At 40.7% G+C, this 138,621-nt stretch overlaps 5 protein-coding genes across 12 annotated transcripts; 2 read left to right on the top strand and 3 right to left on the bottom strand.

Moving 5' to 3' along the window:
* The first annotated feature begins 34,472 nt into the window (after nt 1-34,472).
* On the top strand, nt 34,473-54,862 carry LOC104035554 (rap1 GTPase-GDP dissociation stimulator 1). The gene is made up of 10 exons (XM_009488887.2): nt 34,473-34,593; nt 36,810-36,938; nt 38,147-38,272; nt 38,922-39,065; nt 43,142-43,276; nt 46,457-46,582; nt 50,922-51,061; nt 51,973-52,099; nt 53,171-53,299; nt 54,564-54,862. Exons 1-10 carry the CDS (start codon nt 34,473-34,475, stop codon nt 54,695-54,697), a joined length of 1,311 nt encoding a protein of 436 aa, XP_009487162.2. The 3' UTR covers nt 54,698-54,862.
* TSPAN14 (tetraspanin 14) lies at nt 43,330-98,055 on the bottom strand. Of its 6 annotated transcripts, none has more exons than XM_075718038.1 (11): nt 98,013-98,055; nt 82,280-82,377; nt 76,309-76,494; nt 75,128-75,178; nt 69,335-69,481; nt 68,309-68,479; nt 65,498-65,623; nt 63,212-63,256; nt 62,643-62,762; nt 60,693-60,750; nt 43,330-43,411 (listed from the first exon to the last, which is right to left on the bottom strand). In XM_075718038.1, exons 2-11 carry the CDS (start codon nt 82,358-82,360, stop codon nt 43,386-43,388), a joined length of 1,011 nt encoding a protein of 336 aa, XP_075574153.1. In that variant the 5' UTR covers nt 82,361-82,377; nt 98,013-98,055; the 3' UTR covers nt 43,330-43,385. The 6 variants fall into 6 exon arrangements, with proteins under 6 accessions (XP_075574153.1, XP_075574152.1, XP_075574155.1 ...); XM_075718037.1 differs by lacking the exon at nt 43,330-43,411 and adding an exon at nt 55,149-60,534; XM_075718039.1 differs by lacking the exon at nt 43,330-43,411 and adding an exon at nt 56,793-56,818.
* An 8,059-nt stretch (nt 98,056-106,114) lies between these two features.
* PRXL2A (peroxiredoxin like 2A) lies at nt 106,115-128,300 on the bottom strand. 2 transcript variants are annotated; one of them, XM_075717477.1, is made up of 6 exons: nt 128,270-128,300; nt 111,944-112,123; nt 111,483-111,574; nt 107,833-107,973; nt 106,626-106,790; nt 106,115-106,492 (listed from the first exon to the last, which is right to left on the bottom strand). In XM_075717477.1, the coding sequence occupies exons 1-6, from the start codon at nt 128,271-128,273 to the stop codon at nt 106,394-106,396; spliced, it is 681 nt and encodes a 226-aa protein (XP_075573592.1). In that variant the 5' UTR covers nt 128,274-128,300; the 3' UTR covers nt 106,115-106,393. The 2 variants fall into 2 exon arrangements, with proteins under 2 accessions (XP_075573592.1, XP_075573593.1); XM_075717478.1 differs by lacking the exon at nt 128,270-128,300 and adding an exon at nt 114,935-114,944.
* EXOSC3 (exosome component 3) lies at nt 123,358-131,939 on the bottom strand. 2 transcript variants are annotated; one of them, XM_075717475.1, is made up of 5 exons: nt 131,655-131,915; nt 131,416-131,565; nt 129,844-129,995; nt 128,120-128,357; nt 123,358-123,789 (listed from the first exon to the last, which is right to left on the bottom strand). In XM_075717475.1, the coding sequence occupies exons 1-4, from the start codon at nt 131,913-131,915 to the stop codon at nt 128,156-128,158; spliced, it is 765 nt and encodes a 254-aa protein (XP_075573590.1). In that variant the 3' UTR covers nt 123,358-123,789; nt 128,120-128,155. The 2 variants fall into 2 exon arrangements, with proteins under 2 accessions (XP_075573590.1, XP_075573591.1); XM_075717476.1 differs by lacking the exon at nt 123,358-123,789 and having other exon boundaries at nt 128,066-128,357; nt 131,655-131,939.
* A 2,158-nt stretch (nt 131,940-134,097) lies between these two features.
* Nucleotides 134,098-137,351, top strand: LOC104034134 (DPY30 domain-containing protein 1). Its single transcript, XM_009487044.2, has 4 exons — nt 134,098-134,244; nt 134,345-134,467; nt 136,226-136,300; nt 137,247-137,351. Exons 1-4 carry the CDS (start codon nt 134,098-134,100, stop codon nt 137,349-137,351), a joined length of 450 nt encoding a protein of 149 aa, XP_009485319.1.
* The last annotated feature ends 1,270 nt before the right edge of the window (nt 137,352-138,621 follow it).

Below are 138,621 nucleotides of genomic sequence, written 5' to 3'. Positions count from 1 at the left end.
AGGCGTGTCAGGATGACCAGGCACATGTGCAGCTTTGCTTCCTGCTCACCCTCTTCACTAAGAGAAAGCTAGACACTCAATTCCTCTATGAACTATGATCTCTAGAATGACCTTAGGTAAAAATTAACATACTCCAATGTAAGAGAGATGTCTGACAATCAAAAATTCAAAGACAACACTCACTCACCATAGTTAAAGTAAAAAAAAAAAAAAAAAAAAGAGGTCAGATTTCCTTGCATAACCGAGAGCAGAATGTCCAATTCTAAACCTGTCCTGTCAGAGGGAGAGGAAGTGTCTGCCTGCTAGAAAATGATTTTTCTTTTCATTGAAGACATGGTCCTGTTAGAGATAAAAGGGCTGCTTCTCTCTTGGTTATCTCAGTGAACCTGTTGCCTCTATATGAAATGTTCCCAGCCATATCCTATGCAAATCCAAGACTGGATTTTTAACCTAGTAGACACTGATTCTCATTATAATTCACCTTTCCATAAATATTCCAAATGAGTAGTCTGATCATGAAGAAGTTATGAACTCTCCTGATTTCTCAGAAAATTTGGAAAATCTATGAGGTCCAGAACTCAAAACGCAACCTTGAAGAAACACCAAACATACTATAAAAACTCTTGCTACTTCTAGGATTAGCTCGTATTTTGTAACAGATGAGCTTTGCAGTTCCAGCCAACACAGAATCAGAAAGCTGAGGAACAGGAGATAACTCAGACAAAACACAAAATAAAACTCTATTGCAAAATAAAAATTCTCTCTCTTCCCTTCCTTTCCCAGACCCGATTAAGATACAGGTGAATTAATGACTCAGAAGAGCAGGGAAATCTGAAGTAAGGGTAGCCGCTTCCTGATTGTGGCCATTCATCGTCTTCCCAGCCTTTCTGGGAAGTATTTTCAATACTTTAGAAGGACAATTACTTCTCCATTGCTCTTCCATCTTGGTTACCCCTAGTTCAACAGTCCAAACTAAGCTAAAATCATTACAGAAAGATAGTACATCTCAACAGCCTATACACAAAATAAAAGATTACTCTCAATGCAGTTCTTTGTTGGCAGTCATTACCTTACAATAACTGCCACACAACTTGATGCTCTAACTAGCAGTAGTCTCTGCAAGGAGCTCAGAGCTGTTTAAAACTTAAGTTCGGCATTTCCTTTAATCTTTAATGGTATCTTCTGGGACTAAACACGCTCCATCCCATCTCTGGTATAGCATCTTTCTGGCTAAGCAGTCCTCAGCACTGCCACTAGAATTCATCTGCTGGGGAAGGGAGAGGGAGGGAGAAGAAAAGACACAGAAAAACATTTTAATTTCATTTTTAAGAAAAGGGGAAGTACTTAATTGGTCAAGGCCTGCAAATCTCATCCATTTTCCTCCGAGCATGTGCATTCTCCATTCCCTGAACTGAACAGCTCACTGGCAATGCTGATGAATGCTGAGCCAGCAGAACAGCATTTTCATTTGGATTTTACGACACAGCCATATAACCTACTTTAGCCATGTCATTTACTTAAAATTATTCTGCTATAACCTACATATTACAGGGGAAGAGAGGGAGGTAATGCACCTCCTTCCTTAAAGAAAGGGATACAATTAAGGAAAAAAAAAAACCAATAAACAGAAAATGCGACAATCATTTTTTCCAGACTGTGAACTCCGTAGCCTTAATCATGTTTTTGTGGTTTGTGGCTTTATTTTATATAAATATTTTTCATTTTTTAAGAGGAAGCAGTATACAGTATCTGAATTTTTCAAGCCCTGCTGTGTCAGGATCAAAAGGAGAACAGCAGAATCTGGAATTGAATGGTGCAGGAGGGAGCTTGGAATGTGAAAGGGGAAAGGTAAAATTAACATTTGTTTGAGGCCTTCTAAACTCTACAAATCTGTCACTAGAGAAGCAAATACATTAGGGCACTCACCGCAACAAACCAGTCTTGTGTCCAATTTACACGTGCTGTCAATTAAAAACTGGAAAAAAAAAACCCCAAAGCAATTGAGACCCATCCCCTTCCCACTTCCTCCATCACAGACAGATGTAACAAAACCTGCCTGGTTTTCCTCCATTTCCATAGTCAAGTCTGTGGCTCCCTCTAAGGGCTAAAATGAGCTCCTCAACAGCACAATCTGCAGCTGGATCAGAATGATCATTTCCCTGAAGCTGCTATTTCACTACAAAGGATTACATAGAGCAAAAATAAGGGTATGTTTTTCCAGACCTTCCTTTTCCATACAGGGCTAGTATCAGTAAATCAGACTACAAAGTGTTTTGGAGCATGGACTGGCTTTGCGTGTTTGTCATCTTCTCTGTACTGGTTCAAGACTGGTATTTCTAGAAGGCACTGCCATAAAAAAAAAAAAAAAAAAAAAAAGAAAAAACTTGAGATCTGTATAGTGAAATAGGAATGAAATAGATTAAAACCTCATCTTAAATGAAATGTAGCAGAAAAGCTACAAACCAATTAATGAGAAAAGATGTCTTATACTGTCAGTCACATAGCTGTAAGCAAAGTGATGCTAACCTGGGATTTTCATGGTGCAATGATGATTCACAGTGGCAGGAGTCTCATCAGATAGCTGTTTTTTCCAAAATCCAAGTCTCTTACTCCTCAGCCCCTCGCAGAAATTAGACAATCCCAAATACAGATAGCACTGACAGCATAGAAAGAAAAGGGATGGGAACTAACGCAGGGAAAGTAGAATTTGAAGTCCAGGGCTGCAGACAATAGAGTGTTCTGTCATTACTCTACTCTCCCATGGTTAATTCTGTACTCTGCAACAAGTCAGAAGAAGTCATATCAGTGATTATTTTTGCCTGACAGCATGGCAATCCTACCCAGCAAGATTACTTTAGGTCTATCCCGTTGTGTTCTGTGCTACAGCTGTTGTACACATGATTACACAGGAGCTTGTAATGCCTTCATGGTTCAGCAAAATTTATCAGAGATTTGGGAAGCTGGGTAGAAAGGGCAGGACTCCAATTTTTCTTCAAGTTGATAGTAAATACTTGAAATTCTGACCTACATTACAAAGGTCTGAGGTTAATACAGGTTTGTCACCTTTAAGTTTAGACTTGTTTTAATTGCAATACCTCTGTAGTAAGAGACATGGATGCAACCCAAACTAGAACATTACATACTTGATGTTTATTGTTATTAATACACTCACAATAGCAAGATACATCAAAGAGCTGGCAAGTCCCACCACAGTTTTTCAAATGGAGAATGAAACATCCACCATTAAAATAATTCAGAGTGAAAGCTAGTAAAGTAAACCAAACAGAAAAAAAAAAAAGTCAAGGTTCCTTGAGAGAGTTCGTCTGAGAAAACATAGGCTTGCAAGCAACAACTAGCATCCTGTAAGCCAAGCACTGTAGAAAGGTACTTTGCAGAGAAGGGGCTGCAAAGGAGGGCAAAACACTCACACAAGCTTCAGTTAACTAAAACAGAGATCTCTGTAGTCCACTATCCTTTCACTTGGATTGTGCTGTCTAATTCAATTGGTGTATATCTTATTTACAAAAAGGTAATGAAACTCTTCAGGTCAGACCCTCAGCTCCGAATGGGGTGTACTTGGTTGGCAGGCAGCAGGCTCTACTTAGGAAGCAATTACAGCTCACTAAGTGTCTGTAGGGATCTAGCCTTAACATAGATTAAAAGGCCCACTGGCAACAGTCTCCAAAGAATTTCTTAGTTTGAAGAGATATGCAGAATGCACTGCCCCCTGCTCTCCTATTTACACTTCCTTGCTCATGTCAGATCCTGGTGTTATACCTCACTGTATTAAACGCAGCATGTGCTTACACTGCACGCTGCAGTTCAGCTTTGTGCTGTTTAAGTACAAAATACATCAGTCCATCCGTTTCTCAGCAGAAGTCTCCGTAGCTGAGGGAGGCCATCCATGACTCTTCAAAGCAGAACTGGTTGCCTTTCAACTCCTGAGTGACAGGCTTTTCTTAAGACTCTACACACCTTTCCTTTTTATTGATTTACCTCTATCTGATCTTTATAATGAACTGTTAACCTAGGACAAAGCTCCAAGTACAGACAGCTACCTAAAGAATACTGGTACAGTCTGCTCTTCTTCCCCTGCCCCTCAGCACACACCTTTCCAAGACTGCTGTCTGCACAGTGACAGGATACGTATCTTCAAGCAGGAATTCAATATTCTCCTTTACATGAATTATTCGCTTTGTGTATCTGCAAAGCCCAAGAGACCTTTGGATTCCATGACCTAATTGCTACATGAAATTATTCCAGCATTTGGTACGTTTTCAATGAAATTCATTACAATAAGCTACCCAAGAGATATCACACTCTAAATTATGTGAGTTTCTTCTCTCAGATATATATTAACTTATGAAGATGCTCAGTAAGTTCACCTTTTTCCATCTAACCGTAGAGTGCCTCAAAATGTATCACGTGAGAGCTAATTTTCTTTAATATACTCCCTGGTACAATTTAGCTGCATTATGTATAATGCAGCAGTCATACCATATCAACTTCACATCATATTAGACACTGCATTATGGCAGCTAAATTGATTACTTGTGTAATTGAAGGCCACCGATAGGAAAATTTTTAATCATTTAAATGACTCATCAGCTTTATATATAAAATGTCTTGCTTTAGTGGCATCATGCAAGTGATTTTCTGTCAGGGCATAGCATTTTGCCCATTTAAGCCACTTCTTATTCTTGTCATCTTTGTTGGCAATAAAATACTACAGATTCACAACACGCAAAGCATATTCTGCATGCAGACTGTATAGGATTTCTTTTGACTATCAGACTCTTATTTGCAAGACCTGATCAACAATCCAGCTAGACAAAGCTAGTTGCCATTCTGAATTACATCAACAAACTTTTGATGATTTCTGGTTTGGGTTTTGTTTCTGGTGGGGTTTTTTGTGGGTTTGTTTTGGGTTTTCTTTTAATGCTTCACTCACCATAAGAAGCCAGACTTCTCTTTGTTTTCAAGGGTCAGGCAGAAAAACCCACAAATGCTTTTGGCATCATATCGTTCTTTAAAGCCCTTTAATTTTCAGCTTCACTTGCTACCCACCTCCAAAGGTGGCAAAACCTCTGCCGCAAAAGACCCCTAATTTTCTGCTGCAGAACATATTTAGCACTTTCCATGTCTTGACACTGAGGTGCTGTTCAAAAGGTTTAAAAAGCAGTACCTAAAGCATTCTGAAAATCCTTCCCTTTTACTTCATAGCATACCTTCTCCACTCCTGTCACATACTGTGGGACAAAGAACAGCTCAGGACATTGTTGAAACTTACTTAATCCCCCCCCGCCCAGTTCATCATCTTCACAGTTTCAAACCACAAAACCTGGATTAAGCCCACTGACTCATTTTCACAGTACAAGCCTTAGCAGCTTTGGCATGCAGGTCTGCGCTCTATTCACCTGACAGAAAATACACTCTCCAAAGCTATTTGCAAAATCATGACAGATCCAAGTTTCACAATAGGGATGTGCCCCTATCAGTCCCTTATGGTGGACTTACAAAGTAAGAGCAGCTCTATTTCTCCTCATTCTCTTTTCTCTTGTCATATCCTCAGTCGTGATAGTCACCACCTCATTCTTTTCCAACAGTGACATGCAGTGCAGTTGTTCATGCTTTTGTTTATTTTCTCCTTTCTTCTAAGCTTCTGCATTTTAGATTTCACTGCTGCTTCCTGTGCTAAGCGTCCACCCGCTATAAATTCATCCCTGGACTGTACTGTCCTTGTGGTATCCCACCTTTCCCCTCTCCCAACAGAAAGATGAGCCCCTCTACATTTCCCATGACCCAAATATAAGGTAATACACTTTATTAAATACATTATACAATACAGCCACAAAATTACTAAAGTACTCTGGTGATTGAGGAATTTCTACCTACAGAAACTCTTGCTTTGGAAAAGCTGCCACTGTACTATACAAGCTAGTTCCTACAAAGAGACACCTACCACATGTTGGCCAAATTTTCCAGCCATTCTTGAGTAACAATGGATTCAAGCAGGTTATGGCTATTGCTCCAGGTCTGTCTTTCCTTTTACTCAGTCATCTTAAGCCACCTACATGCCCTCAAGAGGATATTCTGAGATTTCCAAAAATAAGATTATCTCCAATTGCCAATCAAGATTATTTTCATGCACTCGTCTTAAAAAATTCTAAGTGCCTCTTTATCTTACTAATGGGCAGTGAGTGCAACATCCAGGTGGGTGACAGTGCACCGTTGCACATTTTTCTACTTTCTTACTGCTACCTGTACGGATCATCAGCAGTTCAGATCTCTTCCGTTCTCTGCAAAGTATCGAAGGACAGAAACTGCTGTCAGCTGTTCTCAGAAATCTGGAGTAGGGCTTAGTTGGCTGCTGCACTTCAGTTATCAAAATGTGCTCTGGTCACAGGCACAGTCATGCCTGTTATGGTTGGAGTCTCCAGATTACAGTCACTCACAGGTGACTACAGCTGCCTATAGGTCCATTTCCATTACAGCTGGCATAACTAGAGCTCCTTGAAATTTGTGAGTGTCTCACTGGTTGAGCTCCTGTTATATTTTCAGGACTCTGATGTCTCATACTAAGGCTTACTTACCACACTCCACACTAATAGTTGCCATCCTAATAGGTCCTGTCTTCTCTTCCACAGTCCACTTGCCCTAACTGCACAACCAAGTAGCTCAGAGGTCTCCTCTCCATCCGCACTGTCATGAACTCCAGAAACCTTCACTATCTGTTCTGCTCCAAACTACAAAGAAACTCACTGTTTTTTTTCCCTTAGTCTTCTTTCAGTCCTCTCCTCACATCTCCGATGTCCAGGCCAGGCTGGCACACAATCTTATGACCATCATTTGTGCCACCCGTGGCCCGGCTCTTCATACTAGCCACAAGGCTGGCCCTTCCATAGAAGCTGGGCTTATGCTGCCCTTGGGTATGTTGCTACCTCCCAGCTAAACCTGTTAGGTAGAAAAGATCATCTATTCCTCATGAGAGCAAGCAAGTAGATCAGATCTGTTTATGGAAATAAAGGTGAGGCATCAGGGAATTTAGTCATTCCCAAGTTCTCATAGTTAGTATAACAAACTGCAATCTGGCTCAGAGTCTGAACTATGGAGGAAGACCTGGTCCTTCCGATTTGACTGGTAAAATGTGATTTATTTACTAGAGGAGGGAACTTCTACATTAATACTGTCAGGAGTTTCAACTGAGTCAAACAGTAGGTTACATTTTATAGATACAAGCAGCTCCTTTGATTAAATTATACTGATAATCATTAGTCTCACAGCAAGGCTAGTCTTACAGTGAGACTAGTCATACACTAACATGAAGCCGAAGGCCCAGGTTAGCGAGAAGTGTTTAACTTTCCTCTACTGGCACCACAAACAGTTCGTTGCAAACTAAATTAACCATCAATTCTGAGTGCTAGAGTGCTCCACCAATCCCCATGAAGCCACTCCATTTTCTCCTATAGAATTCAGAAAGGTCATAGATCTGTTATATCCAGCCTTAAGAACAAATGCTACATGGATAACAGGGTGAAGTTTTAATGGCCTGTGATGATCAAGATGATCTAATATTCCCTTCTGGCTTATTTACTGTGAATCTATAAACTCACCCAAGAGTGAGACAGACTGCTCCCAAGTGGAGTTGTCACCAAACAGCACAAAGAAGTTAGCACTTAAACGTGATAACTGCCAGAAGGCACTTGGAATAATGCAGTACTTGTGCTGATAATTTTATTTAGTCTTTACTTTGATCATATGAAGTAATAATCCTTATAACCATAACTATTATAGAAATGAAAACAAAGCAGCTTTCTATCCCTCTCTAAAATTTATTGGATTTGCTTGCAGATTTGTCACCAGCAGAGTCTCCTTCCTTTGTTGGCCCAGCTGTTAATGAAAATACAGACTGAAGCAAGCACTTAACTTCACGCTGTATAGTCAACTCTAGTAAAATCAATGGGATTAGCTAGAGTGTGTAATATTAAAAAGCTTTGTAGGCCACTGAAGAAACAGGATCAGACACTGCATCTTCCATGAAAATAGCCCAATAAATACAAGGGCATATTATGCAATATGTAGGGGAATAGGGAAATACAGGCCAAATTCTTATCCCCAATATAGCTCTTTGGAAGCCACAGGGACCATACAACCAGCTTAGCTAGTTTCCAAAGGACTCCCCATTCCACAGGTTGTGTTGCTCCATACAGTCTATACAGCAGCTCACAAAAACAAGCAAACGTATCAGCTGAAGGGCAAGCTACAAGGCATCAGCAGGATGCTATAGAACAGGTGGTTTATTTAGAGAAACGATGCATACATCCAGGTCCCTTTGGGCCAAGAGAAAGTAAGTAGAGCACTATAACAACCTTGAAGCTTCTCTAGGCTACACAGGAATTTGAACTGCCCCAGCTTCACTCCAGGCCCATCCCACAGACCCCAAGGCTATACAAAGAGTTTAGCTCAGCTAAACTGAAGACTAGGTCCCTGAGATTGTAATTTATTACATTTTCTTCCTTTTTATTTCAGCTTCTTTTCATATGATTCTACAGAAATATTCAGGGACCAAATTTCTTTAGCTGTTATTGTTCCATTACAGAAATGCTGCATTAAAGCTTCTTATTTTCTGGAAATAAAATCCATTGTAGAGCAAGATGGACAATATTTGCATTCTCTAGGAGTGATACTACAGACATTCAGTATGTAGAACAGGGACTAAACACCCTATTTAGAAAAAAAACAAGCTGCAGGAAGATGCAGACAGTTGATACAGGAAGTGATGTTAAGTCAGAGCTGCATTAAAAAAAAAAAAGGATAAAGGAAGAGATAACAGTGTTATGAACTAAAAATAAAATAGACTACACCCTGGTTTAATAATGTGAGATCCCAGATTTTAACCACAAAAATAATACTGTAATCTGGATCTGCAATCAGCAACTCTTCTACTAGAGGGATCCCTTTGTGGCTTAAGGACTACAGGTACTGGACAGGTGGAAATTCTGAAATTGCAACCAAGATCCAGACTTCCAAGATATTAGCTTCCCAGAAATTCATAAAATTCTAGACTTACTATGGCCTATTCTCCATTACAAACAAGTTCTCTTTTTTTTTAATTCAACAGCAGGTTGAATACAAAGGCAGTTCTCTATTACTGATATATCATTATATTTTGCAGCTGTTATATTTCAAGAAAATAGCTCGTACCATTAATGATACCTGATCTTCTTGTGAGCAAAAGATATTTTGTGGTGTTTGCTAAATGTTCAATAAGCAAAATCATATATAAGGATATGTTTCTATGTTTACACACTCCTTTATCATACAAGTATTGTAAAAAATTACACATGCAACTCCACTCTAATGAAAAAACCCTAATCTCATAACTTTTTATGTCTAATGATATATTGTGATCACTAAAGTAGAATGAGATAAAGAAAATCCACAACAATCTCGGAAGAATACAAGCAGTTCTGAGCATCGTAAATACTTGCGCATATCCTTCCTTTGCCTTTTCTCTTTTTAAGTTCATGTGTACCAGCAACAAATCTTTTTTGTGGATTTACAATGCATCTTACAGGCTCTTCTATGCCCTACAAAGTCAGAGGTTCAGGTAGTTTCAACCACCTCACATGTTTTCTTTAAAAAAAATACATGAATACCAATGCAATTTTTTTTAATTTCCAAGCAATTGTATAGCACCACAAGCATAATGCACCAGCCCTTTTCTCTGAACAAAGAAGCTACAGGATTGCTTTATTGCTCTTCAGATTTCCATTTACGAATAGGCAATTCTTCTCTCAAATTATTTAGAAGAGTATTTCATTTCAGGAAGATACCACAAGAAATAAGCATCATTGGCTTCTCTGTATCTTCTAGCATTCCTCCAAAGCTTAGCTGGAATGATTCTCCAATATCCCTAAGCAAGGACTCTGGTCACTTTTTATACAGCTGAGCTGTAGCACCTGCCTGCTTCATTCCCTTGATGTTACAATATTCACTGCCTCATGAGGCAGAGAGTTGGGAATAGAGCACCTCAAGCCAGAATTCGTTCACTGGGCTTTCGATCTGTCTCTTGAGCCTCAGCATGTGCAACTGAAGGAGAACCTGTCTAAAAAAACCCCAGCTATTAAGGAAAACTATAGGAGGCAAACCCTCAAATACTCAGAGGACCTAAGAAAAGAATTGACACCAAAAATTAATCTCAGCAGCAAAGAAGTTCCTCTGATCGCCATTATAAAATGAAAAAGAACAGCAGGATTTATATAACAATAGGTAATTAAAAGTGGCATAGAAGATATCTAATATTTCACCAATATTACTTATTACAGTGTGGTTTGAGTTCTGGAGTCAAATATACAAGTTCTCTGAGCCTGACAGAGATAAAGTACAAACGCTTTTAAACTTTTTCCTTAAGCAATAAATTAACTAGTTGTAGAAAGCAGGATCTAGCTTTCCTTTTGTGCTATACATGCTGTCACACATGGATGGAAATAGAGATTATCAGAATGGTTTGGACTAAAAAAAAGTTCTGTGAAAGCCTAAATATTTCAGAGACTTATCAATAAACATTTCATTAAGAAAGGGTGGTTGGGGCTAGGTCTAAGTACGAAAGTGAGACATTCTCATTGCACCAGCCCCAATATTGAAGTCTTTGTAGTACCTGGATGAATTCTCATTTAAAACCTACTCTCAGCAGAGAGCAGGCAGAACAGAGGTGTATGTTTGCCCATTCCCAAACCAGCTTTACCAGCCTAGCTAGATATGTATGCACAGTCTTCTAATTGAAATCCCAAGGTTTCAGTTCCAAAGATGACACCCCAGTACAGCTCTGGTTGTGGAAACATAAAAATGAAGCCAAAATCTTCCCAATGTAGAAGAACATGAAACGTCAAAACCTCAAAAAACTTTTCTGAAACTAAGTTGGTGTTGCGTAGCCAGCTGCTATTGTAACACATGTTATTAGGCAAATTATCTTTTTACTGAAACAGATGGGAAGAATGAAAAATCTATGGCTAATTTAAAATCTGCCTGGTACGCACAACAGTAGAATATTTTGCAAATGCATAGTGGCAGAACAGTTCTCCTAAACAAAGGATTTGCCCTCCAGATCATCACTGATATTCCTTTAGCCATTCCTTAGTCTGTGAAAAGGTATTAGCAAGTTCATTAACTTTCTCTCAAAGTTTCTTGACCAATGCCCTGAGGGGAAAAAGGGTTTAAAAGTGAGTTATATGGAAGGACATGACACCTCCCAGCCTCAAAGCAGCTAGGGAACCTACAGAAAAGTTAACAACCGGTTTTTGGGGTTTTTTGGGGTTTTGGTTTTGGGGTTTTTTTTTGGTTCTTTTTTTTTGTTTTTTTACTTTATGAATAAATTCTTACAGTGAACCAATGACAATTGTCATGGTTTAGCCCCAGCCAGCAGCTAAGCACCACGCAGCCACTTGCTCACTCCCCTACCCCAGTGGGATGGGGGAGAGAATCAGAGGAGTAAGAGTGAGAAACACTCCTGGGTTAAGGACAGTTTAATAATTGAAATAAAGGAAAACAGTAATAATAATAATAACAATACAATAATGATAATAATAACAATATACAAAACAAGTGATGCACAATGCAATTGCTCACCACCCACTGACCGATACCCAGCCAGTTCCCGAGCAGCGATTGCTGCTCCCCGGCCAACCCCCCCCAGTTTCTATACTGAGCATGACGCCATATGGTATGGAATAGCCCTTTGGGCAGTTTGGGTCAGCTGGCCTGGCTGTGCCCCCTCCCAGCTTCTTGTGCACCCTGGCAGAGCATGGGAAGCTGAGAAGTCCTTGACTGGTGTAAGCACTGCTCAGCAACAACTAAAACATCAGGGTGTTATCAACATTATTCTCATCCTAAATCTAAAACACAGCACTATGCCAGCTACTAGGAAGAAAATGAACTCTATCCCAGCCGAAACCAGGACACAACCTAGGATTTCACCTATGCTATACATTACAGCCAGAGAATCAAGTAATGGAAAACTGACCTGTACGCACGATAATAAAGGATTCCTAGGTACAAGAAGGTTGTACTAGTCAGTAATTAGACTTGTCCTTTGGTCGCACAGATCCACAGTTCTTGCCCCACTGAGCAGAGCTCAGGGGCACGCACGTTAAGATTGCGTAGGTTTTACTACCTTAATGCAATTCACAGATTTCTAATTCACTACAAGTCAGTTTATTCACTGCCTAATTAGTAAGGCCTCAATATTCCAGGGAGAGAGGAAAGTATTAACCCTGTTTTAACCCCTTTAACTAAAAATGGCAAAGAAATAAATCTTATCACACAGCAGGTCAGAAGCAGCTCCATATGTGCAAGTCTATGCAATGGCCTTTCAAGCAGCCTGAGGACTTCCACTGGCAGCCCCTGTACAAAACCACCAGGCTTCCAAACAAACATATACAATAGCAAGAAACACCATCACAATAAAGGCTTGTGCTGGTCCACTACAACAGAAGTACAGGACTGCCAAATTAGGGACGAAACTCAAGAGTGTGAGCAACCTTCCAGACTGAAACCACAGCAACCATTTTGTCCCAACAACACTCCTTAAAATGTTATGGGAGTGAAGGATAATAAATCCAAATCCAGCATGCATGCAATAGAGCTACTCTTTAGCACACATTAACTAGGCCATCATCCTGAGACTAATGGCACTTATGTCTTAGAGCTAATCTGAATTTCTTCAATGACACTGCTACAGCACCAAACAAGGTTAGGAACAGTGTTTTGACAACTGTGAGAAACATTAGTATGTGGGCCTCAAAAGTAACTGACACAAAATAAGAAGCCAGAGCATTACATCATTACCACCAACTTGAATCTTCACACACAAGCTTCCTGACTAAAGTTAAATTCAGACAGGATCAGAAACATCTATTCCTGTTAGTTCTGCCTTCCAGAAGCAACTCTTAAAAATGAGGACTGAAATGACTGACATTCTTCATCTGCCTTTTCTTAAAAAGGGGAGTGTCTTTCTGGTCCCCAGAAGCACAGACTTCAATTCCTTCAGGTCTCTGTTGATCATAGAAAAACTCCAGATAAGCTTCTTTGAAATGCAAGTCAAGGGAAAGGCAGGATAATGGTGGTGTTTTTTTCTCAGTTGAAGATATTCAGGCTAACTGACAGGCATTTTCATCTGGTATTTTTATTCTGTACTAAAAAGCATAAAAATCTGTGGGTGTATGTGTATTTTTATTGCACCAGCACCACACAAAACAGAAAGCAAAATGTGGTGCATAAAAATTGCAGCAAGGGAGAACAAAGATGGACAAAACTATTGAAAAATGAATAGGCTTCAAGGATCTAGGTACTTCATGAATGCATAGAAACCCTCCTGTCCCTGAAGTACTATAGACTGCATTCAAGTAGTAAAGATGGGACAGGAAACAAAGACTGACTTGAGTAGTAAATCCAACTTTTCACACTGAACACATTATTTGCTAAAAGATATCATCCTTTTCTACATCTTATTTTTCATCATTTTGGTCAGCATACTTTTTCCTTGTAGAGTTCCCTGATTATTCATTGTCAAAACATGAACACTGAAAAGATTAGAAAACAGCTTATAATATCAGCCCTTACTCATCTCAGTAGATACTTATAAGCAGGCTTTTAAAAGTAATTTCATCTTCAGCAGAGATGTTGCCTAGAGGTATTCTCTGAGGTTCTCAGTCAGTTTACAGTACGTACAGACACCACCTTTTCCAAGTAAATATGATTACTAACCTGCTTAAAACTGCATGGCATTAAATTAATCCTGGACCCTGGATAATGTTTTATACAAAAAGTACAATTGTACAACACAAGAAGATGAAACCATATTACTACAAATTTATCCCCTCCTCATTTTCATATGATAGGAAGACCCTATTCCAGAGAAAGATTAAACTTATAACATGGACATGTGACCAAAAAAAACCCCACACAAAAAAAACCCACCAAACACACAACTTGAAAATAACCAGAGAAAAACTTTAATGACCCAAAGCTTAAAAAGCATATCTCTAAAGTGAGTGGGGCGCTTAATTACACATACAGAAGGAGAGGCAATAACCTTTTTTTTTTTAGCCACGGAAGAAAAAAGGTCCAAAGAGATGCCATGGCCAGTTGAACTTGTTTACACTGAACCATGGCTCCAACTTAATGCAATCCATTTCTAAGCAATTCATTTTAAATCTGTGGTAGGAGTGTCTCCATTATGAGCATAAGAGTTGCTGCTTTTAATTAATTAGGAATACCAACATAAGTCAGTCTGAAAGAGAAATAAGAGTGTTCAGATGGCCCACAGCCTCTGTTTCATAAAGCCATGACTTTTTAATGGGTAGACAAGCCTTTGCTTGCCAAATTCTTTTCATAATATTGAAGGTTATTGGTAGAAACTGCTTGAAAAGAAGTAGCAGTGACAGCAGCAATTCATACACTCTTTCATTGACAAGTCCTTTTTTGCCATTAGGAAATGTTGTACTTAATTTGAGAACATGACCATTAGGTACATCCCAATACAACCCTGACCAAATTGCCAGAACTCTAAACATGGCCCCTAAATATTCACAAACTGGGTCTCCAGAATGTGCATTAGGACCAGAGTGCTCCAGATACATAATGGCAATTTGTCCTGGATTTGGGGATATCTGTAGCCCACTCAGGGCTGGAGTTACAAGAGAATTGTAAAACATCAAGGAATCCAAGACAAACAGCATGCTCAGGTCACGTCCAACGTGCACAGGAGCATGTACAGTAAATCCAGAGCACAGTAGTTGTGTGTGCTTCTTTCCAGGAAGTCTTGGACAGAACTCTGGTAACTGTGTTTACTTGTTTTTTTTACATATAAGAATAAGTAATAATTTTCGTAATAAATTGAAAGCGTACCTCTAAGCCTAGTAATGGTATTTGTTAATATGGATTCCCCATCAAAGTACTTCAGAGTAATCTGACTTACACAGAGTAATAAATCTTTAATGTCCTCCACACAGCTACAGCAGCACTGCAGCACAGTGGGAAAACTGCAGCCACATCTCTCATGGCGCACTGATGTGGCACACTCCTCCCTGTGTGATGATATGCCTCCATGAAAAGAATGGGACTTGCTGCGGATCTTAATGGGATGTTGTAGTCTGCTTATTTCCAATTCTTTCCCCAGATTTTGCTGAAGCACGACCACAGGCCCTAGCTCTACTCTCCGATACGCTCACCCTCTGCTCCAACTCCTCCACTCTGCCATCTGTTCCGTTAGGTTTATTTTCATCATAGTTACAGAAATTTCATGCTGAGCAAGTAAGCTGATAGAATCATAGAATGCTTTGGGTTGGAAGGGACCTTGAGAGATCATCGAGCCCAACCCCCCTGCAGTAAGCAGGGATTGATTGGTGATGATCGTTCCTTTTCTAAAAATCTTTTGATTTTCCCAAGATAACTGCATCTACTAGACTTGTGAACCAGACTAAAATATCCTTTCCCTAGCATTCAAAGGCAGAGAAGAAAAACAATACCGTATATGGAAGCACTGTATATTCCCTAGTGTAAAGAATCCTTTCCAGTAAGTCTTTTTCTGGTATTTTACTGCTCAGATCAGCACAGGTATCCACTGTGCACTTTTTTTCTGAAAAGAGGCCAGTTTACTTGAAGCCATGATCAAATAAATCTTTTAAAAAAATTAAAGCAGTAAATTAACCTTCAGATGAGATACACATCACAATGCAGAATATTAGATTAACTTAAAGCTTTTATCAACTAAGAAAGAAAGAAACACTCTTCCATTTCTTCTAGATAATTTCTTTTGCTGAAGGGAAGTTTTCTCATTGGCATCTGCAGAGAAAATAGTTTCTCCCTGTCTGTCAGTCCTGGGACGTGCCTAGAAGAGGAGGCATAAACATACCTCAGGTCCCCCGTGCAGATTCCCTGGTGACCAAGCTTTACTTCAGAAGCTGTACAGGTCCACGGTCGGTCTCAGACGCAAGGACGTTGTCCCTCTCAGCAGTGCTGACTCTGCTCATCCTTCACCAGAGCAGAGCTTGGCCTCCCTCGCCTGAGGGACACCACTGGGTCCTCTCACTACCTCTGCCACTGACCCTCCACCAGGTTACCGAGAAGATATTTTCTGGTTTTTCAGTTTGGTTGTAAACCTTCCCAGCACAAAAATTGCTCACTGCGCATTTGCATAGTGCCTAGCATAATCAGCACCTGATATTGATAAGAACCTTCTGCAGTGCCTCCTACAACAGGTTTGCAGGATTATATTCACACAGAAAAAGCATTTTAGCTTGACAGTGCTGTTCTATAAATTCGGATTCCCATCCTGTCTTATTTTGCTATAATCTTTGTAACTGATTAGTTTGCATATAAAAATCACAGTTCATTTGGCACAGGATTTCCATAGCTGGCTGCTTGTCAGTGCTTTGTGCAACATTATGAACCTCCGTTTTCCCATTAGTATTCACTGCAGCAAGATGATGAATGACACTGAAGAGGAGCTTATCTGATGTGATTTCTTACTTGTCTTCATCCATTTACTGTATACCTATTTTTGTTTCCTTTGTTGTCTTCAGCCTTTTACAAAGGAAAGCTGTTAATTTTTTTTTTCCATTATTACCGTTTTCTACATATCCATGAGCCTGATCCAGTGTTCCTTTGAAAAAATTCCTATTGACTTCAGAAGACACTGGAACTGGCCCCTGTGGAGGCTGAATGCTTCTGGCATACCTAATACTGCAGTAACACCACCTACTCGTCCCCCATACTTTGCATTTTGTCTCTTTTAGGGCTTCGCAGTTTACCACGTCTGCCCATAAAATGCTAACATTTACCCCTCTTGCTTGCCTTTCAGAAACGTCACCACCTCTGCCCATGGTGACAGCATGTGGCAATCCTGCTTAAGACTCAGTCTGCTCTCTAACCTCAACAAACAGCAGTACCCTCAATACCCAAAAGTGGTCAAGAACCAATTCATCTTGTCTGAACAAGCTCCAGGAAGGTCTCACCATTTTGGGATATGCAGCTTGATCCATGACTGATCTTGGCCCCTTTAAGCAAAACATACATGCTATATTTCTCCAGTATCTATAGGACACATTTTTTCTGCATGTGACAATGCAAACAACCGATACACACATTAGCAATTTTCCCCATCACAAGATGTAATGTAGCAATCTTTACCTTAGGACTTTTGTTTTCCAATTAATTTGCAACTTTGCAAAACATGCCATTAGAATTGAAAAAAAAAAAATTTTTTTTCAGAAAGCATTCAGCTCACCCTCCCTCTCCATAAGCCCAGCCAAAGGGACCAGCTTTTTAATTATCTAGCAAGAGAGTCAGTAAAACATCCCAACCTCCTTAACAGGATCCTCAGGCTCCAAACTCATTATCAGATTGCTTTTTATCTTTAAGAGTCAGCGATTTAAACTCCCTCCAGTGTCATAATCACCACAACAATTATAGCTCCATGGTGCAGTGAAGTTTTAGAATGCTACAGACTCGGAGCCCACTGCTACTACCACAATCACCGCGGTACACAGCCACCGCCAGGCAGCACCACACTGGGAAGCTCGAACTGCTTACTGGAACAATCTTTAAATAGTATTAACTGGCAGACAGCGTTTCCTCTTAACTCATACTGCAGCAACACTAGGGGGTTGTAATGCATCCTGAATAGAACACAGCACATACTTCGTAAGCCATCCTAAACTGGCTCTTATTTGTTAGAGGTTTAACTCTCCAGTGAAATGGGCTGAAAAAGGTGACAGAAAAAAAAAACCGTACATTTTTGAAACTATTGCTTGAAAGACAGCATTGGGGTTTTTCATAAAAATTACAAAAAAAAAAAGAGATAATATTTAAAAGAACACCCTACTTGATCAAAAATAGTAAGCCAGAGATGGCAGCTTCAGGCTCTAACGTTATCTTTACAGAAGAGAAAAGAACACCCCCATATGTTTCATCCACACAAACTTGAAAGGTGAGTGTGAAGCAGAATAAGATGAGTTTGGATCAGGCTTTCTCAAGTGCTTAGCACTCACCAGGTAAGAGTCAGGCATTGATATAGTTTGGCTAGACTTTAGAAGTAGCTTCTAGGAGCCAAACACTTTTTAAACCTGGCTGGTGCACCTAGATGCCAATGAGGGATCTGGTCTCTCTTGGAAATCTGTCCCTTATTAGATTCAATCATCACCCTTCTGAATGACAGTAGAGGAAAATTCAATATAAATTATTTTGAAGATCTGAAAGGTTCTCTCCCAGCATGATAATTACTGTGTTTCCATTTCTGTTAATGACATCTAAGAACTGGAAACACAAGCAGCGGTGGAGGATTAAGTAATTACGGAGTATTAGATACATTTGAAGAGCAGGGTCACAGAAAAAGACAGAAGGAGAAAAGAGAGTGAGCGTGCTGTGGGCTGCTCATCAGCTTGAAAGCTATAAAACATCCCCCCTTATTCACAGCTTGCTAGCTGTAAAGGACAAAGGCTCAGAGTACAGATCAGCTGTTCTTTATTGTCCCCATTCTGGAGAGCTACAGCTTTTATGGGTAAGTAAAGCTCTTGTTAACTACAGACAGATATTATCTCTAATATGTGATTAATTTTCTCTCACATAGGAATTGCAAATGTATGTGATAGAAACAGAAAACTAATTTAGGATCATTTAAATATAGAAGTGTAGTTCTATGATAAATGCAGTACTATAGGTGACCTGAAATTCTCGTGTGTCCTATTTCAAATAATACTTAACACTTAAAGTCACATGAAAATTAAGGTTTGGTTAAAGAACACTAGCAAATTATGAGAATGGCAATGAAAAATGAACTTAAAGCATTGGAAATTATGTGTTCTTATGAATTTAAGTATTTTGAAGGGAACTAAAATTCATTGTTCTCTATTGACAGTACAACATACATCAAAGCAAAGCTGCTCACATACACCTCTGCATACTTACTCTACTTTGTCAAGCACTGCTGAAAAGACCAAATCTGCATTTAAGTGGTCCGGCCTTTGAATATGTTTCTCTATGACTCAACTCTTAGCCTAGGTAATGCTGGAACGTAAACCTTTAGCTACAATCGTTCCATGTGAAAGCAATGACATTCATACTGGATTTAAAATACACTGCTGAGATTTTAATTTCTGTTATTCTCCAGATCATTCAAAGGTATCAGGTAACTGGATCACAGGGTTCAGCCTTCCACCTTCATTCACATGATAGTAACTTACTCCACAATTAGACCTTATGACATCAGTGGAACTAATCTTAGTATTACTCAACGCGTTTAAAGAAATAATCTCTTTCTAAGTGGAGTATGACAACCGAGCAGCCATTTAGAGTAATTACATTCCTAGTCAATTAAATAATTATTCAAGTGAAGTTAAACATCTCAGGAGTTTTAGGACACTGATTAAAAAAGCAGGTCAAAATTTAATTTAAGAGCACCTTAAACAGTCAGAGATGGACACAAAATGTAAGTGGACTAAACCAGTATTACACAGGTATTGCTTCTGGCTAAACCAGGTCTATTTGTACAGAATTATTTCTTTAGGACTGACTTTCTATTGCGATTCAGGTGGAGATAACTGAACTTGATGGATTGTTTCTTCTCCTATTCCTACATCATTTACGTGTACCTGTCCTACTTGCTGAATGCTCTGTTCAGAAAGCTTATTGAGATATTTGCTGATTGTGGCTCAAAGTTTTTATTTCCACTTTTGTTAGTGCTCTTTACAGCATGCATTTGGTCACACAGCACTGCTTCTGCTCCCCAAGTATGAAGCTTTGGACAGGAGAATAATAAGTGACAAACAGAAAGCCATAAACTTCTAAGTACAGATTTGCCAAACTTTTCTTTTCATAAGAAACATTCATTCATGTAAAACCATGTAACAATTTAGGCAATTTTTAAATATACGCTGAATTACGTTCCTTACAACTAAAAACATTAAAGCCAGCCTGGACAGTATTGCAAACTCCTTGTGTGCGCAGTTCTCACCGTGCTCCAGCATCTTGCCATTTGTTTCAACGGCATTATACCTTTAATAGATTGATACCACAGGGAAATCCCACAACTGCTGCTTTTAATTCAAGCTTTCTTCTTTCATATAGATTTTTAAAGCATTGTGTCAGATGCACTTAAATAAATTGGAGTCAAAGTAGCTTGTTGCTTTCCAGTACCTAATGGAAATGCAGCCACTCTTGTTCTGTAGAACTAGAATCTAGACTGCATGGAAGTCAATAGAGCTACCCTGAGCTGTACGGGCTGAAGAAGGGGAGACAGGGCCCCAAACAGCACAGTTTTGAGCAAGCTCCTCAAAGTCTCCCAGCATCATTTCAGCTAGATGTTCTTTGTGAAACAAAGCTCTTGCACTTGAGGAAAAAGCTGTTGAAGGCCCATACCCAGAAGCACATCACTACCTGCGTTTGCATCTTTCCTTCTTTGTTTCTAAACACTTGCTTGCATCACAAGGTAACCCACACTCTGGGAAAAAAAACCACCTCTTTTTGCTCTGTGACAATCCAAGTAACTTTTAATATCCATTCACCTAAAACTATTGTTCATGTGCTTTGGGATCCCCCCCACCTTCATTTAAAAAGGCTAAATTAAGTAAAAATATAGTGCCACTTGGAAAGAGCTGAATTATCTTTTCACTATTCTAATATGAAAATCCAATTTTGGGGGAGCTTTTTTCTAACGAAGAGCAGTTTTAAAATAAAATCTATACAGGAAAAGGTACTTCATTCAGGACTCCGTCCAGCAAAAGTAGTGATAGTATATTCCTATTTATAAACTGGTAAGGGAATTTTGCTAGGGTCCTTTGTAGACTGGAGTACAAAATTACTGTCCTGTTAAGACTAAAAATATTTGGGGATAAGAGCCGCTCAGCTTTTCTCAAAGACCTCTAGAAATTCCTTCAAAAACACTAATTCCAGAAAGAAAAAGTAAATACTCATCCATTTAAGAGAAATTAGCCCATGTTACAAATTAGAGAATATTTTCCTTCTAAGACTGTAAGAAATACCAGAAATAAGGACTGGAATCAGCACTGCTCAACCCATTTGTTGAAACATCTAGCACGCCAAAACTATTTCGTCAAAAGCATTTTATCATTAACTTATCTGTACAAGGGAAGCAGAACAATAGGAAGAAATCAAGTCACAAAGTACCAAAATGCACAAGCTCACCACAGCAAAAGAATCTTAAGACTTGTTCACAGACCCTTCCCCCCCTTTATTAAATGTTTCCTTTTTCCTTTCTCCAAATCCCCTCCCATACACTTTGATACATGTTTTGATATTAAAAAACTGACTTAGATAATCTCTGATGATTGTAAGCATTTCTTCCAGGCAAATAAAAATCTGCAAAGACTTTTGAACCTGATAGTTCTAGGTACTCTCAAAAAAGCTTGTATAGCATTACATAAACATAAGTTTGTGCATGAAAACCTTATTGCAATATTCAGCCGAGGAAAAGATACCCAAGATAGAAGTTATTCATATTATCTTGCATAGGCTGGAGCTATTGTAGACATGAACTCTATCTAAAAGGCTTTACGACTGAATGTGTGCTAACTGCTTGATTGAATTTATTTCATTAATACAACCAGGGTTTTCTCAAGATGTCAATCTGTATAAGCCTGCTCCCTTTCAAACAGTAGCATTTTATATAATCACCCTCTTACACTGGCAGCAGAGGACAGCTACTGGGAGGTCCCAGAAGCGAATCCTCTGCAGAATTCGGGCTGCATTCCAGTCCTCCCTGTGTTCCCCTCCTTCAACACCCACCCAATACCAACCCACTTGTGCAGCAGAGCTCACACCTATTCATACAGCACAGGTATGGTCTGTGGTCTGACACACTAGGTCAAGTTAAACAAAAAAAAAAAATTACCCAAATCGAATTTTCAAAAGTGTTAGGACACCTGTGCCTATCTACATACCTTTAAAATCTGATTCTTCTTGCTCCACTGGGAACAAACACAAAAGTAACACTTTATAGGTATCGACAGTGATGTACCAGTAAGCAGATTCTGCTGAGCAGCTCAGGTTTTGGGGCAGAGCTCTAAAATATAGCTCTCTATTACAGCATCATCTTACTGGTATTAAGCACTGACAGATCTTTTAAGGCCATAATTTTTAAAATGTGTGTCAGACCTCAGAATGATCCTTTTTTCAGTATGAGGTATCTTATACTGCATAAAAATAGCCAAATACACACCTCCACTAACTAGGAAAAAAAATACTGCTAGCACATCCATTATGCAATCAACTTCAAGGCTATCTCCCAAGGATCTTCTTCACATCCCTATGAAGTTATAAAATGGGTCAAATAAACGTGTCAGGATTGACACTGTAATACTGAGCACTACAAAAAGCTTCAGACAGTGCCCACAGAAAAAGTTGCCAGAATTTACACAAGTTCCCACTACAGTCTGCTTTATTCTGGAAACCTCTGAGATTATTAATAAAGGAACTTCACTGACTGCACTGTAGATGATGTGGCACCCTTATCTTCCTCAACAGTGCAGAGACAAGACCCTCCTCTCAATGGCTTTTTCCAGATCTTGGGTGGAGTCATAAAAGGAATTAGCAAGGACAAGACAGGTGTAGATGGAGGATGAGTTGCAGACAAAAACTCTGTCCTTTTGAGAATTACAGAAATACACTTTTTTTTTTTTGGCATTGTACTAGAGGCACAAAAGAGAATGTCCTTTCAAGTCTGACAATATAGTTTTGTACTATAGCCTCCTAAATCTACATGATACACCTACTTCAAACAGCATTTGTCACACACAAGTGGAACAGACAAATGCTCAGGCCTATGAGTTTTCTTGCACAGACAACAATCATTAATTAAATCCTAGAAGTTCAGGAGTTTTAGTCTGGACTGCGGGACCTTTGTGCTGTGGCTGTGCCTACTTAGGTAGAGTCCAGGCACAAAAGGCCAATCATTGCATTTACCTCATTACTTGTCATCTGCCCATGTAGCTCCTACGCTACTGAGCTCCCTAGCGGGGCCTCCTTGCTCCGTCAGCCATGCCACGTGGCTGGGCTTCCCAGTGCAGCCAGCCCTATTCTCTAGACTCTGCCTGGTGATGCTCTCTTCACTGCAGACACACATTCTGCCTTCAGTTATGCGTCGCCATGCTCCAGCAATACCTATACACCAACCAAAACATCTACAGCCAGCCAGATGGCTTTGCAACAAGTCCCTGTGGAGAATCAGATTGCCTGCACTGCCATGGCCAGGGACGAGACTTCTCTGTTTCCCTGCAGAGGCAGCAGACAGCTGGAGGTCAGGGATAGAACATCTTCCTAGCTATCCAGCCTACCATTCTGTGGTCTACCTCCAACACCTGCCAACATCTTTCCTTATGACGACACATGCTGGCGTCTGGACACCACCTGCTTTATTGTCACTGCCTATAGTCTCTAACATCCACCTACACTCGCAACAGACTGTTTAGCAAGGATAGTTGAGGACTGGGCTGATGCTTTGGTATCGGTGCAAAGGCTTATTTTTTCACAGCTGTTCTTTTCTTGGCTGAAAAACCCCTTGTAGGAGTTGTCAGCCAAAAGAAATTAATGTTTTCCCTGCTATGGAGTCTAATTGGGTTTTCCTCCACTGACAGCTCTTCAAGCTAAATTTAGGGAGCCAGGGAAATTAGACTGAATGCTATTTGGCTGGGTTTATGGCCTACTTCCCATACACACATAATAACTAAAGAGAAGGGTTCCTTTAATTCACTTTGTGCTGCAAACCTACAGAACGTGAGCAAATAGCAAGCCCATCATATAAAAGATAACCTACTTAAGACTTTTATTACCTGTGTGATCAAAGGTACCTTTAGAGACCAACATCAGTCATAACAAATGCAGAAACTAGATCTCCAGTGAGCAAGCAGGACAGAGGAATTTCATTTATTTCCATAAATGCAGTCAGTCAATTTATACCTAGCTGTCACAATTTGTCCAATTACTTATCTGTTCACCTTGTTGTAGTCAGCATGTAGCTTTGCCAGCTCTGACAATTTACCCCTATATTTCAAAACACTTGGTGAAAATCAACACCCCCTGCAACTAAAGAACCATGGAAAAAAACTGAACTTTGATTTAAACCAGCAAGTTTCCTGACCTCTTGCTTACAAAGAAAAACCTGAAAATATGACCCAAGCACAAATTGTTGTTCATGAAGAAAGTAATTTTTAGGTCCATTACTCGTTGCTTTTGAGCACAGTACATTTGTTGCTATTCCTGCAAGTCTGACTTCTAAACCTGAAAGCTGGTGTTCCCCTTATCTTGCGTAAGGAATTAGAGCATCTGGGAGCTCAGACTCAGCATTAGCCTATGAAGCTGGCATATGTCAGACAGATCTATTCTGTAACCATTGTTACAGTTAGATTATCAGGCATGTAAAAAGGCACATACTTGTATACAAGTTTACAATATTTTGATTCCTTTACACTAAAGTGAATTTTATTCCTATTCTCCATCCCTCAAAAAAGGAATAAGTTTAGCAGAACACAATTAAGCAGCTTTTCATGCCATGGGTCATCATCTCTTCAGCATACGTTCTCCCTGACTGCACTCAGCTGGCTTTCTTCTGACTTATCTCACTGACCTGTTTTAGGTTATCCTAGGATAATCATATTTTTCCTCTTATCCATTTTCAGTCAGGGTTCTGCAGCCATTTTTTTCTGTTGACTGCACAGCATCAGCCACAGGCCAGTAGGATCTGCTTTCTGCCCCCTAGCTTTCCCCCCCCACACATTCTTTCCTGTATTCCCCCTCCTTGATGGAATTCACTTATCCAAGAATAAATTTGCCAAAAAGAAAAAAAAAAAAAGTTGTTTCCCCCCCAATCAATCTCCATTTCACAATCAATTGCCATTTTTCTCACTGGCAACAGTGTACCAATTTGTGTTACCACAAGGCATCTCAGTATCACCTTTTACCAGAGCCTCTTCCTCTGAGCCTGAATTTCTCTACTAGTTCTCTGCAAAATATCAACTTCTCATCATGTGAAATATAGCTGAGTCTCTTCGTGTTAACAAAGAAAAAAGCCTTTGTTCATGCACTTATAGCTTTGTACTTCCGTCATCACACAGTGAAACTCTCAAGTTTCAACCATGTAATGCTCACCCAAATAATGCAACATTTCAACATCTCCTTTAACTGTTTACATTTTCAAGTTCTTCACTCACTTATGTTTTGCTCAAGTTAAAGCTATGCACAGGTCCTCAAAGGATAAATGTTATCGATTAAAACCCCTTCCTGCATCAGCGCACTCCCTTCTTTTTCAATCTCTCAGCCATATAATGAACTTATCTTTCACCACTCAGGGCAGTCATATTGTTAGTAAAACTCTTGCTCAGAAGCAAACCACTCTGTCCACTCATCTGCTCTCTGACAGCCGCTCTGAATATGCCTGGAAACAAGCCTGGCATCAAAGGCCAAAGGAGAACTAAGCTTTCTGGACAAACCGCAGGCCAAACAGCAGATGAATGGTAGGAAACCCTGCAGAAATAAAAGGCTGAGTGGTGGTGACCAACAGCTGAGAGACTGAGGAATAGTCCAAGGCCAGCTGATGCACATATTGTAGACATACCAACACCATAGTAAACTCCCTCTAATATTTTCTGCTCCCCAACCCCTTGCAATGTTCTTCTGCCTAATGGCTGGTGTTCAGGCATTAAAAATTCACTCAGTATCCAGCCATGGCAACCAGACACCAACCCAGTTGTGTTCTATATCTATTTTCTTTTTCTACTTTACTGCTAGGTGGTTCCTATTATTCTTTGCCTAATTTTTTGAAAAAAATTAATGCCACATGACACCACGTCAAAGAAAGAGTATTTGTGGCTGTCCTGGCTGACAATTAAGAGAGTTTTAGACATGGATTACAGAAAGTTTTCTTAAATCCTTGCGATTAATAGAGAACATTCATGTAAGTACTAGCCAGTCAGGCTTAAATTCCTGTTTTCATCATCCTTTCAACCTGCAGCTCAGGCTAAACAGTAAAAACCTCCTTTAAAAACACACTGCATTCTCATGTTCTTTGAACAGTAAAGTGTTCAAAGGTGCATCCCACAGGATCACAGGCACTGAACAATGCTCTAAAGAGTTCAGGATGGGTCAATGCAACCCAGAAAGGCTGCAAAAGCCATGGGCAAATGCTAGTTTTTGTGGAAACCACAGTGGGCTTTTCTCTATTTTCCAGTTCTTGGCAACAGGTATTTTTAAAGCATGTTTAGAAACTGTACATAGTTGCCATTAACACTGAGAATATTTACCAACAGTCTAGACCAGGAGAAAAGAATAGTGGGGAAAATACGGCCCTTTTCAGATTCTGAGAGTGGGCAGAAGGACAGATTTCAATTCCCAGATGATGACATGGCTCCAGCTTTCTAGAACAACCTATACCAGCCATCCATTCCTACCCCTTTCCTCCTTGAAGAGGGTTGCCGAGAGATGCAGGGGCAAGAAAGATACAAAGGCTGTATATGCCCACATGATTGTAAACTACAGGACTGCCCAGGGTGAATTAATTTAGAGTAGTATCGGGTGCCATTCCAAACAACATCTTAGATTTCAACGCCATGCTGCCATCCATACACACTGGATCAAGCCATAAGCTCAGTTCAGCTTAATTGAACCAAGGACATTCCAGTGAACATCCACCAACAGAACTGCAAATTAAAATGCTGTCTCAAGCTTTCAAAGATGTTTCAAAATATTTCTTCCCCCTTTTCTAATTTTAATAAAGCAAATGTGTCCACAAAGCAGAATTCATTTTTTTGTCCACAGACATCTCCTGTCAAGTAACTTCTATGCAGAAAAAGTTAAAAAACCTCAGTCAAAGGAATCCTTAAAATTTAATTTTATTGTGAATTCTTTATGGCTACAGAACAGACATGAGTAATTTAAAACACTTTCTAGAGAAACAAGAGCAAAAAAAGTCAGGTGAGGAGTTCTTCATAATTATATCCCTGTCATCCTTAGGATATTCATTTTAAATTCTCTCCCCAGCTCCTTTTTAATCAAATGACTTTTCTCCTACATCTCATCACCCCTGAGTGCAGTGACAAAGACACAAAACATATCTTTTAACATGGCCGTAAATGGCTTTTCATGGAGACATAGATAATAGCTTATCTGATTTATAGGACAATTTTCTTGCCACGGGTTTGAAAGTCTGAAGAGATGGAGAATCTGTTCCTCCAATACTTTACTTCATGCACCAAGATAAGATAGTTCTATTGGAAAGAATATAAGTCAGCCCAGACCCAAGACAGTTGCATGCCTTTCTAGAGATGGAATACAATAATTCACCACTGGAGAAATGCAAAAACCTTTCCTCAAATTGTATTGCACCTTTCTCCTCCCTTCCCTGGTAAGGCCAAAGAAGTCAAAAGAAGCAGCTTATAAAACTGCTATCATCATATGGCTGCACCATTCACAGTCAGCAGGAATGTGAGTATTTGACCTTATAGGCTTTATTTGGTCTTAACACACATACACTTACCAGCCCCTCTAGATTTCTCCATTTCCAATTTACACCTTTTTTTATGTTTCATTATGAAGTAAATATAATATCACATTCCTAGACAAGGAGACTTGGAGCCTTACTTCTACTATTACTAATTCTTCTCCTCAGCACATGCAGGCACATTTGTTACCACAGGTTTATATGGGAGATGCCATGGACAAATTATTTTTGTTATTTCAGGGAAAAGCATTAAAACACACTGTGAGAAAATGGAGGTTTACAACTACATGATTTTGCAGGCAGCCACACAAATAAGAATGCAGGTCAGCTTTTCGGTTTTTTTATTATTAAATTGCTAGACTAACCCAACAGCTATTTTCCCATATTATGACTTGAAAATTTAGTTCCTTCAGGACTCTTCTTATGCCTTCCAGACACTTCTTGACCTGCAGAACTCTAACAGTTTATCAACCTGGATCTTATCTCTCAGCTGTTACACAGGATGCATTTAATAGAGACTTGTGTTCCCTGCCCTGGTGATATAGAACATTTTCAGAAAATCAGAGCCAAGAGAAAGCCAGATAATGATTTCAACAAAAGAAAACAAGAATGAGTTATTTTCTCTCTCAATCCAAAATTACTTTGTGGAACTTATCACCAGTCTATGTTCTGGAAGGTAAATTACAACCAAGTTCAAAATACATACTTTCATGAATTTAAGTGCAATTAAACAAGATGAAACTTCCCGCAAAGAAAATCCCTAAGGAGTTGATTACTAAAAATTGAGAAAGTACACCAGGGAAAGAATACGTACTGTCGTCTTTTACTGTTCTTTAATCATCCATTACCAGAGACACTACACTGAGCTAAATGGACCTCTATTGTAAACAATTACCACATCTTTATGTTCTGGAAAAACACATTAACTTGTTTTCCAGCTTTGAATAATAATAATTGAAGTCCATGGAAGAACCTTCTACAGTATATACTAAGGGTAAGTGGCAGAAGAATAAGTTTAGTATGTGAAATTACTGAAGGAAGAGGCAGCAGTAGACACACAAGGTTAGGCATGCTACTTGAATAAGTTGCTTCAAGCCCTCAAACAAATTGGATCATACTGACTTCACACAGCTCAGAATCCGAACAGTAAAAAATGATACCAAATGTAGCATTTGGTATTGCAAGATAGGGTCTATATTTCCTCTAGAAAAATACAGAAAATAGTTCCTAAACATGTGAAAGGCTATAAAATGAGGAAAAAATCAGATAAGGCATTGCCATTTTAGGCGGGGTGCATAATCAGTCACTGAAAAAATGTAGAGATGTGTGGGATTCCTTCTTTCTCACTCCCTGAGGACTTTATAGGTCAAAACTTGCACTGGGAATTGACACAGCAATGGTCTAAGGGATCCGAAGAGCTCACACCTCATAGCTCTTTCCCCACTGCAGAAGCCAGATGAAAGCTCCATGGTGCAGCATGTTTTCTGCATTATTGTTTCTGCTCTCATTAGGATGATCAAAAACCAACTCCCACAGCAAAAGTCTCCTTCCTATGCCTCTACTCAGTAGCTTATGCACAGATTTATGCATGAATTAATAATTTAGCCCTTCAGCTCAGGAAAAAAGCCTTTTGTACCTGAATCTGCAGAGATTTTAAATTCAGATCCTGCAGGTGATCAGTAAGAAAATAAAATTAGAGCTTTCCAGACCAGAGCCCAAGTCCATGTCCCCTGCTTCTACAGTGAATTACTAAAGCTGATCAAAAATATTCTGCTAAAAATGCTGATTCAAGAGAACGAAAAATATTCCTTGAGAACATGCTTATTCTGCTAAAACCCGCCTCAGAAGCCAGGCAGGCAGACATTCCCCACTGCCCAACCAGTTGGCTAGCCTGGCTGGCTTCTTTCCAGCTTGCCTACTGGCCGCTCAGGCCACAGGCCAGCACACCAGGCAGCCCCTGGCTGGGGAAGGACCACATTTGCAAAAAAAATGAAACAAATTGTTCTGTTTTGCCTGAAGTTTCACCATGTCGACATTCTGTTCCAGCATGGGATGAAACAACCCAGAATTTTCCACAAAAAACACACACCCTTTTCTGGCCTTTTCATTTTAGTCACAGTTTGTATGTATGCTGTTATTATTGCTTCTCCACAGAAATAACTGTGTCTTACAGTGTCTGCTTCAATTCCACTTCAGAAGCATGGACTTAAAGACAATGAGTATTAAGTAATCAGTCCCATGTTGACTAAATTAATCAAGTTTTTATAAACAACATACAACAGAATAAAATTCTGAGTATCTGAGAAAAGCTTTCAGTGCTTTAAGGCTGTTACAGTTAAATACTGCCTTCTGCAAGACTTTTCTAAAATAGCTCTTTAGTCAGCTACTTGGTCAATTCTGCTGCACTAATTTCACAACACTACAGACTGTAACCAGAAGGATATTTTTCAAGGACTTTGTCATCATGCATATGGTGTTATTCTACTGATCTATTCCCTGGAGAAATAACTAAGTACCTGGATTTCTAATTACCACTATACCAACCTAATGAGTGACCAGTAATGTAGACTGTTCCCTGCTATTTGTAAAACAACTTCCTCCAACTTAAGAGATTCGGTCGCCTTTTCATCTTTCTATATATCCTAACTGTATTAGAAATGTAGTTGCAAATATCACTACTGCCCTAATTAGACGATAGAGTACTAGAAGTTAAATGCATTACCTTATGCCAACACATTCTGGATCTTGATAAGGATGGAGTTCAGTAGATAATTCATTCTCACAGGCTCCTAATTTATTTCATGTTGCTCTGTCAGCAGTTCTAGCCTTCTGCCCACTCCCACTAGATTAGTTTAAGATCAAAGCTGATCCAACTGTCAGGTTGCTCAGGTAATTTTTTTTTTTTGTAAGAAATTGCATTCTACATATACTTCATTCATACAGAATCACTTGTCAGCAAATTGTGGCAGGAGAACTGGACAGAAATGGAAACCAGTGATTAATGTTAACTTTTTAAAGCAGGTCAAAAGAAATCACCCTTGTTGTACGTCTGTCTATTCGAGGAGTCTTCAGCCTGTTTTCATTAACAGAAAAGGCAACAAATCTAAAGTCATCTATTTTTTTAAAAAACATTGATCTCCTATCAATTTTATGCCTGTGTTGCCCTTAGCACATGATTTCAAAGAGGCCATGAAAAGACAAACACATAGTTACTTTCAACTACAAAGGCTTTCCAAGAGACATCAATACATACAAGCCTCAGTTTCTTACTCAGAATACAAAAAATATTGAAGTTTACCCATATAAATTTTTAACCTGATGAATCCAGCCATTTCTCTAAAGATGGCATCTTGTTTAAAGCACAAAACCAACATTGTCATTGTTCTTAAATAACTGCTTTTAATTTTTTAAGCCAAAGAATTTTTCTTCTCAAAGGACAGTAACAGCCTTCAATGATGTTCTACTTCCCCTCCCTTTAATTCATCTTTTCATCAAAAGAGCTCAAGACACTTCTGGTTCCTCTGAAGTAAATTGCTGTATGCACTAAATTCATGCATTCTAATTTAAAAAAAAAAAAAAAAAAAAAATAGAACAACTCATTAACTAATGGACACATTAAGGAAAGAGAAAATAGTGAATCCATCAAGCAACAAAAATAAATGATGAATTATTAATCCTCAGCTGAAGAATTTCTAGGCCAAGACTCATGACTCATCTTTTTCAATGAAACAGTTTGTGAAGTAGAAATGCTATTTTACTACAGTTTTGGTAACAGCATACATTATATTCTACTGTAAGTTAACTACTTCAGCCATCAGTTTTCCAGCATTATTCTACATTCATTTCAACTACTTTAGGTCTTTCTGTTTTCAGGAAGTAGAGGGGAGAACCTTCAGATTGAAAGGGCAGAAGATTGATTTAGAACAAATCAATAAAATACATGGTAACCAATTGTTAGGACTGGATGTTATTCCCCAGAGTTTATAAGGAATTTAAAAAAATGAATCATCAGATCATTAACTGTGACATGCAGAATGCCATTTAAATCAACTACAGGATTCATAGGGTGGAAAGCAGCAAGAGTGGCATGAGTTTACCAAAACAGTTGCAAAGAATGCAGGAAATCAGAGCACAGAAATCTGATCTCTGCATAGGTAAATTGTAGGATTATAGTAAAGCACAGAATTACTAAACACAGATATGATAAAAAAAAGGAGAGAGTCTATGAGGCTTCTGTGGAAGCAAGTAAAGTTCAGCCTCTCTTTAAATATAAGGAGCTGGCAAGAAGGTGAATAAAGGGGATAACTGTTAACAATGTATTTCAGCTTCTACAAACCTTTCAATAAGGTTTATCATCTGAGCTATCTTGGGATATGACAGAAGGTTATCTGATGAAGTCTGAAGGGCAGAATAAAGACTGCTTTCACACTAGAGAGCCACAGTTATTAGAGATTACCTTTGCTGGAACCTGTGTCATTCAATATATTCAGAAACGATCCAGAAGTAGCAGAATGGTAGAGGTTTCGGATTATTTGCAGTACTCAAAATAAAAACCAACTATAGAGAGTTACAGAAAAATATCATCCTGTACGACCTGGGATAAAGAGGCACATCAAGTTCAGTGTCTGTAAACGCAGAACAACATACATGGGGAAAAGATGGCCTAATTATGAATAATGGTGGGGTCTAAATTAACTCCCTCTGCCCAGAAGAGATAGAATCATTTTGAATAGCTGCACAAAACACATTCTCAAATAGATAAAGGATTAAAAGAGTAGAAAACAAAACTTTACAATCTTTATCTTAATCCCAGTCCACCTATATCTTGAAAACACTTTCAAATTCTAGCTCCTCACTTAAAAAAAAGAATAAAAGTGAACTGGAAGAAGACCAAGGCAAGTTATCAGAGCTTCTGTAGCGGAAATATTAGATGAACTGCCAGAAGAATTACAAAGGAGGGACATAAAAATCTATCTAATCATGACAAGCATGGGAAAAGCAAGTAGTGAAGGATCATTCAGAAACTCAGAGGCCATTAGCTTTGAGCTTTTTAGTAGATATTTTGAAACGAAGGGAAGTATCTTTCTCTTAACAACAGTGAAACTGTGGAACTTAATTTCACAGTGTGCTGTGGAGATAAAAAGTATGACTTATTTTAAATAGGTAATTAAACAAATTCATGGAATAAAAGTCCATCAGGATGTATTAAATACATCTATGTAAATACTAGGTATGTTTCTAAAGGCCAAGGTTGCCAGAAAGTAAGAGAGAAGTATGTAACTATCTCTGTTTCATTTTTGCATTCTTTCAGTGCCTACTACTGGCCACTATCAGAGTCGATACACAGCTAGTTGAGCTGCAAGTACTATCCTTACAATAAAGGGGTATTTAGAAGTGACAGGCTTGATTTGCATTCTCTAATTATTGTTCTCTCCTCCCTACCTCAAACTCTGCCACAGTTGTTATATGTTAATTTCTTTTTCCAGATAGAATTTATGTCTGCATATTTATGCCTGCACAAGAGTGTGTACTGAGAAGTGGACCAAGCCTCATGCTCTTGGATTGAGTTATTTAATGAGCATGTTTAGATCTGGACCCTTCAGGAGATGATCTTACGGTCAGCCATTGTCACTGAAAAGAAATACCAGAAAGAACTCAAAATATTTTCCATACTGGCTCACCACAGTTTTCCATCCCATTCCATTTAGAAACCCTGAGTCAGCACCTGGAGTACCTTGGACTCTGTGGAGATGACACAGAAGCTGAAGATCAGATCCTTGAAAGTCTGAATGGGATTCTCCTGGCTCTTACTGAAGATAGCTAAGTATCACTCCAGATCACCATTTAATTGCTTGCACAATCCAAAAGCATTCACTGGAGGTTTTCGTCTTTTCTGACAACCTGTATTACAAGAAGTAATTGCTGCTGGAACTATAGCTGTCCTCAGCCTGTTTTGTTGTTTTCCTTTCTCTTTGTACACTCACAAATCTACCTGTGATCAGACAAAGCTACTGATCACTAAAACACCTGAAGCTGCAGAGAAATTCCAAATTTAATATTCTATTTACTACAAAACCAACTCCTAGGATTAAATTGGGGTGCCCCTATCAGGTCAGGAATTTAAAAAGTAGTTCCTAGTCTCCTTTTAAGAAAGTCTTTAGGGTCTCTCCACATTCTCCTGAAATGACATAAACCTGCATTTATTTGAATCTCCTGGCAGATGGTGACTTACTACCTTAAGGACCATTAGCCATATTTTTGACAAAAAAAGGCTAAGGGAATTGACTGTTCTAATTGCTAGTCTAATAAAAGATGATGTGCCTATGTACAAAATTAATTGCTAGGCCATACCTCAGAAATACAATCTCAATCCCTGACTTCCCAGGCCTTACGCAAGCATCCTTTTATAGTCAGAGAAGATTAAATGTCTTTCTTTACTTTGCCACCTGTGCTTCAATTCAGCATGAAGCAGAATAATCAGCTGGAACGACACTCGCTACAATTCAAGCAGATGACTGTTCCTATATATTTAGACTGAGACAGCCTTTAAGTACCCTGTTAAATCGGAACCTTGGATCCCACAGATACCCACTCAGAACTCTAGGAAATAAAGCAACATGTAAATAAACAGTTGCAAACCTACTGCACGTATTGTTAACACTCTTATCATTACAGAGCAGAGATCCTTCAGCCTACTCAGAGAGAGTGGGATCTTCTTAACTTTGGCAAAAATCCTGAAGGGCAATCCACGATGTGCAGTGAAAGCAGCCCAGGTGCTTTCAGAGATAGCCAAGAATGGTATGTTGTACTACAGTGTTACTACAAGGCATATTACAGCACATTAGCTGTATGTTTCCACTCCTTAGTTTTGTTTCATGGCTACCAGCTATTGGCCTTGCAGTTGCAATTGTTTTATTTCAACATGGCAAAAACCCACAGGTCCCTCTCCTTTACCTACACAGAGGAAATGAAGAAACCATGTATTGAAGCAGATTTGGTTTTAACTTTGATACCTTTGCTGGAGAGCACAGACCAAGAAATGTTGCTTCACGCTGGGAGGGCTATTGGCCGTATCTGTTATGATAATCGTAAGTATCAACTTGAGAGAATCCTATTTTCCCTAGCTATAAGGCATTATTTTATAAGGCACTATAACCTGTAACTCATAATAACTTTTTTTATGAGACCTGAGCACACAATGCACTTCAGCCTCCACTTAGAGATAAATTCACACAGCTCACAGACACCAGGCTGAATGCATCCCAAACACCTCCTAAACTTTGGGTTTCCCCCTATATTTTTGACTTCAAGGTGACACATCTTTGTCAGAACTGCTCTGCAACTACAAGAGTAGCAGAGCCTCATACATATCTTAAATTTTGTAGAACTGCCCTGGGCCTAAATGCTGAATGGCTTTGTCTTCTTCCAAAGTAGTAACAGTGCCTATAAAGCAAAGCACTGATTTAAAAAGTGTATCAGAAAAAACATACTCTAAAAAATAAAAAAAGTACTGAGATATCTATTTATGCAAGGAATGGCCTTGTCCGAGGACCATTCCTTGCATATAGGAGATCTTTGTGCTCCAGGTTTTTCCATAAAGCCAGCACACTAGCTTGCCTGCTGGTCTCACAAATTAGACCCTTTTCCCTTACTTGCCCCAACAGTTTAAGATTTTTCTTTTACCTTTAATTCCCAGACTGACCAAAAATATTTTTTGCATACTGGAGGTAACATGGAACTTTTCACCCAGTATCTTCTATCCTTTTCCCTCTGCCTTCAGCCTACCTTCTCTTATCTTTCCAGTGGGGACCTGTGTAGCTTGATCTAGAAAGCTATGGGTTTGCCTCCCTGCACTGTTCCTATGAAATCCAAGAATGACAGGTACCTGGTATAGATTCCACTACCCCCCTGCAAATTAGATGTATTTGCCAAGAAATGCCACATAATAGTTAAAAAAAAAAAACTTCCCCATATGATTACATGCAAGGCTTATGCAACTACTGTACACCAGCATTACTACAGCATACGGTCATACTGCAAATCTGCTTCACTTCTGTCAAAACACAGGCCCAGCATAGATATGATGAGATGACAGTGACTATAAGATACATGCTTTAATAATTTCTAACACAGCAATAAATACATCATAGAAAAAAATAACTTCAGTGATTCCCTGATTGAATTACAATTGCATATGCTACAAGAGCACCCAGACACTTTCTGGTGTCTGTCATACATGCTGTCATCCAAGTTGCAGTCTAGCTCTCAACAAGACACTGCTGCAAAAGGAGTGTCATTGTACTGTTAAGCAATTATCATTTGCATTTCATAGTTCTTGGCATTCTCAAAATCATTTTAGATATTAAGCTTTTATTCATTACAAGACAAACTACAAAAAGAAAGCAAACAGTTATCAGTGTTTTCATTAGCAATTCTGCATGTGGATAGTGACAACTGTAGTTAGTACACCAGAACCAGGACCAAATTAATTTTGACTTACTGTACTTTGTTGACTCCCCTTAAGTCACATGAATTTACACCTGCTTGAGAACCTTCTCAGCCTATAAAAATTCCAAAGATATCTTGAATTCAAGCACTCCAAGACTCACTACATGCTGAGCAACTAACACTCAAAAAACTGGAAGAGGATGATTCCCCTAGATGAACTTTAAAGCAGTCTGTCTTTCATAATAGCCCAGGTATTGATACAGTGTCTTGATTTACAAAGAATTATTTTTAAGAATCAAAAAAAATCATTATTCTAACATGCAAAAAGCAGGTATATGGACATTTGCTATATGAGTCAGAACACTGTTGATCCCTGAAAGCAGAGTCGTCACCAGACTATGCCTTATCTTGGGTTTCCAGTCCCTTCCATTTCCCTGCCCTTCAGAACAAAAGAAGCCATAGGATAATAAGGCTGAGATTCCCATTCCCTGAGACAAATAAGCCAACTGTCTGTTTCTCATTTAATTTCCAGAGACATACCAAGAGATATAGTCCATCAGAACTCACTTTAGAAGCTGCACTAGTAGTAGAGAAGCTCATGCAATTGCCCTTATATATTTTTATAGTGGCTTAATTCCTCAAGTCAAAATAGAACCAGGAAGTTTTGCAAAACTGTCCTGAACCTGCATTTCCCAAACACACACATTAGCCTGAATCCACAGCAAAAAAGCTGTACAAATTCTAAGTGTGAAAAGAACCAGATTATCTCGCTGCAAAGCATCTCAGTTGGACCCTTCTTACTGATTTAATTGGTCCCTATTTAATCACCTTTAACTTCTATGCTTACTATTACCAGGAGATCTTCAGGAAGAGCTGGTGAAGGTAGGAGTAATCACATCACTAGTCCGAATATTAACTGATTATGCAGAGAGTGAACCACTTGTCCATGTTGATCTATTGGCCTTATGCAATCTTGCAGACCTTGGTAAGTAAATGCTTTTGTATGTTGAAGCAAAATATCATCTTCACACTGCCACTGTCTTTCCATGTACGTGCAGAACGCCCACAAATTTGTGGTTTTGGGGTTTTTTGGGTTTGGTTTTTTTTGGGGGGGAGGGGGGGTATTGAGTTATTTGGGGGGTTAGGTTTTTTGGTTTTGTTTGGTTAGTTTGGGTTTTTAAATACTACTGATACCTAACCAGGGACTGGCCACAGTATCTGTATTGGAGAAGTAACTACTCTTTCCTGGAGTACCAGCAACTGCTGGTATATTAAAATAATTAAGATTTAACAGACAGCTCTTGACCCAGAAAAAAAAGTATAGAGGGCATAGCTTCATGTGGTAAATTGACAGTTTTAACTACTTCAGATATGGTACATTAAATACTCATTTATTAAAAATTTATTTCTATTTAAATTATTAAGTTTATATACCTTAATGAAACAGCTTCCCTTTTCATTTACACAATTTTCAAACCAAAGGCATCTCCACTGATTTAAAATACATCTGCCCTACTTTACACAACTTGGTCTTTTTCTTCCATCACTACTTACAAGTAGAAAAATATTGCCACATTTTGTATATGGTCTGACTACAAATTCATCTACTGCTTCGTGTATTTAGGGGGAGAAGCAGGGAAGGGGGTATGGTATCACACTGTCACATCATCCTCTACTGAGGTCTGTCCTTTATAGATATTACTTAAGAACACATTTGAATAGAATATGGTATATGTCAGACAGCAGCAAGCTTTAAAAAAAAAATCAATCTTTGTTAACATATATCTTTTAGATGTTTAGGATCCCAGCAAGACTGGAACCATCTAATCAAGACAGAAAATACACTACTACAGCAAACTGGCACGTGCCAATTTGATATATTAAATAATCATACTACAGATGGATTTGTAAGAGTCAGTGGAATTAAGCCAGGATTAGTTTGGCAGCTATTATAAGGTCATAGCTAGAGGAATTACACAAAAATAGTGTTAAAGAAAGAAGTAGGGGGGGAGAAGGGATAGAGTAGAGTTTTGCTGTCTCAATGCTGTCTGAAGGGACAGAAGTATCTATAAAAACAGAAAAAGCATTCAAAAAGAAAGTAGTGTCTAATCACTTCAGATTACAGTGAAATAGGCTTTTAACATTTAATCAGATAAAGTCAGGATTTTGAATGTTGTTTTATCATATACACAGACACAGCCAAGGAAGCGCTAAGCAAGACAAAGGTTGCTGAACAGCTGGTGAAACAACTGAGAAGAGCAGAGAACCATGAGAGGTTAGAAATGGTCTTTGAGGTCCTGCAAGCACTTGCAGAAAATGGTAAGGCTCCTTTCAGCTTGAGGGAATGAGGGGAGACAGGGTACTGGTACTTAGCTTAAGCTCTGGGTTCTGAGTTTGCCATGGGATCCTACTAATGAAACCAGCAATCCCTTCAGTGGAAATAAGCCATAAGAACATACGAAATCCTGGCCTGAGCAAGACTTTGAAGCTTAATAGGTAAGGCAACAATGAAAGGAGGGACAGAGTAGCATTCCACTGTTTCGGTGGATCCATAAGATAGCAGATTCAAACTCATATTCTCCATGGTGTGTAACAGGAAAGCAGATTAGATGGATTTTTTTTTTTTTTTTAAAAAAAAAGAGACAATCAAATATCATAGAACATGTCTACTCTAAGCAGTCGTGTAACAAGCACTGACAAGAATCCACTAAAAATATCTAGATACCTGGTACAGATTTTAAAGAAAAACTCATGACTGGCAATACAAGAAGTGTCAAAGATCAATGCAGATGCTTTGCTCATTCTGCCTTGTTGTCATCCTGGCACCAGAATGCCTGTCATGAACAAAACCAAAAAAGTAACTGCACCTGAAAAAAGAGTGGCTAAATTTCATGGATTTAGCTTCCTAGTTTGAAACACTTCAAAGACCCAAGAAGCTTTTAGTGTGCTTTTACTGTGATCTCCACAGATGCTCTCAAAGTGCAGTTGGTGGAGGCAGGCGTGCAAGAGGTGCTGTCTGAGATCCTGCTGAGGCTCCAGGGTAGTTCACAAGCTGAAGATACATGCATTGTGAAGGCTGCATCAGATCTCATTGTCTCTCTGCTGCTTGGAGGTAAAAAATGGAATACTGACAGTCCAGATACATAAAGAAACAACATCAAAAAGTTCCCTTAGCAGAGGAGTTACCATCTGCTCTGTTGCTTTCATTTCCTTAACAGGGACACATCTGCAACCTGTTTCATAATCCTTAGGGGAATTCTCAGACACCACACTTTTTCACTTTTTACAGGAGCCTAGTGTTCACATTGCCATGCTTCCCTTCCAGCATATACACATGTTGCCTCAAGTCATCTAATGCCATTGTGACTGCTCCTGCACAGAACACAAATGCAAGCACAAGAACTTCAGGCCACTGTAGCTGTACCTGTGGTCATCAGTTCACACCCTGCTATAACTTTACTTTCAAAGCTGGCCTAAGCCAGTTTTAAATTTAAAGCTAATCATCAGATTAAGTTCATGTGGTATTGAACTACTCATGTTTCCTCATTCGCTATTCCATATCTGTGTACATACTTTGAACATTTGGATTAAGAAATGAAATCTAAGAACTTTCTTCTAATATAAGTTCCGCCATCTATCTACACACATTGCTGACCTAGAGGTTTAACTAAGTCTTTAAGCTGATTTCAGGAACACCAGAAAAAGGCTAAAGACCTAACAGCAACTTAGTTTAGGTGGCCCTGCTATGTTGTATTTTGGGCAATACAGATTAATAAAACACCAAGAACTGGACACTTATACTGCATCCCACCACACCCAATCCCAAAGCAACCAACAATTTAAAGGTCTTAAATTATTAGCTATAACAACAATCTAAGTCATCACTGATTTGAACCTCCCCAAAGACCAATAAAACAGTTCACTTTGGGGCTAATTATGAACAGATATGTGAGGTTGATTCTATGTATGTACGATCTATGATTCTATAATTATGTTCTATTTATCATGCCACAGGTAAATACATGCAGAAGGTTTTTTTGCTAAGGCATGTGGCATCATCTCCCAGAATGCTGGTACTTGCACCACATCCAAACACTTACAGATACAGAGACAGAAGAAACGGCTGTTGCTAATTTTAGAAAAAACTGTAAGGTTGGTTATTCTCTACCCTTCAAAGATGGAAAGCCACTAAGCGGAGAGAAAAGCAACACTATAGGATTTCATTGCTCCCTGGCTCCGAAACAGTAACATTCTTGCTTTTCTGCAAACTGGAGACTTGCACACCTTTAAGTTACAGATGCTAATGATATTGAAGTAGTTTGAGGGAAACAATTGTGAAAAATGGGGTGGTCAGGTATGCAAGCTTTCACACTTTTTTTTTTTTGCCTAAATCATACATTATTAGAGGGGAGACTGGAAATGTTTCATGGCAAATACATTTGTTAGAAATATTTAAAAAAACCCATACAGTTATTGATGTTTTAGGTTTTAAGTCACTTTTAGGAAGGGAGGGTTACTCAGACACATCAGGGGGGAAAATAAATCTCAAGATAAGCCATTTTATCTTTCACACTTTACTAGTATAGAAAGCAATGAGTCTTAATGCTATGCAGAGTGAAACACAGAGACACTCTTATAAACAGACTCCTGGAAGGCATGCGGTGCTGAATCAGTCAGCAGAAGATACCCCACTATGTTTTCTGTCCTTTCTCACCGATAGCTACTGTACTGTGTTCAAACTCAATTAAGAAAAAGGAGCTTTTTTCCACATTGCTCAACTTTCTGCATTAATATGTGCTTAATTATCATAAAAGATTCCCTCACATGTGCCTGAATGTTTAGCTAGTCAGTCTTTTTTTTTTTTTGTTAAAGCAAGCTATCATACACACATCTCTCCACCTACCCCCACATCCTCCCTAGACTCCCTTTCTTCCTTGTCTTATACCTTGCTCTGAATCAGCCATTGTGCATCACTGTTCTACAAAGGCCACAGAAATGCCCTTGGTGCCTTTAAACTGGCTATCCTCAGTTTATTCAGCTGAATGGTTTGCTTTGTCACTTGCTCTTCTCCCTCCATCTCCCCCACAAACCCATTGGATTATTCACTTTTTCCACATGAAACATCTTTCAGGCCCCAGTATGTGCCACTGATGTATGCACAGCCTTTAATCTAAGAGGGGAAAAAAAAAAAAACTGTGGAAATCTGATCAGCATCACATGACTTCTGAGGCAGTGAAAAGATGACAGACAGCTTTTGCAGCTATGAAAGTGGCTGTTCCTATCAGACTTTAACTATGAGCCATTAAACTGAGGGTTCTGCTGCTACGCAAGCAAAAATCCACAGGAGAGAACGCTAGTTTGGAGCTCTGTGACAATCAAAGCAAGGCAACCACTAATGGGTTCAGCCTACTCGCGCTTTACTACAAAAGGAAAAAAAAAAATGCTCTGCCATTCTTTGGTTTGAAACGTGGGGGGAGGAGAGAAATTAAGTTTAATTAAGGTTAGTCTATATGAAGATCAAAGTATTTTGCCTGTAGAATTTTGTCAGACTAAAAGAGATGGTCTGTTCCTAGAGAACCTATTCCTAAAAAGGACTGAGCAACTGTCCTCATACACTCTGATCTCCAAAAATTAGGACCAGGCAAGAGAACATTTGAAGAATCACAAGCAAAAACATCAGCTGTAGAGAATGTATGCATAAATTCATATCAAAAGATTTTTGCATGACTAGAATTCAAACTATTTCACAGACCGATAGTTCTCTTATGAAAATATCCACTTAATATTAAATAAGAATTTGTCAAATTCTTATTTAACATATGTAGTAATACAGGGGAAAAATATGCTACTAACTGAAATGCTAAGAGATTAAAGGAATAGTAGGCATTGGTTCAAAAGACAACACGGAAGAGTTTCTACTACTTTGGGGTAGAAACAACATTCAAACCAGCAAAAGTGTTAAAATTACTGGAGCCATTTTTAAGTGGTATACACACAAAAATTAGAAGTCTGTACATCTTAAGCATGCAGTTACTACCACAAGAAGCACCTAAAGCTACTTTTGGCCAGATTCCCTATTTGCATAAAGTCTGTATAGTTCCACAGGTAATTGTTTACACCAGGTGAAGATGTGGTTTTCCTATCTAGCATTCACACTGTTTTGCCGTGTTTTAACAAACAGCATTCACATGGTAACAGCACAGCAATAAGGAAATGTTGACTGGTGTCAGGAATATGCTTCTCTTGAGGTATAATAAACTGCATAAAATTAAATACAGAAAAATATTTGCTAAATGGCATCTCCAAAACTCTGCCTTCAGGAAGGATGCAGACCATAATATGCATCCTTTTGCTCTTTAGGAGAACACTTTCTCATTTCCTATCAAGGTTAGCTAAGTAGATTCTGATAACAAAAGGGCTGTCGCCTCTGCAGAGCAAGTTCTCAAAAAGAGGGAGACATACAGACATGCACTGACAAAATATTGCAAAGCATGTACTCGGCAAAATGGTAGTTCTTTGGAATCTACAGATCTGTTCTTTCACCAGCATTAAACAGATCAGAACTCTCTAGGTCAACTCATTTTCCTAGCTTCATATGAGTGCAACACAATTAGACTTCTCATTTCAGAAAGTGGATTTCTCAAAACAGGCAAGAAAAAACTAGGCCTAATTCTTTAGTTAATGACAAATAATTTGATTCAATACAAGGAGTAACAGCAGCACAAAACTAGTAATCAGACTCACCACTGCTGGATAAGATCCCTGGTCTCACAATAGTCTCTTAAACCAGTAGAAGAGCAAAATTGGAGTATTAAAGCTATCCTGTGGAGAAATGGAAAATGCCACCAGTATTCCACCACATATATAGTGGAAAATAAAGCAGTATTGAGGAAGAAATTGACTGGAGAACATATGGTTTTGAATTTGACCATGACCGTCCCTAGAAAGCTCTCCTCAAGCAAAGCTTTACTAGAGGGTGTCTCAGCATTGGTTCACAGGTGGCTGACACACATTTATCTCTGGAGAGTTGAAGGTTGTAAAAAAAAAACATGCAAAAGCTACAGTCTCAATCTTATCAGGACATGAAAAGAGTTAAGGCACAGGCTCCCCGGATTCTCAATTTGCATGATTCATTTCTACCATTGTGTTTCTTATCTTTCTCACCTGCTTGGTTTTACCTTTCTTCAGATGGCAACTGTGTACGAATGGTACAGCTGGGAGTCATACATCAGCTTCTGGATCTTTTGGAGAAACATGTAGAGAGTGGGGACGTCTCTGTTCAACATGCTGCACTCAGTGCACTTCGAAACCTTGCTATACCAGGTACAGAGTTTGAGGACAATTGACTTGCTGTGACTCTTTGTGAAGACGGGTCATTTAATAGAGGTCTGTGCGGCTCCATCCGAGTCACCAATTCCAGCCCCTTGTTTTCTCAGGGGCAATTGACCTTTTTCCCCCCTGCAGAGACATATATTTGAATAATTCATCAGGACTTCTCATCTACATAAAGGGTCTAAATATAATAAAGTGTGACCTCATTGCCAGCTGCTGAAATGGTTTCATATTAACAGCATACAGCAGTTCAAGACAAAGACGCAGAACAGGGTTTACAGCTTAAAGTACACAGTGTGGGGTACAGCTATCACATCACAGCTGTTCCTCTCCTATAAAGCCAATATTCATTCCAAATTTGGCCTTTGTAACACACTTAAAAGCTACAATACTTAAAAGAGGCATGTAAGAAAGATGGGGACAGACTTTTTAGTATGGCCAGTTGCAATAGGACAAGGGGTAATGGTTTTAAACTAAAAGAGGGTAGATTTAGATTAGAGATAAGGAAGAAGTTGTTTTGGGTTTTTTTTTTTTTTTTTTTTATGATGAGGGTGGTGAAACACCGGAACAGGTTGTCCTGAGAGGTGGTAGATGCCCCATCCCTGGAAACATTCAAGGTCAGACCGGACAGGGCTCTGAGCAACCTGATCCAGTTGAAGATGTCCTTGCTCACTGCAGGGGGTTGGACTAGATGATCTTTAAAAGTCCCTTCCAACCTGAACCATTCTACGATTCTACCCGTGTGATCTTTTGTTAATGCACATCACAAAATTGTGCTGCTTCTCATCTCAAATTTATAGCTTCCACGTGAAAGCGCAATTCAGGCCAAAAACATTTTACTAGAGACTTAAGAGTACAACACCCTGCAACAAAGTCCTTACGCTGCTATACAGTACTCCAAAGAGCATGACACAAACGCTATTTTCTGACAATAAAAGAACTTGAAGTTGTCTGCCAATTTTATTATGTAAGCTAGCCAGCATGCTTGGTTTAACAGTTTTATACATAATCATTGCTTTGAAGAAGTGAGCACCCCAGAATATACTAGTTGCTACTTTGCCTCCACTACTTCCTTTTAAAGCCTGACACACCCTCATTTCTTCTTGCAGATAGCTCTGTTCAGAACTTCACCTATTTCTTTCAACTTATTTTTGATATCCTCTCAAGTAATTTAGTTCAGCTTACAATTTTAGCACACTCTCTGGATCGTAATAGCCAGCCATGTCTGTCTACTCAGTATTTTAATAAACATATTTCACACCATAAGCCCCTCACCATTTCTATGTATATTTTATTTCTCTGTGAAGAGATTTTCTAACCAACATTCACATCAGCAGACAGAGGTCTGTGCAAATTGCTTTTTGGTGCTAATAGAGCATGCAGTATTTCAACCATGCATGCCAGCTACCTTACATCAGTTACAGCCTAACACAGAGCTATTAGAAGATAATAATAGAATCATAAAAAAAAATAAAATCAAGTGAGCCATCCAGCTGAAATGAAATTAGGAGAGTAATTTAGCAGGCAAAATGTAACTATCTTTATTAGAATGAAAAGGTGGATTTTCTTCCATAAGCCTAGGGGTGTCCCATGCTCAGTTCTCATTGACTTCACTCCTGCAATATGTACAATAGGATTTAATGATTACAAGATACCAATCTCATTTGAAAGACAGCAATTTTGATGTAGTTTCCCTTGACAACAAGCAGAGATGATCACATTCTAACTCACAACACAACCCGTTCCTCAACAAATACCAAGGCACACTTTTTGCAATGCCAAGCCCAGGCATTCCTTGGGAGTTCCTTAAAGCAATGAACGCAGCTGATCTTGCAAAGATTATAGGATCTAAAACTCCAGAAAAATGTGGTTACAACCTACAACTTTGCCCTTGTGTCACTGCCTGCTACACATAATACCAGTAGATCTTAATGTTCTTTGCAGCTGTACTTTAAAAGCCTCAGCTCTGAACTATAAAATAGCAATGTATCAATACAGAGTCTATTTTTGGTTATCCGTTCTGTTTAAGTCTATTACAAACAATTTTAGCTCTTTCCAAGTGTGGGGGCAATGCACAGCACTTGAAATGCTGTTCCTACACTGTGCTTTTCCTCATCAATTTGTAAAAATATCAGAATATGGAAGCTGTACAACATTCCCTCACAATAATACATTACTTCCAGAAATGCACAAACTCTATCACTTCCAACAATATAGTCTGCTACCCAGGAAAAAGAAAAAAAAGTCTGAGTGCAAATCCAAATAAATCATAAAATAAAAATTAAATATGGGCCACACTTGCAAATGGGCACAGGGGGAGTCTTCCAGTAGTGATCTTTAAAGAGAACAGCTGCTTACAAAAAAAAATTTGAAAAAAGTCATTATGTTCTAGTGAACAGAGTCAGTCTGTGCCACTGAAAAACAATGACCTTAAGAGCAAGTTACTCAACAGTGTCTGCTTCTCTATTTGCCCAATAGAAGGAGGAAGGGTTAGAACAGTTACCTCCCTAATTTCACTGTCCTGTCATTCCGCCACCCCTCAAAAAAAGGGCATGCAGAGGATGGGTAGAAAATTGCTCTGGAGGAAGCAGCATTAGGACTCCTTCCAGACAAGCTTCTGATTATTACCAGGGATTACTGCACTAAAGACTAGAGCAAAGATGCAAGAATTAGGCGAGGAAAGCACAGAAACAAAGGCATGAACAACAGGGGACCAGAAAGCTCAAATACAAAAAGAAAATTCATTCTCAAGAAATATGGCTATGTAAATCACTTCTGCCACCCAGTTCAGCTAAGATAAGCAAGCTTAGGAAAGGCTTGCTCATGTGAGTGGGCAAGTGGACAGATAATCTATTACAACTAGAAAAACGAAGAAAAACAACAATGCTGTCTTTATCCTCTTTTATGTACTTCACTCTGGGCAGGGCTGAGATCAAAAGTAACCAAAATATATCATATAACAACAATTCCTAGGAAGTTTTCAGCTCAGAAGAGAAACCTAAACAGTTGGGTAGTCCTGACTTAATTTCTGAGCACTCTAACAGTTTGGACCTTTTGCTAAGAGCAGAACAGAGCATAAAATTCAGAACAACAGTTATGTCATATCTGTATTTTCAGATGCTTGTGTAGTTACTGAGCTTTACATCAACATCTTTTTTTTCCATTTTCTAGTTGTTAACAAGGTTCAAGTGCTGGAGGAAGGTGTGGCAGAACGGATTCAGGCACTTCTAAGGTCAGAGATGCCTCCTGTGCAGTTTAAACTTCTTGGAACACTACGGATGTTAGCAGATGGTCAAGGTAGGGAATTGCTAAGGTTTACTGATGTCAACTATACACCCCCCTCCTCCCCTCCTCCTGCAAGACAACGGATGTGCAAGGAGACTACAGGCTACGTGTCCTGCTAACCTAATTCCACTCGATCTGGAGAGGTTCCAACAGAGATAATTGCTGAAGGCTGCAAGCCTTCCATACTGACCCAGTCAGCCTCAGAGGTAGATGAGAAAAAAAAAATCAAATGGAAGAATCTGCAATAGTCAGTGAGAAATGGCAGAGGCCTAAAAGGAAAATGTTTTCCACCAGAGATATACCAGCAAGACATGAGTATGAAGGAAAAGAGTCAGCCTAAGGATTAACAGTGCCAAATCACACAAAAGCAAAGCAACAGAAGGACTGGAGAATATAAAAGGATCTAAGGGAGCTAGGGTGGAGAGAGGCAGGAGAAATTACTTTCTACTAGTCATGCAGTCTCTATATACACATGTTGCCAGATTTATCTTGCTGGCATGGCTCAAATGTTGAATTGACTTTGCATGTTGAAATATAGGATTATCTACTTGCACTTCATTCAGTTTTACAGAGGTGGGTATGCAAAGGCAACAATATTCACTCTGTGTGTATAGTTGCATTTTGAGAAACGTGCAATGTCAGAATTACATTAAGATCTACTACAATATCTTAATTTATCATTAGACTTATCTAGCTTCTTACCAGAGTATAACACAAAAACAATTGCTGTGGTTTGGGTTTTTTTAATAAGTGGTCTAATTCCTTCATATCACCAAAGCAGCTGCTCTAAAACACTAGTCAGTACAGACCACCTTGATATGCACGAATAGCAAGAAATAAGTAAAAAACAGAATCAAAAATTTATGACCATTTTGTGATGGGAACTGACAGCTGGTACAGAACAATTTACAATCACAAATTCATTAGTTATACGGAAGGGGAAAAATCTTCACTCTCCTACATTCCATGCTGCACTCATTTACACCACTGCAGACACCACTTTGATATGGCAGCTACTTACATGCTTTTTCAAATGAATATGCATGATATAAAACTTAGATCTAGCACTCATATTAATTTGCACTGATTCAAGTCCAGTAAAACCTGCTTTCACTTGTATTTCACCATGGTAGGAAATGGACATTGCAAGATATACAGAAAATTAGCCGCCTCTTCCTCTCAGGCTTTGAAGGAAGTCATTAAAAGGTCATTTCTCCAAAGTTACATCTGAATTGTGACAGGGGAGACTGTTTAGCTTTTAGAATTGAAACATCATAACAACACAGATCTAAATTATCAAACACTTTTTTTTTTTTTTTTTACTCAATGCTATTTACCAGCCCTACTATGAAGTCGGAATTTGGCACAAAATGGTACAACTTCTGAATCTGAAACAATACAGATAAAGTGTAGAGTAGAAAAAAAAAGATGTAGAAGATTATTCAATGTTTACCCATTCCTGCCTATGAGCACACAATTCTCCCACCTTTAATTACTTTCTATTCTGTTTACCCATGAGCTAACATTGCCCTTAATTAACTCAGCCTGAAACTCTTCTGAATACACATCTACTAAGCAGTCCACACTAAATTAGTTAATTGCATTATCTAGTATAAATTCATTACTCTGACAATCGCTGGGCTTGCTGAGGCCTACAGACTAGAAGAGGTAGGTTACTTTCTAACTATAGAAAACTGCAGCCAGATCTGTCAGCTTCATTACACTAAAGACATGTTAACATTAGCTCCTGGTTCTTCCACTGTTTTGCTTCAGAGGAGCAGAAGAATTTGTGCACTTCAACAGCCAAAGGACTTTCAGCTCAACTGAAAGTTCAATTGTGCATACAATTTATTAAAATTTGGCATTTTGTAAGTTAAAAGGTCCTCCTGTTCCTGTTAAGAATAACTAACTAGGTTTTATCTCAAAGAGCTTTATTGCTGGTAGACATCAGGAAGTCCCTGTCAAACGGGGTCAAGACACCTCCTCTGAACAAACCTCTTAGACTAGTTCCATTCACCACCCTCTTACCTCTTTCAGCTTTCTGTACTAAACTGGATTACCATGATCTCCTCAGACTAACATGTAACATCTGACCTAGAAACAAAAGCCTTTCTGTTACAGGAGGTAATGTGCAGCTGGTTGTGCAACAACAACTAAGTCTGATCTCAAAACAAACGCGTTCAACTAGGCTAGAAGCTCCCAGATTCCTTGTGGGATTTTGATCTGTGGATTGTTCCTTAGTGTACTGGACAAACAGAAAAAGGAAGTGTCTGTCCTTTCTCACCTCCCTCCCCACAACAGAAAGAGTATAGGTTGACTTACAGTTTCTGCAAAATATCCAGAGTAACCACATGGTTTATTGACACTGACCTTCTGGTACACACTCTACTTGACCTCTTCCAGAATATCTCAAAAAAAAAAAAAAAGCAACACACAGAAAGGGACAGGTAAAGAAACAGAAGCAGAGCTATGCCCCATCAGCCAAACCTATCCCTTCTGTTCCAGATGTTAATGTCGGTTTTTCCTCAAGTCTTTGCTTCAGCAAAGCTCCAAGCAACAAACTTCCCAGTATCTTAAAATCACATAGACTTTTCCCCCCCCACACTTTTCCCCTTCTGAATTTGCTTCCGAAGGAACAAGAGGATCCCTGGTTACCTTCTTGCAGGCCTGGAACTATTTTAAAAGACTGGAAAAGCAGAAGACTGGAAAAAGCTCACAGACCCTTTAGAGCCTTTCTTAGGCAATGTACACTTCCCACAAAGGCCTTTACCACATCTTTCCTGTGCTCTTCAGAGCACACAATGCATATTTCATGCTCATCTGCTCTGTTCCTCCAGCATCAGGGGTGGGGGGCGGGCACAGGACAGGACTCAAGATGACCAAAATGAAGTCAACAAGAAAAACCCTTAATTACAAATAACTATATGACACTCCTAAATTTGAATTACATCTGATAACCACAGTATATTTTTTGCAAATCCAGTAATCCTACACCAAAAGTAAGCATCTGTCCTGTGACTACTCTTCCCTCTCAGTTGCTACATCTAGTGCCCAGTTAGAAGTGCTGTGTTTATATCTTCAGTTCATGATCAACTGGAACACATGGAAACAGTGGTTTGGCATTTTACAAAACAGCTCTTTTGTGCTCAAAGTCAAATGGGTGAGCACTCATATCCTACAAAAAGGCAGCTTAAGTTGTGCACATTACTACTTTCTTATCTTTCTCCTGCTATCCTTCACTTCAAAGAAAATTCCAGTTGAACCAAGATGTTGAATTTCAAAGTCTTAAGTACTGAGCAGAATCAACTAACTGAAATTACTAGAACAGTATTTACCAGGATGTTCTCAGGGCTGAGCCCCCACTTAACATATTTGGTTAAAATAGAGTATTTCAGTCCTCAGCACCCTTATATCTGCATTTTTCCTTTGCTTAGGAAATCACTTTCCACCAGTTAGTCACTTTTGATCCACAGCACTTAAAAGATACATTATTAAACTGCAGTAAGACTCATGTGGAACCATGTATTAGACTGATGCAATATTGAGAGAGCATGAGTAAAGTTCCTTTTGCTGCTTAACTTCTAAGAGCTTTGGGAGTAGTCTCCCTTAGTGGCAACAAGCCTTAAACCACAGCATATCACACTAGAGTTCCACTTCTTACGAAAAGTTATCTAGTGAGGTTTTTTCCAAATGTCAACCACACCAGATTAATACTTCCAGCAAGTCTTGAGATAGGGTTCTTGAAACACAGGGGAAGGCAAATGAAAAGGCTCCTCCAGCCTCTGGGGGAAGTTTTGATGATGCCTAATACACAGTTCAACACACATTCTTAAGACTTGAGACATGCAATTACAGACACACTGCAATTCTGTGCTAAGACTTGGCTTCCCACATGCTACCAACAGTAATTATCACCAGTACTGAGAGCACTGAAACAGCAAGAACAGACTCCAAAGAGCCCATGATTACATTTGTGCAGGGCTCAAAGAGCAAGTGCAAGAAACCAAACAGGAAAAGGACAGTTTTTATGAAGATTTCAGTATAGCAACAGATTATTTGCTTTCAAAAATATAAAGCTGCTCATTTTAAGACCTGCTTCAGGAGCCTCTTAAAAAGGCTAGGTCTATCAGAACAGCTTACTTTGTTCTTCACATGCAGGAGTTGCCCTAACACAACTGCCATTCCTCAGGTAAAGATTTCCAAGATCCCTTAAAAGCCCAGTGCTTTACTTACAGGTCTTAAGGATACTGAGCTCAGGCCTGTGGCCCTGGCTACTTCTACATCCATATTTCTCTCATAAAGACCAAGAAGGCTAATTTTTAATGTCTCCTGATGACGCTTTTCTCTTCAGCTGATGCAGCTGAAATCTTGGGCCAAGACTCCATGCTGCTCAACAGACTTGTGCAGTGGTGCAGTGCTAACGACCACACCGGCATTCATGGAGAAGCAAATCGACTCCTAGCATCGATCTTGCGTCACAACAGATCCCAAGTACGAGAACTATTGGTCTGATATGTTTCTACTTTATCCTTCTCAAATATTTTTAAAGCTTGTCAATATAGCTAAGGGTTAAGTGTTAAACAGCACATACAGCTTTATTATTAAAACCATGAAAGTTCACAAACACCCCCAGTCTGCCTCAATACCAATAAGGGGGAGGTGAGCAGGAAAGCAGTGCTCTCCATAGTCACAAGTACTGCACAGAAACAAGCAACATGGTTACTTACTGTCACTTGTCAACCTTTACCCTGCTTGAGTAAGGCTTGATAAATGGTAAGTAGGTAAAGCTTTTCTATATCCATAAATATTAAGTTTCAAATCTCAAATTAAAATGGCAAAGATAACCCAGACCTGTCCCAAGCATCAGTCCTCCAGGAGCTCCAACGAGACCACTTATCTACCTAGTGATGGATGAATCTGGCACAATCTGTATCTGCTGGCATATTAGAACAGAATTCTGTTTCTTGTAAATCATGCTATTATACACAGGCATCCCAACTGTGCTTTGCTTTGAGGCAGTGATAAAAAAAGCAGATACTGTTTGCACAGGCTTCAATAAAGTAAAAGTAATCTTTGCTAGTCTGAAGTCTTGAAATAAAAAATTGGAGTAAGTCAAACTAAAACTCTTGAGACAAAATATATCTATTTTTATATTATAAATATGCATATACATAATTGTAAGTATTGATATCCCAAGTAAATTAGACCAGCCCTAAGCAGACATGTATGACCAGTGCCAAAAGAAATATTCTCTAGCCTTCAAATATCAACAGTTTGCACTGCAGCAGGCAAATAATTCCCATCTATTCAGATGCTGAAGAATGCGATCTCGTTTCCCTCTTCATTCTACTTTATTCATGAGTCAGATTTCCATCTATGATATTTTACCTTTGCTTTAACAGGAAGTGGTCAAAGCCATCCAGGAGGCACAAGGAGTGAAGCATCTGGTTTCCATGACAACAAGCGAACATGCTGCCATGCAAAATGAGGCTCTGAATGCCTTGGCAATAGCATCTGCAATCGATTTAGGTATTTGTCCTAAAAGCATTTATCTGTGCAAGATCCTCAATTATTAAGAAACATTTTCATGCTGTTAATTCTACATAATATGTAAGAAAAAGCATGCTTCTTGTCTAGATTTAGGTCTTCAGCATGAAATAAAGGTCAGCCATCTAGAAGATCACAAAAGCAACAGGCTTCAGGAGCTGCCTGATGATTTTGTTTGTTTGTGTCGGGTAGAGTCAAATGATCAGGTTGTGTGGAGGGGCACAATCTGTTGAGTAGCATGGTATGATGCTAGAAACCAACATGAAAAAAACCAGAAAGACAGTAAAGGTGATGAAAACTAGAGAAAGAGATGACAAAGTGTAAATGAAGACAAAATTAAGGAAAAATTATGGACTTCAATGGTCAATGGAGAATATAAATGGAGGAAATAATCTTCAGACAGACATTTGAACGCAGGAGAGAGTAAAGCAGAAGCATAGACAAAAGGGCCTTACAGAATCTGCAAATGAAACAAGTGAGAAAACTATAAAGGTTCTAACTACTTCTACTGAGCTAATTTTCAGAGAGATTAAGTATAATTTTTTTCCTATATGACTGATCACATTTGAAAATGGATCTAAGTTTATTACAATAAAGACAGTCACCACAGAAACCTACATACATCAAAAGCTAAATTGAAAAGAAAGAGTCAACTTGAGATTTGGAATTTCTTATACCAAGAAGCAAGACAGTAAAGAGCCCATTTTACTGCTTGGTCCACCATTAAGGATCTCAAATTCAATTGGGCAACTAACGTGAATCAACATTTCTAGCACTGATCATTGCAAATTTTAATCTATTATGAGGTTATTTTATACAATCTATAGCATACAGGTTCTGTCTTCAAGAATGAGGCCAGTGAAGAAACACAGTACAGAAAATACAGAAATTCTCCAGATGCCAAATAATACAGAAAACAGATGCCAAAAGACATCCCTGTATAGCCAATGTGAAATGAAGCCAGTCAGGAATTTTATTTTTAAAAAGCAAGAATGTTCACTTTCTAGCTTCTTTTCTGACAACAGCTCAGGTATTTGTCTATTTATTTTTCAGAAACCCTTGAAGAATCTTTTAAGGAATCCCAGCTAGTTCAAACCTTACACAAACTTCTACAAGATGATAATACAAGTCCTGAGGTGAAATACAATTCAATGGGGCTTTTGTGCAGTCTTCTTAATTCAGGTAACTTCATTTTGAGTTGTTTGTGATGAAGGGATGCATATTTGTGATGAAAACACAAGTGTCTTCTGTTACTGAAATGTGCTGTTTGCGATGTTGCAGTCAGTGAGTAGCAAAGGATATTAAAGAGGTTCATTCTTTATTGATCACCAAAAATCGCAGTCAAGTAGCTTCTTTCTTTATGAAAAGTTGATTAAAACATCAGTTAATTTAAAAAAAGAACATCAGTTGATTAAAAAAAGAAAGGCTTTATTCTAGTGAGTCAGTGGCATAATCAAGTCCTGAAATAGCAAAATTAAGAGCCTTGGAATAAAGGCATCTTTGTCCAAATTCACCTTGCACAAATGTCTGGCAGTCCCAGGTCCTGTATGTACCACAGCATTTTTGTGTTCAAAGAAATAAAGAGTCTGTACCATCTTCCACAGGCAGGCATATATTTGTTCTGCCTATGTTGTAAGCAAACCAGAAGCTGAGATAAAACAGCAATTTTAGCAATGCTTCCTTTGTACAACTTCTACTAAAACATATGAAGGATATGATTTCCGTTTCTCTCACTCCATGGAATACTTAAAATGCTTCCAGCAAGATCAGACTCATCCTGGATGCGTGGCACTAACGGAAAACCACCACCTTGAAAACAGGAGTCCAAAGATCTTGTGCCAGTTTCTCACATCTTAATACATAAATCATGTAAATTGAAAATAATGACCGTGCTCGGGCAAGGGTCTGCCACAAGGGGAGCCGCCTTCCAAATCTTGGAGGCACCGTACACTGGCAAAACAAGCTGCATTTTGCAGTATACTGTATTTTTTCCCTGTAGCCACACAGATTTTGGAACAGGGATAAGCATTTTCATCGTTCAGTGCTACTACAGAGTATTGACACAACAGATGTTATCTACAAGACTTTCTTCCAGAGGTGTACACACTTAGCACATTATAGACTAACTGTAACACTGAGAGTTGAGTCTTACTAATATGAAAGGCTAACAGAAAGCATACATACAAAAAAATGCTGGAACTTGTCCTGTATTACATTTTCAAAGTGATTTTCTTCTGTTCAGTCAGTTCTTGGAAGTCAAACGAGAAAAAAAATCTCAACCTGTTCAATACTTTCAATGGCTGAAAGGGTATCTACCGAGAGATATTTATTTAAATTGAAGCAGCTCATTTTAAACAGTACTCCAAAACTTTTATCTTACAACAACTGTTGGGAGCCACTATGCTATGGCATGTCACTAAAAGTCAGCATTTCATCTCCCATTCAGGTGATCTGAGACAAGAAATAGAAGAGGACAAGATTAAAGAAACCCTCGAACAACTCTGCAGTCACAGCAACGCAAATGTGGTCAAGGAAGCTGTCACAACATTACAGGTTTTGAGAGGAGAGACACCCCACTAGCCTCCCTTCTTCCCCCAGCAACCCTGCACTGCTGCCGAGGCAAATGCAATAAAACACCAGCTTTGCCAACCCTACCTTGCATTTGTCATGCTGCTGCATAATCAACACTACTAAAGCCCAGGTACAGCTCCTGCTTTTAAAGCTATACATAAAAAAAAAAAAAAAGAAAAAAAAATACACCTTTGCTCATCTATTTGGCCTACAGACACTTGCATCACTGCTGTTCTTCACTGAGCTACTAACACACAGCAGTAGGAATAAGGCCTGTCAAACAAGCCGTCTTAGAGAAACATCACATGAGAAGCATCCGGCAATTACCACTTCTGTAATACATTTTTAAGCTGCTTGGTTTTGTCAAACCAGGATATCACTTACAACGTTTACTTATATCAATTGGACTTTAAAATCATTACAAACAATCTCAAGCTTATATCATGCAACCTGAAACAATGGGGTTTTTGATTAGATAGAGCGGTAGCTTAAACAATGCAAAGGGCTAACTGGCACCAATTCAACCTCTGCACAATGTGAATCAACTTGGGAGACCAGCTGTTAACTGAACATGTTAAAACCACCGCAAAACTGTACCTTTAAACCAGCTCCCACTTCAATTTCTAATTTTAAAGCTCATCTTGGGAGTTTTTACCTGCTAGGGTCACAAGCTATATTCCTAAGTATCCGAGGTCATGGTCTTGTCCTGATTTCAGAGTTGCAGCTAAGAAACTGCAGTCAATGTCCATACAGTGCCTGGACAAGATATAAATTAAAGCTAGTTAGAAATTACAAGTGAGCATGTGTGAAGATCTGGACGCAGCTGGCATTTCATGAAGTTATCTCCAGTAACAGAACCTGGGTTTAACCTTAGGATAATGAAAAATTGCAGTAAAACAAGTGTCTCTGAAAATTTCTACAGAAACCTTTCATATTTAAAAATGGCCCCTTGATAAAAAAGGTAAGAACAGGACCTATTGCGCAACTTGCTCTTATGGAAACTTTTTGAAGCAGTTCCAAGTATGTTGCAGAGTCACATTGCCAAGACCTAGGAGATCAAATTCAAAACCCTGTAGTGGTAGATACTGAAGCGCTAGGGAAAAATGACTTTTTTCAGCCAGCAGTAGAAGTTATTGAGAAAAAACCAGAAAGGTAGTGACCTTTAAAAAATTGTTATAAAGCAGGGAATATTTAAAAGTCAACAAGCCCTGCTGTTCTCAAACAATTTGAGTATAACTGGCTTATGTCTGCAAACAAACATTACAACTTTGTTCCTGCAAAAGCTTTCCCACTTGCAAAACTTGTTAATACTGTTTAGCCCACTACATTCGCCACCAAATATCACTTTCAGGAGTACTCTTGAGAAAGGGAATTTCATAAAACCACCCCAGAGAAGTCACTTGGTAACACAAGCAGGTTTTGACCATATAGTGGGAGAAAATCAAAACAAGAGCTGAACCACATGCAGTTTCTTCTAGCTTAAAGCACACAGTGATACGGGCATCCTCCACAATTCCAATGTCAAAATGAGAAATAGCTTCAGACAATCTCAACTTCAGGATAAGATCTGGGGTTGTGCCTAAACCAGGCATTAGTATGATATATATCAGGATCTATTACAAGTTCTATATGAACACACCAAATAGCCACATTCAAGTTAAGTCATTCTTACCAGAAACGATCCAGCCTCAACATTCCAGAGTATCAAATTCCAGATATCGCATTATTCTAACATAGCCATTATCTATCTGTTAAATGTTTCTCTGACCTTATTAAAACTAAAATCAGATTTTAATGCATTAAAGAAACATTAAAAACAGCCAAAGAAGCAGACACAACTGTATTTCTATAAGCCTCATCTTCAAACCTGGAAGTTACTTCTCTTCTGCACACTTAAGAGTAGTTTCAGGAACATTGCTCAGAAATGACAAACCACAGACTGTGTGACATCACAAGAGCAATAACTGTGGATAATGGCAGTTGGAAGTGCAAATAGCAGTTTTAACTTTTTGGGTGTCCAGAAATTTAATAATGTCTCTACACCATTCTGCAGCTCTTCACTTGTTCATGGCTTTCCATTAAAAATTGAGAGAAAAATCACTAGTGTTATATATTATTCAGCAGCCCAGACTGAAAAAAAAAAAAATCAAGAATTAGTTTCAGCAAAATATACACATGAACACCAGCAGACCTTTACCGTTTCTGTAGTTATCCACAAATCACAGTCTCAGTAGCCAGTCTAAACCTTAGAGGGGGAAATACTAGTGACTAGAAGCAACAAATCCTAGAAATCAAACTCCAGGAGTAAAAAACATTAAATTTTATTTAATCAAATTTAAGGCTTGAGAAAAAAATATACTGAAAGTCACTCAGAAAAGCCATCTCAGAAGAATAGACAGAACCTCCCTTTCCACTGGCTAAACAACATTCAAGCTGTATGATAATCCATGCCAGTAGGGGGAAGGACGAGGAAAAGATGGAATGGGGAGACAAAAGATATAGCAATTCTACATATAAGCCAATTGCCACATCAACCTCAATGGACTGGAGGTATGAGTCTATCCGCATGGCACTGTATGAGGGTCACCAAAACTAAAGTCCCCTTGGGAAGAAATATTCAGGTTTTCAGGAGGCGACCGAAGCTCCTTTGGTCACTGCACTTTTTTCAGGGCTTATTTTCATCCTCCTCTTCACGTACAGGGAAACCATGTCCAAATGCAGCTTTATTAACAGAAACAAATGGCAGCTGCACTGTCAAATGTACTGACAAATAAATACATTGCTTCACAGAAATAAATTGTGCTCATTTCTGAGAAATAAAACTGATCACACTGAAAAGTTTCCTTCTCTCAGTCTAGTTATTCAAGTCTGATCTCATATTTGACATCTTCATTAAAAAACGTGTTTCCATTGTAGTGTTTGTGGAGTTGTTCCAAATGCAACCACTGAAATCTCAACATCAACAATTTATCAAACCTCTCTTTGCAAGATCATTGAATTGCTTCTCCTTCAAGGCTTTAGAGGCAGGCTCACACCCAACTGCTTTTGCTGACAAGACTTTTTAAAAATATAACCTAAATCTGTAGCCATGAAGTCACTGCAGGTCCACAGAGAAGGTGCTAAATATAACTAAGTAGAAAGTGGCAAGAAAGTATTCCCATTCCAAGTCTGAAATTATACGAGCCATGTGTACCACCAATGGGGGTGCACTTCAGAATTTCTAGAGGTAAGCCAGCCTAGACCCCCAGGGTTTTAAAAGTGATACTGAATAAGCACAGAGAAATTTACCCACAGTAAAAACAAATCACTCTGTGAATTTAAAAGTCCTCAAATAGGTTGAACTTGCTCTCCTGAATTCAGTGCCAAATAACTGGAGCATTGATACAAAGCTGGTGTTAATATGGCCAAAGCCAATAAGAACAAACTGTGGAAAGACAACACTTCAATTAAATTCTGTTTTGCATACAAACAGTTCTTCAAAAAGAAACCAAGTATTCATTTGTCTTCAGGCAACTTGGCAAGATTTGCAGATGCTGGTATCCTGATTTGTGACCCTGGCTCTTGTTGGCAGTTAACTTCAGTGCATGAACTCCACAGATATCTTTAACGCCATGATGATTTTCACTAACTGCTGAAATTACTTCACAGCATTAGGAGCTTTCTGTGTCAAAAAGTGGCAAAGGGAAACATACTCTCTAGATACAATTTTCAATGCAATGTTTTACGAATAAAAAGTTACAAATAGAAATCATCCTTCTCCAATTTTACATACACCAGATTATTACACAAAACCTTAACAGAATAAGTTGGCTGATGAGATGTTGTAAAGTTTCAAGCACCAGAGTTTGAAGCAAAGGTTGCTGGACACTGTTGCTTGCAAAGTAGCAGTAACAGCAGCAAGTTTTTGGCTGCTCCTAATGGACTAGATTCAACAAATAACTAATACAGACCTCAAATTCAAGGCTCTACAGAAGAAATGCCTCTTGCTCTCCCCTCAGTGATCTACGGCTATTGTTTCCTTGTTGTATATCAAAGCTTAAAAAAAAAAAAATCACTGTGCACTTACAGTGATTTTGCTTTCAGGTTTTTCAGATGAGTAATAGCAGACTGTTCTCTGCTACTGTAAGGAAATCAGCCATCCTTAGACAAGCTTCCTTTTCCTGTTGTGTCTCAATCACTGGCCAGAAAAAGAACTATGAAAGCTGAACTGAAGGACACGTGAGAAGTACAGCATTGTCTGTGAAATGCTTCACAGATTAAAAGCTAGAAGCATGACTGGACAATCAATACAGACACAAAGATACTGTTGATCAGCTTTTGCCAGTGAAATGTTTGTTAATACATGAATAATAAAAAAAGGACATTAGAGAGATGTTTAAAAGTTTGGCTTCCTAAGAAAGCCATATACTTTGGAAATACAAGTATTAAATCCTTCAGGCAGGCTACACATAGTAAAATATCATTATAAAAATATATACTTTTCTAAAATTTACACTATGTTAGGCACTGTAAATAAACCTGCTGTCCCTAGAAAGAATGGTGTCACTGGAAGCAGGAAATATGTTAGTTACATAGCCCACAGTAAAACTGACAGCTACAGCTACTTCCAAGAACTTTTCAGTCACATACTTCCATCTTAAAGCCAAAAATACTATGCCAAAGTCTTTTAGAGAAGACTGGAGCTCTTACTGAACTACAGATCCACCTACTGAACCCCCAAGAAGGGAGGACAGGAAGAAGACAGTTTAGTTTCTTTCTGATAAAAATTTTAAAAAATTACTTCAGCAGTAGTAGTTCAGAGTTTGATGCAGAAAATCACTCTGAAGAAATCATTCTGGTTCACTATTGTGACTGGCATTTGAACCATGTATCAGAATACAAGCAGAACTGATAATTCAATACCTTTACAGAAGATTTAAAAATTCAACAACTCTAATCTTTCACTAAATGTGTATTTGCTTATAAAAAAAAAAAAACAAACAGATTTCAGTAGGGATCCATGCTGAATTTAAATGTTTTTCATCAGTCCTGGTATTAGCAGTTAGGACTTGCGAAGATCAATATAGCAGTTGTGAAAGAAACTAGAGGAAAGGCAAAAACCATCAACAGCTAGCATAGCATGCTTGCTACCTAGTGAAACAAGCTGCATTTTGAAATTTCTGCAGACAGCACTTTTTAAAGACATTCTTCTATAAATAAAGAATATTTACATTTTTTTCAGACAGGAAACAGCATCAGGGATTCACACCCCCTTGCCTAAATGGAAATTTCTAACATATAATGCTACAGATAGTCAATTTTCCCCTCTTGAGAAAACACTTGCATTTTCAAAACAGCACGGGTTACTCGAGCACTGAAGCTGAACACAAGTTCCTGCTCTTGAGACATCTACGTTACTCCCAGCCAAACAGAAATATCCCTACTTTTGCACCACTGAAAAATCAATTAAAGAACTAGACAATTTGTGACTGTTTTTTTCCAACTTCCAATACCATGATGATTATGGTTGCTGGGTATCTTGCCAAAAGATGACCGCATGAGTCTACTGTAGAGATTAAACCAATTTCAACATTCTGAAGAAATCAGCATGCCTTCTGAAAAGATTACATTTTGAGACTGATGACAGTTTGGAGTGAAAACAGAACAATCTTCATGGTAATCCTTCAAGGAAAGAGGTTACAGCAGTTTCATGTCTCCTTGCTACAATCTTTAAAATCTGTTCCGCCAGTGTCTTGGGAAATTCCACTTCTTCCTCAGAGATCAATGCTGGTGCACTGAGTTGTCTCATTAGAAAAAAGCTAGACGGGGCGTGTGTGTGCGTGCAGAATTTTTTTCTGTACCAGCTTCTAAGAAAAAGCAAGAGCAGGGTAAAAATCCATATAAGGCTTTTAATAACAGGAGTATTTCATGGTCTGTGTAGTTCTTCCACCTTTATGTCCAACCAATAACCGTAAAGTATACTTTTTTGCAACACGTGTCTGCTTTTATATTCAGAAGGCATTACCTGCCTTTACAGCTTCAATATCAGAAATCAATGTCCTGGCTAGGAAAATCCCAAAAATCTAAAAAGACAAAAAAATAAACCATTTGTGAGATGAAACACTTGTAACACACCAGTCTGCAAAATGATTTAAAAATTAGAGCCTATTACCATTAGTCATTATTGCAGAATGGGAACCCTACTTCTTATGTGTTCCTATTACACTGTACTGATGTCAATGCAACTACTCCTGTGAATAAAGATGTGCATTCGTAAAGTGTTTGCAGGTTCAGATATTGTTTCATAGCCAGGATCATCCATCAAATCATGGCTATTACTAAAAAGTAATAAGGCAGCAGAATCCTGCAGGAAATAACTCATGAGAAAAAGATGCTTTCATGTAACACTTCAGAAGCATTCAAAGTAATAAGCTTCTAGATGCCTTAGAGCTGGAAGAAATCCACTTAGCCAAGTTTACTTGAGTCTTGTAACACTCACTTACCTATTGCTAAAGTTACAAATCAGGCATTTTCATTCATTCCACAACTTTGGATAATCCAGGCAATTTTCTGATCAATTTTTTTAAATACGTACAGAATGTAAAATTACCTGTACTAAAATGAAATTCTTGTCACAAACAGTAGTGAGAAAAAAATCCCACATTATTCTGAGACATTTAAATTTGAAATTTTAACATTCACTCAAGTTCTCAGGGAAATCTTCCTTTACAAACTGAAGATAAATTCAGAACTCGGCCCATTTCCAGAAACATTCTCAGAAAAACAACAGAAGACTGGGGTGAAGTTTTGTAAAAGCTAAAAGATTTGTTTCAGAAGCAGACAGGTTATGTCTAACTCTCAGTCCCACCATGAAACAGTTTAATCCACAAGAGCCAATTTGAAAATACAAGTTATTGTGAAAGTGGTTTCACAGAGGCTCAGGACATGAATAAGAACAACAACAGCAAGTTGTTGTCAGTCACACCGCCAAAAGACTAGACTTCGTATCTTAAACATCTTCCGAACTGAAAGCGGTGTCCTCAGGACAGCATCTCTCAGAGCCAGGCAAGCACCACCATTAGATGGCGATAAAATATCAAACCAAGCAGAGGGCAGCATTGCCACGGCTCGGAAAGGTATTTTGCCAGCGCTCTGTGCTCAGCTATTTTCCATTAAATGGGAAAAGACATTCTGTAGTAGATTTACAAGTTTGTTACTTCCCACTGAAGTGAAGCGGTACCATAGCAAAGGAATTTAGATAAGTATAAACAACTGCCACAATGAAAGCAGGATCCACCTTGAAAGAAATAATCTGATATGTTTTACTGAGAATTTTGGTTCTTTTTCTTTGCTGTACCAAGCACCAACAAGGTACTGGAAGAAGTCACAGCAACTCCTTCATGTGGTTCTGCTAATGTCACATTTGCAACCTGTTCACCAATTGCCCTGCTCTTCCATTCTCAACTTTTTTTGAGCAGTATGCTACGTGCCAGTTACAGCCAGCTGAGTCATAATCTTAGCATGAAGGACAGAACTGTATTCTAGTGATTCCACATTTGTGATGGCGTAGATGACCAGAAGATCTCCCCTACCTCACGTCATATTGAAATGTAAGAAATATATTATTGTATCACATTATTAGATAAAATAATCGTATATTAGCACATTGCTATATTATACTATATAACAATACACATCACAATCATCATATCCTGTATGTATTATAGTTGTATTGTATGACCTTCATTGCTTTGAGGAACATAATTTCAACACAATTAAGTTAGCTGATATCAGACATTTTCATTCTAAGTCACCATCCCTATAATTCTTTTTTTCCATACTATATTCATACCTAAAATATCCACAGTATCAACATATTTACTGTTACCTCTCTCCATAACTACTTTTACCTTCAGCAGGTCTGTATCTGCAAGCTTGAAACTTTTTTCAAAGTAGCATAACAGAAACAACTAACCTGGAGCAGTGAGATAGCTATGAAGACACCTGCAACAACGTAGATATTTCGGGGTAACCAAGCTTCAAGAGCAAGGATACATCCTTTGACAAAAATCTGATCATCCCATTGACGCTTGCTCTGAATGTAGAGAGGAAGAATATTACTTTTCTGCTCAAGTTTATTATAAGATGAGTCAATCACATGATATAGCTAAACTAATGATTTGTCAGTTACGCAGTAATGTTTTTAACCAGACTCCAGAAATACATATAGGCCCAGATTAAATCAGGGAATGTCAGGCACTGATGTTAGTATCTGCCTGCAAATCCTGTTATTAGAATACTTTAGAATTAGCAGATAATAGGATTCAGAGTTAGACTGTTAGAACTAATAATTGAAATGCACATTCGAAATTCAAGTCCTACACCTTTTTGAAACACACCTTTCCTTTTACATGTTCCATCACTTGTTTACTCCACCCTCCCACAGTACAAGTTTACTTTAAACAAAGGAACATCTCTACCACACTCTACTTGTAGTATGATGTAGCACAGAACATGACAGACAGCAAGATCCCAGCACCTTACCTTCTTTCTGACATCATAGCCACACTGCGTATTCACAACTTTTTGCTGCAAAGCAAAGAAGATTTAAAATAAATCAATTGAATTCTACTCACTTCTGTTCACAGGAAGTTATTCTGTCTTTTAGATTCACAAACAAACAAATCAGGACTGTCAGAGCCAAGCATTTTAAGAAACATTTTTAGTAAAAATGAGCAAAGCACTAGCAGAACACAAGAGAAGTAATGACAAAGCAGAGGCGTATATAGCAGGAAAAAATCCTCCACCAGAAATCCCAGCTTCTTCTATTGCTTGGCTTTCAACTAGCAAAGACTTTTTAACGTGAAGTACAGCAACTATACTGCCAGCATACAGTAAGACATCTGCATTTCCAAGATCAGTTTCACATTAGTTATTTCACATAACACCTAAGCTCTAAGGTAACAATAAGGGTACCAGGCTGATTTATTTACACCTGCAGTGGAGATACATGCCTTAAAACTCCACCATTTCACACGGTATACAACTTGCTATCCCAATCAATTAAAACAAGTAGCAGTTGCAAGCTACCTGAGCCCCTCCAGGTTACAGTTTGAAGTCTCACACATAACCCAGCTCCAAGACACACCTAGTCTTGAAGACAAAACACTGCAGAGGCAGATCCCAAGTAGGAAGACCATAAATACCTTCCAGATTACAATCCCACACAACCCAATGACAGTATTTATCTCCAAAGATGCAAAGACATTCCTTTGAAGACATTTTTTCTGTTTTCTCTGTATGAGACTTAGGAAAATGTATTACACAATTAAAGCATAATTTACACAATGCATAGTGAGCTATATTGAAATATTAGTAGAATCTCACATTTAAAAGATTCAAACATACTTATGTCTCCTTAAATACAGCACCAGCAACACAGAAAGTTGCAGTGGAATAGTACTGCTCAAAATTGAAGCAGAAAATAATTACTGGGGCATCTGAACATGGAATATTTCCCTGACAGTGTCTTTCCTTGGCTGATTTCCAAGACAATCAAAAGCCTTAGTATAACCTACCAATGGCTATCTGCTCTGCATGAGGACTGCTGGACTGACTTTGAGCTGTAACTATTCCCCCTAATACTAATAAGCATTACATGTTACTTCCTACCTCCACATTTTGGCTTCCACTGAAAGGGTCATATTCCTAAAGTTTAGTAAACAGATCAAACCAATAAGCACCTAAATCTTGTCAAAACCAGAAAATTGACTCAAATGCTTTGAACTGAGTTTGTGCATGAGCATTTTACTAGTTACTGATAAACAATCAGCAAATGGAGTTACTCCCACTTGTCTTGCAGAGAGGTGGTTTAACATTAATTCTAACAGGGGCAAACACACTACTTAGTGCTCTTGGGTCCTTACAAGCTAGATAAACAGAGGCCAGGAATTCAAGGAGACAATGCATTGGGAATAAAAAAAAAAAAATATCACCCACCAATACTCACAAATTCAAGCCATACAAAAATAGTTTGTATTCCTGGTGACAAATTTTCAGCTGTATAACAGGTTGCCACATTTGGACTCCAGAAAGGATAGAACAGAAACATGAAAAGAGTTTGTCTGCACAAGAGTAGTTTTTGACCATTTAGGAGACCTTTTAAAGCCCTAGTCATCACACAGTATTCAGGAAGTACTTCTGTCATGGTTTAGCCCCTGTCAGCAACCAAGCACCACACGGACGCTCACTCGCCTTCCCCCTGCCGGCGGGATGGGGGAGAGAATGAGAAGGGCAAAAGTAAGAAAACTTGTGGGTTGAGATAAGAACAGTTTAATAATTGAAATAAAATAATAATAATAATAGTAAAAAAAAACTTGTAATGAAAAGGAGAACAATGAGAGAGAAACAAAATGCAGGAAAAAAAGAAAAAAAAAACAAGTGATGCAACTGCTCACCACCCACTGACAGACGCCCAGCCAGTTCCCGAGCAGCAGTCACTGCCCCCCTGGCCAACCCCCTCCAGTTTATATACAGAGAGTGATGTCATATGGTATGGAATATCCCTTCAGTCAGGATGGATCAACTGTCCTGGCTGTGCCCCTGGCAGAGCATGGGAAGCTGAAGAGTCCTTGACTGGCGTAAGCAGTACTTGGCAACAACTAAAACACCAGGGTGTTACCAGCATTATTCTCGTACTAAATCCAAAACACAGCACTATGCCTGCTACTAGGAAGAAAATGAACTCTATCCCAGCCAAAACCAGGACAACTTCCTTTCGTAACTCTCCAACGACAGATCAGAGCAATACAAAGCCAGGAAACAACTTACAGCAGGATCAGGTATACAACAGGAAAAAGGAACGCCGCACTTCTCACGACTTTTGCTTTCACTGCTGCAGTTGAAGTACACATTAAAGTCCCAGTCATCTGGACCTTGGGCACCACAGCAATGGTTCTGCAAAAGATAAATAAACACTTAGCATTTGGGGGTATTTTAGAGACAATTGAACAGACTCCCTGGAATGATATCTGTTCATCATCTTTACTTTCTCTAAGGCTGTGCAGAATCAATGGCAACAGGGTGAAAAATGACTAATCAATACTGTCACTCTATGAAATCAAAGCAACACATTTGGCATACTGCTCCTGGAAATAGGTGTCAGCGTGACAAACAAAATCATAAAAATTATCACTTTAGATGTAATTGCTAGATGCAATCAGTGTACATCCATAAATGGTGCAACAAAATAAGTTTATGCAAATACTTTGTACCCCATTATTTCCAAGTCAACCAAAACCAGAAAAAAACACTATGAAAAATGTTTCTTTAAATTTATGACTCCATCCCTAAATCTTCATTAATCAACAAGATTTCTTCTCCTTGTTTACTGTAAAAAGTCGATCCAAACATTTGTGAACACACTTCCTTTTTTTTAAATGAGAAGGTTCTCATATCCAAATGAATTAACTGGAAAAGCCTCACTAGCTCAAAGGCCAGTCAACTCCAGAAGTATTTCACATAAGTTTCTTGACCTAAACAGTGTAATGTAATTTCACCATAGTTGCAGGTTGGGGAAATAACAACATTTCAAGGAATGTTCAATTCCTGGAACTAATGAAAGCTAGTTTCTTATTAAGTTATGTTTTGCACTTCAGTGGCCTGGATATTTAAGGGTGCAACTCTTTCTCTATAATTTGAGTACTTGAAATATTATACCATCACACAGATTTTCCTGGTACCTCATGAAGTTCCATCCTCTTGGGATATCTCTAGCATCTCTCCTCTGCCCACCGCCCATTTTCACAAAACTTGTATTAACCTAACTGTCTGCGAGATCACCAAAATTTGAAGTCAGTAAATAGATTCAGAAGTTACTGACTTGTGACAGACACGGATGTGAACAGAGAACAGAATTGTTTACATATAGTTTTCACAGGAAATATGACTAAAGAGAGCTGAACAGAGTGGTCAGAACAGAAGAAGAATCTTTTTTTTTTCTTGGTGTTAAGTCACCAATACATTTGCCGAGGTGCGTTTTTCTTTCTAGTCCCCCCCTCCCTCACACATATACACCTTTGTAAAAAGCCATACAACCACTACAGACTATGAGGTCACTTAAAGGCCTGAAAGTAATACAATTAGTCAGAGCAAGGAGCTGCCTACAAAAAGCTCTCGGGGCCCCAAGGTACGCACTGAGAACAGAGCAAGTCAGCCTAAGGACCATGGCTCCTTAGAAGATGGGCTTCAGCGATGCATTTGAACACACAGCTGCACCTCGTTGTTCAACCCTTGCAGAACTACACTTGCTAGTCCACATTGCATACTTCCCCTCCCTCCTCAGTGCTTTCAGGTATGGATCAACGACAGGCTGATTCAGAGATTTTTTTTTCTGGTCTTTCCTTTTTCAGGTTTATTAGCTTGTTAATCTGGCTAGTGAACTCCTTTTAGTAAGCTGAGACTTTTATTTTCCTTGAAAAGTATTTAACTGGAGTTCAACTGTAAATCAGCTTAGCTTATTAGCCTGGCTGACTCTACCAAGACTACATAAACAGAAAGAGCAACAACAGAGTGGACAACACTGAGACAATTACTGGTGATGGTCATGGCCCTGCCTTACAAAAAGGTGCCCTTAACCACCAAAAGCTAAAGCAAAACAGCACTGAAATCCATCTAGGCAGGTTAGTCAGAGGATGCTTTTGTATCAATGCACACAAGAGTGAATGAACAGGATAGGTAAGCTGCTGGTAATATACAGCTGACCAAACTTGTATCCACTCTAAAACATGCTTTGCTATCAGAGCCTGTGAGCACAGATTTCTAAACATGATCTTCTGGAAGATGGAAGACTGACAAAACCAACCTTCTTTCCTAAGGGGAAAAAAAAAAACATATAAAGGAGACAACCATTCTACCTCTTTGTGAAGTACTCATGAGAGTACTCTGTTTCTCTCCATATATATTTTTTTAACCACAAACAAATAAATAAAAATCAGAAGAGTCACCCTCACTGGTTGTTTCCTGGACATGATTACAAAAGCAGTTGATTGAGTGAGAGCCACTAGGCCCTTATGAGCACAAGCCTTGTCATCTCCTGGTGTACATCACTGTCTTCTGGTAACTGAAGATTTTATGACTACAGGAGCGTAAAAAAAAAACCTTCCTTGACAACTGCCTGACTAGAGATTAGCCTTTCCCAGTTAACAAAAATCCTCTTTTGCTTCAAGATGAGCTGCATTTCATAAGATAAAAGGCCCTGTGCTGCACCCCTGTACAAGACTGCAGTGCCTCCTAAAATAAGGAGTGCAGACTACTAGTTCCATTGCACAATTTTTTTCAGGATAAAAAGTTTTTGTTGCTCAGTTCTCATTTTAACTGGTGAAACACTGATCAGAACAGGGGAACAAGTAAACAAGGTCGAAAGGTAGACAGACACTTGGCAGAGCTCCCACATTCAGTTAGAACAGCACTGTATCTCAGAATATCTTGCCTCCCTGATGCTTTCAACGCAGAGAACAAAACAGCACATCAGTAACACAGCATTATTAGCTACAGAATATGACAAATCTGTAACAAAAAGGAAAACTTTCAAATACATATTCTCCTAGAATGCATGAAAGAAGTGACAGGATATGAACTTACAATTTTCTGTAGCGAATCAATGAGGTTCTGGAGGTCAATATCATCTCGGTAGGATTTAATGTTATTCTCAAAGAATTCCTTGACCCTGTCCCTCACCCAGTCCTGGAACAGGAAAGCCAGAACCACCACTGCCACCTCCAGCAGGAATATAAACACAATTGTTCCACAGAACTGTAAAAAAAGTCCCAAATTAGAAAATATGCATTCATTTTGAATGCCTCCCTATTCCAACTCCACCAGAAACAGACACAGAGAATTAGGTTAAAATTCTCACTCAGAACAGATACTGTTAAATAACACAGCCTGTTAAATGAGAATACCATGTAAAGAAACCTCCAAGAGGTAGTTATCTTTTTGTTTTGGTCACCTGAACTTGACAGTAAAACAAGCATCATAACAGTCATTGTGCACAGCAGTGAAAATATTAATAAATGAGAACCTGCAAAACACAGGGCTAAAGTAGGCTTGATGTGACTTCTTGGATTGTCTCCAGTTTTATAATTTTTTTGTTCAGTTTAACTGTTTTCAGATCTAAAGCAAAGAAGAAGCCTCATACAAAAACAACCATTTAAGAGATTTCACATCAGTCACTGAAGTCCACGTTTTGCCCACCAAATATTCAGAAGAAATTTTTAACTTTAAGTTAAAAGTTGTTCTCCTAAGCCACTATACCATCTCCTCTCAGCAATTCCTAACTGACTGAATATGTTCCAGAACGTCGTATTTTGTTATATTATACATACAGCGTGAGATTCTGGTATACATACTATAACATCATCACTGTATAGCAGAATGAATGAAAAAGGGAAGAAATGTTTTCCAGAAAGGGGAAAATACACACAGGTTTGAACCTACACTGCTTTTAATACCATTAACTCAGAGGCTTGTCAGGGGAGTAAGTTTACCATCTACGTTGTAACAAACCAAATTCTATAAATTAATTATCCGGGTTTGCTACTAGTTCTTCCCCCATCATTCCCAGCTTTCACATGCATAAAAATCCACTCATATAATGATGTTACTTACAAACTTCAGAAGGCAGATGTTTTCTCTCAGTGCTCCTACACAACCAGCAAATCCCAAAGTAAACATCACTATTCCCACCACTAAGACAAGAACCACTGGGTCCAGACCATGAAGACCAGTCACCTTCGTCAGATCGGACAACACACCCTGAAAGAGGAAAAACAGGATAACAGAAAAAGGTGACCACTATAAGTATGTTTTTCATTTATCATTCCTTCTGGATGTCCATGATTTCCACATGATTCCAAATGCATTTGTTACAGACCCTTGAGCTTGCCAACAGCAACCCACATGGTTGTTGTAAAATGGTTGTTGATGACACCAATTTTCTTCACTCTAGCAAAGCAAGTATTAACACAAAATTACAGCTATTCATTCTTTTAATAAGTAAATCCAGTGCAGGCTACTTCTCACATTCTAGTTCTAGTTGGCAAACAAGCTTCCACAAGATGGTGCTAAAAGCTCAATACTATCACTGAATATTCATTTTGTTTCAAGGCAAAAGAATTAATTCTTTATATTAACTTGAAAAGCATCAATCAGAAGGGCACTCCAATCTCAAAGTCTTCAGAAAAAAATTAAGAATAGAATTTTTCCAATCCTAATGTTTAGGTGGCAGAAAGAGAGAGACATTCTAATTACAAAGCAGGTTATGGGTGACATTTGAAGGGAGAGGAACAAAATCTTGGTTCGGTTTTCAAGGGAAGCAAGTTTTTCTTCTCAACATTTCATTTATATCCCTTTTAGTGCTGAATAGTCTTAGGAATGCTCCTCCAAAATCTTGCAAAAACACAGAAGTAGACTCTAAATATTCCCCTTTCACCCCAGATAAAATTCTTAACGCTAGAAGAAGTTATCTATACCCTATAAGACACTTACAAATTTGCCTATTTTATCAGCAATATTTTCTTTTTTGCTAACTATCCAGAGACACCACTTATCTTGACAACAATCTTACCTATTAAGCCTGTCTGCCTATATCTTAGGACAGAATGTCTAAGTCTATGCAGATGTAATGCTAACACAGTGAAGCCCTTATTTCTAGATTAGGTTTTAAAGAAATTAAGTTTATATACCAGCTACCATTAAAATTCCATCAAATACACGTAACACAAGCTTCTCATAGTGTGCAAAACCAAGATGCAACATGCAGAAGACAACAGGGACAAACCACTGAAACTCTTAAGTTAACAAGAGCAATTTGTAGGGACACCCAGGCAGCCTAGCAGTAGTCTGAGTGTTCATCATACACTCATCAGCAACACACAAAGCATTTTAATAAGGAAATACTTTCCCTTTAAAAGAAAGAAACAACAAAAATCGCCATGGTACAAAATCCCATAATTACATGTTTACTACCTTTTGTTTTTTTCTTTATAAACTATATTCTCAAGCTAACTACGTTTTGTGTAAGAGAAAGATATCAGAGAGACTCGTAAAGTAATTCGTATAAGCAGTCGTAATTCTGTGAAGGGAATGTAAATTCCCATCTTGCTACTGAGGTATTTGTCCTAGAGTTAAGTGCAAAGAATATACATCCTAAGAGAATACCTTGGAAAAATCCATACCACTTTGTAATTAAATGCTTATGGAACAAAAATAATGTCTTCAAAATACATCATTAGAAGAAAACATGCACATGGAGAAACTTCATCAGCTGATGAAAAGACACTGATTAACAGTACTATAGTTATACACAGGAGTTCACCTTCTTTCATAATGTGTTCTGTAACAGATCTTGTTAGAGCTGTTAATTTGGCAACAGCAAGACAACAGAGTTGTTTTTACCAAAACTAGTTGAAGGGATGAAAAGAAAAAAAATAATTGAACCGTAACAACTGAATAATTGAACTCTAGAATTCAGAATTGCCTCGCACTAAAATTGCCTGGTGACTAACAGTTGAAATAGCCTATTAAAAAGTGGTCATGGTTTATGGATTTCCCAGCATTGAGGAAGTCTTGGGAAGCAAAGACTTTTCTAGTTAGTGTCACCAGCAACACATTTCCATTCTTACAAACTGTAAGACCTCACAGCTAACTATCAAACTCGGTCTACTGGGTTAATTATGAGAGTCCCACCTAATCAAACCTTGGCTCAGACCCCACAATCAAGGAACCACGCCAAGACTAGCTTGGCTAATTCAGTGTCTTTGTAGAACCAATACACTATGAAACCAAACACTGTGACACCAGAATGTTGAAACTCTCACAGCTATTTCCAGCCATCTCTTTCCCACACCCAAACTCTAGCTTTTTTTCCCAGACAATCTCACTTGCTCAAGCAACATCTTTTGGAAGAAAACTTCCTGTGATCAAAGCATGTTATGAAGAAAGCTTGGCAGGAACCAGGCTCTATTGTTCACCCTCAGATGTTGCTGGTTCACAACAGTGTCTTCATGCTCACATTTGATGTTTGCAACATTCTTTTGAAAAGATATTAAATGAAAAATCTTGAAGGAAATAAACAAGAGAATGAATTCAGGGGACTATCTCATTCCACCTTACTCATGTCTCTAAGGATGCTTCTCCCTGTGCCATCTGCAGGATTGTAAAAGCTCTTTGAAGCACAGGCTGCCCTTTACAACAGCACCTAGATTTCCTACAGGTATACAGAAATGAAGTCTGATACCTGAAGTCAGTGTAAAAAAAAAAAAAAAAAAGGAAGAAAATTCAGCCTTTAAGTCTTCCTTCCAGTCAATTAGAACAGTAAATAAGAGTTCAACTGTACATGCTTAACTTGTTTTCCACTTTCCTTTAATGCTTGTAAGCATTATACCACCATCTCAACTGAAGCATGTTGGCAACAGAGGGCAAACATGGACTGTCTTCAAAAAAAAAAAAATCTCTAGTACAGCCCATTAACAGATGCCAAACCAGTTAATGTTTTGAGATACACTATTATGGAAACTACAAAATACATTTCACAAGGACAGAGCTGATTTCTTGTAATGAAGTTCTGTAAACTGGATGTTTGTTGATTGTCACAATATCACACTGCCACGGATTATAACACAAGTTATATGCACGTACCTTTAGACAGTTTATGTACCTCTGTGTACAAACACAAACAAATATCAGGAGACTAAAGAATAAGTACACTTAATCATAGAATAAGTTAAGATTGGAAAAGACCTGCCTGACATAGGCGAGCCCAAAACTGGACATGGTAGTCCAGATGCAGCCTCAAGTGTGATGAATATTCCTGGAAGAAGCTCCTCCCTCAAACACTGGCCACATTGGTGTTAATATAGCCCAGTATGCTCTTGGGCTTGACATGAGGGCACACCTGATATTCAGCTTGCTGACCAACAGGAGCTCAAGTTTTTTTCCTCACAAAGCTGCTTTCTAGACAGTCAACTCCCAGCCCATATTGATGCACGGGGTTACTCTATCTCAGGCACAGGATTTTGTATTTGCCTTTTTTTTTTCCCTCCCCTTTTTTACCTAAACTTTCTTAAGGTTCCTGTTTCTTAAGGTTCCATTTCTCCATGCTCTGAAGTCCCTCTAAATAACAGTCATCCTTTGAAGTAGACTGACTGCTCCCTCTCCATTTGTTATTAGCCATGAACTTGCTGGAATGAAGTTAGGCTGCCTAGCCTCTAGTTTCCCAGATCTACCTTTGTGTCCTTCTTGAAATGGTTTTACCAATAAAAACTGTTTTCCTGATGAGAGGGCTCAGTGTTATTCACCTTGCTTCTAGTAACAGTTTATTATAATTCACTTTCTCTTAGTGATTTTTGCAATATCTCTTGGGTGACAGACATGAGCATCTATCCAGTTTTTCTCCTGTAGACTTCTAAAATTTTATGCAATTTAACTTTTACGTGACTGTTCAGAATAACTCCACCCAGTTATAAGACCATAGGATAGGCCAATTAGATACACCAGTTAAAAGAGACTGGATTTGACTAAAACAGGTAACACAAATCAGGACAGGTAACTTTTTTTTTTTTTTTTTTTTCCCACACATAGTATTTTCAACTTTTCTCACAAACCAGCATTCTCATTTTGATATATTATCAGCTAAAAGAGATGCACAGGATTTATATCCAGAAAAAAAGAGACTGCTGAGCAATCAATCTGAAGCATAGTCCTAGTGGAAAAAGAAAAAGACAATAAAAAAACCAGAGAAGTTAAAGGGACCCAATGTACTTCATGTTGCACTAAGAGACAGGATGTTGAAAACTCTTCCACCACCTGTAGTTTATCTCTGGGTTTACCACTGCAGCACAGTTTCTGGAATGTTTTGCTCTTACTTCCCATCTATTGTTCACCAAGATGTTTATCTGTAAACAGACAGATCCATACAGGCACTATGGCTGAAGAATGGTACTAGTATGAAAGACTGCCTACATAGCACAGAATAACAGACATGAAAAATAATGTAAAGTTTTCATGAGCCATTCAAAAGTTCAAAACCACAGGAAAACCTTTGAAGCACTTACTTGCAAGACAGAACAGAGAGCAGAAATAGTTCAGGCAAAATTTAAGAAATAAAGACAGAAAGAGTCTGTCTTTGCCTCTAGTAACTTCAGTGTACCATAAAGTCCATTTGGCAAATGGAGGTTGTTGTGAGCTAGTAATTTCCAACCACACAGATCCTATGTGCTGCTTTACAGAACAGAAGATAGTGTCTGGACATGAGAGAATACAAATTCAAGACAAGTTTAACACCCTCCCTAGCAGATTGGAAAGAAAATCCTTTTATAACAACAGAATAGGAGGTAAACGCATTTGTCTGTGGAGATAGGCTGCTTACTATATATCAATGCTATCACTAATCTGGTTGTGAGAATGCATGCACACACACAGGGAACAGAAAGAAGGAGAAGAGATAGCTCAGCATGAAGATCATCATAAAACTCTTTCTCTTCCTAGGAGTAGGGGAATCCCAGAACCTCTCTGTATGTGGGCAACTGCTGCATATAAGCACTCTGATTAAGGAAATGTTACTCTATGATGGTAATTAAAGTGTTCCTACTCAGCAGCACAAATGAACAATGAGGGCACCTGCCCTCTGCTGTTAATTAAGATGCAGAGCAGTAAATCGCTAGTAATTGTCACTTTTTCCTACTGCTTGCAGTCATATTAAAGCCATGCTTTAACACTCATAACAAGGGGGTGAACCATGTATTTCCATACCTATACCATCTGTCTTGTAAGAGGCAAACTCTGTAGGTACATGCCTGCACAGACTTCCTCTGAGGAAGTTATTCAGCTGAAAGAAACCTTTGCCAAAAATAAGAGTGTCACTCAGCTAGATCACCTTCCCCAATTTTGTTCCTCTACATGAAGGTACAATCACTTAAGCATCTTCATGGGGAGTAAAGTAGAAGACAGAAACAGATGGCCTGAAGATTGGAATACTACAGAAAGATGGTCCCAAAGACACACGGGCTTTGTTTGTTTTAATATAAAAAGGTATCTTCTACATTCCTCCCAAATGTTTCTTGTTTTTAATAAAAAAAGGTGGGTATATAAGTGTATTTTAGAAAACATGCTTTCAAAAGAGAACCAGTTCATAAAGACTATTCACAGAGATTAAATTCTCCCTAGCATCCTGCTCTTACAAATTTACAAAAAAGGTCTAAACATCAAGGGCCACAGCTTAACACATCTGATGAGGGACAAGAATTAAACTCCAGCTGAACTCAATTTAGATCACCTGAACATGGTCCTGAGCTCACTGCTACATTTAACCTTTGCTGCTTCCTGAGGAAGTAGTTTTACTGGGGCTGGGGGCAGCAGAGAGCAGCCACTAAACAAAGTAAGATCAGTCATTTCTACCCTTACCTTTTCACTCCACGCCCACAGACCAGCCGCAAGGAAGGCCATCCCAGCTAGCTAAAACAAAAAGAAGAAAAATGAATTAATCATCAACTAATCAACACATTCGCAAACACTTAACCAGTAGCACTGTCACTCAAGTAAAAGAAATACTGTCACTAATCCTAGTACAGTAGTAATGGGACATTCCTCCCCGTGAGTTAATGTCCTGCAGAGAGAGGATTTAGAGTGCTTTTATTCCATAGCATTCTTGCATTTTATAAACTACTTTTTAAAAAGTATTTCAATTTGATTATTCATGATTACTCAAGAAACACACAGTACTAAATTAACAATTCCATACAGTAGCATACAAGTGGGAATTATCCTTGTCCCAATGACTTGCTCTAAACCTTTCCCCTGCATACTAATGAAGATTTCATAGAATCATAGAATGCTTTGGGTTGGAAGGGACCTTGAGAGATCGAGCCCAACCCCCCTGCAATAAGCAGGGACTGAACCTGTGAACTTGGCATTATTAGCACCGTGTTCTAACCAACTGAGCTAACCTGGCTGGTCATTTCAGCATATTTAATGCATTTTGATGTTATTCCTTCTTTAGTCATTTTACAGTACCACCCCCAGACAGTAGCTATGCTTGACTCTTCATAACTTCTCAGTGTCAAGGCTCATTATATTAGCCTCTTCTCTAATTAGATAGTTTGTCTTCTGAATCCTTACCTTAAGCCCTTTTGAATTAAGCTGAAATAATGGTCCATCCACTTACTTTCAACTGAGCAACAAATCTAACTGACAACATACAAACCCTACACCAATTCATATGTTTGTTTAATAAATATTTCTGAATTATATTCATCCAAATGAAGCAAGAGATCCTTGTTCTAGTCTTTTATTCCCTTTCTCCATTCTCAGGCAGTTTTTTTAATATCCAATTTCAATAATAAAACCAAAATGACCTCTCTACACACTGAAGGCAGCTCTCCCTCATTACTTAAAATGGCATTCTAACCTGCTATGTCCACATAACCTCAAAAGACATTGAGCTGCTGGAGCATGTCCAAAGAAGGGCAAGGAAGCTGGTGAAGGGTCTGGAGAACAAGTCTTATGAGGAACGGCTGAGGGAACTGGGGTTGTTTAGCCTGGAGAAGAGGAGGCTGAGGGGAGACCTTATCACGCTCTACAACTACCTGAAAGGGGGTTGTAGTGAGGTGGGTGTCAGTCTCTTCTGCCAAGCAAGAAGTGATAGGACAAGAGGAAATGGCCTCAAGTTGCACCAGTGGAGAGTTAGATTGGCTATTAGAAAAAATTTCTTCATGGAAAGAGTGGCCAAGCATTGGAACAGGCTGCCCAGAGAAGTGGTTTAGTCCCCATCCCTGGAGGTATTTAAAAGACATACAGACATGGCACTTTGGGGCATGGTTTAGTGGTGGACTTAGCAGGTTAGGTTTACAGCTGGACTCAATAATCTTAAAGGTCTTTTCCAACCTAAATGATTCTATGATTCTATATAAAGGACTGAGGCTGTTCCCTGTCCCCCCAGCCTTACACACATTGACAAGTAAATCCCAACAACTGAAAAAGCACATTGAAAAGGGGGCCCTTTCCTCTAGGAAACGAAGCACCTCCCATGAACTAAACAGGCATTACAGGCACTTCCCCACAGCACAGGCAAGAAGCAAAAATGGGACCCTCTTAACAGTCACACAAGAAAATATATGTGTAGATTTTAAGCACTGCTGAGTTCACTGCCTGCTGACCCTAAACTGCACTCAGGGCAAATGGAGTTGTTCTGGGTTTAGTCTGCCAGGGGGAGTCAGGGAAAGGAAAGCCAAAAAGGGCTGCAAGTGTCATTCAAGTCATTCTGTAAAAATTACTCAAATTATGTTAGACACTTCTGTTGAGGCATGAAGTATTATATGCCATATTTTAGGTCTTAAGCACACAGATTAACCAACCAAATCCACTACTGGTACATGGAAAGAGTTACAACAGGGCAAAGCAGTGCTAAATAAGTTAAATTTCCAGATGTTGCTTAATAAGCAACAGCACAATGACTACTCATCTCAGACTCTGAATAAGCCAGGTAGATTTGAAGTGATGATTTGCATCAAAGCACAACTTTAAAAATACTATTATAAACCATATGGATATAAAAACCATATGGATATAAACAGAATATTGAGCCAAACTACCCCTAAATCTTAACCCAGTGATTTTCAGATGCAGAAACAAAATGGGGGGGGGGGGGGGGGGGGGGGGGGGCAGGGAGGGAAGGAAATCAATAAACAAACTCATATGTCATTGCACTCAGTTTGTGTAAGCACAAAACATTACTCTTGGGGAGAACACTTTTTCCATGCCCCTAGACAATCCTATTTTACACTGTAGCTCCACCCATGCTGGAGCAATCAGCAGCTTACAGCCCTTCCTTCCTACCCTTGTCTCTTCCCAGACTTTTCCTCTCAGGGTCAGGAAACCACCTGGTGGTGGATCCTTTCCTCTTCCTGGCACAGCCTGGCTGTTTTAGACATTCCTGAAAAACAACATACACTGCAAAAGCCAAGAAAATCTTATGCTATCCTGGGTCTTGTCTTCTCTTTTCAAAAATGAGCTCAGAATTCTTTTCCAGAGCTTAAGAGAATTTTTGCCCTTCATCATCATGTTCAGGGCAAAAATGTCACATTTCCTATAGCACGAGTGAGAAGTTTTAAGTTTTTTTTCTCTAAAAACCCTTAAGAGCCACACACAAAGCTACAGAACATTAGAAGATAAATCAAGATGACAGCGGCTAAAAGCTATTTTACCCTCTCCTCTCAATTCATCTGAGACAGTGAGCTCACATACAACCTAAAAGGTTTTGGCAGAGCACAAATGCAATCCTTCACTTCACTGAAACAGCCGTGTCCTGGCTGAGGTGCAATTCTTGTACTACCCCAAAAACTCCTTCAACTGGAGGCAAAGAAGCAAGCAGAGACAGGGGATTGAGGCACCTCCTTTTATTCCCTGGACCTTTCCAAGTGCAGTCTGGAAGGCACAGGAAGTGCTGCAGCCCAAGACAGGGCACCCCTGTGCTCCCCCTGGGGTCAGTTGCCTACCCACTGCCTCCTCCCTCCACTGGGGCTTTCACAGAAGGACTCACTCAATTGCAAAATGACTCAGAACAGGAAGGTGCCAGAACCAAGCTCTTCACCTTGTATACTGCGGTCTTTTAATTTCATTATGGCAAATGAATTTATTTGGGGAAAAAAAGCTTAGAACTCAAAAGGAGGTCCAGCCTTGCTGTAATAGGGTAATTTCACTTAAACTTCTGAGCACTCCCTACAGGGCTATCTTAATGGTTACAATACTGCCTCATCACTACTCATTAAAACAAGTGTACTTGAAGAAGTTAAATCTTATTAGCATGCTTAAAAAGCAAGATGAAAATAAAGTAATCCTGCATTAAAATCATGCCTAAGACAGAGCCTTCCTATGACCTCCATTCCCTTTCTTATAAGGGAAAGCCAAGCACAAAGAACAGAGAAGTGATTTTTGTAAGCCAGTCATACACAACTAACTCAAAGCCAGCAAAACTGAACCTTCTATGGCCAAGTTGCCATAGGAAAAAAAAAAAAACCACCTTCCAAGAGAATGAAGTTTTACAGATTTCTAAAGGCTGATTAAACTGCCATTATTAAGTCATATTTGTCCTCTTTGAGGTCAATACTTAGTTCCACCCCAATCTACGTGAACTGTATTTGAAACATGACACAAACTGAAGAAAAGTAACCACGCACTAAAAAGTTTAAGTATTCTGTAAACTACTCACTAAGTCACCACATGGTTTAACCTTAAAGTTTATACAGTCACTGATACTATCTTTAGAGCTACAGCAGGGAAGTCACCATGCATCTTTAGTAAGCATGACAGAGGAACAAATGCAACTCTATTTATGTGCAAGTTACCTGGCTTGTGAATAAACTGTGTCATGAGTTGAGACACAGGTGAGCTACCATCACACCTCCAGTAACAGCTTAAATTGTCAAAAGGCTGTCTGCACACCTATCTAAAGACTATCTCTCATACCCATTATATAGCAGCCACCCTCACTAACACTAACACTCACAAAACAAGCTCCCACAAGCACCTGTCCTGCAAGCCAAGAAAAGTGAATCAACACTAACATTCCCTCCTTAAATGCTGCTTTTTCAAGTCATGGTTACATTTCCCTTCTGATTTTGTAGTCCTTCAGTTCTTTTAAGGCATGTGGAAAATCTACTTTGTTCTACACACAATGTATTTGTCCAATTCAAGAGACTGTTAGACTAGTCATCCCAGCCAACCGGATGTCATAGGCTCCTGAATCATTGTGTCAGCTAAATGATTCATGCATTGCCTACAGGAGTGTCTACCCTCCCACTCAACATTTACATAGCTTGTTCTACAGCTAAAGGTGCCCCACTCTTATCAAAAGAGCTGTAGTTACACATAATTTACTAGGTCAGCCTGATAACAACTTCTTAGCAGAAGCCTCAGACCATTCATTGAGCAAGCTAGCAATACTACTAGTATCTGTTTAGAAAACCAATTCCTCCAGCCAACAGATCAGCTGAAACACGCAAGCTGTACTTCAAACTCTCCTCAACTTTTCTGCATCTTTTCTTTAAAAATGATTCTTTAAGGAGAAGAAAAATCCTGGCATCTTCATTAATTTCAAGAGAATACAGTAAAAAAAATTTGAAAAAAGTGAAGCGTAATGACTCTGCAGGGAATAGAAAAGAAAACAGAGATAAAATTAATTCCTCTGAAAAGGCACAGGCAAATTCTTGATAGTCTTCCCAGTAGCAACAAAAAATTTCCACTTTTCAAAGGTTGTTTACCCAACAAAACCAGTAATAGACCCCACTTCATGAGATACTTACTAGAAAGAAAGCAGAGGTCTAGAACAATCTATTCATGAACAAAAGAGTCTGCCAGTTTCTCACATATCCCTCACACTATCTGCTGAAGAGCATCCACCCAGTTACAAAGTGATTTCTCTGAAAACCAGAACAGCTTGACAAATACTACTTCTCATTGCACCACACTCCACTACAGGTGCATGGGAGCTGTACTATATAGAAGAAAAACAACTACAGAGCTGGCAGCCTTTGAGCAGGTGCTTTTTTGACACAAGGCCATGATGGGAATCCTCAATTGCTAGGGGGAAAAAAATCATCACTAAAGAACATTTGCACAATGGCAATATTGTGGCCAATTAACCCTGGCTGGAAAAAAGTTTCTACACAAGCCACACACACGTTTTTCTGCCCTGTTATCCACACGACAAACTCTCCTGTGGCTTAATGCTACAGTATCACGTTAAAACATTGCTCTAGTAAACAAGAGGTGGTGACAGTAGCAAAAAGTTCTGTGATTTTCAACAGCAATACCCAGACATTGCAGTCTCAGTATTACCTGGCCTTCTAACATTTTTATTAGGCTGAAGACAGCAGAAAATTGGTAAGAAACTCGCAAGACTCCCAGCTCTTCGATTTGAGCAGTGATTTCCTACCCTACAGGTCTTGCTTTCAACAGAAAATTGGGCCAGATGACCTCCAGAACTTCCATCAAACCTAGATTTGTATGTGATTCTAAACTAATTCAGAGTTTTGTCTATCTTATGTGCAGCTTTCGAAAAAGCTTATTTTCTACCTTAAATACTGCTAAAGCAGCCAAAATGTGCAGAAACACCAACCTAATTTACCAGAAGTTTATGTGGGTTAATCAAGCAAAATACCAAGTCATTATTGACAAGTACAAACAAGATTCTGCAGCCTGCAATTTATGTTCAGACACTAAACCCCTTTTTTAACTAAAGTTAAATACAGATTTGGGTAATAATTCTGTATATCTTAAATTTTAGGTAGTAAAACGTTGACATGGTTTAAGGAATCATAGTAAACAAATAGAATTAATGCAGTCTTCTCTAATATGTCTACTGAACTCAGACAAGTCAGGATCAGGAGAATCAAGTTTTACTCTTAAGTTACTTCAACCACGTACCATACTTTCATTCTTACTATCTGACCCTTTCAGCTTTGAAAAAAATCTAAACATATTGAGAAGTGGCTATCCATGCTAAGAAATATTTCAACTCTGAATGAGAACATTAATCCAAGCTGCTAGCAGCAGGCAAGTCACTGTAGCTGCACTTCTCCATGACTACTCATGCCTTTCCATGACTGCAGGTGCAAACTCTTAACATTTGACCTGAAAGTTCTGCAAAGACTTATCAAGTTTATCTGAACTGCATCCTTCACTTCACCCTCCCCCAGACACATTAACTATTTCTAATGCAACGCTACACACTAACCTTTGAATCACCTTATTTTCCAAGGTAGTTAGGTCCTTCAGCGATCTTGACTATCATACACATCTAAAACCACACACCTGTTTTTGCACCCTTTTCTCATTCACAATTCTAAACAAACATTATAGGCAGGCTAGTCCCTAGCTAAGTATGTAAAGACAGTATCAGACAATTCTGGTGCCCACAGAGCATGACATTTAAGATCTTGACTATGTTGTAATGCCAGCTGTTGACACATCTCTGCAGCAGTTCCTTTTTCTCCTGCTTAGTGTATTTACAGCTACGCCACTCCAACACAGAGATCAAAGATGATCTGAAAGAAGATATTAGAAGATACTTCCCTTAACAGGGAAGCAATTTAACATACCACTTAAGTAAGGTAGCTTTCTACCTTTGCCCAAACACAACCAGCATTTAATGGCCTCCAGCATTCAAAAGGCAAAGGCCTTGTCAGCAACAGTAGAGACTACTATTTTCTTTTGACAAATCCTTTAAGCAGATCTTTCCTTTCTCCTTTAAAAAAAAAAAAAAACACAAGAAAACCAGTTTTATCTGCTTCACTCCTTTATCTTCACTCAGAAGGTAGGATAGGAGGAAGGGGCAAGGAAGGGAAAGATTGTGAGGAATCATTATCCACATCACTTTCAATAATAATTACTTTCTCACATGGGACAGGCTTCTTCAATTCCAAAACACCCAGGACATACCACACATCAGCTTCCTGCTTTCAGGTAAATATTTCAGCCTGTTCTCTTGAAGAAATATGCAGGAAGTTAATAAGACTGAGGTATGCCTAAACTATTTCACTCTCTACATTTTGTACTCACCCAAAAGACAATGTTGTAGCTGAAGAGCAGGTATTTGTACCAACAGCTGACTTCTGCATTAGAATATCGGTAATAGTGCATCTTCTACAGCACAGCGTCTGCACAGAAGAGAAAGGATGAGAAGAATTAGGCAGTGAAAGATTTTAAGAATAAAGGATTTTTTCCAGATCTCTCTTGCTCTGCTGAGAAAGGGACTATAGTAACCTTTACTGTATGCTATTCAGAAGTATATCCAAAGTCAGCCCAAACTTCTGCTGACCCTGAACTCCCTCTAAGTATTTGTTGCTTAATCATCCTATCTTCTTTAAGCACCCTTATGTGGTAACAGGGAGGGACACCCAAAAAGGAAACTAGCTATACAGTTAGCCTAGGAAGGTCTGCATCAGCAAGTTGAAATTCATCCACTTTCTCACTCCTTCAAAACCATTTCAGTCACAGACAGCTGCCTGGACTTAGGCAAAAGTCTAAACACACACCCTGTAGATCGCACATCCAACAACCCAGCTAGCAAGATGTTAGAAGTCATTACCTAGGAAACGCTAGGCATCTACAGATTGCTAAATACAATAGACAGTTGTACTCTGTCTCTGCCATACTTTAAAGTTTCTTTACCAAATCAGTACCCCATAAGAGGCTTCATTCCCAAGAACAAAGGCTCCACCATTAAACAGATGATCTGCTCTGTAGAGTGCAGTTTTCTTGCTTCCTTACATACACTAGAGATAAGGTTCAACTCCTAATGTTGCTCAGATATTTCAGAGAACTACAGCTTTTCAGAGGACCATAACTAAACCACCTCTGCAGAAATGCCATGAATAGGAAAAAAAAAAAACAACACAGAGGACAAGCTGTTAAATCAAGAGCTGAAGCAGGGAAGACAAAGCACTTGCACAGCCTTCGCATTCTAGAGAACAGAGTTCTCAAGTGCTGCCTGTGACAGACAAGAAGCAGTTCCACATTTCAACCCTCCACTCACTTGAGGTAACTGTTTTTCTCCCCTAAGATGTCAGTGAAAGGCTTGCAACAGGGAAGCAAGCACAAAGAATTTTCAAACACCTTAACTAGGAAAAAGACTTCAAGGACTATGCTGACCTGGACTTTCACAGGCAGCATGCAAAAACCAAGCCTACCCAGCAAAGTCTGAAACCAAGCACCACGGAACAGAGAACTGAAGATCTCCACCACATGCACAGCTATGAGAAGGGAAACTCTTTTTGTTTTTAGAAGGCAATCTGCACCTGGGTGTAAAAAAAAAATCCCACTGAAAGAAGGAACAGAACCAAATACCTGTCAGCTTTGAGACTCCCATTCAATACAATAAACAGCTTGCTTTAGCTTTTAAGTGAAATACTAATCATTTTCCAGGACAACTATGTAGTACTGCCATCAGTGTCTTATTGGAGGAGCTTGGTTTTCTGAAGTCTCAACACAAATACTTCAAACCTTGCCTTAAACTTTTTTTCCCTGTGGCTGAAATCACATGGCTAAAACCACACATACAAACAGATCAAGGGCACACAACAGACATCTCCAGCCCAAGAGACTATGGACAGAGATCCCAAACAGACTTTGATTTTCCTTGCAGAGGTCTCCCCACGCCAGGCTTGGCTTCCATCTGGAAGCAGAGAGTCCCTTCCTTGGTGCACACACATTCTCCAACCCCAGCCAGGAAGTTTCTTTGCTGCCCAACCAAACAGAAATAGTTTTCAGAAATGCAGAGACCATGTAGAAAAATCTAAGGAGGGTACATTTTGGTAAAATACTGCATAGCTTTAAGCAGTTGTGGAAAAAACAATTGGAAAGTCATGTGACTTGGCATACCAGAATAAGATTGCAAGACTAGGAACAGAGAAGAATTTCCACTTTTTTCAAGCTAAGATGGCCTGCACATGCATAAGAGGAATTTTCCGATCCTACTGAAAGTTGGTAGGTATTACACAAGCTATACTGATCCACTTGACATGAAGTAGATTAATTTGTGTATAATAAAGCCAGACATCACCTAAGTGGCCTTCACACATATGCTACCTACGCAGGCTGCTTAAGATACATTACCCACAGGCGACTAGACTAGCGCATCTGGACAGACACAGTAGCAACAGAAAAATCATTAAAAGAAGGAATTACTCCTGATTCCATATGAGATGGAGTAAAAATTCCCTATGAGACTGAGTAAAACTGAGTTAAGTGAGAACTAAAACATGTTTCATTGATAGCCCCAGTAAAGGAACTGAACACATAGAATTAACTACTTAGCTGGTTTCAGAGAAATGGCAGTCTGGAGAATGATTAAAAGATATATTACACATTCTTACAGAAACAATAGCTGCAAAATTTGTCAGGCTAGAGAGCGTGAACATTCACCATTAACACCTGAGCTTGATTATTTCCACAGTTCAGACACCGATTTCCAGACAGTTTTAACCAAATAGTGACAAGTTTTTTTTCCTTCTAAAACCTCACCTTATAACTAGGTTCTAATGCTCACAGTTCATTTATAGTAAGAAAACACTTAACCTTTGTTAAAACAAAGAAAATTGTACTTTATGGCAGCATAGGCAGTGTCTGGAAAGGACTTTCCTAGATGTGACCCAGTCCATACGTATGCTGAGTTTTGCAATGTACTTTTCTAAGATGTAGACAGCTTTGTTTCCTCATGCCCTGGTTCAGCTTTAGTTATTGATCTTTTCAACCCATCCAGCTTCACAGACAACATTTAGGAATCTTACTGTGAGACACAGTAAAGAAAACTTGTTTGAATACCACTCTCCTGACAGGCTTTTTTTAAACCTGCAGCTGAGAGAATACAAGAAAAGGAACAAAGGCTTGGTTTTCCCAACTTCGTATCAGTCTCTAGTTCCAAATGGCAATTTACATTTCAACAATCAATAGTCATACACTTGTCCAAGTCAGTAAGTCTGATGGGTCTGGGGAAGAGAGGGAGAAGCCAGGACACTAGGAAACAGCAGCAGAACCCCACTAATCTGAGCAGAGTCCAAGACTCCATTTGCACCAGTGTAAGCCTGTATTACAGCAGTACACTGGCTGCCAGTGCAAACATTCTCCAGATGCAGGCACATTTAGGCCTCCATCACCATTCTGCCTCCCTCCCCATGAAAATCAGGATCCTAGCAAAAGACAGGAGCAGCAACTGTAAAATGCACATACTGCTAATAAGAAACATTACTTTTGCTGCTGCTACCACTACAAAAGAGGAGGCAGCAGGTGGCATTGAGGTAGCACATCATTAAATTCCATAAAAGCGGGGTTCTCCTAGACAAAGAGGCTTAAAATATGATCTGAGGCAGAAAGGCAAGCATACCATTTCAGAACCTAAAATACAACATAGTCTGAAGTCTTACTTTTTGTTAGGTTGCCCTCCCTGGCATTGGGACTTACATCCAACTGTTCAAGTCCCAACTTCAGTGAAACTATTCACAGGAGTAAGAGCATCAGAAGTACCCTTACTGATAAGCACCATGCCCCACCTACCTCATCATTCTGACCACCAGCTTGTAAGACATTCTCCCCATTTCCCCATACAACTGGCAAGATGCCCCAGTCAATACCAATTACAGTATTTTCACAAAATGAAAAAGCAAAATGCCCTTTTTATACGCTGCTTTTTTTTAATGCTCCAAAGTGACAGGAGTCCTCACACCACCAGTACTGGTTCCCTGTTGCAAGAAGCAGTCCTGTAACAGCACATGGCTCCCCAGACAGATGCTGCCTTCTGAAACACCTGCCTATATAAGGGCAGATTTGACTTACCCTTATCAGGACTCTTTCGGTTCTTCTTGACAGACCACCAACCACCATATGGAGCAGTATAATCACCACTGGTGTGGGAGTGACGTTCTGACATAGTAAATCTAACATGTAGGTGTGTCTGGCTTTTTCCCTGACCCTACAAATAAACAGACCAAGCAATCCACTCAAGGCCACACAGTCACCTTCCCTGTGTTTATACTAAAGTCATGTTTCCTAACATAGGAGGCATCTGTTACCCATCTAGAAATACGCTACATCAGTACTTCATTTAATTTACATCACAGGCTACATAACTATGGTTAGGCAATACTACAAAACACTTGGAAGATTAAAGTAGTATGTGGGCAGCATAGACTAGTAACTTTCTCTACTGTGTTTCAGACAAAGCAAGTCACATGATGTCAGCTGACAGTCACCCACTCACGACAACAGGAATTTCTAAAAAATTAAATACAGAGCACTGCTGCTTTGGTAGAATACATAATTTCGTCTTTGTGTTTACAGCTTTAGTGAAGGGGGAAAAAAAAAATGTAGTCATTCATCAAGAGGCTACTGCCATTTCCAAAGCATTTCTACACCCACAGATTCCACTCTTACCTTCAAAATGCTACAGCAGTGATATTCATGGTCTATAGATTCTAACTCTCAGAACAGAAGCTGTGATATATTAAACAATCTAATTTCGATATGCAGGGAAATCCTCACAGATAATATGTTTAATCTAGAACAAGAACAACTGGAACACTAATGCACATCTCTAGATCTAGGTCCACAAATTCTTTGGACCCTCAGGAGGCATTAAACTTTACAAGGCAGACCTAAGTCACACTGAAGTTCCAGGTTCAGCCAGTACTGCCACCACATGCAGTCCTGATCCCTTTCCCTGCCTGCCTGCCCACGCCCCCACAATCCACAACCATTAATCACCCTACTCAGTGGAGCAAACAATCAGAGCAAATCATGTAGCAAATCTTCAGATCAATCCTGTGATCTTGTACCACGCACCAAGAAGAAAACACTTTTAAGCCTTCCAATCTACCTCCCCAGAGCTCAAATGCCAGCGTGGGTGCAGTCAGGAGGTGGCAGGAGAACAAGGATGGGAGGCCAGAAGCAGTGCTAGCTTCCAAGAGTGCTCATGGAAATGCAGCACCCCTGCAATGCCAGCCTACACCCGCACCACAGGCTACACCACAGTTGAAGCTAACATGCTGAAATGGAGGAAGCTGGGGGAACAGGGGCAGAACTGAGGCAAGAGAAAACAAAAAAATTTCATTTTGTGAGCTGTTGGCTGCTCCCCCCATCATTCATAAATACAAAGCATCAAGTCTATATGAAGCTGGTAAAACAAATCAACAAAGTCAAGAGAAGAATGCACAGAAGAGCAAGAAGAATTTTTAAAATACAGCAAGAGATGCACTTTGGCCTATCGTTTGTTTTGATACAACTACTTAATTCCATTACTCCATCAACACCAGAACTATATGAAAAAGCATCAGTTCGTTCATTCAAGACATGGTGCCATTAAAAATACTTGTCATATTCTTGGGAGGCGCTCAATCAATAGGGGTTTTTTTGTGAAGCTCCAAGACTTATCCCTGACCAGGAATAGATCAGGGATTTTTCTTAGGACCTTCTGAAAATGGAGCAAGAGGCACCTACAGACTGCTCTTTCCACATCCCAGAGAGAAGCTGACCACCAAGGGAGTCTTAATGTTCAGTACACTTATCTAGGTGCTGGGCATCAAATCTTCACATGTAAGGACTGAGCTGGTACAACACAAAAGCAAGAAAAATTGACAGGATTTTGAGCTCCTACAGGCTAATCTGTTCCTGGAAGCAGAGATAGTAGCCCTGTGGATGATTCAGGAACTCCCTGCAAGCATGTGTCATCTTTATTTTTGTAATTTTGTCTCCAAGGAACTCTGACTGGGGCCTCACAAAGAAAATACAAGCTTCTCTTAGGGAATACAAGTATAGTGTATTTAATTCTGCTGCAGTCCAGAAGAACAGAGAAATATTTGCTCATTCTTAGAGGAAACCTAAGGATTATTCAACAAAAAGGTATTTTTTAACCTGAAAGACTCATGATGCACGACAGATATTGCTAATAGGTTATCCCTGTTTTACTAGAAAAATAATGGCAGATAACAAACCTCTGAACTCAATGGAAAACATGACCAGAGCCAGACAGTTTTCTTAAGACATCGTCTTTTGGGGCTCTTATTTTTGTAGTGTGCTGAAGACAAAGTCCTCAACGTATTTGAAGAATATTTCAAACACAAGTTGCTCCAATACAAACTACAAAACAATCCCTCAGAGCAGATCCAATTGCCTATACCTGGGAAGAGTTTCAGGCTTTATTCACTACTGCACAAATTGCAACAGGAAAACCTGTAAAGAACATACACCAGTGTTCCCAAACTCAAAACAAGGAAGCAGCAATTCAGAAGAGCTCCACTGAAGCTCTATAGACAACTCACATAAGTTATGCTTGTGCTTTTGGCCAAGCCACTACTTCTATTGGATGAGTTGCATCTGAAATACCATGTAAAAGTACTCTGAACTTAGACTAACATTCAGAATGTAGACACCTTCAATTCTGAAAAATAATTTACATGGGCACCAAGAAGCATCATCTTTTAACCCCTTCTGAACTGCCCACTTGACAAGCATCGCCAATACTTTGGCATAAAAGCTCTACACTGCACAACTGTAATTCAAGGAGCTATTCAAGCTGTCATTCATGGGATATTTTCAGCTCCACTTGATTTCTTAAACTAACAGAAATACACTAAAGGAAGACTTGAAAAAACACAAGCAGAATTAGGGATCATTCACACAGCAATTAAAAAGCAGTGACAGAGGACAATAGCAGTTGTAACAATTTTACTTTTTACCGTTCTTCACACAGAAGCTACCAAAAGATACTAGTTGGCTGGCCTTGCTTTCACATCTTTATTCCTACTTAGCTATAAAAGCTACCAGAAATGCTAAAAAAAAATCCACAAAACAAAAGCAGCTCCAAAACCTCCATATTTTCCTTTGTACAAACTGGTCAGAATGAAAACCAATGACCCTGTAGAATGTAAGTATTGACCATGTAAATTCAAACTGCAAATATTTTTAGTTATTGACACTGAGGAGAGGTACAACACTACTCAGCTATCTACTGAATTTTACTAGGTTTATGCTACTTCTGCTCCACTGACCTCAGGTTCACTGAAGTAGTAAGTGAACGGATACAGACTTTCCGCTCCAACATACAGCGGCACTTGACAAAGGCACCAACTAAAAGGCATGGGTCTCTTACCTAGTCCAAGGGAAATCTGCTCAAAGTAGCTGACTGCAAATAAAGTGCATACTCCATATTCTGACTTAAAGCAAGAGGTAGCACAGGAAGCAGGAAAAGGAAATGTCACAAGTAAACTGAGTCTAAAAGCCAGCAATTTTCCAAACATGAGCAGACTGGAAGACAGTAGAACAGAGAAGGATGTTTTTGTAAGCTGTCAGGCTCTTTATTAGTATTTAAGAATTGCAGGCAGCACCAGGAATACACTGACCTTGTCTTCAAAAGCACTATGGGATAACCCATGCTCATGCAAGTTAAAACTCAGACAGATTATACCAGGATAAGTGAAACCAACACTATACACTGTCACTACAGTTCAATGGATGGCTCATTAACATCTTGGGAAAGTTTGGAAGAAATCCTTCATGGCTATGAAAATTTTCTTTAACAAAGCTATTGACCAGTTTCACCTGTATAGGAGCTTGCCCACATTGTAACTTATTTAGTATATGCTACAAACCACAAGCTATGTTTTCATTTTACTTCACAGAAAGTTCAGGTATTGTGAAACACATAGCCGTGCATCAGTCATTCTGACCAGGAGTTTGTTCACCCCAGGGAGCAAAGCCTGTTAGCACAAGTAGCCAGAATAATCTTAGCTGATCAAAACTCCTCAGCTGCTTTCTACTACCTCTCATGAGAGCAGATACATACCCACTCCCTACAACATTAACAGTAGCCAGGCAAAACTCAAGGTCTCAAATTAAAGCAAGCATGTAATTTGACTTTTTTTCCTTGCAAGAGAAGGTTTTGGAACCCTTACAAAGGAAAAATTTTTATTTGAGGAGCCAGAACTTCCAGTTTGGGGAATAATTTTATTTCTATTTAGTGATCCAACAGTAACAGAACCTATTCCATACATGTTGTCTGCTCCCTCCCATGCCTCCACACAGACCAAAATGTTTCAAGAACAAAATAGGTCCTCCTTTTGCTGTACCACTTTATATCACAAAAATAAGTCACAACTTAGAGGAGGAAAGACAGGAAGCCACCAACTTTCTTTGCTGACAAAGCCACTCTTTCTTCAAAGAACATCCTAAACTTTTAGACATACTGTGGCTTTCCTCCATTTCCAGGAATGCCACTTGTTCAAGTCTCCAGTTACATTTCAGCCAAAAAGGTTATCCCTTAATTTTCTTTTTTCACAAGAGAAAAACAGGAGACTGATTATAGTAATATACACTAAAGAAATGACGAACATATAATTTGCTTCGGGTTTTGTTGGGTTTTTTTGTTTGTTTGTTTTTTTCTTTTTCTTAAAGACATTCCTTGCTTTGGGTGTAACATGCAGTCTGTCCACATCCACACCATATTTCTTAGCCTTTACACTGAATTTTCCTATATATGTATTTACATAGTAAATAGATGTATATTATGTATAATAGCAGAGACATATTTTAACAAATTTAAACAAAGATCAAGGTATCTCTAAGTTAAAAAAAAAAAAGAATTCCAGCACTGACATCCGTTCTCCGGCAACGAGCATGCTAAGAAATGAATGCATGTATCTGTACAATACTAGTTATATTCATCACTTGTTCTGGTTAAACAATGCGGTCTCCACGTCATGGAGAAATGATGTAGAGCTGAAACCATAAAAACCTCAATTTTTTTCTCCCCTCCCACCCCAAGTAACAGGACCCATGCTTTCAAACACCAGAGGAACACTCAATCCAAATGATGCACCCTCCCAACACAACAGAATGCTATTTATTGGGCGGGTGGGGTGTTCATGTTCATGGGGTGTTGGGTTTGGGGAGGATGCTTTCAAAGCTTGCTTTCTTTTGCTGCCCTCCGTCTTGTGCGCCAATTGCATTCACAACACACTCCTGTGCGCCAATTGCATTCACAACACACTCAGGAGGACCTTATTTTACATGCCAACCAGGACGATCACCAGCTCACAGGCCGTAAGAGAAAATAGCTCTTTGTGGCAAAGTAGACAGCTCAACAACCATGTAATTATTCTCCCTACCAACTGACTTTCCGGTAAAGAAATGCACTTGTGCAACTTTCAAAAAAACAACTAGCAGGTAAACCTCTAACACAACACTGGAAAATATTAGAGATGTGATAAAACAGCATTCACCAAACACCTCATGATCCTAACCACTGCCAGCTCTTCAGCATACTAGGTGTCTCAGCCCAAAGACATAGAAATAAGCCAGTGCTTCAGGAGACGTAGCAGGCAGGTTTGCAGAGCACCCTGTACGCGCTACCACAACACAAGGAAAAAGAATAAAAAAAAAAAAAAGACAAAGACTAAGGCTGCTCCAGGCCGCCAAGCCCATGCTTGAACAGCTCCAGCCCTTCCCCCAAACCCTCAACTGTCTCACTGGAAGACTCTGCATCCGCCCCAGGGGAAGGAGGAAAAACAGGCTTTCCACCTCTCAGGAGTATGCCAAGAGCAACAGGGTGTCACTAAGAGATAAGGGCAGCAAAAGCTGTGAAGTGACACTGTCAGAGCTGCTTCCAATGCAGACATCAGTCTCTGCAATAGCTAACAGCAAACGCACCAACAGAACTGGAAGGTGCAGAGGTTATACAAACACTTCCTAATCTGCGCCTTTAATATAAGGGAAAAAAAACCAAATACCCCCCGGGGGGCGGGGGGAGGGGAATGTGAGAACAGAGGAAACTGCCATCTTAACAGTCTGACAGCACAATTGGTTACACAAGCAGCACAGCTCAGAAAAAAACAAGAGCTGAACACCACCTTCCCTTCTCATTTGTCCCAGCTGGGCAAGGTCTTTCAATTGAATTCCCTTCTGCTTTGCAGAAGCAGACCACTGCTATGAGCACTTCATCAAAATACCCTTTGCAACCTCAGCGCACTGTACGCTTTGCAAAAAAAAAAAAAACACCTTGCTGTCTTCTGACAGTCATCTCACTAATTGTCTATCCATTAGTTTCAAGTCAGACAACTTTTTAGATGAACTTTCCTCCTCCACAGGCTTGCCATGCAGACAAACTGAAGTAATTGAATACTAAGGACAGGGTAGAAAGCTTTGCTGGTTTGTACCCTTTATTACATATGGCTACAGCACTGCATTCATATTCCACACAGCATTAAGTATTTCCCTGAGCACCAGTTAATAACGAATTGCTGAGGGGAAAGAAATGTGCATCAAGAGAATCAGCTCCATATCCTGGCAGTCGGAAGACTGCTGTCACATAGAGACCAAACACCATCTCAGGTGTCTTCCTTCAGATGCAAGTTACTTGAGGCTATTCCCTCTGTTTTCTATTCCAGGAGTTTCTAGATGTCAGTGTACATATTTCAGTGCTGATTTTATACCCCAAAGCAAGAGTAGACAGTTCTCACCAAGCAGAACAAATCACACTCTTTTTGAAATATTAAAATTCAGAGCATTCAGCTGCCGCCGAATACTGTACTTCATACTGCTTCCTGTAGCTGCAACTGCAGCAACTGAAAACTACCTTGTTAAGTTCAAGTCCATCAATTATTCAGAGAAAACACCTTTCCAGAGAGACTCAAGTATCAATTATTTACTCTTTGAGCAGGAAACAAAACCCTTTAAAATAAGAGAAATGATTTCTGGAAAGGGCTGTTAGGCCATATGAACAAATTTGGTTTTGTACACTAGCAACCTGACTGAAACAGAATGAAAAAGCCAAAATAAAACAACCCATAAAAAAAGCCAACAGCTCATATGCGCACACACACACTTCAGCAAGTGCCTGGGCCTATTAGTGCCAAAGGAAGGCCCCTGCTACATTGGGGGCTACAGCACAGATCTTCACATGGAAAACCTTTATCAATTTTTTACAAATGCTTGCTCTCTAGACTGGGAGCATAAAACAGAAAAGCTCCTTTGTCATACCAGAACAACATTCAACAACGCTTACCGCAAAGATCAAGAAGCAGCAAAGCCCTATGCTTATCACACCCTTGCCTTTCACATTCAGGTTCAGATTAAGGATGAAGACATCCCTAAGATTTTCAGCTTTGCACAGACTTTTAAAGATGAGGGCACAGATACAGCTCTCAGAAGAAACACATTTAAGCAGGCACTCTGGGTAAAAACAGAAATTCATTCCTTAAAACATATCATGTATGAGCTTTACTACAAGGAAAGGGGTAAAACACTGTCGCTTCGCTCCCAAAAAGACAGACAGGAAACACTGCAACAAAACAAGCACTGTTCCCCCCTTCCAAACAGGGGCTGAGGCCCACTTTGAACCAGAACGGAAAATAAACTTACTTATAAATCCTGATAAGAGCCCTGGGTTTGGATACAGTTCCTCTTGTGGTCAGGATATTTTATCTTCATTTGCTAGAAGTTTTCTGCATAAGTGGTAACAGAATTCAAGTGTGAATAATTGAGTAGAATGATACTTCTCCTCTCTCAAAGGGCTTCAATTCCACAATGGGTCAGATTGGTAAAGAAGGTCAGCAAAAGCCTGGCCATTCAAGTCAGTGGTTTCAACTGCAAACCCTTACCCTGTCAATATTTGAGGATCACCATTTTCTGCAGTTTAAACCCTTTGCTGTAATCCCCACCTGTGACATGCTTAAAATAGAAGAATTTACCCAATAATGATTTTTCAGCTCACTGACCATACTCAACACAGGTTTTGTTCAGTCACCCAGAATAAAGAGAAGCTGGTTTACAATGCAAAAAATTAAAATATAAGACTATATTCAACTTAAATACAGTTTGACTATATTAAGTAATTAAATTGTGGCTGTTTTCAAAATGAAGTAATCTGAACCTAGATGCTCCAGTCCCGTCCCCTGCCCCCCCCCCCTTTTTTTTTTTTTTTGAGTGCTAGATTAAGATCAGATCACAGCCTTTTTGGGGGGACCCAAACTATTAAACTTTGAAACCCACACATATCTAACCTTGATAAACTTTACTCTGATCACCTCCTACACTGTTCTTAATATCTCCTTTATCAGATCCTTTTGGCTGAGCATGAGCCAAAGGGTCAAGGAGAGGGATCCTGTTCCTGCCCAAGCTGCACTAGAGGCTGGAAGGCTGCATCGGTACCCTCACACAAGGTACCAACATCACAGCTCTAGAAGAACCATAGACTGTAGGTGTAATACTAGTGAGGAAGACACATGACCATCCTTTGGACATACAATCAGAAGCCACCTGGAAAAGGACCATTTTGTAATTCCCCCTTAGCAACAGCCTGCAACATTTACTCCAAAGTAATGAAAATTCTTGTTGGAGGGTTTTATTGAAGTACTTCAGTGAAAGAGCTTAAAGCAACATGAGAACTGTAGCATGTTCGTGGATTTTGTGAATTGCAGCCTGTTAGCCTTGGAAAGGCACCACAAATGCTAAAGTACAAAAGTCTGTTCCACCAGGAACAGGAAGTTTTCACCCAGGAAGCCACAACGCAAAGCAGCATGGCACAAAAAGCCCAAAAGTAAAAACATTCTTGATTCACATGCGACTAAAGCTTAAGTGTCTCCTTTGTCAGGTGGCTGAAACCCACATATTAACATACCCCACCCAAATGGATTTTTTTTTTTTTTTTTTAAAAGTAGAAAATTACATAAAGGGAGGATCTGTAGGAACAGTTTTGACAATAGCTCTGTGAACTCCACTTCCCCGCACACACACCTCAATGAGATTTCTAATCTAACACAGTGAGATTAGAACAAGAGTTAAATTTATCAGTGCTCAAACTGTGCCACACCTAATGCATACTGGGAAAATTGATAGAAGACTATGAGAATTAATTGTAAAAGTTTGTCAGCAGAAAAATATCCCCCCTCCCCCCTTTTTTTTCTTTAAACATTCATTTCCAGGTAATGGCCAACTGGTAGCCACACACCAAAGCTTCATAAACTGAATGTAACTACCCTCTAAGAAAATCAGAGGTCAGCCTCAAGACAAAACAATCTGTAAGGGATCAAAAAGCATATTCTTGTTATTCATTAGAAATTAGCTTACAACTTAAACTTCTTCATCCAGATTATCTACACATTTTCATCCAGAGATGACCAAATTAGTAACACACCATGTCAACAATTTTCTTGCTACATTTAAGAGCAAAAAGTTACATCTTCAGTACCAAAGAAAGTGCCCCAATTAGACAGCATTTCAGGGCTCAGAGCAAGGGCTTTTAATGATCCTTTCAGTAAGTATTACAAGGCCTAGATCTTGCAAAAGGTAGCCCAGAACTTACCCCATTTCAGTCCTCTCAGGTATGTTACATATATGAAGGCTCTTGCACAGACATTGCTCCTAACACAGTGCTCACAGTGCTCACAAATGCTCACAAAACCTAATAATTTTCTTTTCTGCAACTCCCCCCCCCCCAAGGGGGTAGGGAGGAGAGGAAAGAGGCTTTAAACAGGAAAACAGCCCAAGAGTAATTACTCTATAATGCACTAAATGTCAGGCAAAGCCTATGCCCAGAGACAAGAATAAGACTCAATTAAGACGAAAGTGAGGTTTCTTCTGATTTGGTCTTCTTATGTGGGGACTGGAGATAATGCTTCGACACAAAGGAAGCTAACTGGATCAACTTACACTAAATAAAGATCAGAGCACACACCAGACAGAGGAACAACTTTCAGTGATTTTGATTTAGTTCTAGACCTCACCTTTAGCAAGGCCTTGTTCATCTACAAGCAAGATCAGCAAAAATAAAGCAAAATGCCAGCCACATAACTTGCACATTGTTTTTCAACACTATTATAAATGCATTCCCAAACTTTTGGGAAGCTATTTCCAAAAACTGCCGTTTAGGTGGCATTGTAATTTTAAACATGAAAATCTTCTAAGGACAGGCAACATCCCTCTACGTTCGTCCCTCCCCACCCTGCAAGAGCAGAGCTAAAAGGGCATACATCACACCCTAAAAGTACCTTCTTCCAGTGTCATTAGCCAGAGGATGAAGAACACCATTCCAGCAACAAGCAACATGGGCGTCCTAGATTTGTTTAAAACAACCAACCAAAAAAACAAAAACTGCAAAGTAGTTTCGCCTACAGCTCATTCCTACTTCACACCAATGACTAGACTTGAATTCCCACCTGACCCCTTCTCTCCCCACACAATTCCTCTGTCAAGCAGATAGCTGTAGCATCTCAACCATCCACACCCAAGCACTTAAAGTTTCACACATTTATTGCAAGTACAAAGTGGCTCAGGAAGTTGCAAGAGCATGTGATTACTGATACCTGAACTCACTGATGGAAATAGCCAGAAAGGAGATCATCCCACTGAGCATTTATGAACAAGATATACCCTGTACTTCCCTTCTCTAGGAGTAGGTTTCCTTCCACTTTATCCAGAGCTCTAGGTCACAAGCTTTATGTCCCTATAAAAAAAAAGGCAGTGCTGGAAAAATCTTATCCTGCCAGTTATCTTAAAATATCCTTCCCTCCACCACCACCTTTGAAGTTCTACTAAGGAAGGGAAAATCTAACACAAATAACTTATTTTCACAACTTTTTTTTTTTATTCAGAAAGGCTCAAAATTAAATCAGTAAGTTGACATTAAGTACATGAGGTAAAGTCAGACGTATCCTTGACAGCCTCATGCAGACACTCTGAAAATTGTGGTTTGTTCTACTGAAGTAAGGCAGGTATAACACCATGGGTCCTGCATAATACCAAGTCTTTTCCTGCTTAGCTTAAATCCTCTCCCTAGAAATGCACAAGGGCCATGCCCTTCCTTAAAAAAAAAAAGAAAAAGAAAAATACGTTTACAAAGGGGGAAAAAACGACTTTCCCCACATTAATAGTGCATAATGCATTTTACTTGAAGTCTCTTCACATGGTCTGCACGCAGAAGCTTTGCAGCAGCGCTCTGTAGCGGTCACAGACCAGAATTAAAACATTCACCTGAAACTACAAAGACAACCAGGTAGAAGGTAAATGACGAAACGGCTTATTTAAAATTATCCGAACACCCACCCTGGGACCCCACAGGAGCCGAAACAGGCGCGGCCATCGAGCACAGCATCACCCGTTTGGGCGGGAAGCTGAAAGGGTGTCAGAGAGCTCCCTCACTAACACAGCTTACAAGTAATTGAAGTTAAAATTAGAAAAAAAAAAAAGTTACAGGCCTCAGTCCTGGCAGACACAGAGCAGCTGCTTCTCCCAGCAGCCACACCTGGACTGGGGCCGGGGCCGGCAGCCGCCGGTGCACCGGCGGGGTACGGAGCGGCAAAGGGCGCCCTGCGGCCGCAACACCGCCAAAACCCCTTTTTTTTTTTAAAAAAAAAAAACACCCACAATTATTTTTCTCTGTCTCTCCCTTGTGGCACCTCGCTTGAGGGAACAACTTCGCCTGAACTCCCAGAGGAAGCCTGGCCCGGCCTCTCCGGCTTCCTTTAGCGGACAGGGACAATGGCAGCGGCTCGCCACAGCCCCGCGCCCGCAGGGAGCTCCGGCAGTCGGAGGGCGGCCGGGCAGCGCCCGCTCCCCGCCCAGCTCCATGGCCGCCGGCCCCCAGGGGACGTTGCAGCGCAGAGCCGTGCCCCGCGGCCGGGTCGAAATGCCGGTGCTTACGGACGGGGGAGAGAAAGGGGCCTTCCGTAGGGCGGGGACGCGGCGCGACCCGCGGGCCGGCGGCTGAGGGGGGCTGCCCGGGCCGGCGGCGGCTCGGGCGGGGACTCACCGGGGGCAGCAGCCTGCTCGCCGAGTTTCGCCAAGTTGGGAGGAGGGCGAGGCGGCGGTCGGCGTACTCCGGCGTCCCTCCTCTGCCTCGGCTAATCCATGGACGCGGCGCGGCGGCGCTCCCGGACCTTCCCCGCGTCAGCGCGGCCGCCGGCGCCGGGGCTCCCTCTCGGCCCGCCCGGCCGCCCCGCCGCTGCCGCGCTCCCGCCGGGGGCCGAGGCGGCGCGGAAAGCCACGCCCGCTCCACACAAAGGGACGCGCGGCAGGCCCAGCTCTGCCGCCGGGCGACCGGGCTTCCGCGGGCCTCCGGGCGGCTTCGCCCGCTGCCACCGCCGCAGCCCGCCCCCCCCCCCCCGAGCTGGCGGGGGAGCCCCGGCGCCCGGCGAGCACCCCCGAGGCCGGGCGGAGGCTGCGAGCGCCAGCGGCCCCTGCCCCGCCGCAGCGGCGGGAACGGCCGCCCCGCACCTTCCCCGCCGCGGGCGACTCCCCCCGCCCCCGCAGCCCCCTTGGGCGGCTCCGCTGCAGCAAGCCCGCGCCCGCCCGGCACGGCTGGCGGCTTCTTTATTTCAGCCGAGCTTCCTGGTCGAGATGGCCGCGTCCCCCGCCCTGCGGAAGAGGCTCGGCGCGGCGCGGCGCGGCGGGCCGCGGGGAGGTGGGCTGCCGCCCGCCCGGCGGGGCCGGCCCCTCACGGCGCTTCCTCCGCCCTCGGCGGCCTTCGGGCGAGGGCCGGGCGGCAGGGACAGCGCTTGCAGGGTACTGTCGGGGGCACAGTCGAGCTTTACCTGGAGAGCCAGAAGGCGAAGGAGGAAAAACAAAAACAACCCAACAAAAAAAAAAAACCCAAACAAAACGACCCCAAAGAGTATTTTGAGTCTTCGGGCGTCCCAGAGCTTTTAAATCTCTCTTTTGACGCGCTGGGAAGCTAGGTGGGAGGGGAAGGAGACGCCGAGTCGTGGTTTTTAAACCCGTGTGGTGAGCAAGGGCTAGCTCACACCTGGGGTAGTCACAGCCTGGCAGGTGGGGAAATGGCCTCTCCTTCCCTGTCTAGCTTGGCTCCTCACTTCCACGCGCTGCTCCTGTGCCCTTCTTTTCCTGATCTCTCGACGCAGGGAAACACTTCTGTCATCTTCCTTCTCTTCCGCATATATAAAGCAAAACTATTTTCTTGAGTGCCTCACTAACGATGAAAATACATTTGTGTGCAGGAAGGCAAGGCTAAGGAAGGTGGTTTGTCGTGGTTTAGCCCCAGCCAGCGACTCAGCACCACGCAGCTGCTCGCTCGCTCCCCCTACCCCGATGGGATGGGGGAGAGAATCGGAGGAGTAAGAGTGAAAAAAAAACCACTCCTGGGTTGAGATAAGAACAGTTTAATAATTGAAATAAAGTAAAATAGTAATGATAATAGTAACAGTATAATAATGATAATAATAATAATGATACACGAAGCAAGTGATGCACAACGCAATTGCTCACCACCCACCGACTGATACCCAGACAGTTCCCGAGCAGCGATCGCTGCTCCCCGGCCACCCCCCCCAGTTTCTATACTGAGCATGACGTCATATGGTATGGAATAGCCCTTTGGTCAGTTTGGATCAACTATTCTGGCTGTGCCCCCTCCCAGTTTCTTGTGCGCCTGGCAGAGCATGGGAAGCTGAAAAAGTCCTTGACTAGCATAAGCAGTACTCAGCAACAACTAAAAACATCAAGGTGTTATCAACATTCTTCTCCTACTAAATCCAAAACACAGCACTATGCCTGCTGCTAGGAAGAAAATTAACTCTATCCCAGCCGAAACCAGGACATGGTTCAACGCCAGAGGCATTATTGTTCAATATTGCAAGTATTGCAGTTGTTCAAAGAAATGATAAAAAAAAAGGGGGGGGGGGGGTGTGCCTTCAAAACTCTCCAATGCAAGAGATCGCCTTAGGCACGGGTATTGTGACTGCTGGCTTAAGCCAAAGGAAAAGCTGAACGTTTCAAGGGCCATAGGTAGGTTCAGCTGTCCCCCCAGACAGATACCATTTCAGGGTTCCAGTCTGGGTCTGGAGAAAGGCATCTCTAATTCTGCAGAGACACCTAAAGACTGTTGCGTGATAGCAGCTTCTCTGTAGTCTCCTGTTTGCAGGCCTCCCTGAGCTTGCTCGAGGCTTCTTAGAAACAAAAGTAAAAGTGAATTGACTGGTAAAGCTGAAAGAATATGCTAGAAGAAGAATCACGCGAATTTTAGGGAGGATCCAAGTGAGGAAGGGGAGCTAGGAAAGGTCATTGGACTGCCAGGTGGTAAAAAGAACTAGAAGAGATCCTTTCTCCATCTCAGCAGTACTTCAGTCATCCTACAGAGCAGAGTCACATCTCCAGTCAAGTTCAGAGCCAAGGCAGAAAGCTCCAGTGTGCTGCTTCTGTAAGAGATGGGAAGATGGAGGGTGCAATAGTTACCGATAAGATTCAGCAGAGGAAATGGGAAATTTCAGGGAAATTCAGCAGCTTTAGGATGTATGGACTGCGGAATGAGGAAGGGCATTCATCAGTAGAATAAGGTTCTCTTGCAATTTAAAATAGTCTTGTGAAATGGTTGCTCTTAGCAGTCCGCAGAGTAGTTGAATTGACTGTGTTCACTGTTAGCATGGAGATAGTTCAAACAACCTTTCTACATCCCATTTATTTGCCTGTGACATTATCTCTGTTCTGCGTGCTTCGCTATGTTGCCAGGTAAATTAGGGTAAAAATCTCATCCATCACAGAAACATTAACTAACTGCTAGGGCAAATTGGAAGACTTTTTAAAAGACAGTCACTTCAGCAGTAAAAGGGTGCAATAGTACTGCAGGAATGAAAATGGAAAATCTGGTTTGTTAGTGAACTTGCGCAGGCCGACGTTCATGTATGGTTTGTCAATGCTGTTTCCTCTGGCCACTACGAAACATTTCCTGAAATTAATGAATGATCCATTGTGAGGAGTGGCTGGTGGAAAATGGCGTGACCAGAGCTATTCACCAATTCCACTGTATGTGCTCAGCGTTACCATTATAATCAACCACAACTTTTCAGTGGAAGAAATTTCTATTTATGCAGGGAGGTTTCTGGAAATCAGAGTTAAAGTTAGAACTGTCATGTGGTTTTGATAATTATGCGGTTAAGAGAGACAGGGGTGTGCGGGGAAAAAAGCCCCCAGAAGCTACTGAAAGGCTTTAAACAACTTCAAATACTAAGAAATCAGTAGCTGGAACTAGAAGAGAAAGTAGAAGTATTTTAGAGAAGATCTTTATAATGGTTTCGATATCAATTAGAAGCAGAATAAATCAGGATGGACCTATTCAGATATCAAATAAAATTAGAGTGGGTTAGACTGAATCGGTGATTTCCCTGTACTCACCATTTCTCCACAGTATTTTCTCCATCTCCCCGGCCCCCTCTGCTGTTACCCAGCGGCTGTTGCACTTTGCCTGCTCCGGCTCCACCACATCAGCCTCCCAGAGAAGCCTGTGGGATAAAGGAAGCCTCTCACACACCGGTATCTGAAATTAATATTACTAAACCGTAAGACATTAGTAAGGACTACGGTGAGTCTGTTAATAGCGTATTCCCTCCACACTCTTTTGGAAATATCTATATACCACAGAGTGTATCATTCAACACAGTCTATCCTTCTTATTTTACAAAGGAAAACGTCCGCACAAGTAAAAAGATCGCAGGAGTAGATGTCTTTTCTAACAGCTTTCTTCTAGCCTAATCGGAATCTACAGTGGTCTGTTCCTGGCATCTTTGTTATGCAAATCTTTTCACTGCAGAAAAAAACTCGGCTTTACCGCTGACCTTCATTTTGGCTGGGGTAGCAGTGACATCCAGCGGTTCCGCGAGAGAAAGAAATGTGCTCATTCTTCTCTTTCTACCAAAGTGCATCACAGGAAACGCTCAGAAAACGGCAGGGATCCCTTGGCATTCCATTTCTTTCGTGGATATTTGCAAATGGCACCAACCGCAGGCAGTTTGACAGCCGTGGGAATGGACAACCCACGCAGGGAAACACAAATGCAGAACGGGAAATAAACAGAAAACACCCTCTGAGGCAGATGAGCTTTCTAATGGCTTTAAAAGGACACCGCAGATAGGAAATGTAATTTAATTTAAATGTAATTTTAATGTAATTTAAAAAAAAATATTTTTAAACGTTCAGGTAAAAAGAACCTTCCTATATTACACCTACCCCATTGACTTCACAGCATTTTTCGTCTTAAAGGAAATCTTCCACCTTTCCTTATTAACCGTGTATTTGTACTGAAAAAAATGAAGGAGCTTATAAACAAGGGAAAGTTGATTGAAGATAAATTACTACAGGGGAGTTTTGTTTCTCAAGCCCAGAATAAACAAACTTTCAATTATTGGAGTTTCCAGTAACTAGCTCAGTGTTGAACTGTGATGTGATATTTGATGCACTGAGAAGTAATTCAGATTTTGTGTACATGTGTTAAAAGAGAAAAAAAAAAAAAAAAGCGCAAAACATTAAATGCATATAAGGAACTGGGCCAGCAGAGGTAGCTGTTGGTACAATAAAAACAACTATGAAAAAAATTTTTTTAAATGAAAGATTTTTTTCCAACAAACATTCTACATTTATAAAATAAAACATTTTTTTAAACCAGGTGGTCAGACCTTGCAGTCTCCAGCATTGGAAATTCACTTTGAATTCATTTGTTCCTCCTTTACTCTTTTGCTGTAATTTTTATTTCTTCGAGACTGCCCATTTCCGATTCCTGTTAACTGTTCCTAGCTCCAGGCACGGCGTATTTTCTATAAAAAAAAAAAGGCTGTTCTTAGTATATTGTAATGCTCCAATCTACAAAAAGAGGAAGACAGTTAGGTGGGGAGGGGCCACTGCCTCAACTCTAGATAAAGAGGTTTTGGTGTGCACAGGTCACTTCTCCCTTGCAGGTGCTGCTGGTGCAAACACAGATCACTGCATTCTGCACAGCCAGGTCATGCAAAAAAAAAAAGAAAAGTGTCATCTGCCAGCTGGGAGCCAAGCAGCCCTCAGGGCTGATCCCAGTACCAGCATTGGCTCTCCGACCTTTGGCAAATCAATTCACCTCTCTCCACATCTGTGGCAATCACACTTAATATGTGCATTTCCCATGTAGGAGCAGTGTGAAGCATCTATTGTGCTGAAAACAAGATTGAAGAGAAGGCTTTATGTTTCTGTTCCTAATTTTCATGCTCTGCTTTTCCTCAAGGACTGAAGAGACCGCTTTCAAGTATATCAAGGATTTGTATTTTGTCAACATGGAGTTCAGAAAGGATAACTCAACTCCAAATAATCCCAAGGCTGGCTTAAAAAAAAAAAAAAAATCAGATTTATGAATAATTCTTCAGAACATTTTCAAATATCATTTGGACCTTTTCTGGCTCCAAATTTTGACTTGATCTCTGAAAGACAGGATTAGAAAAGTTTGAAATGTGGGTAAGCCTATGTAACTTTCAAATCAAGAAGTACACTGTCCCATTAGCCGTTTATGGGAACTATCACTGTTAATAGCAGAACACACTCTCCCAGACCTAGGTCTGATGTGATTGCCATACATAAGCCTTTGCTGAAGCTGACAGAGCAGAGGACTTTCAGTCTCCACGAGTATTTTAATAAACAGCCTCAAAAGGACTTCATAGGTCTTTCCAAAAATGTTTGTACACTACAGGAACATTTCATCGTTGCAGCATTAGTGATTTGTATGTTTAACAGCCATTACATTTCAGCTAAACATTCTGAAGGCTGGACATGGTGGCTTCCTGCTTCTGTTTCCAAGATCACAGAACATGGTCCCCTTGGGTGGGCTATCAGCAGGGCTGCAACCCCGTGGCATCCTTGACATCATCTAGGACTTTCTGCAGTCTGACTGAAAGAACCGGGGCCAGCTCTGTCAGAGCGGATGGAATTGTGCATACACAAAATTGCAAGTAGGTCCTCTCCAGATTTAGCAGGTTCTAAAGGCACTTCACTTTATCTTAAATTTCTTGGAATTTATCTGACTTCCATCCCATTCTCCAAGGACTGTTTATGCTTTTTGCTTTTGATGTTTATGTGAAATGCATAAACAGCCCTTGGAACAAGGCCTGAAATCCAGGACTAAGATCAGTACTTTCTTCGACTGTCTCTTTGTGCAAGATCTGTCCTCTGCAAATGGCAAAGCTTTCCAGTTCCCACTGGAAAGAAAACTCAAAACTCAATAGGAGCCATGATCCTGAATTCTCCTCCTATTGTAAGGAAGATCTTTGTTTTAGCAGCATCTTGCAACTGTAAGGAACAGTAGGTCCCACCCATTTCTTTCAGCATCTCTTTTGTGTTTCCTACCACTTGCACTCCAAAGTAGCAACACAACTACTGCAGACAAGTGGCCACTTAAACAATGCTTTGAACTTTGCAGGTTTGTAGAGGAAGAGTTTTAGGTGCCTTGTGTCAGGCAAGCACTCATGATACCAGTATTTCCTTTCAGTGCTAAAACCCAGGACAGAAAGCCCTTAGGCACAGTTCTTTATTTCATGGAGCAAACTCTTGGCTGTTGTCTGGCTGCTCTGGATGCCATCCAGAGGAGCCCACCTCCAGTCAGTCATTTTATGTCTTTGAGCACCGAACAGCTTTTTGACACTATCTTATGGCCATACTTACCCAGGCAGCTCAGAACATGGACAGAGACAACACATGGTTCTCCGCACCTGTCCATGAATCCTAGGAGAGCCTTTATAGAGAAAGCCCGTATCATGTAGTCAATTTGCTGTAGACTTTGCTGCTCTAGTCTCCAAACTCCTGTTCCTTCCTCCATCCCCCAAAGCAATCAAACACAAATTTCAACTGATAGTAGCATACATGAGTCCGATTTCCATTTAGTTTTTAAATGAAACATCTTGGTAAATATATGGATCACTCAGAATCCTCACTGCTAGTGTTGTTTCAGGGAACTGTGAAGAACAGACTGTGAAGAGCACCTAAGTATTTTTAGTTGAAATTAGTTCTGCCTGGACATAAATATATTAAAGAAAAAGGTCAGGAGTTCATCCCTAATGATGCCATTTTAAAGCCTGCATAACTGATTTAACACAGACCAAGGCCAGGCCTCACTATTTGTGAGGTTTTAGAAGTTTTGGCATTTAGGTTTCATATAGTCAGCATCATGTATGACCATTTTTTGCACACAGCTCAACAATACAGATGGATAGGCACTGGCACACAGAACAAAAATAGTAGTATTACCAAAGTTTCAGAGGTGCAAAGTATCCCTGCCCTCAGTACCTATGCTACATGAAGGTTTCATTAATTTTAAGGTCAGAAGAAAGCAGAATGACAGTTCAGACTGACCTGCTGCCAGGACAAAAGAATCCTTCCCTTTAATTCTTCTGCTAGCTTTGTATGTTCCAGCCCACACATTTTTACAAAGTTACCCATCCTTTTATATACACCAGCTAATGAAGGATACACAACACTTGATAATCCTCTCCAAGTGCAATGTTAAAATTTTCTTTAGACTTTGAAACATCAGCACATTTGGAAAATTCATGCTGTCCTGTTCATACTTCAGTCTAGGTAGGTATATTTGGCTATGTATGGTATTGGCTCTCATGGATCATATTGTGCAACACTACACACTACTCCTACTACTAGGAGTAACAGCCCAGCCATTCTACTGCAGAACTTAAGCCAGGATGGGAACTACCTAATCTGTTCTCTGATATTGTTCCTTTTTTTTTTAAAGAATCTTAAACAAAAGAAAGAACTTGCCCTTGTGCCACAATTATCTTCTGAAGTGAACATCAGATGTCTTCAATCTTCCTTGCAGGGAATCGCACAAATTGCTGGAAGAGCTAGAGCCAGTAGTTAACTGACAAGAAACTTACTGAGTAGATATAGTGGTATGTCTTCATGGCAGACTCTCAGAATAATCTAGACTGACAGGACTTAGTTTTTTAGAAACACAAATGTGTTTACATGTTAATGAAAAAGCAAAAAGCCAAGGCATTTAATTATGAAGTTTTATTATCCTTCAACTTCAGCTAGTACTCCATTACTCCATCCTTAGCAAAGTTTTTCTGCCCTAGGTAGACAGGTTTTCAACTGACTGTCTCTGACTGAAAACATCTAGGCTAGGTCAGGTTTTAGACCCAGCCTTTCATTAATACAGTCAGACACAAAAGAGCGGTTGAAATCCTGACCACCTGAAAGGCTGCAAAGCAACAAAAAAAGATCCAGGAAGATTTCCATCATTTTCTATGTTTGAATAGAGAATCTTTCCTCTGCATTGATCACTAAATAGTTAAGAAGCAATTAAACTGCACGTTCAAGAAACAGATGCATTCTACATTTCAAGCTGTGATCAGAAACGTGCAACTATTTTTCCGCTTATGAAGCTTGTGGTTTTATCTTCTCAGCAGCTTCAAGGACAGACGGAAGGCTGACTTTGTCTCCAAATTCTTTCTCACGATGCTCCAGTAAAACGCCCTAGTCAAAGACACAAGAGAGAAATTCATACACTTGTCTCCCCACGGGAGATCAACAGACCAGCAACTGAACAATTCCAAGAAACTTCTGGTCTCACAGGAGACATAAAAGCCTCCTAGATGGCCTGCAATACCTGTCTTTCTGCCCCAATCACATATACTCCTCCCAGGGTGAATCCTTCTCCTTCCAGGTTACCACTATACCCACTTTTCCAAGCACGGAAAAAATTTTGCCAGACTCCAAAGCGGAAGAAGCCTGACATCATCATTTTTCGTCTGCGTGGACCATAGAAGCCTTTCTGCAGGGAAACAGAAAATATCTCAGCAAACAAAGTGAAAAGGACTTTTCCTCCCAAATGAAATTCAGGAAACCAGCCAACCCTGTATCCAAGAAAGGTCACAACACGCAAAAGGTAACCAGGCAGAGCTAAAAAGAAATTGCACCTGAACTAACCTCTTTAATGCACTACTTGACCACTCACCTCCACGCAGCCAACTAGCGGTACTGACACCATTCATGTGGATTTTAAGCTGATCCACAGGCATTTAAGCCCCAGGTACATTTACATCCCTATTGCTGACAACAAGGGTGCTTTGTGATAAACATCTTTTTTCTTATTTTTCAAGTATGACAATAAAAATACTGTTAAAGAGATAACAATGGTGCCAAGTCCTGAAACTTTATCAGCCATCTGGGGGTTTTTTTGGGGGGAGGGAGTTGAGGTTTTTGGGGTTTTGGGTTTTTTTTTGTTTTTAAATCAGCCTGATTCTTTTACACAGGCAGAGTGGGGAGGGAAAGTAAAGGCAACTTCTAGTTGATTTTGAGTATTACGTAGTCTTTTTCCTCAGAAGCCAAATGATTTCTAAATGCGTCTTCTGGGTTAAGGAGTAAGCAGGGCTGTGGTTTTGTAGGACACGAGACTGGCAATACAGCATGTGCCAGTGTACTCGGACAAGCTGCAACACTGCAATTTGGCCCGTACATCATGAATTAATTATGTCTGTCACCTTCAGACCTTGATTCGCACATCATAAACACCAGCAAGTCACACAGCCAGTGGAAGAAAGGAATAAATATTAATAGGCTATATTGTTTACCTGTTAAAGGGGAGGGGAGGAATAATCCTGCAACAGCATGTTATCAGTGCATAGCTACAGAGCAGTTTGTAAGCTGAGCACGACATATATAGAGAAAAGGAAAGCTAATTAACTTCTTAAACTACAGTGCTACTAAATCCTTTTTCATTCAGACCACATCCTAACTATATTATTTATACAAGCTCTTCAAAGAGGATATTTGTAAGCTGCTTTTTAAACAAAAGAACACCAACTTCACTATACCTTTGCATCCAGAAAGATTTCTCCTTTGAAATAATGCTGAAAATCCTCCACTTCAGTCCCTATCTTCTCTTTCACAACAGCATAGAGAGGGACACCCAGCTTGGACAGCTGAGGTTTCAGAGAGGAAAGCTCAGAAGCCTCCTAAGAAAGTGAAAAAACCCAAAGATTTCAGACAGTAGATGGAGGTTGGAAAGCTTCACCTTGAATTTCAAGAGCATAAAAAACATCCATAAATTCTAGCTTGAGGCGCAAAACAGAAACAGACCTGTTAAATCAGACATTTAAGCTAGTTCTGCTCCTAGGCAGGTCTTCATTAGATTTACTACAATTTTCTTCATTAAGCACAGAGGCAGATTTTTTGAGCATTTACTGGATAAAATACTAAAATAGTGGAGAAAACGTATTTTTAACTCAAAGCTGTAGATATACTTTGCCTGCGCTAGGGCTTCAACTATCTTTTAAAGTGTTTACAGAATAGTGAAAAGGTAGTGCCTGCACATCACTTAACTTTCCCAGTGAAAATAATCAGGGGATTTCTTCATACACCTTCAGTATATCCCAGAAGCAATACTGCTTTTTGTGGTGTGCAAGCGTGTAAGGTGTCACCACTCATCTGCTGGGTTTTTTGTGCTGCTGAAGGAATCTCATCTCCCACAGTTTGTACAAAGGCCTCCGAGGTTTCCAACAGATCAGAGTGCACACTGCAAATATGTTTCTTCTCATCTCCAGTGGAGAAAGGTCGTTTTTACTGGACAAAACTCCCACAAAGAACTCCACGCTTTAAAAAATGGACACAGTTTACGTGAACACCCTCAGCCACCTAACTGAAATGCCTTAACTCAAAGGCTTGCAGGGTATCTAGAATTTACTGAGTATCAAGTAGCAGACAGATAGGGGTGAACCGACAGGAAAAAAGACATTAAGAGAAAGTCATTAGCAGGTGAAAAGTTAAGGGCAGCTTTCCAGTTCACTACTCTGTCTTTTTCAGAGGAAATGAAAAAGGATGAATCAGCATCATAAGCCAACACTGAGTAGTGTGAGAGTTGAAGGATCATAGCTTACACTTGTTAGATCTTTCCCCACTTCTCTGTTCTTAAAGATCTGCTAATTATTTTCTGGTTTCCCTCAACGAAATGCCTTATGATCTTCCTATAAGGGGGGTTAATAGCAATTTTATCTGGGATTTTTAAAATATAGTTCAAAACTCTCATAATCAACAAAACAAAACAAACAAAAAAATTGTATTATGACCTAACATGTCCAAGAACTGATGTTCCAGGCTAGTGCAGTGGGGTCTCCTGTAAGACCAGAAATGGCTGTTTCTGGAGAGATAGCGATACCACCAAACCTTGATTAGCCTTTTGGAGAAAGGCACTTCAGCAGTTTCACGGGGTTTATTTTCTGTCTCCTTGCTTGGCTTTTGGGAGGGGAAAGAGCAGGAATAATGTAAGAGCATATTAAAATTCTCAAGAGATTAGACTTCAAGCAGCATCTTGGGACTAGACCTGACCTGTCTTTCTTTACTGCTATTTAAAAATGATACAATAAGAAAAAGCAAAGAAGTCTATTTTTGTGGACAAATTATAGTACATAACAGCTGTACAGCCTTACCATAGGGCTGTGACCATTTCATCTGGTGCGCGAAACTGTTTTCTTGTTTTTGTAAAAAGCAGACAACCACACCCTAGCAGAATACTTCTCTCCACCAAGGCAGGGCCAGCCCAAAAGAACAATTCCCATCTCTGTTTGTCCCTCTGATATTTCAGCTATGGCTCTTCTGCTACTTTAGACTGCTTGAGTTGATACCTACAATATTTAACAAGCCCATGACACTTTCATAATGACCGGAGCACTGGATCACTACATGGCCAGATCCAGACCATGAGATGTAGAAGTGCAGTCCTGTTAAACATAGCCTATCTTAAATGGAATCTGATGATTTAGGATGCAGATGATAAACGACTCCATATTTCTTAAGTCTACAGGCCTCAATTCTCAAGGATCCAAAGACATCATTCCAGTACGATTTGTGACATCCTTTGCTGTGGATAATGGAAGCATGTCCTTACCACTGATACCAGGTCGATGATCTATGAGGTAGAATGGCCACTTTCCAACCCCACCACTGTGTCCAGGGAAGTATATATATTCCCTCTTGGTGCTGTCAACAAGGACAAAGTTCAATATCCTTTCCAAGGTGTAAGACAGTGGGAAGCAAGTGTGTTTTGTCTCTTGCAAAAAAATAGAAACCCACTGCCTGCAGGTTAACACATATGGCAAGTTAACTGTACTGAACCATTCCACCAGCTCAGAGTCAGTGACAGTGGGGAAAGAAGCAGCTTTCATACTATGCAGAAACATTAATGGACAAAAAAAAAAAGGGCAACTGAACCTTGCCTCTCTTGCCTTAGGAGAAAGGCAAGAGTCAACCCACAAAAATGCTCTGAGTATACAACAATCAAAAATAACTTCAGTTTAGACAATTTAAAAGCTTTTTCAAACACTTCCACAGTTAAAATACAAAACAATTCTTTGCCCTAATTAGCTGATCAGTAGTGTGACTGCCTCTGTTAAAAAGCTGAGGTTTTGAACCAAAAATAAGAATTAGGGAATTAAATTTCTTATTTTTTTCCTGAAAGAAAAAAGAAAAAAACCCAAAACAACCCACAATTCTTTGAACTGGGCTCTTTATTTCTACTTAGGAAGTTAGCATTAAAAGAAAAAAATAAAATCATTAATGAATTCCTGTCTGACTGTATGCGAAAGGCACAGAGTCAGGCACGTAGCACGTTCTCCTCCTGCCTACGCTACACCTGTTCGGAGAGCAAAGTACTTTAATCTTTAACCTTCCACGAATTCTACACATACTTAAGCAGTTACTACTGATGGGAGCAGATCCCTTAATTAAGTGGTTACCATATTAATTACTCCATGTTATAGAGTAGTGAGTAATAACATAATAGCTATTTTTCCCCATAGCTATGAGAAAAATAATGGCCAAGGTGCAAGTTATGGCTGTTCCCAGGCACATGGTACCTTCAAATTGTATTTTAAGTGTCTCCTCCCACCCAAGGAGCCTAATGCCAACTTAAGGATCGAATTTTGTTTCCCAACCCGCCTTGTTATGAAACAGTAACTCCTTGTTTTCAGAATCCTTACCTTCCTGCCTCACATTCAGCATCCAGAACAGTGAGGGACTCCCCTTTAAGTAAATCTCTTTTTTTGCTGATGAGCTTTATCTGATGGCTTTCTGCCAGTCCAGTCTTGGGCTGCTTTTGACCAGAGACTACCTGGCTCACAGAGATTTTTTTTGGACATATGGAATACAACTAGGTCATAAGACACATTACCAGTTGGATTTTGTGTCATCTCCCTTTCCAATTAGCATGGGCTAGGTCCCTGGCAGATGTAAAAATCACGTGTCCATCGCCTTCAGAAGGAAAATGCTCAGGACCTAGACTATACAAACGAGCTGCAAAGCAAACTAAGTATGCTGTTAGCTGGCAACCAGTCTGGGCTAGGAAACAAGACCTTTCAGATACTTCCTATGTTTTTGATGACTGTCCTATTCACCCCCTTCCTTTATTTAAACGGAATCTATGCAAGTAGAACTCAACCCTTCCTAATTAATCTCCAAGCCCAGCAAGTACCTCTCTGCACAAAAATCATCCAGGTCTTCGCACAGCCATGATCACTGCACCATTCTTCTTCCACAGTTCACCTGCTTTGAATGTTCTTTGTTCTGTTTATACAGGAGAAACAGCATCAACAATAATATCAGCCATTCTTGTTTATACTGGTTAATGCTTTAAGGACCAACACAAAACATTGCAGAGAATTCCACATTCAAATACAGTTCTATCAGAAAAAAAATTCTATATGCATAACAGGGTATTATTGCTTTATTAATTTTTAGAAGTGTATCATGTTTCATCCAGAAGTATCAGTTTTGCTTGCTTTTCCTTCACCAGAACTATCTGCTATCAAGGACACCCAACTACACGTTATAACTAGGAAAGACTAAGAAAAACTCTTCCAACCCTGGCCTTACAAAGCTTCTCATAAAAGCCCAATTATCAAAGAATGTGGGCTGAAACATCCAGAATCTTACCTGATCCCAAAGTTTTTAGCTCTATCTCCTCTAAAAACTCCAACGTAGCCTTTTCTGGCTTGGACAAAAATAAGTCAGTGTTAGCAAGCATGATCCCTGTCACAGCTGCACCAACGGCTCCAAGACCAACAGACCACAAGCCCATGGTGAAGATCCCGAAGTCGGGCAGGAAGGACATTTCTGGAAAGAGAAAGAAGAAAGCAGCTCTAACACTGGACATCGATGATGCCAGACAAGGAGGAACTGGATTAAAACAACAACTAAAAGCTCACATGGGTATTTTTGGTTTGACTGGGGATGATCTGTGTATTTCTTAATATACTGAACTGGGTTTTAGAAGTTCTAGATTACATTCCAGTTCTGCGCCTGACCCACATCAAAACTATTAACGGGGTATTCTTACCTTTTCCTGCTACCAGACTGACAAAAACATTCACGATTAAAGCGCTCAGATGCAATGGGGAGAAAGATGATTGAAGTATTTGTGTGTAATAAAGAGCCTCTAACAAGATGACCTCTGTTAGCCAGTAACTTAAATTACTATATTAAGACAGTGGTTTCTTTCAAAAAGAAGCATTTGTAGATTAAATGGCTCCCCCCCCCCCAATGTAGATTAAACAGTGAATTTTACAAATATACCACAGAAGAATTTTAAAAAAAAAAAAAAAAAAATCTGTATCTGGTTCACCATAACTGGTAACCTTTCCTGTTCCTTACAGTTCCACACTAGAACCAAAGCAGGCATCAAGACAAAATTAGAGCTTATCAGTCATGCCTGCAGACAGAAGTATGTTGACTTGCAACCATTTTATTAGACACAGTGATCCAACATTACAAACATGCCCTGGACAGCACCTTCTATATGCTAACCAATTTCCACTCCTGCTAAAGCAGAAACAACATCGGGAAACAACTTAAACTCACACCCATCAGTTCGAACTGATAACATTGCAGTGGAAGCCATTACATCTGCTTGCTCGAGTCGTGAAGGACAAGCACTGCTTGCTGCTACCAGTGACTCTAGTTTGGTAGTGATTTTATTTAACCACCATCCATCCACAACCCCCCACAGCCCAGTCCTGACCCTTGCACATGTTTCACAAGCCTGGAAAGGGCTGACAGCTGCCTTCCAGTGCGGCAGTCTCAGTTATGAGAACGCAGGAAAGCACACTCAGCCCTGCCTCATGGACAAAATTCAATATCCAGCTCTGAGCAATAAGTGGTACAAGTGTCACTGGAGTTTTGGCAGTATAAGAAGTCACTGTACACTTACATCACAACAGTTATGTGTTACAAAGGGCTGTAGATTTGCAGTCACCCAACTTTATATTATATTACACAATATAGAGAATCAATTTTCTTCCAGAGCCATCTGCAAAACCCTATTCCCTGATAGACTGTTTTGGTAAACATTGCCATCTGTATATACTTTTGTATGGGAGAGGGGATTTTTCCCCCTCATAAATACAGAAAAATATTACTGGTTTGAACTGTGACTGGCAATAAACCAGAGACACACATAATCTTGATCCTCACAGCTAGCTGTTGCCAGAATTCAGAAAGTAAGAACTAGGAGTAGCTCCTCGTTTTTGTCAGAGCCACGGTGCCCAAAATTTTCTGGGAGAAAATCCCTTTCCGTCCTCAAAACTAGCTCCAGCATACTACTGACAAACAAATACAACCAACTGCCTACCTGCAGAAATAGCTAGAAAACATTTTGAAAAAAAAGATCACTCTGCTCTTTTAACAGCATACTGGGTTCCAAGGAAGACAGTATCACAGTATTCAGAAACGCGAGTAATCCGTGATCCCAAGCAGGACGCAAGGCCAGTTTACACAAACACAACCCAGATAAGAGAACAGATTCTACCCCATTTCGCCACTTAGTTCTAACCAAGGGAAAATTTCCTTGACCATTATCTGCTTTCTCTACATACTTTTTTCAAACATAAAGTCATGCTGTAATAACAATTTTTTGATATCTGCCTCTGACTCATATCAGAGACCATGCTGGCCCCAGCCTTTGGAATGACCAAAATGTAACTCAAAATGTGTTGCTGTAATGCAGCAATATCTTTGCATTAAGACTTAAAATCTCTGTGGCATACCCAAAAGGCTATAGCCCTGCTCCCTCCTAGTGCTTGATTATCCAACTATTCTTTGGCCTTGAATCTTGTCTGGTCAAGAACTGTTTTTCTTTTCATTCTTAATTACAAGGCGGGGGGGGAGGTAAAAAACAAGTATTAATTCCTTGTGCATGTCATTTGTGTACAAAAATGTTGCCAAATTTGTGGCAAGTGATTAATGACTAGTACTCACGTAGCTTTTTCTTTTTATTAGCATTATTATTATTGTTAACATTATTAGCATTGCTAAAAGCCAGCTTCCACTTGGTTGTAGTTCACGGAGAGGAGATCATTAAGCTTAGTCAACACACCTCTTTAGTTTAGTTTGAATCTTTGGTCTCCACTCAGTGACAAAAAAAACCCTATTCAAATATGTGAATCTTTTGCCGTTTAAATAAACAGGGGAATGGAAGAAGCCGTTCTATATGGTGATACTGAAATTCCTCCCCTCCTAAGCAAACACCATAGTGAGCCACTTCGAAAAATACATATGGGAAACAGCAGCCAGGATTATTAAAACATTTGCTAACAAGATAGACTGAGCCCTGCTACATCTATGTCATTGAACCCCAAGTGAAGAGACTAAATGGAAAACAGCTGAGCATTTGCAAGCAGCAGCTTCATTTCTGTTAAGCTGCTGTTTATTAAGGAAAACTGAAGCTCAAATTAACTTCACAACCCTCCACCCCACCTTAAAATGCAAACGCTACTGCCTTGTGATCAAACTCCATGAGTTTTTAAATATCAAAACGACAATCCACAATAAGAAGATACAAGAAAGCATCCCACAAACCCTAATGGATCACGAGGAGAAGACAGAACAGAGCATCCCGTAAGCTTTTAACGTTTAGGTGCACGCACTCACCGGAACCCATGCAGCCTGCACGAGCATCGGCCGCCACCAGCTCCCCCTGCTCGCGAGCACAGGCAGGAGAGAAGGCAAACTGCACGGCCACGGGTGGCGAGTGGGCAGGACTAGGCAGGAGTCCGGCTCTGGAGCCTTTGCCTTGAGGCCAGGACCTGGCTCTCGGCGTCTTTGAGCAATCCGTGCCACAGCCACCCTCCGGCGGTTACGAAAGAGCAGCTGTCCAATCCACGGCAAGGCTGTTGTAGAGGTATCTTAATCATTCAATTTTTTTTTTTTTTTTTTTTTGAACTGAACACATGGTTACCCTCTTTATGGGGTGGGTGGGTACAGGGAACAGTAATTACAGAAAGCTTTTCTGAAGCTGGGAACACAGCACTTAGACTTTAAGAGCTGCGTGCGCAACTGCTTTTCTGTAGAACTGTGCCTTTTTACAAGTAATACTTTCTCTACGTTTCAGCCTATTCTATTTCTAACCCCACACACACACGCTGCACGCCAACAATACAAAGAACCCTGGAAACAATTAAAAAGCTATCGCAATGCACAGTGTTAGAAAAAAGCTTCAATATAGAGGCTGCACTGGTGAATTAACCCGGTGTTTCTATGCAAGGCTACCTGCTTTAGTGGCAACATCCCTGCGCTGAAGAGCATCATTTTCCCTGGAACCATCAGATTTGCAAGCTCTCAACTCTGCTAAAACCTCCAGAAAGGAACGAGCACTTCTCTTTGTGCAGACAGCAGAGGCCAAAGAAAAAAGGAAAAAACATCTTTTTCTGTGTTTTTGTGGTGTCCACAAGAGATCTCCAAGATAACAGTGAGTTCTTTTATGGTCTGTCGGTACTCAGCTAACCGGAATTTAAACAAGCTTAGTCTTAATCCTGTCGTAAGTGCCAGTTGATGGTCTTCGCTTTGTATCAAGAAGACCAGTTAAAACATGGTTTTCTAGATGTCTCATTTCCCTTCCACCCACAACCAGAGAAAAAATTGTCATTAAGAGGATAGCTATCCTTAAACATTTATTTTAGCAGTGTAAACAGGACCCATTGCAGCTGGGTCAAAGAAAACTGGAAAGTCTGTGTTTTCAAGTTGTCAATAAAACTCAGGGTAGCACACAGATTTACTTACATACTTCCCCTAAGAAGACAGCTAAGCAAAAATGGAAACATTCAGTGGGCACTCTCCCAAGCTGGACTGCACTAGCACGTACACCCTGGTCTTTGGCCATCGCTTATTCTTCCCTTCTCTCCCACTCCCAACTTCCCCAAGACATTCCATATCGAGCCTAAAAATCTTTCGGAGCTTTGTCACAACTTGCATATCCCAAACATAGGTTGAGCCGATTACTTTTTATGAGACATTCCCCCCAGAAATGAGTCATATGATTACAAATATCTTTGTAATCTAAGTCCTATAAAGAAAATTTACAATTCACAATAACCTGGTAATGTGCTCATCAAGATTTCAAGAGCTTTTTAATACCATTAAGGATTACGAAATTCAGCATCCTGACCAATCTTCAAAATTAGCGCTGCTATAAGTGGGGATTTGACTGGAGAAATTTCAGAGGTCCCTTCCAACCTAAATTGTCCTTTAAATGCCAAAATCAATGCACAAAGAAGCCTCCTAACGTATCTGATGGCATGAACGTAAGTAATTTTCACAACACGAGGGATTTTTTTCTTTCCTTTTCACCATTGCCAAGACCCTGTAACAAACCATTCCTTGTGTTGAGAATAACAGTCATCTTTTTTGGTTTCTTCCCAGTCTGCGCACGTTTCGTTACTGAATTCAGTTACGACACTGTGCTTGGCTCTAGCTGAAGAGAAGGTTCCTGCGTCAAGCAAGCAAACCATACTCTTCCTTTGAAAGGAAGTTAGTTGTTAGACGAAATAATCTCCACCATTCTGAGAATGTTTTAGTGAAACCCAACATCTCAACAACCCTTTTCTTTTGAGCAAGGGAGAGCAAAGAGCTCTGGCACAACACTTTTTGGAAATCTTCCAACTCTCTAGGTGTATTCAGAGAGAACAGGCAGCTAGATACCACATATGGGAAAATTCAAATCTCTGCGCAACCAGTGAAACCGAGATACCACAGAGATGGGAGGAAGTACTGGAGCACAGAACTGCAAAAAGTACTTATGTGGAGATAGTACAGGCTAAACTCACTGCGGGGACTGCTGGGGATCCAGCGCAGGAGCGCTGCACGCCGTGGCAGCCTGCAGAGGTGGGAGAAGAAGGGCAATACCAACAGAGCCACTAATAATGCAAATCAGCGTTCACCAAAACCACGGCGACCCGCTAGGCAGCAAGCGGGCCCTCCCTGTCCCAACCCGGCCGTAACTCCTGCAGATTCAAGCTTAAATTAAGAATTATTTTTCCACCTTTTTGGAGTCTTAGGCCTTGCTTGTATTTTAACTTTCATATTCGTCACGTTATGCAATTCCTAAAAGCAAAATTACTCGTTGCTAGAAGCAAAAATACAACATAACCAATATACTTTTTGACTCCAACTCATAGGGCAGGGGCGGCTCTGTGCATAAACTGGGCTGTTGCACCTGAGCCTCAGGAGCTACTCCCGGCTGAGGACAACGTCCCCGCAGCCGAGCTCACCCTCTCTGCTGGCTGCTGAGAGCCAGGGCCGGGGGGAGCTGCCCCTCCGGGTTGGCAGGGGCGGGGGGAGCTGCCCCCCTGGGGTAGCAGGGCCCGGGGGAGCTGCCCCTCCGGGGTAGCAGGGCCGGGGGGAGCTGCCCCCCTGGGGTAGCAGGTCTGGGGGGGAGCTGCCCCCCTGGGGTAGCGGGGGGGGGGGGGGGGAGCTGCCCCTCCGGGGTAGCAGGGCCGGGGGGAGCTGCCCCCCTGGGGTAGCAGGGCCGGGGGGAGCTGCCCCCCTGGGGTAGCAGGGCCGGGGGGAGCTGCCCCTCCGGGGTAGCAGGGCCGGGGGGAGCTGCCCCTCCGGGGTAGCAGGGGCGGCCGGGGCCCTCGCCGGCCCCTCAGCAGCCCGGCGGTGCGCTCGGCGGACCGAGGGAGGCTCCAGCAGCGCCATCGCCCCCGCGACCAAACCGAGCGCTGGGAACGACAGGAGAAACGCGGCGCGGCGTCCCTCGCTGATCTTGCTGCGCCTACTTACACCCAGGTTAAGTTACGTAAGAAAGCAGGGATCGATCACATTAAATCGCCGGGCCGGGCACAAGCAGAAGGTCGGAGCGCAGGAGGGCGGGGGAAGCAGCAGGGCGCCGATGGCGAGCGCGCCAGCGCACAGGGCCACCGCGGCCGGTCCGCGGGGGGCGGGCGGGGACCTCGCCCGGCGGCGGCCTCGCCCCGCGGCGCCCCTCGCACCGGGCCCCGCCTCTCGGCAGCCAGGAACCGCCGCGCTCGCCGGGCCAGCGCTGCGGCCGGGACGCAGCGGAGGAGCGGGGACGGGGAGCGGAGAGCAGCGCCGGGCCGGGCGGGGGCGGGCAGGGCAGGGCAGGGCAGGGCGGCGGCACAGGCCCGGCGGCGCTGCGGGGACAGCCCGACCCCGCGGCCCCCCCCCGCAGCCCCGCGCCCGCACTCACGCAGCCGCCGCCGCCGCCGCCCGACCCGCGCCCGCCGCCGCAGGGCACTGGCGCGCGGGCGGTGGCAGGCCCCGCCCCCCGCGCAGGCCCCGCCCCCCGCGCCCTCCCGCCGCGCAGGCAGCGCGCGCCCTGACCCGTCCGCCCCGCGCCCCCCCCATATGCTTCTATACGTTTAAGGCAGAAGAAACATAATGGCCGAAGTCCAGGGCTCTGCGGCGGGCGGGAGCGCAGGGTGCAAGAAAGCGTGCGCCGAGGGGGGTTATCGCTCCCGGGGCCGCGCCGGTGCGGCGCCCAGGTGGGCTGCGCGGGGGATCGGGGCAGCGACAGGCCCGCCAGCCGGGCCTGGCTGCCGGGGAGGGTGTGGGGCGTTCATCGTGAGCCTGCTCGACAGGCGAGTGCAGGTCAGCCAGGGCATCGGGCCCAGCCAGCCGGGTTCATGAAGGGCAGCTCCTGCCTGACCAACCTGATCTCCTCCTGCGGCCTGGTGACCCGCAGGGTGGGTGAGGGAAAGGCTCTGGTGCCATCTGCCTGGACTGTAGCAAAGCGTTTGATGCCATCGCCCACAGCATTCTCCTAGGGAAGCTGGTGGCTCATGGCCTCGGCAGGTGCATTCTTCACTGGGTAAAAAACTGGCAGGATGGCCAAGCCCGGAGAGTTGTGGTGAACAGAGTTAAATCCAGATGGCAACCGGCCACAAGTGGTGTTCCCCAGGGCTCGGTTTTGGGGCCAGTCTTGTTTAACATCTTTATCAACAATCTGGTTGAGGGCATTGAGTGCGCCCTCAGTAAGTTTGCAGATGACACCAAATTGGGCGGGAGTGTCGATCTGCTGGGGGGTAGGATGGCCCTGCAGAGGGACCTGGACAGGCTGGATCGATGGGCTGAGGCCAACTGTATGAGGTTTAACAAGGCCAAGTGCCGGGTCCTGCACTTTGGTCACAACAACCCCATGCAACGCTACAGGCTTGGGGAGGAGTGGCTGGAAAGCTGCCTGGCAGAAAAGGACCTGGGGGTGTTGGTTGACAGCCGGCTGAACATGAGCCAGCAGTGTGCCCAGGTGGCCAAGAAGGCCAATAGCATCCTGGCTTGTATCAGGAATAGTGTGGCCAGCAGGAGCAGGGAGGTGATTGTCCCCCTGTACTCGGCGCTGGTGAGGCCGCACCTGGAATACTGTGTCCAGTTTTGGGCCCCTCAGTACAAGAAAGACATCGAGGTGCTGGAGCGTGTGCAGAGAAGGGCAAGGAAGCTGGTGAAGGGTCTGGAGCACAGGCCTTATGAGGAGCGGCTGAGGGAACTGGGGTTGTTTAGCCTGGAGAAGAGGAGGCTGAGGGGAGACCTTATTGCTCTCTACAACTCCCTGAAAGGAGGTTGTAGTGAGGTGGGTGGTGGTCTCTTCTCCCAAGCAGTTAACAACAGGACGAGAGTAAATGGGCTCAAGCTGCACCAGGGGAGGTTTAGGTTGGATATTAGAAAAAGTTTCTTCACAGAAAGAGTGGTCAAGCATTGGAACAGGCTGCCCAGAGAGATGGTGGAGTCACCATCCCTGGAAGTGTTCAAAAAACAGGCAGACATGGCACTTTGGGACACGGTTTAGTGGGCATGGTGGTGTTGGGTTGATGGTTGGACTGATGATCTTAGAGATCCTTTCCAACCTTAACGATTCCTAGTTTTTACTTTCATTAAAAATAATCCAGCCACCAAGCCAGGAAACATGAAATTACTTCTCTACCCTTAATTGGTTTAGCGGTGGACTTGGTAGTGTTAGGTTAATGGTTGGACTGGATGATCTTAAAGGTGTCTTCCAACCTAAACGATTCTATGATCCCAGTCATTGGGACTAGAACGATTGAAAACCTTCTGTTCCCTCCTGGGACCCATTTTCCCCTTGCTAGGACTTTTTTTGAGCCACTGGCTAAGCACAGAAAGAAAGGAAATGTATTGTAAGATACAGTGCTTAAATATATTTAAGGCAGAAAAAGCATAATGACTGAAGTCCAGGTCTCTGCACCATGCAGAAGCACAGGGTTCAAGAGAGCTGCTGCGCTGAGAGGGGTTATCTCTGCCCTTCAGACTGGAACAAATGAAAACCTTCTGTTCCCTCCTGCGACCCATTTTCCCCTCACTAGGATTTTTTTTAGCTGCTGACTGAGCACGGAAAGAAACAGAATGTATTGTAAGATACAGTGCTTAAATATATTTAAGGCAGAAAAAAAATAATGACTGAAGTCCGAGAATGTAGTGAGCTTATCATTCAGGTAGTCTCATTAATGGGGCACTTAAAATGCTTACATATGTATTACGTTCAAGAATATACTTGCTCAGATAGGCCAGCCAATAACATGTCACAACATCATTTAACGAACGTGCGCTTAGTTGCTTGTGGTCATTAGGCACCGCTCCAGCCAGAAACTCAGAGGACTCGTCTTCACTGCCTTGGAACTGTTTCCTGAGGTCTTCTCTTAACCTGGCACTTAAAATACCAAAAAACAAAGAAACAAACAAAGGCAGTAGCAATGACAGTACAGTCTGGTCGGTAACACAAGCAGCAGCTCAGCAGAATGAACGTAACTTCTTTGATGGTGCTGGAGAGTCTACATTCCAAATTACTTGAGCGCCACTCATTTTCGGCATGTCCCAAACTTATCTAGACCAAATGGCCTTTTCTTATTTCTCTCCTAACTGGGAGTCACCAGCCACTCTGGTTAGACCTGCTCAGTTTACCCCTTATTTGCAGTTTCTGTTTCTCTTCAGTGCAGAGCTTGGTTTTTTGAGGAATCTCACCACAAAACAAGGTCTCTGCTAACTAGAAGCAGCAGCAGCGTCGCAGTTCTGACCTAGCACAGATCCAACTGGAGGCAGCATGCCACGTGTGCTGGGATGCACCAGAAATCATCACCAGGCAGGCTAGCCTGAGCACCCCGGCAGGCCCCTTTGAGCACAAGACCACACCACTTCCCGGAGGCTGCCTGCTCCCTGAACACACTGCCTGCTCCTTCCTACAGGATTGCACAGCGGGCCTGCGCTGCTGGACAGCAACACAGAACAGCAGCTTTGCAAGACAGAGCTCCGTTGCGTCGCGTTGCTTAGTACATGTCAGAATGGCGCAGTCCCAGGCAGTTGCAGGGAAAAGATTTCGGGTCTTTTTGCCCGAAATCGTGGTAGCTATGCTTTTATCTGTACACATGCTTTCAGAAATCAAATAGATTATAAAAAGCACTGAAGTAATTCAGACTTACCAGCAATTGAAAAATAACCTAAGGAAACTTCATGGCAGAAACAGCATTACTGGATTACCTGAAAGAGCTGGGGAATCTCGGAGGACTGTAGGGTCTGGGGATGCTTTTTTTTCTTGGAAGTATACAAAACCAAATAATATCTCTACTTTTTCCTCTTTGACCAGTGTGGGAAGGTTCTCTGTCAATACCAAACATTATTTGCAGAATTGGCTTTCTCACTGTTTCTGAAATGCAATCAGCGTTAAATATAGGTATCTTTGCCACTGTGACACAGCAATCTTCAGAAAAACATTATGACAAAAAAATGATTGACAAATTTGGTCAGCCATCATCATATAATTAAAACCCTAATTTCTGCAGGCTGTCAACATTCCTTTCTTCTGAATTTTATCATGGTTGTGGCTCCAGCTGTCAACATGTGGTAATGGTAGAATTGCAACTCCATTATTTTTGTTGCCACGGTAAGCACACAAAACAAAAAACCAAACTTTTTTCTTAATTATACGTCTGCACGTTACACCTCTAACAATCTGGCAGCTGGCCTTCACAAGTCAAAGGCAGCCAGTATTCCTGAGGGGGGAAAAGAACACCTATCACAAGATGAAAACATCTTTTTATTTATTCTTTGCTCTGAGTAGGAGTCCATGACAAGGTATCAGGCAAGAACAATAAGCAGTTAATCACAGAAGTGACACCGACTTAATTTGTCCCTATTGTAAAAAGGAAAAATGCAGAAAAAATCTGAGCCTGCACATCTGGATTACCTCCAAGAACATCTTCCTACTTTACAAAGCAGTGAAATCCCTTGAACGCATCAGAACTCAAAGAAAAATGGTGTCATGAAAATACTGGAGTCTAACATTCTCTGCCCGTGTTTCCAGAAAGGCGTGCTTTCCATGAAAAGCTGCTGTGTTGTGTAAGTGGAGTTGCAGCAACAACTACTTTTGTCCTTAGAATTCCTTATTAGACTACCTTTGCCTTCATTTCTTTAGAAAGGTAGTGAGATTTTGGCAGAAAAGCCACATGGGAATTTGACAACTTTGGTTTTCTCTTTTTCCCTCTTGATAAAATCATATTATGATTGATCTGTAATAGTTTAGCTTTGCCACGCACCTATTCAGATGTTATTCACGCATTTTTCCTGTTAAAGAAACCAATGAAGTCCCTCACACACACGAAAAGAACATTTCACAGAGCAAGAGGCACTGACATTTAATCTTCTAGTTCTCAGGTTTTGAATACTGCTCTTAAAAAGCACATTGAGCCCTTCTCTTTCTGCTTTCGTAATTCAGTTTTATAGCAGTTAAACTGAGTGAAGAGTACCAGTCTGCAAACTGCTTGTATATCAGTTAATTAAATTTCCCTAGCATGCCTGTGCATAAGTCACCCAGCATGCACTGTATCAGTATCTATGCTAAAACATGATCTAGCATTACGAAACTTTCAATTCATGTACAGAATGACAAAGCTGTGTGTTATTTCAGAAGTTAATTATTTCTATTTCTTGTTGGATCATGCTTCTATAGATCAGCATTAGACCAAGGGTGTCTTGTATTAAACAAACTGTCTTCTCTGTCGGGAAACAGGAGATCTCAAAAGCAACGAGGAAACAGACAGTGGTGGGCTCAGGCAGGATCTAGGCCCTACATCTGTAGAAGGATTTCCAGACTAATTAAGATTTTTCTATATTGAGCCAATAAGATTAGATGCAGATACACAAAACTACAGGTTGAACTTTTCACCCATGTGCTTCTAAAGGCATATCCACACAGAAGCAGGCTGACATAGATTTCAGCTAGACCTGGCAAAAGCCACCTCTTGTTTGGAGCCTGTACGGTGATATGTACTCATGTGGTGGTGTTTCCAACCTGATTCTCAGGAAGTAAAAGCACCAGTCTGTCTACAGACAGCCTGGACACAGGGTCTTAGATTTATCTTAAGTAAGATCAGGGTGCGGTAGTCACTGAAGAAACCAAAGGACCTACAGGTCTGTTGAAATCGGTTTCACCCGCACGAGCAGTTCACAGTAGAACACCAAGAAGAGATTGGTGCAACACCCTCCACCTGGACACGAGCAGGAAGAAAGAATTAGGAAGTCTTTTTAATGGGTATACAGATACTTACACATATCTCTTTTGGCAGTGACCTAATAAACACTGAATAATAGAAAAGCCTACCATTTACAACAATGCAACAGATAACCTAAGCCTTTGGAAAGAGCGGATGAGGTCATTAGTCCTCCTGTATCTTTACATCAGGTAAGTGTAATTAAAGCAAAATTAAATCTCTGCGGCCTATAGTTCTTCTTTGTCCTGTTTACTGCGGTGCTACCTATACTGTTATTCTATTCCAATTTTTTAGTTTTTCTCATACCAGGTAGGAGACTGAAGCCTAGTAAAAAGTGTTATTTTTGATGACTATTCAAGCCATTAGAATAGTGATCAAGCTTCAGGCTCTATAAGCAAAACTAGGCTCTTGAACATCCCCAAATACTCATATTGATAGCACCAAAAAGGCAGTAACTGCACTTCTGCAAAATCAGGACATCAGAGGAAAACAGTCATTCTGCAGCAGTCCTGGTTAACCGCCTGCAGCTACTACATAGCTTCTATTAAAATCCAGGCACCCAACACGTTTCTAGGCTATTTCTTGTTCAGGTTGGTGGGGCAGAACTGACACGTTTAATTCCTTACTATAGACTTCAACAGTTAGTTAAGCATCTTGCAATCTATACAAGTCATTAGTAAGGATAAGGCTGCTTGTGTTACTAATGCAACTAAATAAAGTGTCCTACATTGTCCTTAAGATAGCTAGTTTCTATACTCAGCCAAATAACGTTTATCACCAACTTGGTTGTACGTAGCTAGAAAAACTGGTGTAAATGGTTTTTTTATGTAAGTATGTAAAGCATGGAGGTGACCAATTTGTAAGGTTTAAAAAAACTTGTTGATTTACTGGTTGATTTAGCTGTTACTCAGACTTACTTGTTCAAGCACTAAGGAAGAGAGCTGGGCTTTCTCTAACAAATTTACGATTCTCCAGTAGTAGGTGGAGCTGCTCTTAATATTTAAAATCTGAGAGAAAAATTCCATGACGTCTTCTGCGAAAAGAACATCCAGGTTAGAAAAGCAAAATAACCCTGCTATTAAAAGCGTTGATGACTATCTGGGTCATTTTGACAGAACTTGGCTAGGAACCAAATATACGTGCCAGCAAACCTCAGTTGCAACTTCTGGTGGTAAGGTGGCAATGAGTAGTTGGGCACAGTAAACTAACGCAGCAGAGCTACAGCCACACTCTAACCATAGCCTTAGAGATAAGCTCTTAAATCCTCTTACTACACTGAAGTAATTGTCTGTGCAACTTTCTTCTGCTAGAGCAAAATACAAACGTTTTACTACCACACTTAGTTTCAACACTGTGTATCTGTACTTGCTGTTAGCATTTATTCTTGGTCTTTATACAACACATCAACCTAGGAAGGGCCACAAACTACATATTTCATATTTTCAATGTATGGTTTCCATTTAATTCTTTGTGAACTTTCTTTTTAAGGCCTTGTGCTCATGTCTGGGGATACGGACTGTGTCCATGTTGACATCTACAATCTTTACTACTTAAGTTTCATCACAACTTGCAAGAAAAGCAATATAACAAAGCACCCAATGCACAATCACCAAGTATCTAAAATGAATGACTGAATAATTACTTAAATTATCGTGCAGATGAACACAACAGAAAGACATTCTACGAAGCAAGGTACATTTCAAGTCCACAGCATCACCTCTGCAAGTTCCATTTCCTGAAATGTGTTTATGTGCCTTTCATGGGAATGTGAAGGGCTTCCTATAACATTTCCAGCAGAATACATTAATTAACTCATGATCAGTCTTTCTTCCTAGAACCAAGTTATATTCAATATCACTCTTTTTGGTGATGCTGGTTTAGTCACTGAGCCAGAACTACAAGTTCACAAAGACATCATATAGATTGTGCCTGAATATTTTGTTCATTAGATAAAGCTTGTCAAAGCTAGTAATTGGTTTAAGGAATGTAGGTAGTTTTCTTCTAAGTTTAAAAAAGAAAAAAACCAAACCACAGAACACCAATATTGCCTTCTTTTAGTATTGTGTTTACATACATTTGCTTTCAAGCATTTTCCCCACACCCATTTTGCTCACATCCTCTGTCATTTTTGCCACTGCATAAATTGTCAAACGAACCCAAGTGTAGTACATACTTAAAATGATTGTGGAGGGTGAAACTCAAGTACCTTGTGGTTATACCATTTTGTTAAATTAAAAACAAGCATAATTTTAATGCATCTTGTTTCCCACTCTTGATTTAGCTAAGGTTATATTTGGGTGACAAGCAGTTGACAGTGGGACAGAATAATGGGTGGTGTGAGATAGGGCACTGATGATGTTGCAAACTTTCAAGGTCACCATTTGCTATGTTGCACCACCAAAACAGCATTTTTAAATCAGGGATTGTTCATGTATCTTGCAGGTTAGGCTTAAAACTCTTTCGGGAGGGAAGGGAGGTTGCTTAGACAGGTAAAAGGGGGTGTGGTAAGGCTAATTGCATTTCAAGCCACAACTCTTCAGGAAGTGATCCATGTCATTCCCCATTCCTGTGGTTTTACTATTACGATCCAAGAACATTCACAGAAAACAAAGTTAGCACTCTGAGATGATTTGGCAAGTGCTTTTCTGCTTATGCCAGCTATTGTTCTAGTAACAGACAACCTGCAGGGGCTCTGGTTAGCTGAAGTTGAAAAAACACTGGAAAAGAGCACAGTTAGTGAAATCCTTATTAAGTTACAGCCTTTCACGTGTAGTAAGAGACAGAGTAGAGTCCTAAAGGATTTATGGGATGTGAATGAAAGTCACTTCAGCTGGGAGAAGACAGGTGAAAAAGTACAATTAGGTCTACCAAGCCAGATGAGCAATACCCTAAATGCTAAATAGGAAGGCCAGTGAAACCCCAAAAGAATTCTGAGTTGTAGCCATTAGACTCATACAGAAACCATTAGAGTTGTGTTTTTATTGAATCAGGGGAAGCCCTAGGTAAGCATATTAAAGATGAGTCAGAGGAGTGGCTCTGAACTGAAGCAATTTCTAAATGAGAGAAGCCAAAGAAAACAGTATCATCAAATGCCACAGGCTGAACTTTGGATGAAATACAGAATAAATAGGAAGAATTTTGTTTCCATCTGGAATTAAGATGGTATTCAGGCTTACTCTAATTAGTCCATTTTTTTCTAATTTCTTTTAACTATTGCTAACTACTCGACTTATGAAGAACCACAAAACAACATAGATCTAAGTAACTGCTTAAACAGCTCCCATGCAGTTCATTGGGTACGTAGTCAAACTTTTCTCCCACAGGAAGCAGGCATCAATAATTCCCCTTCCATTACTCCAGGGTTCTCCTGTCTCAAAAGAACAGTAGCAAACTATTCACATACTAAAACAGACTGACAGCTTGCCCTTCCTCAGACAGCATTTCCTCTATATGCATGTCAGGAGCTACTAAGCCTAATACAGCTTTCTTCAGAAATGCTGATTTTGTTAAACATGAAGCAAAGCTATATGGAATCTTCATGCTGTAATTAAACAAAATAAATCTAAAATGTCTAGAATTGTGAAATGCACGGCTATTGCTGCTTTACCCAATCTCTAGTTCAAAAGCACTTACGAAAAAGTTGCAACTTTCAAATAACGTTGCTGTTAAGTATATTTTTTACCTCCAGTGAGCCATCAAGCCTTCTGAATGTCCACACTGAAGTTACATCCTAGTTACTATTTCCTTAAGACTACTAGCCAGGTTATCTTTTAGGGAAGTTGGTAAGGTCACTGTGACCATATGTCAGGTCTTATCTGATCATTTTCCTTAACCACCCTGTAATTATTTAATGTTATGCCCTGTAATTACTTCCTGGTATTCTCCACCTGCATTTCTATTCCCAAGTTTTGTAAAATATTAAATAAACACTTCTTATCACTGTATATATAGAGCACCTGACCAGAATGAATGACCTGTAGGATACTTTCTGCTACCCCAAGTAAAGATGTATTGTTTAAAGTTTTAATATTGACTAAAAAAAAGCAAATTGTTTACAAATTGCCCAGTTTTCCTACAGAAGACTTAGACCTCAAAACCCAGAGCTAATGGAAGCTTTTTAAGACTGTCTCCACATCAGTCAGAAAATTCATAAACATAAACAGGGTTTCATAAATACAAGAAATGAGTAAAAACAAAGTTCCTAAACAAGACAAAACAAGCTGAGTGGATAAAGGGAACTGAAGAACAACAACAGAAGTCCAGTACTTCATTAAAAAAAATGCCTTTTAATATAAATCTGAATACAAAAATAACCAACACCCCCTACCGTCAATCTCAAACAAATCCTCAAGGTCTTCTCTTATCAATTCCCTGACAACTTGGCAAGCGCTTGTTTTCTCTGGTCTGCAGTCATATACTCACAGGCTTCCAAAATATTTACTATAATTAAAGTCTGTTGAACTGTTTTTGCTTTTACCCATATTCTTCCATTCATTCCCAGCACCAGCTCAAATGGGTACAATTGTGACAACTCCTGAATTATTTCACATTTGGGAGCCAAGAGTCTGTAAAAAAGATTAAAAGAAGTCAGAGGAAGTAGTAAGCGGTCACATTTGATAGATACCACATTATTATCAATCAGTAACTAAACCAAAGTACTGGTGTTACACAAGCTATTAAAGCAACACCAAAAGGTAAGACGATCAAGTTGCATATGCATCCAAAATAGCAATACAGTATCAGATTCGTAATTCTCCTCTCATATAAACTATATGCACCTAAAAAAAATACAGCACTCATGAATTCAGTTGGTTTTTTTTCTAACTAGATTCAGAAGTAATACCTGACAAATTTAAAGTGAATTTATAATTTTATAACGATTCTATGATTTACTAAATTCTAAAACTACACTGTTTGACAAAGTGACATTTTAAAAGTGCTGCTATTTATGAATTTGACACCAGAGTTGAAGATGTGTCTTTCAAAACACAACTTCCTTTCTCCTTGAGGAGACAATATTAACAGCAGTAAACAGAGTATCTTGTTTTTATTAGGTGACAGCATACTGAAAAACAAAAGTGTCAAGAATATTGTAATACATCGAGGATTAAACCAAGCTTCAACAGGCTTTCTCAAAGAAGAAACAAACATACCAGGATTTAGCTGTTTACTTGTAACATACCATTATTTCTTTACTTGCGTACAGACAAAATTTGGAACCAAGCAGACCGGCTGCAAAAATATTTTGTATCAGTTCACACTGACTTCTGATGGGACATGCAAACCAGACAAATCATTACTTAAAAAACCCAGGTACAAAATAGCTGCTCTGCATCTCCAGATTGCTTTTCCAAAGAACAACAAAACCAAACAAAAAAATCCCACCCAAAAGCAAGAACAAAGCTTGACTATTATTTATCCATATAAGCTGGTATTCTTTGATAGTCACAAAAATATTGTATTTACATCAGTATAAGTAACTCCAAAGTTCACAATACATTTAAAAGCTTATGAAATGGTTCCTGGATTAACATATCAATTTTAAATGAAAACCCCACAATTTTTTATCTGTATCCTTATTTCAATGCAATTTATTTTTCTTCAGAAGTCAGAAAATAATGTGTATTGATGTGGAAAGACTCCTTTAATCAGCTGTCAGTCAAATATACATCTCCCACTACCCCATTCAGCAGAAAAAGGAGAGTAAGCATTTCCAATTTTTAAACTCCAAGACATACCTGAAACCCCAGCTTGAATGTTTGATTTCCCCAGGTCAATGGTTTTGTTTTCCATACTGCCTTGGCAACCACATCACTTTTTTTAAACAGGTCACACACCACCATACAGAAGAGCATCTAAATCTCTTAAGGGGAAAATACACGCTCCTTCTAGGTCAATATCCATACTCTAGTCAGTAAAACTGGTATAAATGCACTAAAATAATTACACACTCTGATTACCAACTTGTCCACGCTGCTCAGAGGAAATAGTTGTGCAAATCCTACCCACCATATTACATGTTAGTGACTACTTACTTTTCTTCATACTTACTTTCTTATTAGACCTAAGGAAACTTTAAAGAGGAAGCCATCTTGTCCAATTATTCCCATTCCACTTGATCTTCCACTGCTGTCTATACAGACCATCTCTGGTTCCATGTCTTTATTTGCCACAAGGAACTGACCATAAATAAGATCTCCCACCTAAACAAAGCAGCGTCGAAAAGCAAATGTATTAGAGAAGACTATACCACACATTTGTAAGAAATACTCAGTTAATAAAGATCTTCCCATGAGGCCACAAAATAGTTTTAAAATATTGGTGATAAAAAAATAAACAGGTATAATAGAAATTTCCATTTTCTCTCCTTCTGCTAAAGGAAACATCTGCTAGGAACAATTGTCTTGTATCATTACTGGAATTTGAAAGATTCATGAAATAAAATTCTGTTCTTTTTTTTGGAGTATTCCTCTTTTCTTTTTTAAAGACCAAACATGAATTCCTCTTTCTTCAGACTTCAAGGTGTCCTGGTTTCAGCTGGGATAGAGTTAATTTTCTTCCTAGTAGCTGGCACAGCACTGTGTTTTGGATTTAGTATGAGAATAATGCTGGTAAGTTTTAGTTGTTGCTAAGTACTGTTTATACTAAGTCAAGGACTTTTCAGCACAAGAAGCTGGGAGGGGGCACAGCCAGGCCAGCGTACCCAAACTGCCCAAAGGGCTATTCCATACCGTATGGCATCGTGCTTAGCATATAAACTGGGGGGGTTGGCCGGGGGGCAGCGATTGCCACACAGGGACTGGCTGGGCATCGCTCAGCAGGTGGTGAGCAACGGCTTTGTGCATCGCTTGTTTTGTATATTCTTTTATCATTATTATTTTATCTTCCTCTGCTGTCCTATTAAACTGCCTTTATCTCAACTTTTTTTTTTCCCAATTCTCTCCCCCATCCCACCGGGGGGGCGGGGAGGGCGAGCAAGCGGCTCTGTGGTGCTTAGTTGCCAACAGGGGTTAAAACACAACACAAGGGTATTAAAGTCTAAACAATCTGCTCTTGTGATCATTTACCAGGACAACCACCACAAAAAAAAAAAAAAAAAAAATCACACTAACCTGTTTTGTTTTTCTTTACAGTCCATTTTTACATTCTGGTGATGGTATTTCAGTTCAGTGCAGAAGCTGTGGCATGCATGTGCCACACAACTGTTTACAACAGTGTTATTAAAAACCCAACCGTTTTCTACCAGTATCAGATGGTGTAAAAGCTTGTTTTAAAACTTTAACTTCAGGGCGTCCCCCCTGGATGCACATTGCTCATCAACTGCATCTACCGCTGGCAGTATTATGGGAAAGTTAAAGCATATGGAGTGAAAAAGCCAGCCACCTGACAGGTACCAAGCCGCACCAGTTACGTGTTCTCTTAAGAACCCTCAGAAAGCCCACAGCCTCATCGTGCAAAAACCCGCAAGGAGGGCCACAGCAAAACCACTGCAAATAAACCTGCACTCCTCCTCTTACACGCGACTTAAACAATACCTTTTACTAAGACAAACTACTAAAACGTAACAGAAGCACCGCCAAACGACATGGCTAAAGCGTTGCCCCCGACAAACGCAAGTACCACCTGCACATTTGGCCTGTTCCTCTTCGTGGCGCCTTCGAAGGCCAAGTAGGACAGAGAGGCCTGCTCGCTCCCACCGACGTCCAGCTTAAACACGTCCCCGGCTTTGGCCGTCACTATTCCGATTACGTGGTCGCCCTTGACCGGCACGTACTGCAGAGGGGGTTCGCGGAGAAACAGCTCGGTTAGGAGCGGACGAGGCGGGCCCCCCCCCGCCGCCCCCCGGCCCCCCGCGCCCCTACCCGCTTCTGCTGCGAGTCCACCCAGTAGGCGCCGCCGCCCGCCGGCCGGTGCCGCAGCAGGCCGCACTTGGTCACCAGCAGCCCGGCCGCGCACCGCCGCAGGCCCGGCCCGCAGAGCAGCCGGCCCCTCGGCGCCGCGCCGGCGTCCAGCCGCAGCCGCTCCCCGTCGTCGTCGGGGTGGGCGGGGAGGAGCAGCACGTCCCCGGGCAGCACCACCTGCCCCACGCAGGCCTCGGCCGCCACGCCGCGGCCCGCCGCCATCGCCGCGCAGCCGCGCAGCCGCCGCCGCGCATGCGCGGGAGGGAGCGGGGGGAGGCCGGAGCCGGGGGGGGGGCGGAGCCGCCTTCACCCCCCGCTGCGGGGCAGCCCCCGGCGCCGGCCCACGGCTGCCCTTCCGCGGGCGGCCGGCGGAGCTGCCCCGGCCCCCCCCGCCCCGCGGGCCCTGTGCGCAGCGCGCCAGCGCCATCCGCCGGCCACCGCGGCCATGGCGGCTGCCGCCGCGCGCTCTGCACCTGCCGCGGGCTACGGCAGCCATCGCCCAGGCGGCCCCCCGCCCTTCAGAGGCCGCTTCTGTCGGCTGCCGCTCCCTTGCCCCCGTGCGGCCTTCCGTTCCGGGAAGAATTCATTCTGCAGTCTTTCTGCTAGGGAATACCAGGATAGCGTTACTGCCGCGAAGCTTCAGAATTAACGCAGGCGCCGAACCAGCTCTTTCGGCGGCAAAGATTTGCAGGGTTCGTTGATACCTGATTAAAAGTCGCCAGTGCAACAAACAGCTGGCCAAAGTCGAGGCGAATGCCGGCCAAGAAGTTTGTCAGTGAGGAGAGAAGGTCCCTCCGCTTTAATTCCGGGCGCCTGACTTGGCGCTGGGGGCTGACAGCTGCATTTAAAGAGGCGCCCGGTACCCGCCTACGAAGCCCTTAGCGTTAGCTCGGGTTCCTTATGTCAAAACGCCGGGAACATTGCCTTCCCCAAGTTGCTTTCTAGTCTTTATTTACACGTGCATACATGTTTATGCACACAGGGAATAATTTAACCTCTAAATTCAACAGGAGGGATCTGTACGTTGCCAGCGTATCGCAGCAGGCCCGATTCAGGTGGGTTTGGGTGCCGTGGAAACCCCTTCTGCCACGGGAGGAGCCCGTTCGCGGACAGACGGCGCTAGACGCGTCCAACATGGCTTTGCCCCCGGGAAGGCCCCGCTGCGGCCCCGGGGGGCGGGAGCGGAGACCCCGTTCCGGCGGCGCCCGGGGCTCAGCCCCGCTCCGGCGCGCGACGCGGCGCCCGCCCCCGCCCTTCCTCCAATCGCCTGCCTCCTGCTGGTCACGTAGCGGCGGCGCGCGGGCAGGCGGCGTCGCTTAGCAACCCGGCGCGCGGTGGGGCGGCGCGCGCCCCCCCGCTCCCCCCTGCGGTGGCGGGAGCGGCTGCCGGCCCGGGGCTCCTCACCGACAGCGCCGGGCCCTAGCGACGGTCCACGGAGCGCCGGGCGAGGCGGGGAAACGCGCCAGGTCCAGCCGGGAGACCCGAACGGCACCAGAGGAGCCGGGCGAGGAGCGGGGCCGCCCAGCGCGTAGCTGAAGGAAGGGGTGAAGGCCCCAGCCTGTGCTTAAATGGAGCCGGGGGGCAGGGGGCGTGGGCGGAGGCGCCAGGTGAAAATGGCCGGGGCCGCTGGGATCCGCTGATGCCCTCAGCGCTCTGGCAGCCGCCTCAGGAGCCGGTGGAGGGTGAGGGCGGTTTCAGGCCCGGGCATTCGCGCAGGCAGTGTGAAACGCCCCGGCTGGGGGGGGCCGGCCGGCTCGGGGGGGGCCCTGCCCTGTGCCGTGCCCTGTGCCCGGCCAGGGAGCCGCCGCCTCCGGGCCAGGGCTCCAGCCCCGCTGGCAGCAAGCGAAGGGTGCTCCAGCCCCGCAGGTAGCGGGTTTGGGATGTGTTCCGTGCTGGCACGGGGCCGGTGAAGCCTTGCGTGTGCACAGAGACTTGTTCCTTTCCTTACTGTGTAGAGGGGTTGCTTCAGCCCCTGCTCCTGTACGCATGTCCTAAAGATAGCTTTGTTAGTTCAAACGAAAATCTGTCCTTAATCCTTCATGGAATTACTTTGCTGTTCTTCAAATATTTGTGTAGAACTTTTCTATGTCCTGTTGTGCTTTTGAGAGTTTGTTGCTATCATTCTGACCTAGAATTACCAGTGTCTTTCCAGACAGTTTCTGAGCTACATGTGCCTAAACAGTAAGGGGGGGGGCAGCATTTCTTCTGCAGTTCTTGGTATAATTGATCTATTGCTGGAGCTTTCAACAACTAAACCAATATTAAATTTAAATAACCTGCTTCTGCTAATTGCCAGGTTAATGAGAAGAGTAATGGCATATTCAGTATTTGGAGCCTGAGGCAATAATTCTTAAAACCCCTAATTTAATGATGGCTAATGTCTGTCTGTTGTTAGTAGATCTGAATGGAGTCTCAGTATCTGAAGAGATGCCTGGGAAGTTGCTTGAAAAAGGGACTGGCAGAGGTTGTAGAGCATCGGCCAGCAGATCCAATAGAGTATCTGGCACATTGGATTTATAATTACAGAAGAATCTTAGATGAAGAAAAAAAGGTGGATGCATCTTGGGCAAAAAAATTAATGACAATATAATTCATGCTATTTAATCTCTCTTTGGTTTTTTTTAATTGATTCTGTGTTATCTCTGAAATAGAGAATGTTAGAGAGGATTGAGCTGGAACAAGAACGGGAGGCAGCCCTGGTAGAACTCGAAATGTTAAGAAAAATGAAGGAAGAAGAGCTAATGATCCAGGGGAAACTTGAAGAACAGCATCAGGTTAATAATACTTAATAATAGATTATTACAAATAGCATATGATGCTGTGGCATCTTTTAGCACTCTGTGTACTTGTAATCTCTGTATAATGTTTTTGATAGAAGATAGCATAAAATAAGTATTTTAATCTTACTTTTCTAAATAATAACTGAAGTGATTAGTCAGCACACGGGAAGGAAAGCTTACATGCTATGCAGTAAAATGTTACCAAAAAACAAAAAGAAGGAGCCAAAGGTAAAAAACAAGCAATTTAAGACTTGCATGAGAAGTAACTTAAAATAAGTAGACTGTCTGCTGTAGTTAATTATGAACAAGAGCTGGTGCAAACAAAGCTAGAAATCATGGCAAAAATTTTTGACAGGCCTGCTAGGCGTCCTGGGAGTAATATCCGATCATTGTCTCGAGTTACTTCAAAGTAATATCTGTAAGACAAAAAAGGTAATGGGATGTATACACAATTACAGAGTCCTGAAAATGGTTGGGAATCAGTGAATGAAGATTGCATATTTAAGCAGTACTTATAGCCTGATCTAATGAGGTGCCTTGTTCTTTCCTTAGCTACCTGAGTATTCCCTTGGCATAAAGGAATTTGAATCCTATACTATGTGGACTTGAAATATGAGAAATAAAGATAACATCTGTGTTTGTAGCTATCCTTTATAAAGGAGTCATGTGAATTTGACCACAGGTGTAACAGCCTCTGTTGCTGTGGTAATGTTGACACTGACTGGATTTTTTTATGTGGCTGACTTTCATGATGTTAAAATAAAATGTATGATTTTAAATCTATGCTGATCTTGTTAAGCCTGGTTTTAGTGTTAGATGCATTCATTCTATTTCACTTGCACTTTTTAAATTTGGAATTTACTAATTTGCAGACCAAAAGTTATATGCTTAAGGATTTCATGAGTCATTTAAAATAGTAAATGGAATCGAGAATATGAGATTGTGTCTAGAGGCAATTCACAGAGAATTAAATAAATTATTTCATGTAAACCAAAGGAAAGATGTTGAACAATACTCATATTAGATTTTTTAACCTAACTCACAGTTTTGGCTATAGTCACACACTCAGACATATTTTCATTATACCAAAAAGGCACGTGAAAACTAGTTATTACAATGTGGCAATGTTTGTAGTAACTGCTCACAAAATGCTACAGTATTCTCCAGGCACTAGTGGTGTTGAATGTGAATGCTTAGATTATGCAGTTTCTGAAGTTTTGATGCAGTAACACTTAGGCTCACAGATAATAAACTTTGTATTAGATATTTCCAATTGGAAATTTTTAAGGTTGATGTTGAAGATGATTAATGTTAATGGCATTGCTTACCAATCTTTTCTATAGATTTGATTCTATGTGGATTCATCTGTCTGTGCTAGATACTATAGGAGGTATCAAAGAGCTTAATCCAAAGTATAGGAGACAATGAATATAGAATTGTAAAGAGCATGAGGAATGAGACAGTATCTTAAGTGTGTACACTAACTTCAGCTGTATATTTCTTCTTTCTCTTGGTAGTAAAGCCTTTCATCCACGTGAGTCTAAAACGTATGAAAATCTTGAGTCAGATGATACTGAAAGGGCTTTATGTTATTAACATTGCTGTAATGTTTTATGCTTCCTTTTTTTTTTTAACTTTTTGATTTTATTTAAGATTTCAATTATGAAATACATTGTAAGCAACGGGGTGGGGAAGATGGATGTGGGTTTTTTCCTTCTAATTTGTCCTTTCTCAAACTGACTGCAGGCTCAGTTGGAACAAGAACGTGAGGAGTTGGAACTGCAGAATGAAGACGATGAAATGCTGTTGCAGCAGGAAGATCAAGAGGTTTAAGCCAAAGCTTAGTCAGTGGTTTGAAAATACTGTTAATCAGCTGTCTTTTCCAGATGCAGGCACTAAATATGAAACACAAGGCAGAAGCCCATAAGTGTTGAACTAACACGTAATTTAAAAAAAAAAAATGTGAAAATGGGGGAAGAATATCTAACAACTTGCTTCCAGTCTGGGTTTTATACTTGAATTTTGGTCTGTTCTGTTAGGTTTCTTTAGTTCATATTCAGAACAGAGCATAAAATTTTTGCAAAATTTAGTGTAAGGCCAGCTTAGTTGATGCTTTCACATTTCTTGACAGTATTTATAAGAAAGCATTATAACTTAAGCATGTCTAATTTAAGTGTCTAGACAGTAATGTTTTACTGTGAGTCAGTGCAAAGTCCATTTGCTGTACCTGGAAAAGAACTGTGGTTTGGAACTGGGATGCCTCTTGATTCTGAAATCCTCCTGGTGCACAGGAATTTATTCTAACAGAAGAATGCGTTTACAGATGTCTGTGTAAATGTATGGTCTTTTAATGCTATTTCAGTAAAATAATACACTGATAATTGGCATGTTTATGTCAATAAAGCTTTTAAATGTGAATATCTCTTAAACTTACATGGAGCATGTCATATTTTAGAGATATGTACATTTTTAGAGTACTCTCTTATAATACAGAACATAACTGTAGAAAGATGACAATATGAAAGCGACAGGAAAAATGAATATGTAGAAATTTAAACCAAAATTCCTGTTACTTAAAAAAACCTGATAAAAATAGTCTTAACAAGCATACAAAGACCATATTTGCATACTAACACATTTGTATAGCACACATCTAAAGTACTATCTTTATATTAATACCTAATGTCATTTTAACATATCTGAAATATTTTCTGTGGATAATTATTCATGACATGGAATACTCTTAACCGAAAACTGGTTTTCATTACCACAGGAAAAAGAAAAGACAATAGCTGAACTTACAGATAGACCTGGAGCGCCTAACTTGGCCAGAGTTGAGGAGCTAGATGAGAATGGACAGTTTGAGGTAAGTGTTTAGAAGAACAGGGAGATTATAAATGATTGATTCTTACAGATCTGCTTTTCTGGGCTGACATACCAAAGGTTAAAACTGTTGCAGTTAAGACTCTGCTGGTTCTCTCTTATGGTTTTAAGGGATGGTATTTTGGCCACAACCTGCAAATTGTCCCTAGCATGTTCTCTGGTACAAGTTAAGCTATTCTAAAAGACTGTGTGGTGTTGGCTGACCAGATCCTCAAGACTTAAAATGCCCTATTGTATTCAGATATGTTAAAAATGAAAGCATGGGTATCCTCAGAGAGGAGGCAGCCTGCCTTTGCCATGTGAACAGATAGTCATATACAACATGTACTAAATCACAAAAGATGACTCGTTTTTGCGTGATTTAAGTTATTTATATTTTTCTGGTTGGTGCGAAGTATATTTTTTGTGCAGCAAAATGCACTCTAGTGCAAGGATATCTGAGCAAGCATTTAACATAAAAGACCAGATAGTAAGGACACACAGTGCTCACTAAGGCCAGGACCTGCTGAGAATCAGGTTATCTGAGCCCTGTGCCAGCACGAATGCCAGCTTTCAGTACTACAACTATGGCTCTATATTGCGATCCTCAGGCATCTTCAATGCCCATCTTTCCTGCCACACTCCCTCCCCTTTTATACTTGACAGTCCAGGGAAATGAGAAGCCACGAATCAACCTTCATTTATTATAAAGCATGGCACTACATTTAACAGATATTGCCAACTCCTGCGAAATCACTCAGCTTCATGAGTATTTGCTGGTCATAAAGATATTGATATCTGTCTGACTTCTTCCAGTTAGAGTTTTCCAGGTGGTATAACTTGAGATTTTGATATACTAGTTTTAGTACATCATTATCAGAACCCTGTTTCCTTTATTAGCCTTAATAATTTGCTCACTTAATTTCTGGTATCAGTAGTGTAATTCTAGCTCAGAATTTATATTGTAATACTAATATGCTTTATGCTTAAGGTTACTTTAATAACAGCCTGTTTTATAAGTGTTCTCTGAATATATTTATGAACATACTTATGACTGTTCTTAGGGTCAGGTTTTCACAGGTGGTTTTTTTCACTAAGGCAAATCAGATGAGTTCTCAAGGTCTCGTATAGCCCCAATTTTTATAGTTTTTTGATAATTACATATTAAAAAGTATTATTCAGACATATTTTATGTGTTCTTAAATAAGTGAATTGCAAAATCAGAAGTGAAAATGAGTAGTAAACTTGGCTGCTTCTCCTTATATGTGCCATCTTCCAAGTTTTCA

The sequence above is a fragment of the Pelecanus crispus genome, chromosome 10 (assembly GCF_030463565.1).
Source record: "Pelecanus crispus isolate bPelCri1 chromosome 10, bPelCri1.pri, whole genome shotgun sequence".
In the NCBI taxonomy this organism is placed as follows: Eukaryota; Metazoa; Chordata; class Aves; order Pelecaniformes; family Pelecanidae; genus Pelecanus; species Pelecanus crispus.
The sequence above is the reverse complement of the archived record's forward strand: the minus strand, read 5'-3'. Positions and strand labels throughout refer to the sequence as shown.

Excerpts from the sequence above, each read along its gene's own strand:
- LOC104035554 (XM_009488887.2), top strand. The coding sequence starts at position 34,473 with ATGAAGAAACCATGTATTGAAGCAGATTTGGTTTTAACTTTGATACCT. Across the intron at positions 46,583-50,921 it reads GATGTTAGCAGATGGTCAAG|CTGATGCAGCTGAAATCTTG; the intron begins GTAGGGAATTGC and ends TTTTCTCTTCAG. Across the intron at positions 52,100-53,170 it reads AGCATCTGCAATCGATTTAG|AAACCCTTGAAGAATCTTTT; the intron begins GTATTTGTCCTA and ends TTTATTTTTCAG.
- TSPAN14 (XM_075718037.1), bottom strand. The coding sequence starts at position 82,360 with ATGCACTATTACCGATATTCTAATGCAGAAGTCAGCTGTTGGTACAAA. Across the intron at positions 65,624-68,308 it reads TTGATTCGCTACAGAAAATT|AACCATTGCTGTGGTGCCCA; the intron begins GTAAGTTCATAT and ends TATCTTTTGCAG. Across the intron at positions 63,257-65,497 it reads GTTGTATACCTGATCCTGCT|CAAAAAGTTGTGAATACGCA; the intron begins GTAAGTTGTTTC and ends TTTGCTTTGCAG.
- EXOSC3 (XM_075717476.1), bottom strand. The coding sequence starts at position 131,915 with ATGGCGGCGGGCCGCGGCGTGGCGGCCGAGGCCTGCGTGGGGCAGGTG. Across the intron at positions 131,566-131,654 it reads TGGACTCGCAGCAGAAGCGG|TACGTGCCGGTCAAGGGCGA; the intron begins GTAGGGGCGCGG and ends CCCCCTCTGCAG. Across the intron at positions 128,358-129,843 it reads TCCTTAGGTCTAATAAGAAA|ACTCTTGGCTCCCAAATGTG; the intron begins GTAAGTATGAAG and ends TCTTTTTTACAG.
- LOC104034134 (XM_009487044.2), top strand. The coding sequence starts at position 134,098 with ATGGAGTCTCAGTATCTGAAGAGATGCCTGGGAAGTTGCTTGAAAAAG. Across the intron at positions 134,468-136,225 it reads AACTTGAAGAACAGCATCAG|TTGGAACAAGAACGTGAGGA; the intron begins GTTAATAATACT and ends CTGCAGGCTCAG. Across the intron at positions 136,301-137,246 it reads TGCAGCAGGAAGATCAAGAG|GAAAAAGAAAAGACAATAGC; the intron begins GTTTAAGCCAAA and ends TCATTACCACAG.